The sequence below is a fragment of the Thermobia domestica genome, chromosome 11 (genome assembly GCF_964235325.1).
Source record: "Thermobia domestica chromosome 11, izTheDome1.hap1.1, whole genome shotgun sequence".
NCBI classification, from domain to species: domain Eukaryota; kingdom Metazoa; phylum Arthropoda; class Insecta; order Zygentoma; family Lepismatidae; genus Thermobia; species Thermobia domestica.
In genome coordinates, this window is record NC_137464.1 from 110,613,187 (window position 1) to 110,757,365 (window position 144,179).

The window sequence follows — 144,179 nt, forward strand, 5'->3', positions numbered from 1 at the left end:
AAGAAAATCCGCCAACACAAAGGCGTATGGCTAATCGTCTTGACGTGTCTTTGGGGACTGTGAGCCGGACGTTACACCACCAACTCAAGCTGGAAAAAGTCATGAAAGCTCGCTTCCATCTTCTCACGGATGCCCACCAAAAGGAACGAAAATGTAACTCCCGGAAGCTGTACGAACAGCATCTGGCAAAACAAAGGTGGATGTACGTCGTAACGCTCGATGAGCATGGATTTACCTTTCCTACTGCGGCAAACCGAGAGCCATCAGGTACCGAGAGGAAGGCGCCAAGAACTTCAGAAAGTGGGTCTGTGTCTGTAAGGAATCCTTCCCAAAAGGGTTCATGGTCGTTACTGGCTAATGCAACCGAGGTAAACTGAATATTCGTAGGGTGGCGAAGAACTGCAAAATAAATTCGCAGTATTTTCAGGAGTAGATCATGCGGCCGATCTACGAGCATGAGATTCCAACAATGTACGGAAATGACGCCAATCTGGTGCGCATTCACATGGACAAGGTCTCACCACATACCTCAAGATCGTCCCTCGCATTCTACAGGGAGATGGAGGAGGCAAGTGGTATACAGTTGATGCCTTTCAATGAGGTACCTGTTAAACCTCCAGATGCAAGTCCTATGGACTATTGTGGATTTGGATTGCTGAAGCGGGCTGTGGGAAAACGGCGTCTGACAACTGTGGAAGGACTTTGGAAAGCTGTGCAAAGGGAATGGGACAAGATTCCCCTCCCAGTTCTTCAGAGAAGCCTATTACAGTGGAAATTACGCTGTCGGGCTATTGTTAGGAACCCAGGGAAACACATCGAGCACTTACGGACCTGGCGCCATGGTTTCTTCTAAATTTTTAGGCAAGTCAAAATTGGCCAAATGTAGACTGAATAACCTCTGTAGGGCATTATCAACGATACTTCAAAATTTTACGGAATTGTTAATTAACAAGTCGTATAAGTAAAAATTTAAATCTGACCGGAGCACAATACTTATACTAATAACCTCTGTTATAATTTCGATATTAGGCCTGCATCATTGCCTCCAACAGACATTATTTGTATGTCTAATGATGTCTCTTCAAAACATCGTTAGATTGTCGAAAGGGTAACACAAAAAATTAATGTCAATGTTGTTTTAATCAGATTTAATCAGATTTTGATAACTGATAAGTTAGTTCCCAAGCTAGAATGAACATTAAAAAAAAAAAAAAAAAAAATTTAAGTATCAAGAATATTGAAGTAACTGTTAAAATATTTGTTCAAACAGAATCTTATATCGAATAGGTTTCATGTAGATACAAAGTTTTATGCATAGTTTCAGTCAGAAAAAAAAACTGATTCATTTCCCTTTTACAGCCCATATTTCCGCAACCATATGTAGGAAATGGTAACATTTGGCATGAAAAACAGATCCCAACTGCCCAACAAACATTAATATCTGCTTGTGTTACTTCTATCTATGAGCAAGAAAATGAAATGAAATCTTTGAGTTTTACGTCCCACGGTTATGTCGGTTAGACTAAAGGAGATGATGATGATGAGAAATGAGTGAAATGGTGGAATGAAGAAAGTGTGAGGAAACGAGAGAACCCCGAGAAAGCCCACGAGCACGGTGTTTGTTCACCACAAAGTCCACACGGTGCGAGCTGGGATCGAACCAGTGACCCCAAGTACCGGAAGTAAACGCTCTACCACTGAGCCACCGCGCCCCCATCTATGAGCAAGAACACAGAACTTCATACAGAGAAATGGATGGCTAGTTTCCTTTTTAAGAAGACTATACTGAGTATATTCAGTCAGATGAGGCACTGTGAACATAGACACATACACACACAAAAAAGTGACTAAAGAAAAGTTGAAATTCTCTTAATTTTTTCCGGCATATCGTTCTTATGCCATTTATATAATTTGCATTTACTTCTAAGAGAAACACTTCGCCTTGGCTAAACAACTATATAAAGTATCCGATATATCAAGAATCTGGATTCTTGAAACAGCATAAAATGATGTAGGAAACCTCATATCTAAAGAATTCAGTCAATTGAAGACTTACCGGTGTAATACCAAGTAATACATCCACAGTTGACTCAAAATCACGGTTAATCTGAAGAATATTTTCAAAAATAAGAAAAGGAAAGAGGAATAACCCATATTATAATTAACGGAAAACTACTATGTACTGTATTAACAATTACATATTTTCAAGCAAATTAATCTGGAAAGTAAGTTCATGTGTTTGTTTCTGTTTACAGTAGCTACATTACTCTTGTATTTCGATAAGAGTTAATGTGAAACAGAAGATTAATGGCTGTACTTTTAACAATGTAAATAGTACAAACTGTCCCACAAAGGGGTTTAGGCTATTTGAAAATTAATAACAGAGAAGATATTAAAAATAACCTGATCAAATTATTACTTGGCGTTCTCATGATTCGTGTGTGTACCCATTAACTTTTTTTAAAAAAATCTTTCCGATTCCTTTGCTTTGTTCTTTTATTTTCAGTTCAGTTGCCAGTAGCGACAAGGAGTTGACAAGGTGGCTAGAGATCTTTCCTTTGAGCAACAAAAGTGGATTTTAAAGTGTTTCTGAGAATGTGAGAACAGGGACGATAGAATTTGATAGTGTGTCACTGTCACATGTAACAATTACGAAATTACGAGACAAGTTCGAGAGGTAAAAAACTGTGTATGATTTGAAGAAACCACGATGTTGTTGGAGGAAATCAGTAGGGGTTTTCATTGGTACAGAAACTGGCTAAATTTTGTCTGTGTATTTTCTAGACTAAAAATAAGCTTTCTTCTCTCCAGTACACGGTTAACACAACAATCGAACTTTTTCTTTTTAAAAAAGGGTTCTGGTAATTCGTTTCCGGTAAATCTTAAGCTGAATGTTTTGCCAAGTAATTACACGTGCAAATGCGTATTTGTATATTGAAGCCATAGTTACTCAGTTCTTGATTATGTGTGTTATCTCCAATCTCAATTCTCAACAATCCTTTCGCTCCAACTTGATTTTCCTGATAAAACTGTAATACCAAAATGGAATAGAACTGGCTATATTCTCTGCTCAACTGGATTAGTGACTTCACTAATTAGACTATAACAAATGAGGCTAGAACCTGTTTTCGGACGGAACACTGACAGACAAAACGAAACAAATTATACAATGCATTAGGTACAAAGAATTCTCCTTCTTCTCTTCTTAAAATGAAAGTTTTCCCTTGCGAAGAAGTATGTCTGACCTTCGTATTGTTTACACAAAGTAAGGACTTGTAAAGAGACTTAAATTGCTGTCAGAGATGAAAGCCCTTTAAGCGTGAAAAACGAAGTGGAGAAATGCAATTTGCGATCTCGGTTGCTATGACAACAAAGAACGAGGAATGTGTTTGTCTGCCTCCTTAAGTTACACACTAACTTCATTTAATTGTAAAGCGAATTTCTTACAATCCAATTTTCTGTATTTTGAAGTAAAAAGAAAACTCAAGGATATTTCATTGGTTGCTTACATGATACTTTTATATACAGGGTGAGTCAAATGATCTTACAATCTGCACAGAGTACGAAGAAAGTTCAGTACATTTATTCGTAATTCTTGGAAGGTTAACTTTAAGGTCCACGTTTCTTTGTTCGTCAAAACTGTGATTGTCGCTTCATTCTAGTATTTTGGAGGAATTTTCGTTAACTGTCTTATGAAATTCATTTTTCAACATAATAGTGTTCGACAGGAACGTCATTTCAAATTTTACTTGTGAAGAGAAGGAAGGCAAGAATATATCGAAATGTAAAGTTTCACGTTTTTCATTAATGAATTACAATATTGTAAAACTTTGTCCCATATAGGTTCTAGGTAGAACGTTAATAAAAAGAGTGTTCGGAATCGACTCCCACTACCGGCTTTTATCATAAAATTCCACTATAAACAGTATTTTACAAAAATACTATAAAGATGATTTCTCTAAGTTTGCAAGGCTAGATATAGGTAGTCTTTGACCACAAGGTCGCAGACAGGATCTCCACAGAGCCCCGTAGCAGGTTAAGCAGAGTGGTGTTAGGGATCCCAATGCTCCGTGACAAGCAGAGGGTTGGTTAGATGACCACAGAGCCCCGTAGCAGGCTGGGCCAGGAGAAAGGAAAAGCCAAAAGTCCCGTTGCAGACTAGAGGCCTGGGGTTAGGTTACTCCTAATGTTCCGTTGCAAACAGTAGGAGGGGTACCAGAGAACTGGTACAGGACCGCTGTTGGCCATCAAATTTATAGAGGTCCTCGGACGGCGGTGGCGCTGCTGCTGCGTTGTCGTCGTCTGCTTCGTGGGAGGAGCCAGAAGCTAGTCGTCTGCAGGTGATAGTGGATCCATCTGGTGTGTAGAATCCTCTTGTAAAACAATGTAGTGGTGTTTGTAAACATAAGCATGAAGTTGTTTGTATACAACACCACGTGGGACATTACAATATTGTTGGTAAACACATTCAGTTCCAAGATAATTTAAACATATTATAACTCGAACTATAAATCGAAAATTCAGCCATTTTCAGTGTCTTTTAAGAAAGTAAAAAAATAATATTTTTTTAACTTTAATATTCCAGTTTTATACCTCAAAATAAAGGTAGATTATCACCTTTCTCTTATATAAATATCATAAGGAGAAGGATAATGTTTGAAGGTATGTGTAATTAGACTCAGAATATTACTCGCGCTTGCATAGCACGCACTTGGAGCAAACGTGTTAAAACGTATATTTATCAAACGAAGAGAAGGAAATAGCCCTGCCCCCCATACCTTCTGTCTTTTGCTTCGAAAATATTTGAAGAATACACTTCGCAGACTTTGACTTCGAAAAGTTGAATTTTGATTTGGTCAGCAGGATCACATGAGTTGTGTCCTTGTGGCTTTGGATTATGGAACATCGTCAAGAACCACAAAACCAGGTGTTATCAATTGTACTACAAAGTGTAGAAGTAATACATTATGGCAAAGCAACTGCATATCTGCGTTGAGAACGATTGAAAGTTGAAGGAGTACTGTATTACTATCCACCTGATTTACTGAATACACAACACAGTCATATAGATTCAGCTATATAAATGGTAACGTTTTTTTTGTTCGACCGGTACATCACGGATGAATAAATATCGAGGTATCAATGTAGCATGATAAGCACCTATGTGTAAAACAGAATCTTTAAAAATAAAAAATTTAAGGGTTTATTTTTGAAGCAAATCCGTTCAAATTATAACAAAGTGCAAGTGTATTTGAAACAAGTACAGATTTAATTCCTGTATTTTGGCTTATAATAATTAATAGGCCAATGCATATTTCTGTGAACGGAGATTTTTTTTTTTTTAAATGTAATAAGATTTCATCGGAAGATCCGTAGTCTAGTGATTACAGCGTTGGATTCCGCGTGATCCCAGATTCAATTCCCGGCCGATGCATTCCAATTTTCAGCGTCCACCCAGCGTCGTGAAGGCAAACTGAGAGTGACATGAATAAAAAAAGTGACGGCCAATAGGTCCAGAAAGCTCCTGATACGCCTGTTAGAGATAGAGCGAAGCTACGCATTCACCACGTGTTCGTCGCTAGGCTGGACATAGTTCAGCCGATCGCTAACAGATAGCGTTGCTGGGGCTCAGCCCTACAAAGGTTTGTCACGCCGGTGGTTAGTTTTAATAAGATTTTATCCTATATCCAGTCTTCAAGTGCTTCAGAAACAGTTATTTATTATTATTATTATTATTATTATTATTATTATTATTATTATTATTATTATTATTATTATTATTATTATTATTATTATTATTAATTCATCTATTGAACATAAACTTTTAGAACACAATCAATTCAGTTAAGATAACTAAAGCTATCGTCATTGCATCTCTACACGGCATTTCTGTTAGGACTTTGGTACGGGAAAGAAAAGAAATCTACCCTCCGAGATTAAAACCGTGGTAAAGTCGTTAGTTTAATGCAACGAAGTACGAAACAGTGGATGTTGTCAAGATAATGTATCAACGGGTGAGGAGACAGATTGAATAGCGGAAAGGACCAATTCAAGTCGACCATTCAAAACCACAACGGTATAAGATTGATTAATTTGTCTTTGTACTGCACATCAATGTGGTTTCGTGTCCAGGAGAATTCTCAAAGTGAGAGGAATAGCTGTGTCTCTTCAAATTGCTTGAAACTGTCACACGAGATAGGCTATTCATAATTTTGCCAATCTACTAGTATTACAGAGTGAAATATGTAGGGCGGATAATAATGTATCATAATTAAGCAAGTGAATAATGGCATGTATTTTAGAATAAAGAGAAAAATAGAGTATTGAGAATAGCGAGTCATAAGCGAGTTTGGCTTTTATCTTCAAGAACCACTGGTCCGTTCACAATAATGGTCTTACATTACTTATGTTTATCACATTTTGATCGCCCCTCGTATGTATCTTCATTACATATCATAGATATAGATACATTTATAACAAATCTTTCACTTCATTAATACTTATCTTTTATTACATTAATTATATTTATTTCATTATCATTCGTTACATTATTATTATATTTTATTATTAAAACGTCGTCGCCTATTTATTTAATCTTTGAAGGGTGCGAAGTCAAAATCGTAAGAAACAAACGTGAGTTACCATTATCCAGGGCGCATTATATAATAATTATATTGGGTGATATTTTAAAATAAACATTGGATCAATAAGGCATAAAATATAGAAGAATTTTATTCAAGATAGTCGTTGAATAATTAACTTAATAGAATGAATCTTATACTCAACATAATCTTTGGCAGTTAAGTTTTCAACACAAGTCAATCTAATATAAATAATCTTTGCTTTTAATCAATTATGAATCGAATTATGATTCTTCACATTAACAAGAAAAAATAAAAATCATTTGAAAATTAACTTTCCAGTCTACCTAAAACTATATTTAAGTACTTCAAGTATTCATAAGAGTCGTTTTCATTATCAACATTAACTCATAAAATTGAAAATAAAAGTTCATAAGAATCTATAACTGATATGGGTTTAACCTAATTTCATTAACGGTAATCAGCTTACATTCGTACTTGCATATGATTCTAATAAAGTACATTGTACTGCACAATCATGATTAGGTTCCAAAATATGTTGTACATGTATTTCATCGTGATTCTGATTTTGATACGAAGTGCCATCTCTTGACCTCCAATTACGTCTATCCATGTAGCTTGTATTCCTGTAATTTCGCCCTATATTCCGATTGTTTTTATGTCTACTTCTGTTGGGTGATCTGACATCAGGATTACCACGATTAATTAGGTTAGGCTGATTCCCTACATAACCTTGCCTATTTTGCTCGTTTTGATTGCTAGAATTTACTCGGCTTAGGTTGTGTTCCGTATCGTTCACACTTCTGATATTTAGATTCCGAACAGGTACAAAATGATCTGAATTATTTTTACTTTTACCTACTCCTGCTTGTTGACTCATAGCATGGTATTGAGTTTCATAGCATTGGACAAGCATTAATAAATGGTTGAAACTCATACATTGGGTAGAAAACAAGATCTGTTGTAACTTAAATGGGAGCAAATTTCGAATCGATGCTATTATTCTAGATTCCGATTGTAATGGATTAACGACTTTTAATTCGTTGTATGTATTTACGACCAACTCAACAACAGATTTGTGCAAACGAGGATTGAAATGTTGATTTCTAATGGTGGCATCTCGATTTGCAAGCAAAAAGTCATTTTCATAATTCGCGATCAGTGCTGCCTTAAATTCCTCATATGTATTGATGTGATCACGTACTGCTTTAAACCATAAAGAACATGGTGGGAGTAATACATGAGGGATTAATTTCATATATTGTGATCTATCTATACACATTATATTGCATTCGTCCTGAAATTTTTCCAGGAAAGAAGTAGCGTTCTCATTACATTTACCACTGAATTTACTCATAGCCCGTATTTCACTCATCTTAACACTTAATTTTACCTTCCTTTTATCATTCCGTGTACTTATTGGGTGACAATTCCTATCCATGACGTGATGTGTCGTTACACCATCCCTTTTCCGCCCATCTGTCCTCTTCGGATGAATTTCTTCCAAATTAATATCCTCATCAGACACAGGTGAAGGCGAAGTCATCTCTGGTGAGTGGGGAAAATTCAAGCGATCACTACCCATATTATCGTGGTATGTGTTGTCCTTAACCTGTAGCGTTCTAATTTCTTCCTGTAGAGTAGCTATCAATTGCGTATTTGCACGTATGTTGTTAGAATTATTGATGACCTGAATCTTTTGCTGTTGAACAGAAGATTCTATTACTTCTAAATCCTTTTTTACACCACTGATTTCTTGGATTTGGTGGTTGTGCTTATCCTGACAATTCTCGGATATTCTTTTTAACTTTTCCTCGAACTGCGAGGTGATGTCATTCATCGCCTGGACAATTGACTGTTTCGTTTCATCTGACTTCTGTTCCATTCGTCTACTTAATTCCTCATATTGCTTGTTAGATTCTTCGGACTTATGCTCTATCGTCTGCTTTAACTCCTCGTATTGCTTGTTAGATTCTTCTGACTTCTGTTCTATCTTCTGTTCTATCGTCTGCTTTAACTCCTCGTATTGCTTGTTAGATTCTTCGGACTTCTGTTCTATCTTCTGCTTTAATTCGACCAAATTTTGTTTCATGGCTTCAAAATCGTCCTTTCGACATTGTTCTTGCCGCTGTAAGGCTAGCAAGATTCGTTCTTCGAATGTCATTCCTGGTGCTACACTATGTTCACCGTTATCACCATCATTTGATTCATTTTCTATTGCCTCACCGTTCATTTTTCTTATAATTATTCTACCACTTCTCAGTCTGGTGAAATTTGTATTCATTAACTTTATTACAAAAGTAAATTCACCCTTACTTTGCTTCGGGATATGAATTTACAGCAAATCCCGGGTGAGGTAAACCAAAATTTTTAGCTAATCCCGGGTTTCGGCACCAAAATTTTTATAACGACTCACCAAGAGTAGTCGTCAACCTGGTTCGATCGTTGATATATGAATCTCGAGTGGTAGTAATAGTTTGCATGTAAAAATATCTTTACTAATTATACATATTATTATTCTCACCTTTTCTATTAAAATTATAAAGTCGATGAACGGTATCAAATGGTTTATTAGTTGATACACTTTTATGTATTTTCATTCACACTGTCATGCACACAGACATGATTATTAGGTATCCATAAACAACTACATAGCAACTAATTACATAACACTATCCCATAATGTATTTCTTTTACATATATTAAAAACATTCTTCTTTTGTTATTATTAAATTAACATTCTATTAAGTATAGTGCACATGTATGAGCACTTTCTGCCCAAGGTACAGGTAATTATTAACCTATCCAAAGTATTTCGTTATAACAGAACATTTTTCAATTTGTAGCCGATAGGTTGTTTTATAATTCACTCTGTTGGTTGATTATTTCGTTTCTTATTGTTTCCAGATTGTCCTTCGCTTCTTGGAGAAAGATAATATCCGAAGTAAAGCCATTAGGGAGCAAAACTGTTCACTGAAGCCATAAAAGAGAGAGAGAGAAAGAATTTACTTTCTTGTAAATTACATAAAACTATCATTTATCCAGCATTAACTTACGAATTTCAGGGGAGGTTCTGATCTCATATAGCTCCACGGTATGCTCTTGATCTAGCTACAATGAAAGTGACTTATGTTTCATTAGAAATGCTCGTTCAAACTATGCGCAGATATTACAAACCTTATCCGATATCACAAAGGAATGAAATTATTGTCCTTAGGTGTACGTGATTCCTGCCTGGCTCGATTTTTATTTGGCATGTTTGGAGATATAAAATAAAGTACTGTTTCGAATTTCCCTTTAAACAATAAGTCTCAAATCTCCTCGATACTGAAAAGCGACGTTAATCTCCAGTGTCTCAACTTGTTCATCAGTGAATTACTTTCAACTGAATATATTGTACACTAGTGATTTTGAACACTTGATTCAGAAGGAAGTTGATTTTTTCTTTATGAATAAAAGATATATCTTTCACAAATCAGAACTAAAATTGATTCTAAATTAGGGTCGCCGTATTTCAAAAATGAAAATCCGGGGCGCTACTAAATTACTACAGTCTTTGAAATGCTTAAAATAGAAGTGTTATATACTAATTTATTTTCTTGCATTACATAGAGTTGTTCAAGTATTACGTAATCACATTTTTAGTAGACTTTCTCCCTAGTTAAGCAAACGTAAGCAGATGATTTAGCCCCCCCCCTAATAAGCAATTTTTTTGGAAATTTCTCAGGATCTATTATGCTTCGTAGCTTTCAGAGTGTTTCAGCTCATTCAAGAAATGATGTTTCCTTTCATACGTTTTGTCTGGTCATGTACTTTTGTTTTTGAACGGTTAATTCATTGGCAATATATTCTGGCAGCGATTGGTATCTTCAGAGAACTTCTTTTGTTGAATTTTTACTTCATTCTCTTATTTTTAACATATATGTCAGAAGTTGAAGAGAATAATTAAATACCTAATCTTGTGGAAAAAGCAAACTATAATATTCCCTTCCTTTTTTCTTCGCTGAAATCCGGGACATTTAAGCGTGCCGAAAAATATTTTCGGGACACCGGGATGCAGACCTCGATTCCGCGACAGTCGCGGATTTTTCGGGAAGAATGGCAACCCTATTCTGAATCTTTTGAACTTCTGTGATTTTTGCTCTGGCGTCATCAAAAATACACAGCACTTAAAACGTTTTATATTTACACGATACCAGTGTATAGAGCATTATGCAGTAAAAATAAAATTAAAAATAAATAGTATTGATTTATTAAATACTTCCTTTGGAAGTAGAACATCGCTTTTGAATTAAGTATTTGTACAGAGTGGAGCAGAATAGTTATATCAATTTTAAAATATAATCGTTACAAAAGCAGGTGAAGAAAAATACATCATTTACCCAGAGCTTGCTCTGAAGCGTTACCTTGTATATGGTGAGGATTTTTGAATTAACCTTCCTTTTCCATACCCCGAGCCTCTTTCTCTGTTTCTTTCTAGAGATCCGTCCGTCAGACTCATCAAGCCAAGGGCGTCCGGATCTACAGATTGAGCCAGAGGAGCCGCTCCTCCTGGGCAACTATCCAAACGGGTTGTCCTACCTTCATCATATTCATCACTCACTACACATCATCTTCGGGTCTCACGGCTCTCTAGAAATCTATCGGTCTCTGCTATGGCAGATCAAGCTGCTTCTGGACCAAAGGTGGATGGACGGCACGGTGGTCTTCCTCCGGTATTTGTCACTCCGTCCGCTTCGAACACGAAGGTGGTCAAGCGGAAGGATACTGGCAACCGGCAGCGAACCATATCCGGCAGTTCTACCGCTTCAACAGCTTCGAATGTCTCCACCAGGTCTAGGTCTCCACGAAACACACAGTTGTATTCTGATTCTATTAAGCAGCCTCGACATCAGTCGAAGAAGCAACACAGAGACAATATTTCAGACAACTCTGATATGGATGCAGCCGATGACAATAGCAATACAACCATTCCAAATTCTCAATCATCTCACACCACTAATCAGCCTCCTCACCGCCCGATTCTACATTCCTTCCTTCTTCAAAATTATGACACGAAATACAGCAATGAAAAGTTCATCATGTTACAACTTAGGAAATATCTTCCAAGCATTCCACTAGCAGAAATAATTAAGACACGTAATGGTTACATCTTAAAGTCCATAGATCCGCAGTTCGCAATCACCATCAGAAACAAGGCCTCGTTTGAGATCTTCGGGAAAAACGCCACTCTTACATCTCTCTCCTCTACACGTCAGAAACAAGCACCGCCGCCAAAACGTCCACCATATCTATCAGTTGTCATCCGGGGGGTTGACCCAACATATTCCGACGCCGAAATTCATGAAGAGCTTCAACATGAGGGACATAACATTCATAAGGTCATCCGCATACGGAAGAATCAAGGTGCAACTTTTATGGTGCGCATTCTCACCTCTTCCCAAGATACAATAGATACATTACTCACTACTGGCGCATACATCTATAAACGTCGCCACAGGGTTGAACCTTCACGCTCTCCAGCTCCTCTTCCAGTGAGATGCGAAAACTGTCAAATCTACAATGATCACAACACTATAAATTGCAAAAATCAGCCAGTCTGTGGACATTGCACAGGACCACATGCTACGCGCCTCTGCACCAACCTTCAACAGCCACCTGAATGCCCCACATGCCACGAACAACATCCGGCCTATAGTTATAAGTGCAAGAATAAACCTCAACCTGATCAACAACATCCTGATTTAGTCGTACCGCTCCGGATGCCAGACTCTCCACCTAAAACCGATCTCCAAACCACTGATCCAGTTACCATCCAGCAGCTTCTTCAATTTCTCACGCTCACCCTACAAAATATTCATCCTTTTCAATGCAATCATATTCTACAACAACTTACCAAAGCTGCTAAATCAGTTTTCAATGTCAATTTCTACGCCACCTATACCAACAATTACGTTCATTTTCACACATCCCGTCAAGAAACAGCTGTTTAACCTACCCGTCATAATGGATTTAGTCTTTCTTTTCATGAATATTCGCTCCTTACCTACCAATAAAACCCTTTTCGAAGCACTGTTACTCGAAGAACACGTATCTGTATTCTTGCTGAATGAGACCTTTCTCACCAAGTCTACCATATGTCATATTCCTCGCTACACACTCACACGTCATGACAATACAGCTCCTGCATTACGGGCCAATGGGGGAGTAGCAATTGGCTTTCGCAATCACACCATCTCGCCATCACATTTGTCCTGTTCCACATCTCCCTGAGCATATCATCATTACATTGTACTTCAAGTCAATCATCATCACTTTCGCTACTATCTATGTTCGACCCGGTCACCCCATCCCACTTGAATTTTTCAGTCATATTTCTAATACCTATAAACATTTCATCATTCTCGCCGATGTAAACTTTCATAGTCGCACTCCGAATGAACGCACACGCTTTACAGACCATATCACCACTCACACTACCGGCATAATACATACTCTCCCATCTGCTACTAGACCCGTGTCCAATACCACTCCCGACATCGCCATCACCTCAAATACACTCGCTGCTAATAGTACATTTACAGTCCTTGATCTTCTTGGTAGTGACCACGCCCCGGTCAAACTTTCATATCATTTTGGCACCGCTCATTCACATACTGCACTTCCACCACTTCGAACGCCTCGCTTTGATAAAGCAAACTGGAATCAATATCGCACATATCTTACCCATGCTGTCGCAGATCTTCACCCTCCTACATCATCCGACGAGCTCTATGCCCACGTTTCTACTATCACTTCTGAGATCACCCGTGCATCTGAATTGTTCATCCCAACTTCAAGTTCAACTCCATACCAACCAAAATTACCTCCGCACTACCTAGCTCAGATCAAACGCTCTCGTCAAGCATATCGTGACTACGTCCGGACACGAAATCCCGAAGCACTCCGTCTTCACAATCAGCTCCAACGTTCTGTAAAAAACTATCTTGAAGCGTACAAAAAGCGCCAGTGGATTAAAACTTGTAATACTCTTGCCGACACGGCACATCCTTCACGTTTCTGGAAACGATTCAATGCGCTTTGTGGTAAATATACTAAAACCTCTTATCCACTCATCATCAACAACAGTCACGCTGCTACTGATCAGGACAAGGCCAAAGCTTTTGCCGACTACCTCCAAGACATCTTTACCCCTCAACCCTCCGATCATATTTTTTCTCACCCAGTAGATAAAGTCAACACAGCAGCTCCTCTCTTCCAACCTAGTGCCAATCATATATTGCCGCCGAATGAACTCACTTCTCCTATCACTGTTGTCGACATAACTTCTGTTGTTCATACTAAACGAAACTCTGCTCCAGGTTTTGATTCAATCACCTATCGTCATATCAAGGAAAGCCCACCATCACTCCTCCTTCTATTAGCCTCGATATTCACTTTCATCCTTCGCACAGGTTTTTTTCCTGAATGGAAGATGTCTAAAACGCTCATGTTCCCGAAACCGAATAAACCACCCAGCGCTGTATCTTCCTATCGCCCTATCCAACTAACTTCAACTTTTAGCAAAATACTTGAACGCATTCTCGTCAATAGGCTTCATCCTTATCTCCGTGCACGCAATCTCATTCCATCTTACCAAGCCGGTTTCCGACCGTCATACTCTATAAACGACCAGCTCCACCGGCTAAGCACCCTTATTACAAATCATTATAACTCTGTGCGCCCATCCTGTCTTGTGCTTTTTGACTTAGAGAAAGCATTTGACAAAGTATGGCATCTCGCTCTCATCTTCAAACTCATCAAACTTAAATTACCAACACCATACATCCGTTTTATCTATCACTTTTTGGCCTGCCGCATTACCTATGTTCATATTAACAATCATTTGTCTCATCCAATATTTCTCCATTCTGGCGTCCCTCAAGGATCAGCTTTATCCCCCTTACTCTACTTGTTGTTTGTTTCAGACTTCCCGATTCTGCCCGCAGACGTCCATACATTTCAGCATGCCGATGATACCGCTTTCCTCGCTCTCGGTCGTACCATCAGACACATCAACCTAATATTACAAGAATCAATTGATCGTTTCTCTCAGTGGTGTCGAAAATGGAAGCTCACTATCACTGCTTCAAAAACACAGGCCATCGTATTTCTACCACCACGCAAACGCTCCAGAATTCACAGAAATCCATCACTTCTCTCTCTCTCCATTCAAAATTCGCCAATTCGTCTAAGCAAAACAGTAACTTATCTCGGCATTATATTTGATCAACACCTTACTTGGACTCCTCATCTGAACCACGTTAAGGCTAAAGTCTATAACCGTCTCAATCTTCTAAAACGTCTGTCTGGCACGACATGGGGACTTACATCACACATCGTTCTCAACACTTACAAGGTTTTTCTTCGTCCCGTACTTACGTATGGGTTCACTGCCTGGATCTCAGCTCCACCTTCTTACTACTACAAACTGGCAACCTTCGAACGACATGCATTTCGTATCGCTCATCGTATTTCCCTCCCTAGCCCGACTCGATACTTGTATTCTCTCATAACCTTCCCCACATTGCTTTATCACATTGAATCTCTCCGCCGAAAATTCATCACTATTCGCTTCCAGCAAGAGCAACCATTACTTTTTGAAACCATGCATTACCTCGCCCTTTCATCTGTTCGGCCACGATATTACCATCTCCCTCTAAATTTACTATTCACACTCTATTGCTATACCTTACCGCCTAATCATCCAGACTTCGCACTTGTGCAAGATCACCGCCTTCATGTCCATCTACCGCATATCTACCCGTCATATCACGCACAGTAATTCCTCTGTCATCTAACAGGGCCTCCTCTGTCTCCATTGGCCTAGCGTCGCCCCTAGGCAGAAGATAACCCGCATTTGTTTTTATTAACAGGACCTATGTGTTGTGGCGTGCATCGCACCTCATTTCATACCTCATATTCATTTATACACATTTGCATTATTTGCCCAATAATGTTGTGTATCGTTGTAATCATCATTATTGTATTTATAACTATATAATTTTGTTAATTACCTCACCTATAAAATGATTATAGTCGCAAAGACTATAATGACCTAGTATATAAAGTAATAAATAAAGTAACATCTCTTTGCCCACCGATTATAACCTTTAATTCCTTAATTTCCATTCCATCCCTTTCCTTAAAGAGGGTGTAGCCCTCTACAGGGTAGCTAGCCCAAGGGCTAGCAAAAAAAAAAAAAAAAAAAGGTGAAGAAAAACTATAATGATTAATTCCACGTATAAATTGCCATGTTAGTGAATTTCAGATTGAGGACCTGGCAACATACAATGATGAACGATTTAGCAAAATACTGACTGGTTATTTTATTTTTATTATTTCTAGCACTTAGACGACACTTACATTTTTCTTTTTGTAATTTCGTTGAAATTTCCCTAACAGACGCAGTTCCGAGTGTGCAGACAAATCAAATCTCATTTTAATTGTAATTCAACAGATTTTCAAACGCCGATTTTAACGTATCACGTATCTAACGAGCATAACGGAGAGAAATTTCAATTTTTTCTACTGTGATTTCAAAAATTCTCATCAAATCCATCTTTGCATTTTTTTTAAAAATGTCAAAAATATCCTGATAGATGTGAAACATCATTTCCAAGTTTTAGCACAGTAGCCTTTCTTTTCTAGAAAAAAAACTTATTTATAGGGAATTGAGCTTAATTTTTCTTTTCTTTCTCACTTATTAAATAAAGCCCTTTTTGGCGCTGAATGCATAAAACGTAAAGAATAGGCCTAATAACAATCGTGGCAGCCCAAATTTCACCCACTTTCAAGCCAAAGTTTCAGTAACAAGATGCCTATACTTCGTTTTCCTTTAAGTTTAGAGACATGAAATTAGGAACTTCGACTTCTCATTTAAAATAATTAAGCACGCGATTTAGCGGTTTTCTTTTTTTATATTTTTCCTAGATAAATGACCATGGGTTCAACTCCCAACTTTCTTTTTTCCCATCTAGACCATTAAAAAAAAAGCTGAAACAAGTGTTCACTTATTTTAAATGAAAAGTCTAAGTATCAAATTTCATTATTTATTTAAAGGATACCAAGGTATGGATATCGTTTTATAACAATTGCAATTCCTAGCCTTTTTTTTTGTACTTCATTCCTTCTATTCAAGGTCAAAAATCAAAAATTACCGAATCATGCGTTTCATTATTTTAAATTAAGTCTAAATATCGAATTTTATGTCTCTAATATTGAGGGATTCCAAGAAATGGACATCTTATTGTAATAATTATATTCCCTGTTTACCCATTCCGCTTCAAATTTTCAAAAATCCTTCCTTAGCAGTACCCTATGACACAAATCCTATGTATCTTGCACATTTCAAGATTTTAGCTTTAGCGTTGGTCAGTTTTTATATAGATTACATTATTTATATGAATACATTATTCTATTTACTCAGAGGAAGCTAGGCTTCCACAGCTTTCATGAACGCTACGCCCCTTCTATTTTGTGATTATTACGCAAACATGAATAACTTTTATTTATAAATTCACCTTTTTTAAAAGTTAAACCTTTTCCGGCTGAATTTATTTTTTTTACTGTAATTTGATATGATGGTAAATTATAGTACATTGAGGGTACATTAGACTATATACAAATAAATTTTCCTTCTATTGGTGCTCAACAATGCTGAGGGGAAAGCGGACTCAGGAGTCCCGTCAGGCGGTTCGGCTTCGACATTATAACACATACAGGAGAAATAATGTATGTGTAAAGAAGGTGGGACTTAAAAGTACCGACAATCGTAAAAGGGTTAAATCGCATTGAATATCATATAGTTTCCTTTACGCCACTCTGTAGCAATGTAAACTTAACTTTGTACTAGTAAATTAGTAATTTGATCGATATTTGGTAATATTCAAAATCTGACCAACGTATTAAATCAATCACCACACTATGTGGAACGGTGGCTTTGGGAAAGGAGGAGGAAAAAAGTAAGAATTTCTATAAACATAAATAGTTGCTTATTTCTTACTAATATATTATTAAGTATTCTCCTTTCCGGCAGGTTCTTGGACTAAAGATTTTTTTTTTTTGAATTTTAGATTTAGACCTGGAAATGTTTCTTCCACGTTTTTCGACCCTCAGCTTCCTCTTTTAACTCCCAATATTTTCATCTGTTTCTGAAATCATCGATCAGTTGTGTTCATCTTCTTCATATCCCTCGCTTTCCTTTCATCTTTACTTCTATGACGGTATGAAGAAGACAATTTCTTCGCAAGATGTGTCCAAGCCACTTGGCCTTTCTACGAAGGATGCTGGCTAGAAGTGTCCTCTTCTCTCCTATACGTTTTAAAAATCTTCGTTTGTTGCTCTCTCTGTCTATTTATATTTTCATCTTCCTCCAACACCACATTTCGAAGCTTTCTAAATATTTCTTTTCTAACTTTCGTAAACTACAAGTCTCTGAGCCATACAGTCCAATGTTCCAGATATAGCACTTGACCAACTTCTTCCTAAGTCCAATATTAAGCCTGCTAGTTAAGAGTGATGTTTTCTTGTTGAATGCTTCCTTAGCCATGGCAATTATTGACCTTATCTTTTTGGTCTCTTGTCAAAATACTTCCCAGATACTTGAAATTCTCGACCTCTTCAAGTTCTCTTTGTTTTACTCTGACCCGTAAGAGCACGTTTCCTCGGGATATTCTCATGACTTTCGACTTTGCGATGTTAATTTTCATTCCATATAGTTTTCCGGTGTCAACTATTTTGTCAATCATCTCCTGTAGCCCTTCTTCGGTTCTAGCTATAATAACTGTATCATCTGCATATTTAATCTTGTTAATGATCTGCCCTCCAATCTTGAAATCCCCAATTTCCATTAATGCTTCCTTCATTAAGCATTCACTGTAAATGTTGAATAATTGGGGCGACATACTACATCCTTGTCTGACTTCTCTTTCGCCTCCACTGGTTTAACCTTCATTCAAGCGCAACTCACTCGTTGTAATATGTACAAGTTTCGAATGAGTCGTCGGTCTCTCCAGTTGACTCCGATTTCTAAGTATTTTCAAAAGTTTCGTCCAATTTGCCAGTCGATGAAGCACAAACATAGCTCTTTCATCACATCAAGAACTCATTCCGATACAATTCTCATCAACCCAATAGCATCTTTGGTACCTTTTCCTTTCCGGAATCCAAACTGATCTTCTAAAATCTCTTCTATTTCACTTTCCAGCCTTCTGTTCAGTATGCGTGCAATAATCTTTCCAGTGTGGGAAATAAGGCTAATGATTCTGTAATCGCTGCACTTCTTTGCAAGGTTACTAGCTTCTTTGCTTGCTTTTTCTTAGGCAATGAAATCATTGTAACACCTTTGGCCATTCTCCATTCATGTATATCTTGTTAATAAGTGAATTGATTAATATATGCACACACACACACACACTTACACTCAAGTTATATATAAATAATGATAGTCACTATGTTTAGGTCTTAATAACTCTTGAACCACCCAACCTATCTCAATCATTTTCAATATAGATGAGGTTCGGGACTGGGATGCTTTTATGATTTCACTTTGACGATGCAACTTAGACGAGAGGGAAATTATCAAAAATGACCGATATTATTGTCGAATTCATAGTTTTCGGGGTCGCTGAGGCAAACAGTGCCACTTCCGATGTCGTTTAAATCCAAATTCAGCCCCGCAACTTGGGGAAGGGTATATATAAAGGGGATTTAAAGTGACCGATATTAGTGTCGAATCCATAGTTTTCGGTGTCGCTGAGATGATCCGATGTCATTTAAATCCTAATTCAGTCCACAATAGTAATATTTAATTCTTATATAGAAAACTTATTTTCTGATTTTTCTTTTTCTTTTCTTTGTATCAGTTTTAGAGCGCTTCAGTAAAGTAAAACGTGACTAACTAACAGAACATATTACTAATTTTTCCTATTTTAACCCAACGAAGCAGGTAATTGACGCTAATACAGTATAAAACTCAAATGTCTCTAGCTCCCCTAAATGACGCCCCTGATGTTGTCGACTGCTAATATTAATAATGTCCTACTGACTTAGCATGAGTAAGATTTATTTGCTTTACTAATGGGAACACAGGAATATGAAAATACAAAAACAGTGAAAAATCTTTCTACTCGTACATTGAGAGAGATAATAGCGAACTATCACAACATAACTAAATCGATCATCACTGCACCATCATTAGATTAAACAGCAAAGCGTGCGTATAGTTTTTATCTAAAATATTTGTTTGAAACTGAACTCCCAGTGATATCTATAATCCGTAGCCTCTAAATCATTAAAGAATGATATAAAAAGTATATTTTACGATATATACACATAACCATATACATTGCGACTCGAATATTATTCTATATATGTATAAATAAATCCCACCTTTTTGCTTTTATTATATTATAACAGTATTGACATGACGGCTATACATATAGTGTTGTTCTATGGGAGGAGGGACAAAACTACATAAAACCGTCAGTTGGGTTTGATCTACATTGTCTACGTCACATAATAAATGTTTCATTTTTCACGCAGGGGACTTGGATAAATTACTGTTATCCATGTAGATGTGTGCTATCTAATCCATAATGTGTTATATGGACGTATTAAACACTGATAACAAATGATTCATTGCTTTGTGACCATTACAAACCAGTGTTATGTTGTATTGCATGTTGCATCAAATATCAAGTCTCTCCCTTTCCCTCCTTTACCCTTCAAATGTTTTTTTCTAATCTCTTTTCCATATTTTAAATATATACATTTTTATACTCTTGTTACTTTGATGATAATTTGATACCAAGCATAACACTGTAAAACAGTTGGAAACTAGTTGTATTAGTTTCAATACATTATCTTGAAAGGTCCTTAATCATTTTAAGATGTGAGAATTTTTAACATTTATATTCACATATAGTAAAAGTTTTTGGGCAATACTATTTGTCTACTTGTTCTATACATAAATTACTAGTCATATGATCGAAGTCGCGAGGGGGAGCGGTTAGGGGGAGTAAAACTAAAGTAAATTATAGTTGAGGAGTTCTTGGTTAGCACATATCTATTTATAATACAGAATCATCTGTCTGTGAATGACGCTAAGTGCTAATAGTTAACAATCTCCGCTCTGCCTACCTATCTGGTGGGACAGGAGTGGAACTGGTGGGACATTGGCTGAGAAGGAATTGTATTATAAGGGAAGTGCTAAAGGGTATAGTGGAAGGAAAGAGAGGGAGGGAACGAAGGAGACCGTAGTTGAAGGAAGGCATTAAAACAGAAAATTGGTGTATTAAGACGAAGAGACTAGCTGAGGACCACCGTACATAGAAGCTTCTAAGTTGCAGCAAGTGACCTGCCATTAATAGCAGAATAGCTACGATGATGATTATGATGATATGTTTAGCAATATTGGCCAAAACGGGAGAGAAAAAAATAAATTAATAATTATTGTAATCAAACTTCTTAGTATTTTAGAATAATTTGAGTGTAAACTGAAAACGACTCAACTGTCTATGTTTTTTTTTGTGTGTAAACTCAATTTATATAAATACTGTGACAGAAATAAAAAAATAACGGCATCAAATTGCAAGTTATTTGAAATAACTGTACAAAGTCACTCTTACTTGTGATGTATAATGTTATAATGTTGTATAATGCATAATTTTATGAGCACACATTAAAACGGATGCTTGAGTCTCGGAGCCAAGGCCATAGCATGTAGTTGGCACCTATTGTGTACGGAATTACCAATGTTTAATACTACACTTCTCTTTAGTTTTGGAAGAAGAACACCACTAATATGTTTTGAAATGAAATTAAATATCTAGTTTAACGTTTCACGATTATGCACCGAGGCTAAGGGAGACGCTGATGATAAGAAATAAATGAAATGGTGGAATAAAGAAAGCAGGAGGAAACAGGAAAACCCCATAAAAATCCACGCACACTGGTTTGGCCACCAAAAAAGCTCGCATGGTGCAAGCTGGGATCGAACCAGGGACCCCATGCACCACAGGGGAACGCTCTACCACTGAACCGCTACATATGCAAGACTCTTGCGCAAGAGTCTTGGTCTTGCAGGTATGGTCTTGGTCTTGGTCTTGGTCTTGTATCGGGATTCCTGGTCTTGGTCTTGCATACAAGACTCTTGCAAAAACTGCATGATCAAGAATGAATGTACTTTGCTGTTTATATTTTAAGATAATGGTCGTATTAAATGTAGATTAGTAAGTGTTGTAATTAGTTATTTAAAATACAATGAAACTAAGGATATTATAGTATCACAAACATCCAAAGTTTGGAAGCCTCTATCACATATACAACACAACAGAAATAACAGGATAACACATATCGAAAGTATCTTAGCGCTGGATATCATGGTCATGGTATGACTTATTTCGAATGAATAGTAACGAAGTTACAAGGACTTGAAAATTTGAATTTTTTTTTTCGAAAGCGTTCATTTCTAAAAAAAAAAATGCTTTGCTAAGTATAATATCTAGATACTTGTATAATTTGCAATTGGCAAACAAATGATTTTGCCACTTACAGCACTTCAATATCTCAAAACCATACGTTCTTCAGATATGAAAAAGGTTGCTGAAATTTGCAACATTGCTTAATTCATGTAATTGCAGGAACTTGTTGTAAGGATAGCTACCAAAATCTATTGCTGTAATGCTATAAAAGAGAAGGGGAACAACAATAATTTTAAATATTTTCCACAAATACGCCATTTCCAGTGTTGAGAACTTTATCAATGGTTATAATAATGGGATAATTTTACAATGACTGTAAATTTACTATAGGATGTAAATTTACTGGGATAGAACGTTCACGAGATAATACTGAAATGACGTTTTTGCTTAAGCGTATTTCTGGGAAACCAAACCAAGACCATGTACTAAATTTTACTGGGGTAAGGTTAAATTAAAAGTTATTACTACTAAATGTAATCATCTTAAACACCATAGAGGTTATTTGCATCAAGAACAGAAGAAAGCACAGTGACACATAGAGCATGCAAATAGTGCTGAGACGCCAAGGTTGAATAACCGGAAAAAGAAGAAAGCAAAACAAAGCTCCAAAGTGCTGACGGAAAGAGTTAAGGTTGAAGAAAAAGCAGAAGGTATTCATTCAAGCAAGAAGGCAAGACTGGTTTATCTATATATTTAAAAAGAAAACTAATACTGGAAAACTGGTCCAGAGGCATTGTGCTTAAGTACAGGGAAGAAAAGATCACTAAGTAAAGGGACGAGGGATTCTCTATGGATACCAGTAAACAAGAACACCTTAAACTATCCAAAAAAAAAAAAAAAAAAAAAAAGTGAGAGTCTACCATTTTGTTAAAATCCCTGGCGGATGTCTAGAGGTAATTGTGTTGTTATGCCGTAAACACTAATCATTATTAGCTACCCATGTTGCAGATAGAGATGTATCTTGAAAACTGTTTAGTTAAAATGTCATTTGCTCCTTGTAGGCTAGTCACTGCTCTTTTCTATGAGTTGTATTGTATTTGTCAGGGCATTTCTTCTAGCTTATGACGTGAGAACTGTCATTATTATGGAAATGATAGTGATCAAAAAATACCCAAGTTTTGAATTTGTGAATTTGGATCTTAGAATAGTGTATAGTCTGTTTAACCCCCGTTATTCTTGGAAATTAAGAAATGTTCAAATACTTCACTTGATTTTCTGTTGTTTAGTTATACGCACACTGATGTGCAGAATTTCGTTCAGTAATTGCTGTTATAATAAGAATATAACTCTGCTTGTAATTTACTCTATGCACAAATCCTGTGGAGAATGGGTTGTTTGTTAAAAAATTAAATTAGCTTCTTCAATCTGATATTTTAGTTGTTTTAAACATGTCCAACCAGCATTAAAAAAAAAACACGTTTAAAACAATTTGTTTAAAACGTTTAAAACAAACTGAATAAAACAACAGCCTTCGTTTTCAACATGTTTTAAAAACTTGTTTTAAACATATCAACCCTGACTATGACCATCGCTTACTCTAAAAACTAACTTAAGTCTAGAGAAAATTAACTATAGACATTGTTATAGTGATTGGGGATGTCTCTACCACTTCTTTAGTTAAAACTAAAGAGAGAAAAGAAATGGAAATTGCGGCTAGTGAGATCAAAGAAAATACTTCACAATGTGAAGTACCCAGCACCATCACCATTTAACTACTTTTAGGACTAGTGTAGGTTACAATTGAGAGACCAGTATCCACAGCATTTAGTTGTACTCAAAACGGAGGTTTTGAGAGCGGTTAGTAGAGAGGTAGGGAACCAGTTCTCTACCTAAATGAGGATGTAGCCAGTAGAATATGTAGAGAAGGCTATACGTGTGGAATAAATAGGGTATAAGTTTATAATGAACATGGAAATTATACTTAATCAAATTTAGAGAGTGTGCAACAAATAAGTAACTAGACAAACATGGGGTTGTGTGAGGGTGAAGGATTACAAAGATTGCCTGTTACTTGTCTAGTTGCAGCGTCGCTCCATCTGTTCCAGGAACCAGTACGATGACGTCACGAATCGTCTTTTAAAGTACAACGCAGAGATCAAGGTTCTGTAACCGATGCCAATCTTTTTTTTTTTTTTTTTTTAACATTACGTAAAACATGAGCTTCTTTCTTTCTTTCTTTCTTAGCAACTTCAAATTCAGCAAGTAATGTTATGTCAAGTTATTTGATGTCAGTTTAAAGTCCATTTTCAGCTCCGAAGCAACAGAGACATGGTTCCTGAGTCTAACTTAACTATGTACTATGTACCCGAGTTTAACCCGTATTACTTCTAGTGATGGAACCTATATCTCCCACACGAAATCTCAATAACCCTCTAATCATCTAGCCTCAATTGAGCTCCCGTATTATATTAGAAACATTAATGATGGAAGATGGAAGTAAGTCTGGCTATGGAAGTCTGACAGAATCTATATAATTAAAGATACTATTCTATCATTCGCCTAGTGGGTGGGAAGAAAAACTAAAACAAAAAGTTGGATATCCGGCAGCGAGATTCAAAGTCTGGATTATGAATCTAGGATGCTTCCGCACTCTTGGTTTTCCACAATTTCTTTATCCAAACGAGGAGATAAATTTACGAAATACTGTATTAACATATTCTGCGATGTTCAATTGTAATCTGAGAATCATGCAAAAGAAGTATTCAAAAGAAATATCCCTGGCCTTTTACTGCTTCTGAGGAGATATTCAACCTTGGGATGATACACTTATTGGGTGATTAGGTTGTTTACTTTCTTCTCTCCTCCCCATCTTCTCTTCTCAGATTTCGCCGTTTTCGTATTATCTCTCACAATAAAAATAGTTTTTCGCTGGATATACCCTTTTAAAGCGATCCTACTTATCGATGCGCAGCTGGAGCGTGTATTGTAAAGTTTACCCAAAGGCTCAATCCATAACAAAACTGATAAATTTTCTCTTTGTAGTTCACACAAGACTATAGAAATATTATAAAACTTAATAGAAAGAAGAAAATAAAATTACGTTGTTTCACAACTTGAAACTTACATCTACTAGCTATATACAGAACAGAGTACATAAGCTACAGATTATTCTGCGTCTCATTGGATCCGCACAGGACTTCTACAAACGCGAAAGGTGTACGATTCTTCGTTGTACTTTGCTTTTTTAAAATTGATCAGATAGAACAACAGTAAAAAGAAAAATTTCATTACAATTTTAGGTTGATTTGATTTTCTGAAGTCTATCACTCTCTCTTTTTTATTTCCCCTATCAGTTAAAAAATTAAAATATTTCATAGCAGTTTCCATAACATTACGTTATCTTCGTCAGACGTTAATATGTATGTTCATATTAATGTAGGTAATAGGGACATCATAATATTAAATCATTTACATACATTTCCAATTGTTGCCAGTAGTAGAAAATGGATCGATCTGGGCCAGACCTGAGCCAGTTTTAGCCAACTCACAAGCCACTGAGAAAATGACCACCTTACACCGTGAACCCACGGTCTTTTACGACCTCCATTTAGGGGTGAATTTATTCCCTTTTATGACCACTTTTTAGGGGGTGTACTCGTTCTCTTTTATGAGCACATTTTTAAGGGTGTACTCGTTCCCTTTTATGAGCACTTTTCCAACCCCTATTTTAAGATAACAGAAATTACATACGATTACGAACACATAGAAGAAGAGATAACACATAACACTACGTAACACACAGCAGAACAGATAACAGATAAGAATATGAAACATAGAGGGGGTGTACTCGTTCTCTTTTATGAGCACATTTTTAAGGGTGTACTCGTTCCCTTTTATGAACACTTTTCCAACCCTTATTTTAACATAGCAGAAATTACATAGAGCAGATAATAAACACAACATCCTCCATTTTAGGGGTGTACTCGTTCTCTTTTACGACCTCCATTTGAACATAGTAGAAATTACATAAAACTAAGACAATAATGAGGGTGTATTCGTTCCACCGAAGATTAAACATAGTCCATTTTAAAGGGTGATCTCGTTCTCCAACCCCTATTTTAACATAGCAGAAATTACGAACACATAGAAGAGCAGATAACACATAACATAGCAAGGGTGAACTCGTCCCCTTTTATGAGCATATTTTTCAACCCCTATTTTAACATAGCAGAAATTACACTGAGACTATGAACACACAGCAGAACAGATAATACATAGCACAGCTAATAAAAGAGCATGGCTTATTTTCCAACCCTTATTTTAACATAGCAGAAATTACACTGAGACTATGAACACATAGCAGAGCATAAGACTACGTAACACACAGCAGAACAGATAACACATAAGAGTACCTAACATAACAAGGGTGTATTCATTCCCTTTTATGAGCATATTTTTCAACCCTTATTTTAACATAGCAGAAATTACACTGAGACTATGAACACATAGCAGAGCAGATAATAAACACAACATCCATCCATTTTAGGGGTGTATTCATTCCCTTTTATGATTACTTTTTCAACCCCTCTTTTAAGACAATGAATACCTATGTAACATAGCGATTCGATACGCTCTTTGAACCGATTTGGATGAAACTCGACATATGGGGGTTTTCGACCATGCTGAGTACGAATATCATACATTTAGCAATAGGTCATCAGGTACTACATGTCCCAAAATTAGTGGTCATCGAGGTCAAAGGTAAAAATACTAAAAACCCAATAACTCGAAAACGAAGCAACGTATTGAGGTGGTGCTTCCACATTTAGCAATAGGTCATCAGGTACTACGTGTCCCAAAATTAGTGGTCATCGAGGTCAAAGGTCAAAATACTTAAAACCTAATAACTCGAAAACGGAGCCAAATATCGAAGTGGTGTTTCCACATTTAGCAAGAGGTCATCAACTACTACAAGTTCCAAAAATAGTGACCATCGAGGTCAAAGGTCAAAGTACTTAAAACCTAATACCTCGAAAACCGAGCCAAATATCGAAGTGGTGTTTCCGCATTTAGCAATAGGTCATCAGGTACTACAAGTTCCAAAATAATGATCATCGAGGTCAAAGGTCAACATACTTAAAACCTAATAGTTTGTAAACGGAGCCACATATTGAGGTGCTGTTTCCAAATCTAGTAATAGGTCATCAAATACTACAAGTTCCAAAATAATGACCATCGAGGTCAAAGGTCAAAATACTTAAAACCTAATAACTCGAAACTGGATCCACATACCGAGATGGTGTTACCACATTTAGTAATTGGTCATCAAATATTACAAGTTCCAAAATAATGACCATCGAGGTCAAAGGTCAAAATACTTAAAACCTAATAACTCGAAACTGGATCCACATACCGAGATGGTGTTACCACATTTAGTAATTGGTCATCAAATATTACAAGTTCCAAAATAATGATCATCGAGGTCAAAGGTCAAAGTACTTAAAACCTAATAACTCGAAAATGGATTCACATATTGAGGTGCTGTTTCCAAATCTAGTAATTGGTCATCAACTAGTGCAAGTTCCAAAATAGTGATCATCGAGGTCAAAGGTCAAAATACTTAAAACCTAATAACTTAAAAACGGAGCCAAATATTGAGGTGCTGTTTCCAAATCTAGTAATTGGTCATCAACTACTACAAGTTTCCAAAAATAATGGTCATCGAGGTCAAAGGTCAATCTCGTAAATGAAACCACATATTGAGATAACGTTTCCTCATTTAGTAAATTTGTGTGATCTATTCAACTTTGTACAAAGCAGAAAAAAGTGAATAAGGAATAAATTTGAGTGGCTTATTTACTTTTGTATTAATGAGAAAGAAATCAAAGGAGCACAATTTTAACTATCTCCAGAATTTCTGTACCTTTTTGGGCTATTCAAATGGATTAACAAGAAAGAAAGCAAAGATATGCCGTATTAACTAGCTATGTATTATTTAAGCAAAACGAAGGGCTAAATTTGAGAAAGCGAACATGGACCATTTTACTCAAATTTGGATGGAGTATTTATCTTTGTATGAACCAGAAAAAATGAAGAAGATCCGTTTTAACTAGTTCAATATTTCTGTACATGTTTGTGCTACTCAAATAAACGAAATTTTATTTTTTGTACCAATCACAAGAAAATCAAGGAAGGGTCATTTTATACCTTTTTTGTGCTATTCGAATAATAGAGGGAACAAATTTCAGTGGTCTATTTTATTTTTGTACCAATCAGAAGAAAAGCAAAGATATACCATTTTAACTATTTAAACAAATGAAAAGATAAATTTGAATGACCTATTCAATTTTGTACCAACGAGAATTGCCATTTTGTACTACTCAAATAAACAAAAAAAACCGAAGAAGGTTCATTTTAACTAACTCAGACTTTTATACCATTTTGTACTACTCCAATAAACGAAGGAATGCCAACCAGAAAAAAAAGAAGTGAAGATTAGGTGGATTATTTTCTTTTGTATCAACTAGAAAAGAGAAGAAAAACTACTTTAACTTGCTCATTATGTACTATTTAAACAAACGAAAATTGACCATTATGTAACTTTTGAACTACTGAAATGTTCTATTTTTGTATCAATTAGAAAAACCCGAAGAAGGATCATTTTAAGAAGTTCATAATTTCGATGTTCTACTTTTATACCAACGAGAAAAAAATGAACTAGCTGAATATACGAAAGAATAAATTTAAGTGACCTATTCAATTTTGTACCAATGAGAAATGTCATTTTTAACTGGTTCAGAATTTTACTACTCAAATAAACAATGGAATATTGTACCATTTTGGAGTTTTATATTTGGTGTCAACTTCAACAAACAAAAGGAAAAAGCAAAAAAGGATCATTTTAACTAGTCTAATAAACGAAGGCATAAATATGAGTGAGCAATTTAATTTTGTAGCAACCAGAGGATCATTTTATACCATTTTGTACTACTCAAATAAACGAAAGAATAAAATTGTAGTAACCAGAAAAAGCGAAGAAGGCCCATTTTAACTAACTGAGAATTTCTGTACCTTTTTGTACTATTTAAATAAACGATGGAATAAATTTGAGTGGCCTGTTTTCTGTACTAACCAGAAAAAGCGAAGAAGGTCCAATTTAGCTAACAGTGTACTATTTAAACAAACGAAGGTCTCTTGAGTGAGATTTCCAATTTTGTAGCAAGAAGGACTATTTTCTAACTAACTCAGAATTTTATTTCATTTTGTAATACTCAAATTTGGATGGAGTGTTTAGTTTTGTTCGAACCAGAAAAATTTGATTGGATTATTTCCTTATGTACCAACTGGAAAAAGTGAAGGGTCATTAATCAAATAAATGAAGGAATAAATTTGGGTAGAATATTTAGTTTTGTACCTAGCAAAATAAGAAAAAGAATTGAAGAACGAATAAAATTTGGATGGACTATTTTCTTATGTACCAACAAAAAAATGGAGCACCAGCGACAAAAGAAACTGAAGGAGGAATAAATTTGGGTGACCTAATCAGTTTTGTACTAAGCAGAAAAAAGCGAAGAAGGTAAAATTTAAATAGCTCAGTATTTTTGTACTACTAAAATAAACGAAGGAATAAATTTAGGTGTTCTACAGAAGAAAACGGGGAAGGGCCATTTTATTTAATTTTGTAGTACTCAAAATATACAAAGATATAAATTTGTGTGACCCGTTCAGTTTTGTACTAAGCAGAAAATTTGTTGGCTTTTTTAGAAAGACCATTTTATCTTTTTGTGCTCTACAAATAAACAGAGGAAAAGCAAAGAGAGACCATTTTTAACTAGCTTAGAATTTATGTGCCTTTTGTAACGAAGAAACAAATTTGAAGGAGGTTCATTTTAACTAATCCTGTTGCGAGTAGATCAATATGGCATTATTGCGACTTTCATTTTCGAATACATACGGATTAAGCCACTACGGCAAAAAATACTACTCTCTCCTTATGCTTATTTGGAGCAGACTTAAGAGGACCAAGCATTAGAAACCCGCTAGTAGGGCGTCGATTCAGTAATCCATATTGGAGTATACCTTTTATACAACAAAACAAGCTTCTTAGCCCCACTCCAGAAATTAGAAAACAAATTCTTTCTTCTACGGTCTTCGGCATGCATTTTAGACCAAGGGCAGCAAGATTAATATTAAATAACACTTCTGCTGGATAGAAATTCGATTCTCTCGATCTTCTGCTTTATCCGGCAACTTTACTTGGAAATTATCCACATCTTAGAATTTATCAGGTTACATCTAGTAAAAGAAAACGAAGAGATAATTTTGAGACAGTTCCATATGGGTAAATACTGTAGTAGTAGAAACGATAGTTTTTTTAATTAAGTAGAGATAAAGAGAGAGTGTGAAAAAATGGATAATTAAATTTTAAATCATTATTATTATCATTTTAGAGGTCAAAGAGAAGAATAAATGAATTTGAGTGGCATATGTACGAACAAGATATGCCATTTTATTATGTTATCGTGTGCTGTTTAAACAAATGTATGGAAATGCACTACTCAAATAAACGAAGGAATTTAGTTTTGTACCGGGCAAAAAAGGAGTGAAGAATGAATAAAATTTGAATGGAATATTTTCTTTTGTACCAGCTGCGAAAAGTGAAGGAATTTAGTTTTGTACCATTGTATCAATTTAAGTATTTTGTACTATTTAGTACCACCGAGAAGGTGTAGAATATTTAGTTTTGTACTAAGGGTTCTTTACTTTTGTATTAACGACTAAGAACTTTAACACATACTTGGTTGTGTGAGTTACTGTTTTTTCATTTCCCTGTGGTACAACGTAATGGTCTACAATTAGATATTTTCGGTTACATAATCATATACAGCCATGTTTTGTTGAGCATAATGCACACTATAACGATGTGGTAGAGAATTATTTGATGGATAGATATTATCGCTTCTTTCGCTATGGGGGAACGCAGGACACTTTGGATGAGTTATTAAAGTTTTGGAATCATGTGTGCGAGTTCAGGCCAAGTATCCAGATTGCAGATTTACTTGATTGCTTTACACGATGTGGTAAAACTGGCCTTTTTGCGGTATCTCCTGATACCTATCTGTTGGACCTCGCGGTATTTGGAAACTTGGTGAAAAAGAATAACAAATGGTTTTTCTCACAATAAAGCTATACATACAGAATAATCCATTACGGCAAAAAAATACTACTTTCTCCTTATGCTTAGTTGGAGTAGCCTTCGATAACAAGAATTTCCAATTAATAGGGGTATTGTACTGCACTTATAATAGTCTGTAATAGTGCAGTTTATTTTTCGAATGAGAATAGGTTTTAAAGGTGTATTGTAGTCTACCAGCAATAATGATCTCTAAGAGAGTTATTAGGAAAAGATAACAATTACACCGCCATTCTGCGAACACATTTATACCATCCAATTTCTCAGATTTAAGGCTAAATTAAATGGGCAAGAGATGTACAGTATTTGGGAGATATAACTAAGAAGTACTAGGATGTGCCAATAGAAAAATTTCAGAACTTCTATTTTAATTTTGGGGTGGAAAAACATGCCTATTAACACTATTTGTAATAACGATGATTCCGTGGGTGTAGATTGTCTTAGATAGAATACAGGTAATTCTTCCATTAAAATTTACAACTATCTAATTGATTTTCTTCATTGTTCAGACAAGCGTTTACAGGGTATTACGAGATGTGAAGCAATTATCTTTAACCACTATACTGATGAGTGGATCGAATTTTACACATCAAAGAATATTTACAGATGCTTATTGGAGTTGCCGGATAAAGCAGAAGATCGAGAGAATCGAATTTCTATCCAGCAGAAGTGTTATTTAATATTAATCTTGCTGCCCTTGGTCTAAAATGCATGCCGAAGACCGTAGAAGAAAGAATTTGTTTTCTAATTTCTGGAGTGGGGCTAAGAAGCTTGTTTTGTTGTATAAAAGGTATACTCCAATATGGATTACTGAATCGACGCCCTACTAGCGGGTTTCTAATGCTTGGTCCTCTTAAGTCTGCTCCAAATAAGCATAAGGAGAGAGTAGTATTTTTTGCCGTAGTGGCTTAATCCGTATGTATTCGAAAATGAAAGTCGCAATAATGCCATATTGATCTACTCGCAACAGGATTAGTTAAAATGAACCTCCTTCAAATTTGTTTCTTCGTTACAAAAGGCACATAAATTCTAAGCTAGTTAAAAATGGTCTCTCTTTGCTTTTCCTCTGTTTATTTGTAGAGCACAAAAAGATAAAATGGTCTTTCTAAAAAAGCCAACAAATTTTCTGCTTAGTACAAAACTGAACGGGTCACACAAATTTATATCTTTGTATATTTTGAGTACTACAAAATTAAATAAAATGGCCCTTCCCCGTTTTCTTCTGTAGAACACCTAAATTTATTCCTTCGTTTATTTTAGTAGTACAAAAATACTGAGCTATTTAAATTTTACCTTCTTCGCTTTTTTCTGCTTAGTACAAAACTGATTAGGTCACCCAAATTTATTCCTCCTTCAGTTTCTTTTGTCGCTGGTGCTCCATTTTTTTGTTGGTACATAAGAAAATAGTCCATCCAAATTTTATTCGTTCTTCAATTCTTTTTCTTATTTTGCTAGGTACAAAACTAAATATTCTACCCAAATTTATTCCTTCATTTATTTGATTAATGACCCTTCACTTTTTCCAGTTGGTACATAAGGAAATAATCCAATCAAATTTTTCTGGTTCGAACAAAACTAAACACTCCATCCAAATTTGAGTATTACAAAATGAAATAAAATTCTGAGTTAGTTAGAAAATAGTCCTTCTTGCTACAAAATTGGAAATCTCACTCAAGAGACCTTCGTTTGTTTAAATAGTACACTGTTAGCTAAATTGGACCTTCTTCGCTTTTTCTGGTTAGTACAGAAAACAGGCCACTCAAATTTATTCCATCGTTTATTTAAATAGTACAAAAAGGTACAGAAATTCTCAGTTAGTTAAAATGGGCCTTCTTCGCTTTTTCTGGTTACTACAATTTTATTCTTTCGTTTATTTGAGTAGTACAAAATGGTATAAAATGATCCTCTGGTTGCTACAAAATTAAATTGCTCACTCATATTTATGCCTTCGTTTATTAGACTAGTTAAAATGATCCTTTTTTGCTTTTTCCTTTTGTTTGTTGAAGTTGACACCAAATATAAAACTCCAAAATGGTACAATATTCCATTGTTTATTTGAGTAGTAAAATTCTGAACCAGTTAAAAATGACATTTCTCATTGGTACAAAATTGAATAGGTCACTTAAATTTATTCTTTCGTATATTCAGCTAGTTCATTTTTTTCTCGTTGGTATAAAAGTAGAACATCGAAATTATGAACTTCTTAAAATGATCCTTCTTCGGGTTTTTCTAATTGATACAAAAATAGAACATTTCAGTAGTTCAAAAGTTACATAATGGTCAATTTTCGTTTGTTTAAATAGTACATAATGAGCAAGTTAAAGTAGTTTTTCTTCTCTTTTCTAGTTGATACAAAAGAAAATAATCCACCTAATCTTCACTTCTTTTTTTTTCTGGTTGGCATTCCTTCGTTTATTGGAGTAGTACAAAATGGTATAAAAGTCTGAGTTAGTTAAAATGAACCTTCTTCGGTTTTTTTTGTTTATTTGAGTAGTACAAAATGGCAATTCTCGTTGGTACAAAATTGAATAGGTCATTCAAATTTATCTTTTCATTTGTTTAAATAGTTAAAATGGTATATCTTTGCTTTTCTTCTGATTGGTACAAAAATAAAATAGACCACTGAAATTTGTTCCCTCTATTATTCGAATAGCACAAAAAAGGTATAAAATGACCCTTCCTTGATTTTCTTGTGATTGGTACAAAAAATAAAATTTCGTTTATTTGAGTAGCACAAACATGTACAGAAATATTGAACTAGTTAAAACGGATCTTCTTCATTTTTTCTGGTTCATACAAAGATAAATACTCCATCCAAATTTGAGTAAAATGGTCCATGTTCGCTTTCTCAAATTTAACCTTCGTTTTGCTTAAATAATACATAGCTAGTTAATACGGCATATCTTTGCTTTCTTTCTTGTTAATCCATTTGAATAGCCCAAAAAGGTACAGAAATTCTGGAGATAGTTAAAATTGTGCTCCTTTGATTTCTTTCTCATTAATACAAAAGTAAATAAGCCACTCAAATTTATTCCTTATTCACTTTTTTCTGCTTTGTACAAAGTTGAATAGATCACACAAATTTACTAAATGAGGAAACGTTATCTCAATATGTGGTTTCATTTACGAGATTGACCTTTGACCTCGATGACCATTATTTTTGGAAACTTGTAGTAGTTGATGACCAATTACTAGATTTGGAAACAGCACCTCAATATTTGGCTCCGTTTTTAAGTTATTAGGTTTTAAGTATTTTGACCTTTGACCTCGATGATCACTATTTTGGAACTTGCACTAGTTGATGACCAATTACTAGATTTGGAAACAGCACCTCAATATGTGAATCCATTTTCGAGTTATTAGGTTTTAAGTACTTTGACCTTTGACCTCGATGATCATTATTTTGGAACTTGTAATATTTGATGACCAATTACTAAATGTGGTAACACCATCTCGGTATGTGGATCCAGTTTCGAGTTATTAGGTTTTAAGTATTTTGACCTTTGACCTCGATGGTCATTATTTTGGAACTTGTAGTATTTGATGACCTATTACTAGATTTGGAAACAGCACCTCAATATGTGGCTCCGTTTACAAACTATTAGGTTTTAAGTATGTTGACCTTTGACCTCGATGATCATTATTTTGGAACTTGTAGTACCTGATGACCTATTGCTAAATGCGGAAACACCACTTCGATATTTGGCTCGGTTTTCGAGGTATTAGGTTTTAAGTACTTTGACCTTTGACCTCGATGGTCACTATTTTTGGAACTTGTAGTAGTTGATGACCTCTTGCTAAATGTGGAAACACCACTTCGATATTTGGCTCCGTTTTCGAGTTATTAGGTTTTAAGTATTTTGACCTTTGACCTCGATGACCACTAATTTTGGGACACGTAGTACCTGATGACCTATTGCTAAATGTGGAAGCACCACCTCAATACGTTGCTTCGTTTTCGAGTTATTGGGTTTTTAGTATTTTTACCTTTGATCTCGATGACCACTAATTTTGGGACATGTAGTACCTGATGACCTATTGCTAAATGTATGATATTCGTACTCAGCATGGTCGAAAACCCCCATATGTCGAGTTTCATCCAAATCGGTTCAAAGAGCGTATCGAATCGCTATGTTACATAGGTATTCATTGTCTTAAAAGAGGGGTTGAAAAAGTAATCATAAAAGGGAATGAATACACCCCTAAAATGGATGGATGTTGTGTTTATTATCTGCTCTGCTATGTGTTCATAGTCTCAGTGTAATTTCTGCTATGTTAAAATAAGGGTTGAAAAATATGCTCATAAAAGGGAATGAATACACCCTTGTTATGTTAGGTACTCTTATGTGTTATCTGTTCTGCTGTGTGTTACGTAGTCTTATGCTCTGCTATGTGTTCATAGTCTCAGTGTAATTTCTGCTATGTTAAAATAAGGGTTGGAAAATAAGCCATGCTCTTTTATTAGCTGTGCTATGTATTATCTGTTCTGCTGTGTGTTCATAGTCTCAGTGTAATTTCTGCTATGTTAAAATAGGGGTTGAAAAATATGCTCATAAAAGGGGACGAGTTCACCCTTGCTATGTTATGTGTTATCTGCTCTTCTATGTGTTCGTAATTTCTGCTATGTTAAAATAGGGGTTGGAGAACGAGATCACCCTTTAAAATGGACTATGTTTAATCTTCGGTGGAACGAATACACCCTCATTATTGTCTTAGTTTTATGTAATTTCTACTATGTTCAAATGGAGGTCGTAAAAGAGAACGAGTACACCCCTAAAATGGAGGATGTTGTGTTTATTATCTGCTCTATGTAATTTCTGCTATGTTAAAATAAGGGTTGGAAAAGTGTTCATAAAAGGGAACGAGTACACCCTTAAAAATGTGCTCATAAAAGAGAACGAGTACACCCCCTCTATGTTTCATATTCTTATCTGTTATCTGTTCTGCTGTGTGTTACGTAGTGTTATGTGTTATCTCTTCTTCTATGTGTTCGTAATCGTATGTAATTTCTGTTATCTTAAAATAGGGGTTGGAAAAGTGCTCATAAAAGGGAACGAGTACACCCTTAAAAATGTGCTCATAAAAGAGAACGAGTACACCCCCTAAAAAGTGGTCATAAAAGGGAATAAATTCACCCCTAAATGGAGGTCGTAAAAGACCGTGGGTTCACGGTGTAAGGTGGTCATTTTCTCAGTGGCTTGTGAGTTGGCTAAAACTGGCTCAGGTCTGGCCCAGATCGATCCATTTTCTACTACTGTTGCCCATTATATAATTCTAAATATATATAATTATAAACATGTAACAGAAACAGGACATGATACAGATTGGGAAGGTGTACAAGGTTTAGAAAAAAAGAATAGAACATTAATAAGAAAATGGAAAGAAGCGAGAAGGATTAAGAGAGAAAAAAGAATTGAAAAAATGGACTTCAAATTCACGAATTATGGAAATTGAAGAATATATATATATATATATATATATATATATATATATATATATATATATATATATATATATATATATATATATATATATATAGGGTGTTTCAAAACAACACCGACAACGTTTGGGAGGTGATTCCTGACACCAAGATAAGACAAAAATTATAGACCAAGGCTGCCGAAAACATGAAAAAACGAACTTTAAAGGTCTATAGTTCTAAAAGTATGAGACCTACCGTAGTCGGGTCAAGACTTCACTTAAGAACTAGTATGTGCCCTATCCAAATATACATGTTTCAGAATGCTGCGATATTTCGCAACAATTTTTATAGAGGTAGTTGATGAGTACTTCAAGTTATATGACCGTAGAAAAACACCCTCTATAAAAATTGTTGCGTGAGTACCTTAGGATTCTGAAACATGTATTTTTAGATAGCGTACATATTAGTTCCTAAGTGGTCTTGACCCGACTATGGTAGGCCCCACAGTTTTGGATCTATGTACCTTTAAATTTCATTTTTTCATATTTTCGGTAGCCTATAACTCCGAAAGGAAGCGTTTGTGCACCCAGGCTGGTAAATACTTTTCGTCTTGTACTTTTCTATACTTTAATATAACAATAAGATATTGTTATAATTTACCGTTTCATTTTAAAATTTTATATGATCATATATATACAGGGTGGTCATACACCAATGACGGAAAATTTGGAATGTGAATCTACAGGTAAAAGAAAGCAAAGAATGTCATTTGAACATTGGGTGAATGCGTCTTCGTTTGTACGCTAGAGGCATCTGAAGTGTCACCTTCCGAGGCGGCAATTTGCATATCGCAAGAACGGAGAGAAATATGAATGTCTGGTCAAAAGGTATCAAAGGAAACCACATCCGAAGAATCAAATTATACATAAGTGATGGCGAAACAGTGGCGGCGCCAGAATGAGCACAAAGAAAGTGAATGAAACATGGAGAAAAATGAACAATTTGCATTGAAAAATTGTAGGAGGGGATGTTACATGGAACATGCAGCAACAGATGTTAATGAACAAAGGCAGCAATGGCTACGCTGTAGAGACACTACGGAAGGCGGAATGTAGGAATACAGTATTTTTGTAACGGAGAGAAATAGGAATGTCGGGTCAATAGATATCAAAGGAAACCTCATCCGAAGAATCTAATTATGCTTAAGTGATGGAGAAACAGTGGCGGCGCCAGGGGGCACAAAGAAACAGAATGAAACGCGGAGGAAAGTTCTAGCACAGATGTTGTTCTCGGATGAAACCTTCATACGGGATGGCATCACAAATATCCACAATGACCTTGATGGGCACCCAACAACCCGGGTCTACCCACGTGAAACCGGGTCTACCCAGCCTGGTAGACGTGAATAAAAGTCGTGACTAAAGTGATTAAGTAACAAATAATATACCAAGAAATAAGAGTGTATTAGTATCAAAGAAGCTTTTGCGAGATGAGCAAACTACACATGATATTGCATGTAGTAAGTTTAATTATTCTTTGTATGAGAACTTTTTAAGTGATGGCTAATGGTAAATATGAACAATTAACAGTACTTAAAATATGTAAAGGAAAACATTCAACTAAATCTAGGAAAGTTAAAGAAAAGGTATGGGAACAGGTTTTAAAGACAATTCATACAAGAGTCTGGAATCAGTATTTTGTGAGATATTGACAAAATAATGACTGCAGAAGGAAGACAATCTCTTGAGAAACGAAACTGAACAATGTTTTAGCACACAAGTTTAAATTGCTGCTAGTGTAATACGTACATTATATTCAGCTTGGGATTGATCTTACGACAAAATTCACTGCTTGACTGCTGATAACATGGAAAACGTTGTTATATATTGGTCACCACATTAAATATAACAACTCATTTTTTACATTAAGAAATAACTTACTTATATACAGGGCAACATCAATACTATTAATATATATCTATATTATACAAATGTAAATACTTTGTCTATCATAATAAAAGTTAACTGAACCGTTTGAAACGAATTTTTAAACATAGTTAATATCTACCTCGAACCTGAGTTATGCTCATGTTCATTAAAATACTTATCCTAAGGGAGAAGAGGGGACTCAATGTTTGCCAAAAATAGAGTAGGCCTATCTCACGATAGGGAGACGAAACTTGGTAAATCCTTATTTAAAACAAGTACTCATGTCTCGAAGCATTTTTAGAAATTCCATTTTTAAGGAGAGGAAGAGGGGACAATTTCTAAAACTTTTTCATAATATTTAAAAAAAAAATGGCATCGAGGTTGTATGTCTCATCGTCACAGTCACTTGAACTGATTTTTAAACATGAATTTTTTAACATTTGCTTTCAGTAGGGTGTTCATCATGTTGCATTTATTAAGAGAGAATTGAAAGATAAGCCAAAAAAGAGTATCTCACTAGCTTCTTATGCTAGAGAAGTGCAACTTTATATATTTAAATTTTATTGTAAAAAAATAATACAAGAGCACGTGCTTTATCGTATTCAAAACCTCCGTTTTTTAAGGAAAAAAGGGGACAATTTTAAAAAAAAAACACCTGCGGTTATATCGCTTTACTCTCTCGTCCTATTGCCCTTAATTTTGTCTCACTGAACAAGTAGTGGTTTGACACTAAAGAAAAGAACACTGAATCTACAGTCTTACACCTAAAAAGATCTTTTTAAAAATAAAAAAATATAATCATATTTATGTTTGTAGCAATAATGAAATATAATTCAATAAATAACTTAATATGAATACGAACTCTTACTCTTATCCTTAACACACGCCTCAACATTCATTCATTCAGTAGATATTTCGTTTGTGGTTTAATTGGTGCCAGCCTAGAACTTGAGGCTCTTTTAAGGTGGTCAGAATTTTAACTGGCAAAAATGGAACGCATACGAATCGGGAGAAAGGAGTCTGTCAACCTGATCCCAAATTGCATTGACCGCAAGCAATATTTTCAAGTTACAAAATATACAAAAAAAAAATCAAAAGTTCGAAGCATTTAGGAATTTTAAAAGTTCCACGCATAGCCTAAAATGAACTGAAATTAAACTTTTTAGTTTAATGTCTTACGGTTATACCCTTCAGATTAAAAGAGAAGGATGATTAATGAAAATGAATGATGGTAAAATTAATTTTATTCTCTTCCCCGAGAATCAAATCCAGAACCACACGCACCAAAGGCAAGTACGCTAGCCACTAAACCAGCAGGATGTGCTGTATGGCGTAAATATCCCCAATGAGTGTTAGTACGAAAAATAGCCTTACACAGTTATTTTAACGAAAGAGTGTAGAATTTGGGCTGCTTATTTATATTTTAGATAATACTTACGAGATGCATTGTTCATTTTTGGTTCAAAACGGGACATTTAAGCGTCCCGTTTGATAATAAGAAGAATCGGGACGTATGGTGACTTTTATATTTGACTGCAGCTCAAAAAGCTAGATTATTAATCGTACATAGTTATTCAGTATTGCTTTATACCGATTTAAGATATTTGATGTAGGTTGTCTTGTCCAAAAATAGGGGCAAAATCACTCAATACTCATAAAATATCTGCTATATCTGTAAGAAACAATATGCGCTGTACTGTATTATATTGATTGATTTTATTGCCGGATTGTTATCGGTGGCAAATGGTTTAACTGTGTTTTCTTAACCTGGGAATTGCGAGAGGAATACATAAGTGTTGCGAAGAGAAGTAAAAGAAATGTAATCAGGATCTAGTAGCAGAAAATATATTTTTAAAGATTATTTTGATTTTTTTAGTTTGATAGACATATTTTTATTTCCACACTTACTGTCAAACTGTTAAACTCTATGCTATACAACTCTATGCGATAATCAGCAATAATTAAAAAGCTTATTACAAATCGAAAATTACTTAAGAAGATCTCTGTCAAAGGAGTGTGATTAATGGGGAGTCATGATATAAAATATTGAAGATTGAAAAAGCCTGGTTGAACTCAATAATAAAAATTACCTTGCTATCGCTCTCCAGAAACACTCTGTCTTTCTAATATTCAGCTGTCTAAATACTGAAGTTTCTTTCATTCATTCTTTCTTTCTTTCGGAAACGCAACTCAACTCCGTGATTTGAAAACAAACTTTTATTTCAGACTCCAAGGAAAAGTGATTAGGACACACCCAGATAGCAAAATGCAGGAAGTAGACTAACCCGCAATACGCAATTTGGGTTGCATAACTTCAGACGTTCTCATAATTATCTTGAAATTCCGTCGGAGAGTCTCGTATGACGAACTCATCTTTGACCTTGAGAAGTAAATATATTTCGAAAGATTGAACCAAATATGTGTATCATCGTTCCATGATAATTTGTGCAAAAAACTAGCGATCATGCAACGAATAAACACTATCCACGTTTGGACTGATCACCAATTAAACTGATCACCGATCACCGATTTGAATCCAAATAAACTACCATATTTAAACTTACTTCTCCATAGGGTGTCTATAAAAGTGATCTCAAATTTGGGATATAAATAAATATAAATGTCCCAACTTTAAGATAATTTTGCGCGTGATTCTATGGACAGATATGTTTAAAAATACTTTCATTAGATCCATAATTTTCAAATTAGTGTAAAAAGCTAATTAAAAATTATCCAAGCGTGGGCACCTTTTATAGTGGCATCATCGTTAGTTCTTTATTCGGTTTTATAAAACTTGAGTGTACTGTACTGACGTGGCTAAAAAAAAAAAAAAAAAAAAAAAAAGCCTACGTTTAGGTATGAAAACTGTAAAACCCCAGGTTGGAAGTTTGAGCATATGCATAATCTAACAGTAAAGTACATTTTGTGGGGGAGGGGCATCTATATGGTTAGCATATCGTTAGCATGTTAGCATTAGCACTTCTTGCGCTGAAGTCCCAGTGCAAGATTACGTACAGTGTTACCCACGAAACGAAACTAAAAATAAAGCTATTCATCTCGTCTCGTTGTATAGATACAATCCTGTTCAATGCCTGTTAAGTAGAAAATATTGAAAAATCAGTAGTGTGCTCAGACTTTTGACAGTCACTATATATATATATATATACTACAAAATATTGTTTATTTTATTGTAACAACTTTTTCCTTACTTGCATTGAATTGTAATATTTATAACATGTTATATTCTCGATCTCTAGATTAAAAGAAAATACAAGAAAGAATATTTTGTCTTATATGTTGATTTTTAAGTTGATAAACAATTTATTACAACTTTCTACTATTACATGTTTATAAGCCTTGAGAGTAGCTTTGAGACTGATACTCATTGGCGTAACTGAGATATTTTGCTAGGTACACACTGGAACAACCTCACCTGTAGTTCAGCGGTATTTTAGGAAAACCTGATTTCTGGCCGTCTTTTAGTTACGTCTATGCGGATACTTATAAATTTCAAAACTGTATAATTGAAATCAATTCCCTAAAGGTATATATATTCTTAGCGTACAGACCAATGCTTTACAGTTTTGTCCATGACGATGATATTTGCTTATATAAATTTATTTGAAGTATATATACACAACATAACGTGAATAGAAATGCACTAAGCCTAAACAACCAGCTCAGACTCATTGACTCTAAGTATATTTCAACTACATAATTCTCGGCCAGAAGATATACAATTAACACACATACACAAAGTACTGCTTTAATCCTATTCAAGTGTTTACCTTCATATTTTGAGTATTATGCGTTTGTTTACCAACTGTTACAATGATTGTTTATCAAGATTAATGGAAGACCGTTTCCTCATCACTCAACCGACATTTACAAACACATTTTCTTTTAACGTAGGCGGAAGCAACATTAAGAGCTTGTCTCGTGGTCATAATGACTATAATGACTATTTCTTGGAATGCTCTAAAAAGTGGTTGTTTTTCATGCTCTAGTTTATTTTTTCTAATATATTGAGCTTCGTATATTCTGACGCAAATTAAAATATTTTCATTCAATTACATTTATTTATATATTTGAAAAATGTGGAAAAAGGCAACTATTTTCTTTCTTTAACAATTGAAATGTTTCTAAATCAAGGATTTTGTAGGAAAAGAATTTAATGTGCGATAATTTCTAGATATTTACTATGTTTATACGTAGCTCATATTGAAATCCTTCGGGTGTGTTGTTCCAGACTCTAGAAGCCAGTAAGAACGCAAAACATTCAGTGTTGGTCCAGCATCGTAAGACAATTGTAAAGCAACTTGAATTTATTATTGCTTTACTTATATTTAGGTGGCTGAGCTGAAGACAATAGTAACTGGTAAGTCACATTTTCTAACTTTCGAGTACAACTAGAAAAGAAAGTTCAACATTCTCATGCAATCAAATGCAAAGACACATATCAAAGACACATAAGACAAAATATTCCCTCCTGTCTGCAGTTACATTTAAGAAATTAAACTATGGTTCGTTTCTTCAACAGAAGTGTAGTTCATATATAAAGAATGTCGTATTTTAGCTATAGTGGTTCATGCCATAAATGTGTCATTATCTGCTCATACGAGGCAGGAACTTGTGGAAAACACCCTCGATAACTAAATGGTCAATCAAACCCTTCATTTCAAACAATTGACAGTTTCTTCTCAACTCCACGTGGAGTCTTAGTTATCACAGTTCTAAATGCTGTGTGATGTGCATTACTTTAAGTACTTTAAGTAACTTGTTCTTACATTCCCTGACATCTGTTCTTCTAATACTATTGAGAAGAAACTACAGACATAGTGGTTTTAAGATTTGCAACCACGCAAATCCGGTCCAAAGAGGGATGGAGGGAGGAAGGGATGCTGTTGCGAAAATCATATTTGAAACTTCAAAGAAATTTGCCGAACTGCACTCCTGTTTAGTCAACACACTATACCTAGATACTAACCCAACTCATTCCATCTAATAACTCAGTTTCGTTGGAAGTGGCACTTACCATTGTTTTCTCCCGAGTCGCTCATTTTCAGATAGTTTATACAGTACAAACGGAAAAGAAAGTATTTGATAGTTGACAAATTTTCTTTTGTCAATAACTCTGGAACAAATGAATTAATTTCTATCCTTTTGTTGTTATCCTTAGAATAGTTATAGTTTGATAACTTGCCAAAATCCGTACTCTAATAGGTTAATTTATTCTTGAGTTATTAGGAAAAGAAAATTTCTCAACTGAATCCAATTTCCGTAATTTTCTTTTCTTTTTTCGTAGATTCTTTTCTTTCTTTTGACTAATATACATTTTTCGTTTACATATGAAATAGATTTAATATTCATGTCTCTATATATGAAATAAAAACGGGGGCCCTGGTGGCTCAGTGGTAGAGGGTTCACCTCTGGTGCATGGTACCTTCGTTCGATCCCAGCTTGTGCCAGGTGGGCTTTGTGATGGACAAACATTGTGTGCATGGATTTTCACGGGTTCTCCCTTTTCCTCCCACTTTATTAGTTCTACAATTTCATTCATCATCATCTTTCCCTTACCCTCGGTGCATAATCGTGGTACGTTTCATTTCATTCCATTTCATTTCATAAAATAACAAGTCCTGATTAGTCGCCTACTCATAAACACCTAACCCAAACTACTAAAGTTAGAAACTTAAAATTTTGACAGTGCATAGGATTTCTGCCGTATGATACCAGTAAAGAAGGATGTATGGAAACTCAAGGTGGCAGAGGACAGAGAACTGTGGCGGCAATTATTATAATAAGACGTCCATATTTCGAGTTTCCATAAGTTTAGAGACATTCACAATAACGGGCAAATACATTACAGTATTCTTAACGGTCTATTATGCACGGTCTGGGTATGAAAGCTCCCGCAGCGTGCTGCTGATTACATCTCCTGAAGATGGGTTTAAAGGACCATTGAACACGAATAGACGGCAGAACATTTCCCGTATCTTTCAGTGTATTTTGGTCAATTTATTTGCCAAACGAAAATACTTGCTCAATTTAGTCCAATAAGGGGCCCCGGTTCAAATGCCGAAAGCCCAGAAATATAATTCCTAAATCAAGAGATCGGTTTTGAAACTTTGCTCGAAAACAAACTGAATCAATAATAAGAGAATAATCCTTGAAGTTTTTTTTGATATCTTATTTCTTTCGTTGTTGAGAGACTTTTATAATTGGGAGCCTGTATCTGAAGTATAAGATTAAATGCTCTTGCTCTCAACAATAGGTAAAAACAAAATTATTTAAAATTGTACGAATTATGTTCTGAATATATAGGCTATACACACAAAGTTTGAATGTTCATCTCATGAATTTCATTGAATTATTGTGAATATTGTCGCTCCTTATACAATATATTAGAAAGATAAGAAAAACGTGCTGCCATTTGTTGGGGAGAGTCGAGCCTTTACATTAATTTGAGACTTAAAGTATAAAGCTGTATTTCCGCCCATCCAAACCTTGGGCCTTCTTCACCCTGTTTCGAATTGGGGATACCTTTTATACCTAGCATTATTTATTTAATCACCGCATCACAACACAGCCCTTCTGCGTTTAGGATAATTGATTTTCTTCGATACAAGTGATGAGGAAAAAGTAATATATAACGTGTGTGATTAATAACAGGAAAATTATTAATGAAATCCAACATGATGATCCACAGAAAGAAATGTAATTAAGTAATAATTCCATAGAGGGTCGTCGAGTTACTTCGAGCGTAAAAGAATATTATACTACAAGAATATTCTATGTAATACATCAGATTATTTTAAAACGTAACTTTATATGAGTCACTGTAAAAGTATTTTTTTTTAATCCTAAACAAAACTTTTTGGGGATAAGCAAGCACTTTTATTTCACAAAGACCTACCCTACAGCTCAATTCTTCGAGAGTCTACTTATCGATTTCAATAATCTTCTTTCTGGAAACTTTTCTCCTGTCCCTCCTCATCAGATCTCCTTCCCAATTTCATCTCCATTTTTCCTTTCAGTCTCCACTGCCCCTTCGCCTCCCCTCCCCTAGGGAAAGAAAATCCAATTAAGCAATTAATTAGTTGGCGGGAATTCAGAAGAATCTTCCACGAAAATCGAGTCCCTGGAAGCGAACTGTGTGTTGGTTGATGCTTGAAGGGTGGGGGGAGGAGGGACAGAGATTGAGAAAAATAGAGAGTGTCAGCACCCTTCATATTTCCCTCGGGGGACACATGCTTTTATTTTAAATTGAATTTTTCGAATATGGAGAGTGCAGAAAAATGCACGAACGAAAAAAAAAAAAACTTCAAAAATCAATCCATGGAACATTTTTCACTTACTATTTGTTTCTGTGTTGAGATGGGAAACATTTTTAATATGTTCCATGTTATTAATGAATCCTTGAGTTTTTAATAACTTTCATCCATATATGAATGAAATTGAATACTATAATTTGTGGTGATATTCCCTATCAGATATATAGTTCTACACACACACACGCACGCACACATATTATGAAATTTTGGTTGAAACGTAAAAAGTATGTTGTCATCTAATAAATCATTTGGTCAAAGTTGCACCACGACCATATCGCTTGACTTAATGGGACGAAAATAGATTCATGGCGGATGGCGATTGAAACGAATGAAAGTGTGGCAACTAAAGAAATTGGAGAAAAGGAGATACAACATATATCTAAGTAGTAGAGTATTATTAGTGAAGATCTGAAATATGTAAATGGCAGATAATATCGGATTTAGGTTTGATGGGGCTCTAAGCTATTGAAAGGAGCCCTTTATACGTCAAGCTATAGGGGCCCTTTATACGTAAAGTTTTCTTTTTCAGTGACAAAATGTCGCTGCTTTTTAGGTTTGAATATATTCTATATGCTAATTTATAGACCTAATGGATATTAAATGGAAACAAGAACCCATTACAAGCTGGACTGGGAAACGGGGTATCCATTATAAACGGGGATGGTATAACAGGGGCCTCATTATAAGTGGGACTGAGATATAGAGCCGTATTACTTGCTTCATAAAAGCCTAGTACATGAATACAAAACACCATTGTTGTGTGCGTTTCATCTTATTTGCTTTTTCTTGTTATTTGGAAATTACATTATAATCAGTTTTTAACTTTTTTGGACACCCAAGGTATAGATTGTTTAGCTTATACGTAAATCCGGCACCGATAGCAGATCAAATCAATAATAAGAATGGCAAAAGAAGTCGTTAGAAAGGAGAAAAACATATTCTGTAGGTCATTGAGTAAATATGTACGATAAATATTAATGAAATATTTTCGTGTGTTTTGTTATGCTCTTAGGAGCACCATTACGAGAAAGTAAGGAAATTCAAAGTGTGGGTATGGAAAGAGAATAGTGAAAATTAGCTTTGCTGAGCGGAAAATCAACTAGGAAATAGAATGGAAATTCTGGAAGAGAGGATAAGTTATTGGTTGTGCTGTAAGTTCAAAATGTGAAACAAAATTCATTTGTTTTATGTGTACACACACACATTTGTTTTTCATATCTTTGTCGGCAAGGGGGAAATCATGCACGAATGAATCTGAAAACAAGGCGCGTATACAGAAATTATTGTTACAAGGAACCCAAAATTTCAGGGGGAGAGGGGAGCAACAATATAAAACACTATGTTTGTGTAGCATTGAACTAGTGATATTATACACCAAAAGGGGATAAGTTATTGTCAACTACTTCCACGTATAACCTCAGAAGAAATTGTGAAAAGGGAGGATTGTAAAGAGAAGCCATGTTTAGAAAAATGGTTTCAAGGAAGGAAATATCCAGAAGGAGTGATTTAGACGTAAGAAGGAATACAGAGTAATGAAACTTCAAAAAAGAAAGAAAGTTGTGAATTATATATATATATATATAATACTACGTAACGTGTGTGTGTGTGGGTGGTCTAAATTAGAGTGTAGAGATCAGTTGATATTTAGATTTAGTGAAGAATTATTTGTCAACTAAAAAAAGAAGAGTTAAAGGTCTTAAAGCAGGAGGTTCCTAAAATGAAATAGCTTAAATATGTAAAAAGAAAATTTATCTCATTTGATAAGAGCAGAGAGTTGTTTAAATGTAGTTAATAGGCAAAACAGTGCTTAATGAAAGTTATATGCTATATACATATTTGTTGGTAATTCCTAATAAAACTCCAACTGACCAAAGCAGTATATATATTATATAGATTATATGTCTGTGTTACAGTTTCGGTTATGTAACACAGCCTTCCTCAGATGCATCATACATCAGACACATTGATAATATGTCTGAGGAAGGCTATGTTACATAGCCGAAATTGTAACCCAGATATATAATCTTAAAATATATATATTGCTTTGGTCAGTTGGAGTTTTATTAAGAATCTTCAATTTTCCAAAGCTGCAATCAATAATCTACTTGTTGGTAATTACGCACTTTGTGCTTATGAAAACTAATATGGGATGAATAAACTCACGTGGAGTCGTTTAAAGTTATTGATTATATTAGTTGAAAGCGAGGAAGCTAAGATAGATACCAGATTGGTATACGGAGATGTCTATTAAAACATATATAGGGAAGTTTTGGATCGAATAAAAGTTAAAATACTAAAAACATATTGCTTATTGAATAGGTATAAATAAGAAGCTAACCTATATAAGGAAGATTATAGAGATCAAAGGAGTAACATATTTACATTCAATATTGACATGGTGACTGTGAATTCTTGAATAAGATTGGTTCTATTTAATCTTCAGGCCATTATATGTTCAGCAACATCCTGCGATTTCACGGTCTACTGTTTCCCTTAGATTTTTCCTTTTTTTAGAAAAGTAATAGCGCTTTTATTTTTTTATCTAGGAGACAAAACCAAATATGTAATATGTAAAATCCAATACATAAGCTCAGTCAGAAACGATGACGTGGTGATGGGTTTCTCCGCACCCACCAAAAACATCCATGCGACACGCTCGTTTTTCTTCTCTTTATTATATTTCTTTATTACCCACAGAAAGCCTCTAATGCTACACACAATGGTTCTATTTCCCAGAATCCGAATAGAATATATAACAAGTCATCAATCTTCACATTCCGTTCCCCCTCTCCTAAGTTACGTATTTTTCTTTTCTCCTGCTCTTGCACTTTTTCCTTTCACGTTAATACAGGTCTTTGACATATTTTCTCCTGAATTTACCCGGTGGTGTAACAGCAGTTCACGATATTTTATACGCCGCAATATGAAATAATCAAATGTATCTGCTTTACAACATCAAAAGAATGTATAAATTTCATTTTTAAAGCCTAGAACTTAGATTACCTCTTTTTTGCTAAAAAATGTTGTTTAGTTGCTGATGCAATATCTTCATTATTCTTTTTAGGCTTAAAATCTTCTTAGCTTTAAGCGTACCATTTCAACCGTTATTGAGTTTTATTTCCTTACTAGCAGAAGTGTCCGTTACTCGCACAGGAAGAATAATGTTTAACAAATATAAAACCATCAGCTTTAATATTGCAGAAATTGCTTCATTCCACCATTTAGGGTTGGAATTTTCGAAACCGCAAAAGTTTCGGTCAATTTTTAAATCAATAGTTTATATATCGATTTCCACACCAGCACCATAAGCGATTCATCACCCTTTCTGAATAAATAATCGCAAATTTTAATATAAAAATTTTATCCTTCCCTCCCTCAGGAGCAGAATTTTCGCAAATACTAAAGCGTGTATTGTTCAATATTTAATTAAGAATTTACGTAGGGCTATCGAATTTCACATCGTCAACTTAAAAATGAACCCTCATGTTCTGCATTTCATGAACATAAAATCGGAAATTAGAATATTACCGTCTACAAATTGCCTTCTTTCTCTGCTATTTTCGAAAACTGGGGCATATGTTCAGTTCTTCTCAACTAAAAGTTTGTAAGTCGAATTGTATCTTCTAACTTCAGGAATTCGATATATACTCTACTCCTTTTTTAATATATATATATATATATATATATTGCTTCAGCAAGAAAAGGAAATGTTTTTCTGTTCCAATTTCACGTTTGTAGCCATAATAATAGTATAGTCCAGACGTTGATGAGTAAGTCACTTTTAATCTTTTATATAATAGTATAAATTATTATCACATTTTGAAACACAGATATGAGTCCATTTTACATTAAAATTATTGATAATAGAAAGTGAGAAGCAAGCTTGAGAAACAAATCTATCAGTGCTTGTATTAAAGATGTTATCCAGACATTCGCCTAACGGAATTGACAAAAACATGATAACAATCAAGATGACTTGGTTCGGAATTCGAACCTTCGAGCTCTTAATCGAAAACTAACTATTTATTTATACCGACTTGGTTAGATTTTGCAAAGCATGCTGAAACATTGATAATTCCTTAATACACAGTTAGGTGATATTTAAAAGTTTGATAGATTTAGATTATTTTTCTTACGATAAAACTAAAGCTCATGTTTTATTTTGTTCAAATGCACTAGTTGAAGTATAGCTGTAGAAGTACTATGTCTCCTGCTCGTGCACAGTAGTTTCGAACTGGCAGTATATATAAGGTGACCATACACGCAGCGAGTTAGTTGTCTAATGATCGGCAATTTGGTCGAAAGGAACTTTTCAGTCCCAGCAATCAAGTAGGCATCCTCTATTTTCTCAGTTGTGAATTAGAACACATAACAATTTGTACTCACTGATAAGGAGTCTGCTATTGCGTGAAACATGTGACTTGGTCTGCTTTGAGCGTGTGCAAACACTCAGTGATCGCCCGATATCATTTTCTGCCACCACACACGCCCTTTTTCTTTTTGGCAACCCTATTGCTCAGTGCCCTATTGCTCTGCTTGCTTGGCAACCTGGTAGATCGAATGTACTTATAGTTTTTAGTCGATCAAACCATCACCAGGCGATAAAGAAATTGTTTGTAATCTGATCAAAATGGTCCCATGTCCGGGGCAATATTTGTGCAATCTTATTAGCTATCGACCAAACTGCCGGTTGCTAGGCGATCAACTTGCCGCGTTTATGGCTACAACCTAGGATCACATGTTTACCACAGGAGAAAGGAAAGCAAGAACATTCAGAATAATGGAGGGGAAATATGAAGTAGGGGAATAGAATAAACAATATTGCCAGTATTCGCTTAGTCAAATACTAGTATCTACGAGTAGTACGCCTACAAAACCATCGACCCATGCTGACTTGCCTGTCACCCTTGTTCTTTTTCAACACAGATGATTTGCCTTTTACTTCTCTTCGTGTGGTTCAATGAGATGACGAACAGTAAAACTGTGACGTCGCAGAGCATTCAGTTGCAAATGACTCTACTAGACAGTACAGGAAAACAGCCGATATGATGTACCGGTTCTTGTTTTAAAAGGTTGAAAGTATTTCAGTCATTGGAAAATAGCATACTTAGCACGAATATTCAAACTGTATTCAACAAGCGATCTCGTGATTCAATAACGAAGAAGGGATCAACGTGGCTCAGTGGTAGTGCGTTCACCTCTGGTGCCTGGGGTCCTGGGTTCGATGCTAGCTCGCGCCATTGAACTTTGTGGTGGGTAAGCACCGTGTGCGTGAGTTTTCTTGGGTTTCTCCTGTTTCCTCTCACTTTCTTCATTTCACCATTTCCTTCATTTCTCATCATCATTGTCTCTCTTAGCCTAACAATCATAACCGTGGGACGTAAAACTTAAAGATTTCATTTCAGTTTCAATGACGAAGGAGCTAGAATGAGACAATTTTATTCTGACCACTAGTCACTATTTTGTGGGCAAATACTAATTTCTTCCATAAAACTAGAATTTTTAAAAATTAGAATGTTTTCAAAATATTTAAGTATTTCCGAAATTACCATTGTTAATAATAATTAGAACTTAACATCTCTTCTACAGGAGGGAGATGGGATCTACTGCTTAGTGGATCTGAATCACTTCTCAGATTTGTACTCGAGGAAAGCATTCCCCAGTAATCGAACACGGGATCATGTGCATGCATGATAACAACTTGGCACAAAGAAGCACTTTAAATAGTTTTATAAATAAAGTACAACGATTTGGGAACAAAGATTCATTAGAAAGGAAGATTAAGGAACTTTCGAATTTTTGTCGGAACTTATTTATCATTTGTAGGCAGTAAAAGAAGAATATTCTTGATAACTAGTACACGTAGATGTAATTCTTGTCAATATTATGTTTTTTTTAAAGCTTGTTTTACTTCATTTTATTCCTACACCTATTTGAGAAATATTTATTCGAAAGCAGATATTGTCAAAGTTAGATGGAAATCAACTGATTCATAAAACAATAATGTAGGCCTAAAATCATTATTTACATTAAATAAGCAGTACCAGCTAGGAAATTTAGAAATATCTACAGAAGTATTATAAGGATGACAATGTGAATTATTTATTGCCTCATTTACTTATTAAATTAAACCAGGATTTCCAACCTGGGGGGTCGCGACCCCTAGGTATGTCGCGAGAGATTTCATGGGAGTCGCGAAGATAAGCGAAAGATATAAATACATTATATAAGTAATAATATACAATTAGAATCTACAATTAGAATCTAATATTATTTTGAACTTTGTTCTGATAGGCAAACTTTTATTTTTATACATACTGTTAAGAACAACAAAAACGAGGTCTACTAAACATTTTCAATAGGTGGAGAGTTATTGGTTTGAAAATCAATTTAAATGAAAGAGGTACGATATGAAACTAATGAGAACTGCATATTAAAATACCAAATAAATACAAATGCAAGAAAACCTGCATGTTGAAATATCATTAAAATTTAACCCTTTCCGGATCCTGGCTTTTTGGGCTATTTTCTAGACTTTCAGTCAAGCAGCTACTGTATCGTCACTATTTATCCTAGGATCATGATTCATACCTCATTCTCTTCAGAATAGAGCTGGTTTTCGAATGGTACCACTTGCATGCTCATACCATATACCAGAAGCGGGAAAAAATGTCAAAGTGAAAATTTCGGAGGGAAATTTTTTTTCTCGAACTTTGGCCCCCCCTGCCCCCCCTGTGTGATCGTAGCCATCAAAAAAATCTGGTAAATAGTACTTGGTATACTGAATGTGTGTGCCAAATTTCAAGTTTCTATCTTGAATAGTAAGGGCGGGAGAATTTTTATCAAAAATTCCCACAATGCCCCAAAGTACCATAAAACACTATGATCTCAGGGGAAAAATCCTGAGACATCCCTAATTACCCTAGGACTATAATCCGCGAATCATTCTCTTCAGAATAGAACTGTCTTTCAGGCGGTACCATTCACATGTCTCCATCATGTATCTAAGGCGGGAAATTCCTGAAAAAAGGGATTTTTGGGGGCATATTTTCCCTTTTTTCAACTTTTGCCCCTCTGGACCCCCCTGTTTTTACGTAGAAACCGGAAAAAAACTTCTGGTAAATACTACTCGGTGGACTGAATGTTTGTGCAAAATTTCAATCTTCTACGTGAAAAAATAGGCCCGCCAGAAAAATTTCCCTACCATGCCCCACTTTTACCCTATACAGAAGTATATTTGGATAAAAATTCACTGAGACGGCCCTAATTACCCTAGGATAATAATTCGACCGTCGTTCTCTTCAGAATTGAACTGCCTTTCAGACGGTATGACTCACGTGGTTCTATCATGTATGTAAGGCGGGAAAATGACGAAAAACGGGATTTTTGGGGTAAAAAAATCCCTATTTTTACCACTTTGCCCCTCTGGTTCCCCCCTGTTTTAGCACTGACATCGGAACAAAAAATCTGGTAAATACTACTCGGTGGACTGAATGTTTGTGCAAAATTTCAATCTTCTACGTGAAAAAATAGGCCCGCCAGAAAAAAAATTTCCCTACCATGCCCCACTTTTACCCTATACAGAAGTATATTTGGATAATAATTCCCTGAGACATCCCTAATTACCCTAGAATAATAATTCGACCGTCGTTCTCTTCAGAATGGAACTGTCTTTCAGACGGTATGACTCACGTGGTCCTATCGTGTATGTAAGGCGGGAAAATGACGGAAAATGGGATTTTTGGGGTAAAAAATTCCTATTTTTACCCCTTTGCCCCTCTGGTTCCCCCCCTGTTTTAGCACTGACATCGGAACAAAAAATCTGGTACATACTACTTCGTGGACTGAAAGTTTGTGCAAAATTTCAATCTTCTACGTAGAAAAATAAGCCCGCCAAAAAATATTGAACATACGCTTAGAAAATGAGAAAATAAATTTTTGACTTATGACGTCATCACCTCCTATGTCTGGACGCAGGACGGTCTGAAACCATACGTAATGTCTTCTGCAAAGCCTCTGGACTTGGAAAACAAAAAAACAAAAAAAAAACAAAAAAAAACAAAAAAAAAAAAACCGGACGAAAAAGCTCAAATAGAAGAGAAATAACGCAATGTACCATGAAAAGTGCATATGGTACAAATTGTACCATAGGATTCCGAAGGGGTTAAAGCTAATGAGATACTTGAGCATGGTGTGATGTCACTAGTGCAGCAATGTTCAGTTCAATCTTCGTCACGCACATTATTAAGTCATTTTTCAACTGATAAGCGATTTCTTGTGTTTGTTTTAATGCTTACCATGGAAGAAAAAGAACACTTTCACACAGGTACGATGTAACAAATGAAATTACAGTATTATTTTTAAAGTAGCAGACACCAAACCAGGATATTCTTTTCTCCTTTTCAGCCAGAACTTGTCCAAGTTCGTTACAGAAAACAGTTGCCAGGACTTGTAGCACGATAATTCTACAGGTATTAGTTGGTCAGGAAGTTGTAGACTTAGATCAGCTATTTTGATGGCCTCTTCAATGAAAAGGTTTAATATCCACTATATACAAGAAATGGATTCTACTATTATAGAAATAGATGGATAACGCGAGATCTCCGCAATAAGCATATAAAAATCCCACACAAGCTTATTACAAACCAGAAATTATAAAGGGATCGCTGGCAAGAGAATTTGATAAAATAGGGACCGTGATAGGAATTAGGTTGAGAACCTCTGAATTAAACCATCGCCATTATTAAATTAAAACACGAGTAATTACTTTTATTATTGCTAATCAAGTTAAGTAGTAACAGGTAAAACAAATTTTATTTTGCGCTCTTTATGCATATCGTATTATGTTCTTTATCGCAGAACATCCGAAATCCAAAAGGTTCAACCCCCGTCATAAACAATAAATCTAGAGATTTCATTTAGCGTCCTTGCCGAAGAGAGTTACTGAAGTCTAACCACTCTAACCACTTAGTTCATATTCTAAAGGTTAATATTCTAAAGGTTCATAGTTCATATACTTTTTCAAATATGTTCCGGTATTTTTCAAAGTTTAGTTTATTTTAAATTTGTATATTTTCATGCATAATTTGCGAGCTTTTCTCTTTTTATAAACAAAACCTCTAGCTTTCTATTTATAGTAAGTGATTTATATAAAGAAATCACTTCTTTAGAACACATACATATTATCATGGGAGCCAAAATATAAAAGAGAGCAGGAGTCACTAGTTATTTGCATGATTTCAATTTCAATGATGGAATAAGATGCTACAACAATCAAAATTATGAAAATAAAACAAGAAAGCTGGAGAGAAAGAGAGGGGGGAATTAGAAATCCAGTGCTTCGTATCGTACCCTATTCACACCTAATAGAAGTAACAGTATTATTCTTCTATGCTGATATGGTCAAAATTTCATGTCGCATCATATCAAGAATCTAAAAAAAAAAAAAAAAAAGAAAAGAAATAAAAGAAAACGGTATTATAAGATTTCTTTTAAATTTCTGTATTGACAAAAGTATTTCTCCCTTCAGCCCCTCCTCCCCCCTTGATGTCAGCTGCAGATTTTGCGAGAAATGGGTTGCAGGGTTCGGATGGATATAAATACAACAAGATATAGAAGGTTCTTTGGGAGTTCCCGCTCCCATCTCAATCGGAAACCTACCACAACTCTTGAAGGGTTCCTGGTCAGACTCTGAATCGCTCTTTCTGTATATTGCTCACAACCTTTATTATATGCCCAGTGAAAGAGTAAAGGATCATACACGCACACTCATATGTATATGTAAGTGTGTGTGTGTGGGGGTGTGTGTGTGTGTGTGTGTGTGTGTGTGTGTGTCTGTGTACGTGTGACTATGGGAGGAAATACAGGAGGAAGAATGGAGGAATGGGTTAAACCAAGAAGCTGAAAAGGAACGTGGGGTATAAAATTGATAGGAAAGTATGAAGAGAGAGAAAGGAAAAAAAGGGAGAGGAGTGGAAGTGACAAGGATATTCACATAGAGAGAAAACGAGAGCACATACACATACAAACAGACTGCATCCCTTCCCTCCCCTTCCTTCCACAAACCACTCTCTGATGGCATAAAACCTTTTCTAAGTAGATCGATCACGTTGGAAACGAGCTTGTCAAAGCCTTGAAGCAATAAAACCGGAAGCTGACGAGCTGGATCCCAGCAGATTGCAGTGCCCCCAGCTGAAGGAGCAGAATTCATCACATTCTCGCCGATCACATCCGATATCTTTTGGTTCCTTTTCTCCCTCCCCACTCTTATTCCAATCTTCTTTTGTGACCTCTATCTGCGTCGTTTCTATAAAGCGTTTGCTTGCTCTCTAAGAATCATGCTACTTATTTTCCCTACGCATATCTTTCATTCTGATACCTTTCCGTTTAAAGGAAATGTCATTTACTTGTTTGTATATTTACCTGTGTATCTTTTGAATTCTTTATACCTATTTATGTCGTAATTCACTTTAGTATTAGATGTAAACACGAAAATTTTAAAGCAAAAATTTCACATCTATTGACTTTTCACTAGTACAAAAGTACTGGGTTGATTTTATCGATTGATGATTAAATTTTTGCTAAAGCGCAATTTTAAAATTCAGACTCGTATCCACATAACTCAGAAACACTGAAGCAGATTTCCACCCAGAATGCCATAAAAAGCTTCCATTGATACAAATATATTAACATGTTTTTCGTTTACTTTCAACAAGTGTATTTTAGAAAAAAACAAACAAACAGAAAAAAAGAACTGCATAGACTCGGAGATACACTGTCTTCGAGAAAGAACGGTGAAGTTTCGTGGGGCTGCTGTGCAGAAGTGATGACATTTGGGTGGTTGAATAATACAATGTTTTGTTTGCTAATTCAAATAGTTTATTTAGTGCAGAAATAAATAATGCAGGACTACCAGAATCCACTTGAGAAAAAGTATTAAGGTGAGTTCAGGCACGGATCCAGAGGGGAGATCGGGGTGATCGCCCCCCCCAGAAGAGGAAACTTTCTTATTATATATATATATATATATATATATATATATATATATATATATATATATATATATATATATATATATATATATATATATATATATATATATATATATATATAAAACCCATTCGAAAGTTTGGAGCCTTAAAAGTAGCAGTATGACATTGTATGACAACCCACCGCTCCCCCAGATGTCGGTCCTGGATCCGCCCCTGGGTGCGTTTGTATGTAAGTATGTTCTTATGTGTGCACCACCATTCAGAGCACGACACACATGAAGGTGGTAATCAACTTCACACGAGACTAATTGAGTATATCTGACTGTTGATATTTACTTTCAGGTGGTTTACATTATCTACTTATAGCATAGTACATAATTAAATGTCTTTGATAAAACTCCACAAGGAAAGACCCAATGGTATGAGGTCGGAGCTTCTTCAGTGCCAAGGAACGGGTCATTGACGTCTGATCCATTGATCTCTAAAACGAACATCCAAAGCACGTGAAACAATACGAGTAAAGAAAAGGGAGTCTCATCATGCTGGAAGCCAATTTTAAAAGTAGATGTTCACATGGCCTCGATTTATGGGAAAACAAACAGTGAGTAGTGCACACTTACATACATACGGACATGGAAATGCACTTTAATGTTTTTTCTATCACAGTTTAGTGTATTCTGGTAATACTGTATTTATTGTTGCACTGGATAAACTATTTGAGTTGCCAAACAAGATGGTGTTCCATTTTACCTCTTCACGGATATGGCATCAAATGATGCCACATATTTATCGGGAAAATAATCCGATTTTTTTTTTTTTTTTTTTTTCACGAAGAACAGTGCGAACTGAAAGTAAGTAAAAACAAGTTCTTCAGAATATTATTTTTACTTACCTTCAGTTCTTCGTGAAAAAAAAAAAAAATTGATTATTTTCCCGATAAATATGTGGCACCATTTGATGCCATGTCCATGAAGAGGTTAACTACCCAAGTGACATCACTCCTGCACAGAACAGAGGCTCCAGGAAATCTCATCATTTTCTCTTGAATACACTGTGAAAAATATTTATGACCCACATTAAGTCGAAATTAACTCATTCTAACTGTATCCACTTTTAAGCATTACGAGTGAATGTATTTTAAGGGGCTGCGTGAATTAATTATTCAGCCCTCTGAGTTACTCAAATATAGCAGTGGGTAATCTTAAAAACTAAAATTATTTCAACCTTAGGCTTATTCATTCCTTACTACTGAACGCCACTATTGTTGATTTAGTTACGATAACATCAGGTTATATCAATTAAATTCCTACAATTTGAAGGGTGTTTGAATATGTTGGACGTAAACTTGAAGTTACCAAAGATGACTCAACATATTTGATATTCATTACAACAAAGCTTGAGCTGACTTCAAGATTGTTAACATGAGTTGACTTACAACGTTATCTAAATAGATTAAGAAAAAACACCCGTGAAAATAATTTTATCTTGATTAAGATTTTATTCTTTTTATTTCTTAGCGAATAGTCTTAACAATTGTCTTAAGTTTATCTCAGCCAACTATTACTAAAGCTGTTCATGTAGTTGCAATTATTCTTCTGAAGTTTAATAGCCTCCTCACTTACAGCAGCTCCGAAGCACCAGTTTGTGATAACTAAGGCCATTCTTTGCTACTTAGAACTGAACAATTACAACAGAAAAAGTATGAGTCACCATTTTGAAATTTTACAGCAGATATTGTTCTTTTTTAAATAGTGAATTCTGGACAGCTTTTCTTTAAACCTATAAATATATAACTCGTGCGTTTGCATTGTTTTAGTCCGTAGTAATACATCATACTTATTGCTTATTACCCACGTAAGTTTGAATTCGAAAATATATGTTCTTCCTTTCTGTTCTCAATGGTATACAAATTGTATGTGAAAAAATAGATTTGGAAATCATAGGAAAATTTTCTGTAAAGCTTATTATTATTATTATTATTATTATTATTATTATTATTATTATTATTATTATTATTATTATTATTATTATTATTATTATTATTATTATTTAGGACCGCTCATAAATGAAATAAATCTTTAAAATTTTGAACAATTTGTTTTTAGGACTTACTGTTAGTTTTCATATTGTTAGGGATAAGTTAAGTTGGGTTGGCGGAAAATGCGATACAAGTTCACACGTGCTAATTCAGAAGCAATAGATCAGTAGTCTGTGCAAACGAATGATCAGATTTTGTGAAGTTCATGACGGTGTTTACGGAATTTTAGATTATCCTTGTTCTATATGGATACTTTTAAGAAATTCTTGAGATTATTAAACATAAATAGAAATACACCAATAAAGAAAACTTGAACCACAAAGCCTGAGGACCACAAAGCTATAAGCATTACCTTATAGCTTGTTGGCCTCTTTGGAAATTACAACACACATAGGTACATATTTCCGTGTCACCTCTTATATATATATATATATATATATATATATATATATATATATATATGCATACAATTTGAAAAAATGATTTTGCTTTCGTATTTATGTGCTTTATCCACAGAAATAAGCATTTTTGTGTCAATAACAAATCTATTTAGCATTTGAAAACCAATTCTAGCTATACTATCCATATAGATGCTGAAAAACAAGTAAAAACATTTTAGGGCCCAGTTTTTCCGACTTTTCCCTACTAGTAGTAGTAGTAGTAGGAGGAGTAGGAGTAGGACTAGGAGTATATATTAGTAGAAACGGGTTAGAAGCTCCTTAGAGGTTGGTCAGGTTCTGTTCTCGACATGAAATGGACAAATTTAAGACTTGCTCAAATTTTTCTGTATTTCGACACTATCCTTCGCGCCACTATATCATAGCAAGTGCACCTCTCCGCGAAATAGTCAATCCGCCTCCACATACAATGCCGCTTACAACATCAAAACAAACACTGTGTTTACTTTTACATTTTCCCTTACCTGGACCAATAAGTAACAATACATTACACAAAACAGTATGAAGACTAAAAAGAGTTAAGTACTCTATAGCCGGACCAATTTTAGGAAATTTACCGGGTCAATCGGAGAAATTTATGACGAAGAATGAGTGAAAGTCAAATAAGGGGAATAGTAAAAGTTAAGAAAGTGGTTGTATTTGTTGATTGCTTTTAATGTTGTAAGCGGCACTGTATGTGGAGACGGATGGACTATTTCGCAGAGAGGTACACTTGTTATGATATAGTGGCGCGAAAGGCCGTGTGGAAATGGCTCGTTTATGTCAAGGCTGTAGCGTAGATTGTAAAATGAACACAAAAATTTGGGCAAGTCTTTAATTTGCCCATTTCATGTTGAGAACAGAACCCAACCAATCCCTGCCGTTCTAAGCCGTTCCTACTACTACTACTACTACTACTACTACTTATACTCCTAGTTATACTACGGATCCGTATAGTAAAACTGCACGCCAAATATAACCGAATGCAGTACATTTTGGTACTTTTTTGGTACATTTTGAAATTAGTCCAGCGATACAACAATAATGCCGCTGAAAACACAAACAGTACAAAAAAGGAACAAAAAATAGTACACGCCACTTTGGCAGATAATGTGTGTGTCAAACGTTCAAAAGTACTACTGGGTTCGCGGAGTAGAAGTTACACGCATGTGTACGTGTTTTCCTCCTTAAGTATGTCTTGTAAACTGAGCGAAAAATTCTTAACAAAACTTGTTCTTAAACCAATTTGTTCGCGAACCTAGAGATTTGTAATTCATTGTTCCAGTGTATAATGACACCAAATTTATACTCGGCCGAGATAATCACTCTACCTATGTATAGCAAGTAAATAAAATTCAAAAATTTGCTTTTGTTCGAGAGTTATCATGTAGAGCAGCGTTTCCCAACCTTTTTCAACTAGCGGCACACTACGGGTGTTACTTGGATTCTCGCGACACACCTATAGATATTATTATTTGTAGGGTCTAAATATAAAACACAGTGGTATTTTTTCTGTGATTACTGATCTCCTTCTCACAGAGAAGAAAGCTCTATCACTGTTTTTTCCCCGTGGTAAATCATTATGCTTATTTTTCATTCGAATTTAAAAATAAAAAAACAATTGCACTGAAATATTGGACTCAGGTTTTTAAAAATACGCTTTCTTTTGAAAATCTGTATCCAACCTTTTACTAAGAAGGAAGATCACTAAATAAGGAACGAACGAACAAATCTCTTTTGCTTTAAAACACAAATGTAGGTAATTTGTCGAAAGGACTGAATGTTATTTTAAATTTTTAAGTTACAAAATAGTCTGCAACAATAAAGAAGCAATAATGGTCATAACAATGATAACAAATACTTTTTTCAACATTAGAAATGTACAGAATAGTAACCCGGTATGAAACAAAATTGTAGATTCATAGTAGAGTTTCATAGTAATGTGAAATACAAATATACATTTTTCCATACATTTAGCAATTTGATTGCTATAAAATTAATAATTTTGTTTCGATTCCTCGCTACACACCAGTGGCCCATTCACGGCACAGCAGTGTGTCGCGGCACACCGGTTGGGAAAAGCTTGTGTAGAGTAACGAACGGTCGGACTTAATAATATTACAATCTTATAACACCCAGTAGCGTTATTTTAACATGCTAGATGGTATTGCCAGTATTGTCAATTAACACTCTTTAATCCTATACGCCCTATATAATTAATCCTTTCTACACGATAATTAATGTTGACGGTGATGAAAAGCTGTTTCATCTTTGTTCTGGTACCCATTGATTTATATTTCTTTGAAACGATTTTACTGTTTTCTTCTTGAGGTTTGTCTAAATGTTTTAGTCTGGAGGAAATCCATCGAAACTAAAAATTTCAGTATGTCTAATGTTTCTCGGTGGCTTTTACCTAATTTGAGGGTGCTGAATCTGAATCTGCCGGGTGCACAAATGTACACCTTGAGCGTTTTGAGTAATACAAGATGGCGGCTGTAAAATTGATGGGAATATTTTTGTATATTTTATCAAGATGGGTATCAAATTATATGTTTTTTGGGTTGCAGATTCGAATAATAATCTAAAAAAATGTTACGAAATTGATACAAATGGAAATATTCAATATGGCACCCAATATGGCGGCCGTAAAATTGACAAGAATATTTTTGGAGTATTGTATCGACATGGGTATCGAATTATATGTTTTTGGGTTGCAGATTTCAATAGTTACTTCAAAAATCTTATGAAAATGATAGAAATCAATATATTCAATATGAAATATTCAGATTCGCGACCCTCGAGCTAGGTACATACTTAGAACAATATCTGATACACTGAAATTTTGGATTGAGTGTTGATGCTTTCTCCGTCACCGCAACTCACCTTGTTTGCGCTCCGGAACATTTTTTTCCACATTTTGGGCTTCTCTATACTTATTTACAAAACCATTCCTTTCTGTGTGCAAAAGAAAACAAACAACACAAGCTTACGTTTGAAATTTTCTTATATTTTTTTCCTGGACGTTTTCTTAATCAAGGATTATGTTGCTGGCCACATTTATAATACAAAATGCCGATGTTTCTATGTTACTCCGCAACAAAATAATAAATATCACAGATCAGTCACTTGTCAGTCTTCCTCAGAAGAAGTGTCCATGTTTTCGTCTTCTAGATTCCTAGTATTTTGACATGTGAAGATATTCTGGCATCGTTAAGAGGCTTCACAATTGCAGAAGCCAGTGCAGCTATTATGATTTGCCACACAGCCACAACGTCCTTTACACATGTTTTCAGAAGAACAGCCGCAACTCACCATCTTCAAGATGTCTTTCGGTGGCATCACAGTTCCCGGTGGTACAGTAACTGGTTCCAATGTTTTGTTCAGCTCATCACGATACCACCCAAAATGTGTCGGATCCACGTCTGGTGGGTCTGGTTTATCTGCTTGTTTCCAAATACAAGCCTGGAAATGAGCTTTTTTTACATTTTTAGAGAATGACTCCGTAGTTGGTGGCAAGCTCTTCAATTTCGGCATACGTACGGCAGTTTTCTTTGGCAATTTCTTTAGCCAGACATCTCTTCTGACATCAGACATTGTAGGGCCAGTTATCCTACTACCATAGCAAGAAGCTATAAACTAGGGTTGCTTCCTGAATCACATCTTCAAGTAGTGATATCTTATTTCCAAGCTTTTGAAGCTTCTTCCCACTTTGTAGTACTTTCTTCGCCTTCTGCTTTCAAATGCCATAAAGAGTAGGAACTGTATCGCAGCCAGAAAGAGCGAAGTGCTAGTAAGTTTGAAACAATATCATTGTGTTTGGACACAGATAATCCAATGTCAATAACTCCTCTCTGACTTTGAGTTGCCTCCATAAAAATGTTACAAGTAAGTTTTTGTGTGTGGTAGTGGTGCATCAGGAGGAGAAGAATATCCGTGCCATCACTAATTACATTTATTGTACAATTACTGTCCAGCTGATTGGCTACCATCACTACTTGTGTGATAATTAGGACATCAGCCTCTTCGTGTTTTTCATATCTGGACGTTCCTTGATACAATCAGCAGTTATTTCTGTTGTAACAACCTCAGGTCCAGTGATGAATAGGCTTTTGGTGGAATCTGATGGCAACCCTTCTGCCATTAGATACTTGCAGATCACCTGTAATAGTTGACCTTATTCCTCGTAACATTCAGCACAACTTGTTGGGAGGGCAAGGACGTGTTGAAAGACAATTTATGTTATGTGCTACATGTTGATCCGGTTCTGACGCTTCTTATTCCTCCCTTGGTGCCGTATTCCTTGTATTTGTCAAATATCAGGTACACGTTGCATTTTTTCAATTTTTCAAGCACATATGACCGATACAATTTTATGAAGTCAAGAACAGTTCCGTTAGATGGCCAGTTGATCACCCACAAAACAGCACAACCATCAAGTATGATAGCATCGTGTTTGTACGATCTCATAGACTTCTCTACCTGTAATATTTGTTTCAGTTTTGACTTACTTTTGCAGAACCTGGGAGTCCCATAGTCATCAAACAAAGATGTGGGGACAGCGGAAAGCTCATATGAAATCATTCCTTTAGCATCAACATATCTTGCAGATGTAAGACACATTGCACGCGTGTACAAGAGTTCTGTGTCAATGACACCAATACTAGCTGTTCTTTTGACGTCATCGCAGGAAACATTACGAACCGTTATTGAGATTGGATCGTGAAAACCAGTTGGTAGTTTTTCTTTGTAAGGACACGCCTTCTCACCTATCTCAACAGCATTATCAACATTCACTTTCTGGGAATAAATTTTCCCTGTCACAATATTCACAATAGTTTTTGGGTGATCATCGGTCTTCAGAGGATCTATACAATGAGACAACTTTTCCTTTAACTTAATTCGGTCTGCAGCATCTCCTTTTACTCGAGATGGCATTTCTTCCTTATGCTTAGTTATTTCCATATCTCGTCCAAGATCTCTCATGACATAAAGGTAATTTAGTAAACGACTGCAGGTGTGAAGGCTGAAAGCCCATCGCTTCACTGCTGATGGATTTAGTGTAAGTCCGATTATTTCTCCTGGTCCATGGCCATAACGCATAAATGTATTCTCAATGAACATGTCTGACTATATAGCATTCCAGATACCTGGTTTGTGACGCAGAACATGTTCACCTTTCATAAATCGTTCTAGTATTTCACTTGGAAGTCGCTCGATTGACCGCAGATAAAGAAGACCATATCTAGCGTAATTAACATGACCAGAAGAAAAAAAAAATATGGTAACATCAACCTTACAGCAACTAAATGTAACGGAATATCACCTTCTCTCTCTGCACGTACGTAAAGCATCATAATGAAAACAGGTTTAATGACAATATCCAACCAAAGTTTGCAGGTTCGGCTGCTCTTTGCTCTTTCTTCCAGTAATGCCATTATATCTTCATAGTTCTGAAGATGCGTACTAGAGATAAGTGGTCGAAGTAACTCTTCAACAACCAGACGTAATACTCTCACACTCTGAGGAAACGTTTTACCTGACAACATTCTGCTGGTACCCCCAAAAGCAGAGTCCATTATTTGTTGTAGGCCACTACCAGACATGAGTACCAGACAGATTTATGGAGTATAACTACTATTTTGGTGAAAATAAATGCATAACATTTTCTTTTAAATATCTCTTATTTTGTTTCTGAGATATTTTTCCTAAATCCTATGAAAATGCTGCCATCTGTGAGCACAAAATTAAGATATTTACGATTTATTATTACTCATGTCAGTAAATATTTTTTTTTTCAAAAATAGGTTTCAAAAATGACGACATAAACTTCTTTTTCAGCCGCCATATTGGGCTCCATATTGAATATCTCGATCTGTATCAATTTCATAACATTTTTGACATTATTATTGGAATCTGCAACCCAAAAAACATATAATTTGATACCCATCTTGATAAAATATACAAAATTATTCATATCACTTTTACAGCCGCCATATTGCCCGCCATCTTGAATTACTCAAAATGCTCAAAGTGTACATTTGTACACCCGGCAGATTCAGATTCAGCATCCTCAAATGAGGTAAAAACCGCTGATAAACATTTGACATACTGAAATTTTTGGTTTGGTCCAAAAGTAGGGGTTTTCCTCCAGACTATTTCTTGCTTTATTGGTCATTCCAATCTTGATTGCACAGTGGATTGTCATTACCCTATAACTTCCATTTACTCCAATTCAGCATCAAGCGAGTCGAATTTAAGTAGAAATTTAACTGAAATAAGGAAAATTGAATGTATAACCACTGTAAAGTGAGTGCGGCCAAATCATTCTCAGGCGGCTTCAAAGGAAGAGAAATACCATTGACGCAAGCCATATTTTGAGTTGAGGATGATACTCCGATTGACCTGCTGGAAAAGAAAATAATATTGTATTTTTTTTCCCTTCCTGTACCAAAAAACGATGTACAAACTTAATCAAGACGTTGCTTGATCTTTATAATTCCATATTTAATAGGTTACTTTAGAAGGACTGCTTTAGTGTCTGTTATATTAATGATACTATTAATATTATTGATACATATTTGCAAAATGTATCCATTTTAAAACAGTTTAGTAATGGCAACAACATGTTCCATCGACATCACACTAGTGCCGTGGCGTTTATGAATGCAGTTAGGGTAATTTTTCTGCTTGAGTACAAAGGAAGCCAGTTGGGGACGATTTATACGCGAAAAAAAAAAAAAAAAAGATACGAAATCGCTATAAACGTTCGATTTTATTAGGGTCTAGCAATGGAACTTACAAGATTGTTAATGTTAGTATACCCGTTACTTCACAACATAGCTGTTAAACGAAAGCGAATTTCTAAATTTTTAATTCTTGCAATAGATAGATATGATGATTATTTCGGCCAAGTACGTTAATGGAGACAATCCTTTAATATTTTAGCGGGTAACGGTTACTTATGGTTCGTTACTCCACATAATAACTTTTGAACGAAAGTGGAATTAAAAAAGAAATCTGTTTGTCGAAATATGTGGCTAGTGCGATTATTTCGGCCAAATCCGTTAATAGAGTTTATGCATATCCCATTATCTACTAGTGAACAAAGGTATGCATAATTGTTGAATGCTGGAAGTTACACATCACGCAGTAAGATTGCAGTGAACATTCTCCAACGATTAGCATCTATCAGACGAAATTGAAACTTCGCGTTATCCTCGTTTACTGTGAGTTTATTGAATCATTTTATATTACAACATTTTAGATTTTCAAGAAACTTTCATCAGAGGTAGAGTAGAATAGTTATTTTAAGATTTTTTTTTTTTTTTTTTTTTTTTAACTTGGAAGAGATGACCAAAGGGCAGAGAGAGAGAGAGAAATATTAAAAAGAAAATGAAAACAATTTCTTGTTCCAGGCGGAACAAACACAACAGCATGTTCGTGACGGGACCCGGCAAGAGTCTCAGAGGGAATCCTCCACCCGCTCCCCCGTCCAATGCTCCATAATATCATAGGAGAGCCATTGCACCATTAAATGTTCCAACAGGATGGGAAAAAACTACTATCAGCGGACATAAAAGAAAAGAAAGAAAAAAAGACACGAAATATTCTAGTACAATAGTTATATAGTTGAGGCGCCATGGGTGGAAAATGGCAGACTATGAAAGCTTTATTTCTGCTTATATCCGCTCGGCCCCCCTCAGTTACCGAGAGAGATATGTATAGAGAATATAGGCTTACATATATATTTACAACAGTATGGGACCGTGAGGCCCCAGCATACATCAAGTGCAGAATATTACGGCATTCGACAAGGAGAACAGAAGCGAAATGAAAAAAAAAAAAAAAAAAGTGGCACTGTGCCTGGAAGAGGGGAGCGTATAGGGGAAAAGGCCTCCTGGATGGATAATAAGAGACACTCTAGAAGCAGATATACGATCAAGGGAGAGAAAGAGAATATGCTACGTTGTTCGAATTGGTAATATCCTAGCCAGAAATCCATAGAGAATGACAGGCTGACAGAATTGGGCTGCTTGAATCGAGGGAGAGAGGAACAATACGTTGAAATCATTATTATGCTGAAGATCTACTCTATCAGGCGTGCAGTTGGACCATTTTTTTCTCTGCCTTCTGTTAACTCGACCATAGAGTAAAGGCTATATTACAGTATTCAATCGTTAAGTGTGAAATTGCATGAAGTTCATGGTACAAACACGACAAATCGGTCGAGAAGATGGAGAATGAAATGCGTAGCTTTTTTTAAAAAAGAATGCTAGGTAATTTTCTCATACAATCTCGAATTAAAACAAAACTGACAAAGAGTATTTGTGAATTTATAACTTTCGTAAATCCGCCACTAGTAATGTAACATGTGTAACATTTCACTCTGTTAATATCGCATCCAGTTAATCACGTCAAAAAAAAAAAAAAAAAAAAAAAGCAAATAAGAAAGACGAACATCGGAGATGTTCGGTATCAGTCTCTGCAAAATTTGCGGGGAACAACTCAACGCAAAACATTCAAAAGAACTTATAACTGCAATGACGATAATCGTAAATTAAACCCCATAGTTTGCATTGCGTTGACGCAAACCACTACATAATGATGCCCCATTTCCAACTTAAGTTAAAATATGACGATAAATGCAAAAGCACAGTTTGTTATCTTTATATCTATATATATATAAATTGATGTGTGTTTGTGTGTTCCAGCATAACTCTAGAACACCTGGAACAATTTTAACCAAACTCGATCTACTTACAGTCTGGAAACGAGTACTGTTGTGGTAAGACCCCCTCCCCTAGCATCTCCAGGGAGAAGTTGTAGGGGCAGACATAAAATGATGGAAAATGGCCAATATTAATGTCAAATTCACAGTTTTCGTGATCCGTAAGCTGATTGGTGACAATTCCGATGCCTATTAAGTCTAAGTTCATCCCCCCGGTGAGGGTAAGACCTCTAGCATACCTAAGAGGAGTATTTAGAAGTACAAGATATACGAGTATGTACATACACTCACAATGTTTAGATTCGCTACGTGGCATACGTTCATATTCTAGATGACAGGTCTGTGACATCAGTTTACTAGATGGCTGCAACTCAAAATACTGCCACATCGTTGGATTTGCCGTGCTGATCTGCATGACGCTCCTATGTTGGAGGCCTCCCAGGTCTCCAGATTTCACATAATGTAATTTCTTCCTGTGGGAGTAGGTGAAGAATATAGTTTTTCTATATCAAATGCCAACAATTCCGTAAGAACTGAAGGGAAACATCCTTGTTGCTGTGACGAACATTAACGGCAACGTGCTATTGAATGTGTGGAATGAACTAGATTTCCGCTTGGATATGTGCCGTGTGACCAGCACGCATTGAACATCTTTACCTGAAATTTTGTGAGTGTAAATACCTTTTCACGCATCACTCATCTTTGTATAATTGGGTCATATACTAAGTGAAGTATTGTTAGAATTTTTGGTACGTAGCTATACGCTCGAATACTTTTAAAAATAGAATATAGATCCATCTTTATACCCCTTGTTCACATCCCTGATTTAAAGTGAGTACATGCTTAATAACAAAAATAATAGATGGGTATACTGTATGCTCTCCGATATTCTTTATTACATCGTTTATGCTGGTCCTGTATATGTGTATATCCACATGCGTTGATATTCATATGTATAGTTGGTGAGGTTTGGGCGAGGAATTATTCTTTCCTTTATAATGGACATTATTATTATAAATAACGTATAACAATACGTTATCCTGTCTGCTGTATTGAATGAATGTCAGGATGGTTAGATCAGTTGCGAGAGATATTTTCAATAAGATCGTTTTGGTGTTACATATGCGTTTTTTTTAATTAAAGAGATGTAAGCATGCAATTATATAAAAAACATAACTTCATAAAAACTTTATAACAAATTTTAACAGATCTAAGCGTGTTGTTAACAAAGGATTATTAATTTTAGCTATTTTGTGAAATTGTTTTTTGACAATGCTAATCGTTTGTAGATATACCTGTTGCCTTATCATACATAATAGTAGGTCAGAATGGGGTTGATTTGATAATTGCAATCGAAAAAACTCGTCATTAGCTTTCATTTGAACCCCAGTCGACTAGGAAACACCTCGTTTCACACTGACAAAGTTTAATACAAATTTCACGAAAAACGTAGAATACCATCTTCAGAACCCAGACAACAGCTCTACATGTAGTTTTATTGATTTTTAACATGTGATATATACTTACTTGAAATCAACACCTAGAAGCTAACAAGTTTTAACATTGAATCAGATACTTTAATCTCGTCAAACGATTAACACTGGTCTGTTCTTATTACAATTTATTGTTTTTTTATTACCTTAGGTATAATAGATACTATTTCATTTAAAAGTAATTAAAAGCAGTTCAATAATCCACTGACGGAATTCATTACAATAAACGTTAACTGTATAAAACTTACAGTAAAATATATTAAATTTTAAATGCAGGACTACTGTCCTCCGCGCGATTAATGCTGTTCCAATGGGCTATGCGACCACTGCAGTGTTAAAGAAAACTCAGTTTCACATGTAAATGATGATAACAAACTATAAATTTTATTGAGGTGATATAGAGAAAATATTAATTACAAAGTTAGTACAAAGATGCATATTAAAGCAAGTTAGAACACTTTCGGCTTCAAACAATAGGTATTTCTGCGCCAGAAACAGCACGTACGTATATGTGACGCACATGAAAAACAGTTCGTTACACCATTCCGGAAATTTCACAGGGTTCTCGAACGGCTTTTACTCGTCACGTGTTAGATGTCCAGTTTTGCAGGAAGCGCACTGAAACAAGTCAATGTATCAAAGAGATCTAGATTGGTTGTACGAGATTGATTGAAGCCTAGTTTCGTTGTTTCTTTGGAATACACGGAAATATTTCATTGTCAGCTTCCAGTGGTGATGGAAAGTCATCACTAAGGTCCAAATCAAAAAGCATCCCCCGCACGGTTACACTTGTCTCGTCATACTAACCGGCAGAATATCAATAATTACTGTTTTATGACCTTCAAACGTCTTGCTTATACCAGTCTTGTCTGTGAACGGATCCCACTGATCAAGTAGTGAGAGATTCTCATGCTTCGGGTTCTCATGCTGCTTCACCAAAGATCTCTTGAATAACCTTGATTAGACATGTTTTGTTTATTATACCCGATTTTGAGGCGTCGAAAACTATATTCACATATTTTTCAACATATTTTAGCAAACAACAGCTCAAATTTTTCAGTGAACTCTTGGATAAGTAATAAGCCGATGACAAAATTTGAGTCCATTTCTTTCTGGGACTGCTAGGAACAAGTACAGTGGCGTAACTACGTTTCATGCCCCCCCCCCCCCGCGAAAGAATGCCCAGGGTCCCCCGCTTCAAGAACATATTTTTAGTGGAATGATAGATAACATAATAAATAACCATACTTCCCTGTATCTGTGAATAATGAGGTAAATGCATGCAACTACTAGGCCTAAAAACCACTTTGTTATAAATATAATTTATTCAATACGGTTTAGAGTGGAAGATGGATTTACCTCTTTGCAGTCAGTGACCAGTCTTCATGAGAGTAGCGGGAATTAATCGAATGGTTTCCTTCTTGCTTTTCTGTCAGCAAAATTCTTTACTAACTCCCGTACATCAATTTTTTCAATTTAGGCCGCATTTGAGAGCAGTGCTAGATTATTTTATATATTTTGGCCCATTGTGCTCTCACATAGTTATTATTATTATTATTATTATTATTATTATTATTATTATTATTATTATTATTATTATTATTATTATTATTATTATTATTATATTAATTTCAATTTTGAAAACGGCATCTCCACAAAACTATCATAGGCAGGGAGCGTCGAAAGCAATAAATATACGCTGTAATATATTCTGAAACGCTAGATGCCATGACTTACATTTCACAATTAAAAGCCTTGTTAGGTCAAGCACAGAATTCTGAACCCTTATTTCAAATTTCAGCTGTTTCACAAAGCAAATTACTTCCATCGGAAACGAAGATCCAATATCACAACTATAAGTTGTTTGAAGTATCAGTGTCCTTAGAATTTCATCATCAGTGAGATGAATTATATTGGCAGGAAGCAAAAAGTAAAATTTGGATACTGTATCACGCAAAGATGTAAACAGCAATGTAACTGTGACTTTAGTATGTCAAATAATTTAATATAGATGTTAATTCACTCTCACTGTCAGAAGTTTGATTTACTGTCACTGAGACGACTGTCTTCACACAACTCATCAAAATAACGTTTGACCTTTTTGAATGGTTTGCGTGGAAATGAGGACCCAAAATTTCTCGATCTGGTTCAATATTTCCCGCCGAAATGAAATATATAGCCTATAAAAGCTGACTGGAATGACTTTCCCTCTGTTTTGCTAACAGTGCTTGATCTACACATCAAGCCTCCCAAAGATAGTTGGAAAAAGGAGAAGGTGGAAGAACATTGCTGACTAATACAAAACTGAAAAGCGTGTTCATTCGACCTATCAGAAGGCTAGGGTGAAGGGCCCTTTGGAAGTGTCGGGCCTCCCCGCATTGCGAGGTTTCGCGCCATAGTAGTTACGCCCCTGAACAAATGCACGATTTTATGTCTAGCTATAGCGCGTTATACGCTAGTTAATTTTCAATGCTATGTTTCTCCTAAAATTGAACTATCATCTAGTTCTGAGCGAAAAACTGTTTACCTGGTAAACATCGTCAGCGTTAAACTGTGTTTCCGGTCCCGGGTTTCCGAACGTAAAACAAATTGGGGTTTTTGTTTTAGGTTCGTTCGAAAGTTCATAACGAGAATTTTTCGATTGCAATTATCAAATCAACCCAATTCTGGTCTACTACTCTCTCCGATTATTGACTGTATATTATATTTTTAATTTACCATGTTTTAATGGATAGACAATAGACATGATTTTACTGTATTGGTTATTAAGTAAGTTGAAATGAAATGAAATTTTTGAGTATTACGTCCCACGGTTATGCCGGTTAGGCTAAAGGAGACGGTGATTATGAGAAATGAATGAAATGGTGGAATGAAGAAAGTGGGAGGAAATTAGGAAACCCTCGCGTTGTTTGTCCACCACAAGGTCCACACGGCGCGAGCTGGGATCGAACCAGGGATCGAACCGGCGCGAGCTGGAGGTGAACGCTCTACCACTGAGCCACCACGTCCCCGGTCTGATTTGTGTCGTTTTTAGGTATACCCGATGGATGAACAGTGGATGGATGAACGATGGATGGACAGTAGATGGATGAACAATGAAACTTCCTAAAAGTACATTGAAAACATTTTTTACTCATGAGTTGTGAAAAAGGAAATATAGTTCCCTGTCATCTTGTTTCTGGATGGTCATTTATCACACATGTCCCCACCTCTGATAAGTTTTGTGAACAGAAAGTGTTGAAATTGAAAGTAAATTGAATGTCAACGCCCCACCCATAGTTTATATTTTGCTGGAACAGTTTATTTCTTTATTCACGTACTGAACATGTTTTTACAAAAAAAAAAAAAAAAAAAAAAAAAAAAAAAATGCACTGTTAAGTTTGAAGCACTCTTCTACTGTATTAGCCAAGCACATGCCACTAGTAATTTTCATTTTAGAATAGATTTAACCTCCTAACTCTTGTACAGAACTTTTTAATTTATTTTATTTATTTTTTTTAACGGAAGTATTGATTTTAATGTTTGTTCTAATGTTCGGAGTAAAGAGGAGTAATGCATGCCGTTGTGGGGATTTTGGTGCTCTGACTATTTTCTCATTACGCGTCAGCTTTCTGCATTGACAAGCCGTCGTAGTCTGTCTCCCTTGTTTTTGAATTCAACCTCTCTGGCCACTTAGTAAATGTCATCAGAGGATCTTTCTCTGTTGCAAGCTCTGTTCCCCCTTCCCCCAACTGAACCATTATTGTTCCATTAACGAACAAAAGAGGGAGAGGGGGAGATGTATTTTATTAACGCTCTTTCACTGCCATTTCGGGTGGTTCTTCTCTCGTTTACGAGTTACAATGAATCATCCTCCTACCTAGTTAGTACACTGCATAGAACAGCACATAAAACTTATTAACTTAACCTGTACTGTCATAAAAATCTTGGAATTACCATGGGGTCTTCAATCCATTTGCTATTACAGATTTTTCGTACTTTGTATAAGATGGTAGATCATATACTCTATTTTGAGGTCCTCTTATAAAATCACTTTGCTCCTCAATTATTTAAAATTTATTATGGAAGTATTCTTTTTCTTTTTCGCTTTTAAATTTATATTTCAGTTTTTACTTTTTTTTGTGTGTTTAGAACGTTCAACCAAGCAAAAAACAAAACAACCAACTTTTTCCTGTATAACTAATTAGTGCAGGCGTTCTGAACACTAGTTGAGTTGAGAATGCAGCCTCGTGGAGTGTGTCGCGACATTTTATAATTTAAAAATATTTTCAATGCAATCTAGAAGGTTTATTAAGTTTAGACATTATACGGCAAATTTTATTTTTACAATTAGGCATTTTGCCATTAAGGGGTGGTTATTTTAAAACAGGCTTTTTCAGAGATAAAAAAAACAAAAATTGTGTTTATATTGCAAAACACAGAATTATTTATTTGGCAAGCTAAACGCAAATGAGGACTGTAAAGTAAACCACTCGGATTTTGTGTTTACATATGATTCGCACACCTAAAAGGTTTTGTTGAGAGGGAGAACAATATTACAAGATACTATATATATATGTAATATCGAACAATAAATAATTAATCGCGCCCTAAAGAACAATAAATAATTGTTGAGCATATTCTCAGAAAAATTAGAATTAGATTGTTTAAATAAGAAAAGAACGAGTAGAGATGAAATTAAGTCAATGTTTTAATGCTAATTTCATCATTTCTCTGCTAAACAGGTATAGATGTGTTAAGAAACTGTACAAATATATGTCGAGTGACGAAGATTTTGGAGGTAGGTCTGAACCCTTGGACCCCCGCGTGGGTACTAGTCCTCAACGGAACGATTGGTTGTGTTTATATGCCACAGTCCTCTCCAAAAGGTTAATAATAAGTTTAAATTAATTTTGAGACAAACTATAACAATCAACATCTGTAATGACATCAGTAAACGGTCAATTCTAACCTCAGTGTTAAGTGTCTTGTGATATTGTGGTCGTACAGTAAAGTGTGTGGTTAAAGAAGAAAGATGGGAAGCACTGAAATAGTGAATGTGTATTCAGTAATGTACAGGGTGTGCATCTCCAATAATAGAGATCATGGGCTACTAATAAGGATATAATGAACATTCATTACAAATTTCGTTGAATTCATTTGCTATGCTCATAACAGTGTAAATTGAATGTGAATAAATACGCTTGCGCACATGTAACACAGTTCAAGGCATATTCTTGAACATAATTTTGACTAGTTGTTTGGCTCGAGTATGGGTACGAACACAATGAATAAACCTACTTTAAATATTATTATTATTATTATTATTGTCCTGCGTGCATGAACAAAATGACAGTGGTAGTAACTAAACCATATCTGTGCCGAATACATACAATTAGGTTATTATATGACTATTCAATTCTATTGCACTCTTGCAGGTTTTTATCATTAGAGTCGCAGCCTTAGAGCCATTACAACTTTATCATTAGAATTGTTATAATATATTCAATAGTTACAGTATGATCTATAACCAAAATGACCCGGTCATTAACCTAATTGTAATAAAAACTTTTTGTTAATGGCGCCAGGTTAAATCTTCTACATTACTTAAGGGTCTTATTAAAGCAATAAATTATGTAAAAGTAAGATTGTTTTAAAAAAAAGTCAATAATTGAGAAGACAAAGTTTTAAACTCAAGTATTCATCTGGCAACTATTTCAATCTCCATCCTTACCTGAAAATAAATCTATTAGGAGGCTAAACATGCAGTTAAACATATATTAATGCTCAAATCTGAACAAGATGACCTATTTTGAAATAAGTAAATTGGTGCAACACAGTTTCTGATTGCAATTAAATCATCTCAGTACTTTTAAATCGGGCATATTAATTTAACACCTGATAGCGCAGATAGCGACATCAATTAGCGTCAGAGAAGCAAGCAGTAATGGAGGTAGAGACATCTATTAGCGCGATTCTTTATTATAATTATCGCGACGCACAGACCGAAACATTTGCACTTTATTATTAGGATTGTTTTATAGAAATGAAAGTATAGAATTAATCTGCGGAGTACAAAATGCTTGTCAGATTCATGTTTCTAACAGGCAACGTCCCAACAAATTTTCCACAAGATAACAATACTGTGTATAGGTTATGTGCTCCATCCTGCGATGTTATACAGTACCCCACTACTGTCAGTAACTCAAATATGATTGGATGCAGATCAGCGCCTTAACTTGAAACTTTTAGGGCAATCATTAATATTTTCCCCACTAGAAAAATATGAAGTTGGGTTCCCTAGAAAAATATGAAATATGAAGAAGCCCCAGCTGACATTTTAGTGAAGAAGGGCCCAAGTTATATTTATGTTTCCTCTTAGTGAAATACCTTTTGTTCAGATGATGGGTCAGCAGCAATACTTTAAATTATTTTCAATTGTTTTGTTGAATGGTATGGCGTGTCTGTTCCATGTTTCACTAATTAAATTGAGGGAACAGTATTCGATGCAACTTAAAGCCTAATTTTTTTCTTATGGCCCTAATACTATACCTTCGACTGAAATGAGTACAGATTACATTTTCGTTTTCCTTTTCTTTCTTTGGACATGGTAAACCTATTTCCATGCTGCATTTACACATTCATGTTCGTATTATATGGTATAAGAAAGCTTGAAGTGGGCTCCTTTAGACAGAGGGAAACTTAAATAGTGGACAGTTGCTTCCTGTTTCCCACAAGTCACTGCAACAGATCCTAAGCTGGATCGACCACAGTCGCTAAGAAGACATGTAAGAAGACATTGAATATCAATCCACAAAGTAGTTATCTCAAATCAATCAAACAATATGATTTAATCAAGGTTTAGTGTTCAGTCTTGAGAAGGTAAAAAAAAAAAAAAAAAAAAAAAAAAAATCTGTATAGTACTATTTAAATGGTTCATCACTCATCACGGTTAATTTTTTATTTGTTCTTTGCTTTTCAGGAAGAACGGCTTTTTCACCACACTAATTACACAGGGTTCATCACTTCTACGCAGAAAGCCCAACCTAATCAATGGAAACATTGTGACACTTTCATCTAAGAAGAAAGTACAGGTCCCTTTTTATACCGGCAAGTAATGGTCGCAGTCTTTTAGAAGCAGAAATGAACAATGACATATGAAAGCCACAACAAGCAGGATGTATGTTCTTCTCTTAAATTAAATTACGGGAAGCCATAAGAAAAAGGAAGAGGTATCACACTCTTTCGAAAAGTGTCCTTGTATTGGAATACAATATTCTGGTTCATAACACCCATATAGCATAAATGGAAGAATGATTTCTCGTTTAGAATATTTTTCCAGCTCTCATTCATCTACCTTGGGCCATTTTCAGGCTTCCAGCTCTTTTCTCAACATGAATTTCTTTCTGGAAAAACTTTAAGGGCCTTATGCAGAGTCTTTCTGACGCGTGATTAGTGCCATACTAAGGAGTTTGACTAACATATGTTTCCTGTAGTAGTCAGGCCTTTAATATGACGCTAATCATACATCAAGACGACTTTGCATAAGGCCCTAAATTACCACATAATGGCATACTCATTAGTTGTTACTGAGGACCAACCATGGCTCAAATCCCCAGCTTTTGAGTTATACGAAGCAGCAACCTACAATTGCTCAAATCATGGGAGAAGAGTGTGCTTCTCACTGTCAATAGGAATTATATATTACTACCAGCCGCACGAATGTCCAGAAAAATATTTATAGAATGATACTCGTACACATTGTACAGCATAATCTTCATATTCTCCTGGTAAGATTAAGCAAAATCTTCAGTCGTATATTCTCAATTTTATACTAAATATACTAGTTTCGTTTAACTGAATTTGATAGGACTGATGTTGCTTCGGTTAAACCAAAATCCAGTTAATGCGTAATAAAGGTTTTTATGTTAGCCTATAGTAATGTATATTTGTGTACAAATCTCAACTTTCAGATATTTCTTGACCTTTGTAGTCGAAGATGGGGAAGTGGGCGAATCCGAAATTTGGTTAAACGAGACTGCAGTGTGGACGTAAGATCAGAATTCCTTAATGTGTGACAAAGTTATTTTAGCGTGCTTAATGATTCCAATATAAAAATATTATAGTGACTAGTTACTTGAATTGGTGTCTTCTACTTGTTTTGCTTAAATTCTTTAGAAAAAGTCAACATTTCTTTGATGCCAAAATTTAAATTAGGCATCCACAAAAGAGCATTTATATTGTTTTATACATTTCTGTGTAGAGGACATGTACTGCGGAATAACTTCTTGGAATTTCTGCAGCTTAGTTGTTTCGTTTCCATTACTGCAGTTTGCAACTAGTTGGAAGCAAACCAAGACTTATTTCTTATTGGCAGCCCTACACAGAGATTTTATTGTTTTCGGTGCCGTCTTTTCGGCTAAAGCATTTAAAGACAAAAGCAAAATGCGTTTCATTCCAGTATATTATATTATGGTTTTGTAATTAGTTTATGTAACAAGCCAAATGTAAGTAGATCTTTTTATAGGTAAACAAAAGTTTCACAAGTAAGATGAAGATAAAGTTTTAAGTAGAAGTTGTATAACTATATATACACACTAGTATAATTAAGTAGTCCTGGTTCGATTCCATGCATAGGATGTATTAGATGTGGTCGAACATATCCTATTAAGACTGACAGCGGTACAGCCAGCAAGTTGTTGTAAGGGGTTTCCATGATTTCTTCTTACATGTTAAAACCGAACCAGAAGTCTTTTTTTGCAGAATATGAATGCAAATATAACTCACCATACATATATACATGGAATTATTATTATTATTATTATTATTATTATTATTATTATTATTATTATTATTATTATTATTATTATTATTATTATTATTATTATTATTATTATTATAATATTATTATTATTATTATTATTATTATACTTTCAAACATGAGTAGGGATACTACATTTTCAGACTAAAAATCCGGGACACCTAATAAAAATTTACGTACGGTTGTAGTTATTCACTTATATTTTGTTGTAGCGCGCCTTCGCGGCTAAGCGGTTAACATAAGCGCCTTTAACGTGGGATACCCGGGTTCGATTCCCAGTGGGAGCTTATGTTGTTCAGATTCCACGTTAAAATGTAGATCCACCTCTCATATAGCTTCGTTGCTGAATGGGACGCTAAAATCAAATCTTTTTTTTCTGCAGAATTAACTAAATAATACTCACCAAAAGTGAGTGACAGAAAAAATATTATTTCTATTAGTTGAGTATCGATGACCAATAAAAATTTCATTTTTAAAAATATCGAACAAATGAAATCAGATTATGTTTTGGAGAAAAAAACAGAATATTTGGACTTTTGGGCAGATTGATTACGTAAATCCGAGACTGTCACATCTAAATCAGGACGTCTGGCAGTCCCAAACATAAGTCTTGACAGTGCGTGAAGCTAGAATCACAGCATCGCTCTGCATGCATCCCTCTGGACCTTCTATATTCTACTGGCCAGAAAATGAAGACTTTTGTTGGACACCTTTTGAAAATATCATCTGGGAAGTTCCTGTTCCATCTCTTATAAGCCAATCAGCCCGGACTTACGCAACTGAAAGCAAAGTAAAAAGAACATCATATCATCAATGAAAAGAATGAGCTGTGAAATATAGAACACAACATTTTGTATGTAAATCTATGTAATTCTAAGAAGTATTACTGGTATGTATGTTTATTGTTTTCATCCATGTTCATTAGTCTATTGTTTCTTATTTCTGTTGGTAGGGTTTGTAATAATCACTCAACCCCTTACATTGCTAGGCCTATATTTTCCATTCAAAAAACCGCAAGATTATTACAAAAAAATGTATCCCTTTTTTTTATTTAATCATACTTAGTAAATGCAAACTAATCCAATAAAAAGTTATAAAAGTTTGATAGTTGTAAGCGATGCACAGTGGGCCAGAATCAGAATCTGACTGGAAAAAAGTAGTTTTGGCAACTACGTCTAATCTACATTTGAACAGCTCAGTTGTGTTAAGTAATAAATAAGGTTTCTTGCTATGTATCAGTAAACACGGATAACAGCATATAGTGGCGGCAGCAGCACTTCAAAATTGATAGTTCATTACCTGTTTTATAGCGCACTGAATTCGGGTAGAATGAACGTAAGGTTTGCGATTTAATTGCGCATGTAAAAAAGGCAATGAACGATCTCAAAATAAGCTATGAGTAAAGGTATGTATATGTACTTGCTGTTTGACTAAAGTTTTGATTGATTGGTTTACGTTGCTGTTCTGTAGAAGCATTTCTAGAGAGTCGAAGTATTCGCGTATTGAAGAACTGCTATTGGAAATTGAAATTGAGATTTAAAAATGTACGTTCATGTCTGTATTGAGATCTTTCGTCATGGTGTAGTTTGATATATATATTTCGAAATACAGTTGTGATCTACTGCCCGTTATTGCCCGATTTTTATATTTATCGTCTTTTCAAAGTTAGGTGTAGCGAGCCGGATACGCTCTTCGTGACGTGAAGAACCTGTACGAGGTATTGCGTTCGAAACCATCAAACGAAGCACTTTGTAATTATTATACGAACAGTTATGGAATGTAAATTCTTTCTGTAGATGTTCTTTGCAGTGTGAGAGTGACTTTAAGTGCCTTCAAGGAGTACGTTTGTTGAGAAAGTTTCTGTAACACAGTTTCACATCTTCCCATTCACCATTGTGAACACAAGTTTAGGGATATCATTTACTTCCTTCTCCTGAATTGGTACATTAGTAGGCTTTAAATTACGTATTTGCGTTTCCATTGAACATACCTCTTTTCTCGACAGTTCAGTTCTCTTTTCTGGTACAACAATTTAATGGGTCGACAAAATCTAGGCGACTATGGTTTGGGATTTTGCTACAAAATTGCTTTGTCAACCACCCCATCAGTAGGTTAGACTGCATATATGTCCTAAATGTGTTGCCAACCCCTAAAATAAAATTATCTGTTTTTGTACTATTTTATTAAAATTTTACTAATTTTGTCCTATTTTATGGTACAAATTATGGTGATTTTATACAATTTATGGTGATTTTATGATAATATTATACTGTTTTTGGTTATTTTTATCATATTTTGCCATATTTATAGTGATTTTCAGTGTTGCCACATAACAAAAAATTATTGTAAAATATTTTTGATAATATACTTTGATATCTAAGTTGGTAACCCTTGATGGAAACACACAATTGGTTGAGAATACAAAGTTAACTTCCTAAGCCTCTAAAGAAACTTGTTCCTTCCCTTTTTTGTCCTTCCCTCAAGCGGTGAAGAGCAGGTGAATGAACTTGAAGAAACTACCTTGAAAGGGAGGGAGGAAGGAGACACAGGTGCATGAAGGAATGCTAGGAATTCCTTTGTTCACGGAGTAGTGAATGGACGTAGATCTCGTAGTAGTTTTTCCAGTTTTATGAGGGGGTGGGGTGAGACAATGTTACTGTTTACAATAGGCCTTTGTATTCAGGAATGTCGTTTACCCTTGAGGGTTCACGTACACGTGTACGAACAATGGATGCCGCAGATGTGTGTATATGTAATAAATTAGTGTCATTGACATGATGGCTTCCTTTATCCTTTGTGACAGGAATCTCGTTGGAATGCGTACGTGACTGGATCCATGTACACAGAAGGAATTGTTTAGGGAGCGCAGCTGTATGTTAATTTTTTATTTAGGACAGGAATGTCGTTGGAAGGACTACGTGACTGGATGCACGTACGCAAGGGTTGAATGTTTTGATAGATGAAATTTTTGATAATGGGTGGAAAGGTAAAATATTTAAATCATTGTAGGTTGTGTGGGATTGCCTCTTAATAGATAGTTGAAAGAACAAAGTGTCCTTGTTGTGTAGTAGTATTGGTTATTGATATTTTTATTGATAGGTAGATAAAATATTTATATTATGTCTAGAGACCATATTGATTGAATAGAGGATGAAAATCTAATCAAGTATGTTAATTTGTATTAATTTATGTTTAAATTTGCATGAATTATAAGCCGTTTTTGGTTCTTAGGAGATAGGAGAATATAGCCTGGTAAGAGGTAGTTCTTTCTGTTCTAACTTGTTTGAGCTTCGAGGCAGGAGGTGGAGCTTGTTAACTTGTATAGAAAGACTCCAGCAAATGGAAAACCAGACTTGGAGAATGGATTTACAACTTTTTATTCCAACCCAAAACTTGTAGAAACCAATAATAAAAGGAAAGAGGAGGGACTAGGCAAGAACGAAGAACGAATGATAATTTGATTTCCATTGCTTGAAGGATGTCCTTTACGGCTTAAAAATCACTTTTCAATTGGCCTGTTCCCTGTCAACCAGCTTGTTTTATGATCCTGCCACTCGAGGATAAGGAAGATCGTCCCTTCTTTACCTGAGTTTATTTTTATTGCAGGGTGCAATAAACCTGTTACCTGCCTTTAGGTTTATGAGGGGTACAATAAAATCTTTACCTGACCAGAGTCTTCTTTCCTTCTTTGCAACCAAACAAGATTTCTTTAAAATATTTTTGCATAAATTAGATTAATGAATTAATTATTCATGAATATTAATTAGTTGGTAATGAAAGGGTTAGAAAGAATGATTTTTTCGTATTTAGCGTTTATTTAGCGGTATATTATGATATGTATCGTATAGATTAGTATATATTGTACACACATACCCAGATATTGTGGGAGGAAACGGAGACAACTCTAAGAAAAGTATCTTATGCACTTATACGGTCTTTTCACTGAATAATATGGGGTTTTATTGATCTTTTAATGATGTTTGGGTGTACGAAACACAGTTGAATCACAAATGACGTATGTATATAAGTACTTTTTGGTAATGGTCGTATGTATACGTGTTTTGCCTGATATGTGGACAGGAATATATGTGCATGCATATTATGTTTTGTACCCATGTAAGTGTTTCATAGTCACCTTTAACGTAATGTAGGGTTGCATAACTTCTTCTTTGGTGACATGCTTGGTGAATGCAAACACATGAAGTGTTTGTATTGTATTAATATTGGACTGCATTGTAGACATGTATATAGTGACTCTTTATGCATGTAACTTTTCTTCAACGTAATGTAGGGTTCTTTGGGGCATGCTAGGTGAATGCAAACATCTGAAGTGTTTGTATTGTATTAATATTGATTTGTATTGTAGACTTATATATAGTGACTCTTTACGTATGTAAGTGTTTTAATCTTACCTCTAACGTAATGTTGGGTTCCATAAGCTCTACTATTGGTATAATGATGAACGCATTGCTTCCTTCTTATCGATTGTACTGTAGACATATATTTTGCCTTATTATACATGTAACCTTGCCTTGACTGGATTGTTAGGACCTCTTGTTATGATTTTAATGCTGCCTTGCATAACCTTATCCTTTGTTTGTTTCGTATGGTTATATATTGTGGTGCTTGACGTATGTAACTGATTTAACCATGTCTTAAATGTATAGTTCAGATATATATTTTGACTTTTTACGTATGTAAGTGGCTGTTAGTTATGTCCTAATTGTATTTTAACCACATATATCATTTTTAATTTGCAAATAATTTATTTGTACATTCTTGTAGAAGACATTATGATGTCATCAGGGTTTGCAGTACATACTGACTTATTGTATGCTGTTACATAAATAACCTTATATGAACCATGTGTATTCTTTTCCTTTATCTTATATAGAATACCATATTTATTTATAAGATACCAATATTTTTTATAAAGGTTTGAACGTCACATAAAGTATTATTAAACCATGTTAAACTGATCGGTAAGTACTTGATATGACACAGTATATGCATTCTTCCTTTGTCTTATATAGAATACACATACTTCTTAATATGATACCTATTATTGGGTGTATAAAATATAACATGGATTTGAAAATTGTGTTATTTGTTTATTAGCATTAATTCTTGTTCTACACTGGTAGGCTATGTTATTGATTAGAGATATTTATATATATTTGTAGTTAGGTGATTGATATATTTATAAGTGTTCAATATAATAATTTTGTATTTCCAATTGTGATATTTTGAATTGTAAATTTCAGTATTTACAATATTGATATTTTAATTGTATATTTCCAATATTGATGTTTTCATTTATATATTTGAATATTTACATATTTACATATTTACAATATACTATTTACATATTTATAATATTTACAATATTTACATTATTTACAATATGCTATATACATATTTATAATATTTACAATATTTACATATTTACATTTTTTACAATAACAATATACTATTTACGTATACACATATATACACGTAGGGAAGTGCCAATTGACGAGTGCTGTGAAAATATTTATGAAATTTGTCTCTGTCCGAGATTATTATGATTATGTCACTATGTTAGGACATATTTAACATAACATATATACAAATATTTATTGAACACTTATACTAATAATGCTAATTATTCGACACACATATTACTTTGATACCCGTACGGTAATGTTCTAAACTCGGTCATACTGTGAGGATCAAGTCGACGTCTTTTATTTTCAACTTTTTGATGTGTTTTAGTTTCAGGCATGGATACAATGACAAACCCCGGCTTTCGAACAATCCTCCCTGGATTGTTTAACTGTTTACTGTCAACTTTATCGTGAATTAGATTATAAAAATGATCAAAATTAATTTCCTGGCGCGTACGATGATTTAAAGTTATACCCCTAATTTTAAATACATAATCTATATTGTCCGTACCAACCTCTTTTAAACGGTACGCATAATTCTTTGGCCCTATTCCTATAAATGCATTAATTTTCCACCCTTCAGGAACTTCGTTAGTTAGTTCACCCAGGTAGGAACCCAAAGAAAGCGGAGGTTTTTCATTACGTGGCTGTACAAACACAATACTATCGGTGTCGCAGTACAACACACGGTCAGGACCTACTGTTGTTAATAATTCATAAAGTTTTAGACGCGCCCATGAGGTGATGAACGCGGCAAGGACAACATTTGAGAACTTCCATGGTTTGTTTTTGTTCTCAATGTTTTTATACGTTACAATGAGATGCCGCTCTCCAATAGGTAATACAGTTTGCACCTCGTATTGTGGTGCCCATAGATAAGTCAAAAATTTTTCTGGAGTATCGACAATTACCGATTGCGATAAAGCCGTTCGCTGTCCCCATTTTCCATATAGCGAATTGAGGAATATTTTAGAAATATACCTCAATCCCGGGTTTTTCCTTATATTATCATAATTTAATTTAATGCCTTCATGGGTATAATAGTCTGTAATATATTTTTGCTGGTCTTCTTCGCTTTTGCAAGAAGCAGGAAATCCTGAAGATTCTTGCTTCATTTGAAGAAAGGAATTCACATAGTCTTCAAACAGATCATTTGAATTATCCTCCTCGCCGCCAACCAGGTTAAATTCCCAGATTTCAATTACTTGTAGAATTTTGTATCCCAGCTGTAAAGCTACATGGAGTTCAGGGGTACAGTATGTGGCTGTTAAGGCACGCTCGGAATCGCTATGCACGCAATTGTCAATACTTTTTTCCATACACGTACGGCACAACTCAAACAAAAGACGCCCATTACACGCATATGGTAACACCGGAAAATACATGTCATTTGGGGGTAAAACAGTGCATTTTACTTACCCATGAATACTTTCCACTTTTGGAAAGTCTGGTCCCTTGTATATTTTTGGCTTACCTACAGGCATTGGTTTACGTGCCATCACCCAAGGGTATAACGATGTTACATCATAATATGCCACGGTTTCCTCGCTGGTACACTCGTACAAAGCATTAAAGCATTCTGTACGACCACCATGGAAACTATCTTTTGGTATTAGATGATCAATAAGATCCTTACAGTGAGTTTGAATAAACTCCTGCATGGACTTATCAGTCTTCACCCAATGATCCCATTCGCATTCCCACATTTGAACAACATTAAGATTTAATTTTTTCAGGAATGCTATTTTCGTGTTGGTTCTTTCATATCGGTCTTGTAAGGATATACCTTGCTTAGAGGTGGAATCCAAAGACACGTGTCGAAGTGTAGGATAGCAGGTTAAACACCCGTGGAAAAAACAACTATGAAATTCGAAAACTGTATTTGTTCGAGGTTCAAAACCATCAACCTTATACCTCCCAAATCGTTTTTCCAATCCATTCCCGGAATGTTGGATTTTATTACCCCTGGTACGTTCTAAATACCGTAACCAGTACTTTGCCTTAAGGCTTTGTCGGTCACGATGGTCGAACCCATAGGGTGGAATAATTGGAATAATTTCTTTAGGCAAATATAAGGTACGATAGGTCAGTATGGCCAAACTAGCAATAGCAGGCGCAACGATAAAACATTGAATGCCATTCGTTTTTTCCTGAATTAAGTTTGAAAATTTAATTACAGCCTCTGCTAAAATTTTGACATCATTTCGACAATACTCCACCATCTCATTTTGGAGATCATACTCCTCGCCACTTGCAGCACGTTCTTGGTGCCAGGCGATTAATTGTTGTCTTTGTTCCGTGTTTCGCGAGTCAGGATCAAAATATTCAAGAGCGGGAACCGAACCTACATAATTTTGATTTTCCAAAGTGTTAAATAAATATGGGAAATCTCCCTTTTTCAAATTTCCAGATAGGCCTAAAGTTGTAGGGTGTTTGGTAATTTTACTCCCATATACAAATATGTGTCACGGAAGTAAATCTTTTGTCCTAAACGCATTTCAACAATTTTTTGCCCTGACATTATTCAGGTGTATGATGATGGCTTGTTATCAAAGTTTTAGCACAGAACTGCATATCATAATTACTCCCATTATGGGAAAGTACAATGATTTTTTTAAACATTGGTCGAGATATTATTACATGATTAACAAATCCATCAATGTCTTGGAAATCAAACGAACGGATACCATTTTTATCTCCGCATACAAAGCAAGGATCATCCTGCTTTCCATCCTTACACTTGTAACAGGCATGAATACAATTTACGAAATTCACTTAATGTTCTTGTTCTCCCTGTTCATTTTTAGGAAGTAACATTGTTTCTACATCAAAGATGATGTATAAAAAGGCCTCTACATGTTGCAAAGTAGCAGCCTGAACAAAACAAATGTGGTCATCGTTCACATACGTATAACACGTTTTACAATAATGTTCACCGCATTCGTGTTCAGACTTACGACCTCGCATGTCAACCATATCACCACATTGGACACAAATTCTTTTTGTTTCGCATAAAGTCTTTCCGCGAACAATCACCGTTTTATGATTGGCAAAACATTCTTCTGAAGAAAACAGTCTGCGACAATCACTACATTCGCGTTTAATATCATTATTAGCATTAGAAACCTCGTGATACTTCTCGCACATCCTACATTTGAAGTTACACTTATGATCTTCTGTATGATAATATCCTTCCAAACAATACTGACAATACCCATTTTTGTTCAATAGAGTTCTAATGTTTGTAATTAATTCATAGTGTCCTTCAGTATACAAAATGAAAATTTTCTTTGATGCATGTATTCCAGGATAAATTACAGTGTAGTCTCGAGTCGATCGGTTCTTTTCGTAAATAACAATTTGGTAATGAGGTATTAGCTTATTTTGGAACTTTTTCGCATCATCAATAGTACATCCATCACGGATTTCAATGTCAACTTTAGCATTGACACACAAATCCTTTGCCTGATTTAACAATCGTTTAGGATGATTTTTTAACTTGTAAACTTGGATATGACGATGATCAGCCCTAGACATCACAAGGACAATGCTCTTGGGAAGACAATACACATCCTTTTCCATTGTGATAGTACACTGTTCCAGGTGTGTTACAAGACTGCTATATTTTGCTGAACCCATAGATCGACCCCTACCTTTACGTGAATCAACAATATGAATTTTGAAAGTTACTTTGTCCCCAAATAAATAATTTTCATTACTATTTAAAACATTTTCAATACTCTGAAACAAAACCTCGTGACTTAATTCTGACTTTTGACGCCATGATATGTATATTGGCTTTTTGATCGTGGAAGCAGAACTTTCTATTGTCATGCCAACGTACATGTGTTCGTCGACCTCGTTTAACGTGTGCTCTTTTACAAATTCAAATAATGAATGAATGCATTTTTCTGGATCATAAATCCCATTAGTGCGCATACGTTCAATGGTAACTTCCTTTCCTGTTAATCCAAAATAAGTATAATATTTGGTTGTACTATTAACAATACGAAAATATTCATCCGTTCCAGCACCATACATTACAGGTTCTGGTGCAGAATTATTGCTACGCTCAGGAAGAATACATTGACATTGAAATCCGTGATGGATGTACTATTGATGATGCGAAAAAGTTCCAAAATAAGCTAATACCTCATTACCAAATTGTTATTTACGAAAAGAACCGATCGACTCGAGACTACACTGTAATTTATCCTGGAATACATGCATCAAAGAAAATTTTCATTTTGTATACTGAAGGACACTATGAATTAATTACAAACATTAGAACTCTATTGAACAAAAATGGGTATTGTCAGTATTGTTTGGAAGGATATTATCATACAGAAGATCATAAGTGTAACTTCAAATGTAGGATGTGCGAGAAGTATCACGAGGTTTCTAATGCTAATAATGATATTAAACGCGAATGTAGTGAATGTCGCAGACTGTTTTCTTCAGAAGAATGTTTTGCCAATCATAAAACGGTGATTGTTCGCGGAAAGACTTTATGCGAAACAAAAAGAATTTGTGTCCAATGTGGTGATATGGTTGACATGCGAGGTCGTAAGTCTGAACACGAATGCGGTGAACATTATTGTAAAACGTGTTATACGTATGTGAACGATGACCACATTTGTTTTGTTCAGGCTGCTACTTTGCAACATGTAGAGGCCTTTTTATACATCATCTTTGATGTAGAAACAATGTTACTTCCTAAAAATGAACAGGGAGAACAAGAACATTAAGTGAATTTCGTAAATTGTATTCATGCCTGTTACAAGTGTAAGGATGGAAAGCAGGATGATCCTTGCTTTGTATGCGGAGATAAAAATGGTATCCGTTCGTTTGATTTCCAAGACATTGATGGATTTGTTAATCATGTAATAATATCTCGACCAATGTTTAAAAAAATCATTGTACTTTCCCATAATGGGAGTAATTATGATATGCAGTTCTGTGCTAAAACTTTGATAACAAGCCATCATCATACACCTGAATAATGTCAGGGCAAAAAATTGTTGAAATGCGTTTAGGACAAAAGATTTACTTCCGTGACATATATTTGTATATGGGAGTAAAATTATCAAAACTCCCTACAACTTTAGGCCTATCTGGAAAATTGAAAAAGGGAGATTTCCCATATTTATTTAACACTTTGGAAAATCAAAATTATGTAGGTCCGGTTCCCGCTCTTGAATATTTTGATCCTGACTCGCGAAACACGGAACAAAGACAACAATTAATCGCCTGGCACCAAGAACGTGCTGCAAGTGGCGAGGAGTATGATCTCCAAAATGAGATGGTGGAGTATTGTCGAAATGATGTCAAAATTTTAGCAGAGGCTGTAATTAAATTTTCAAACTTAATTCAGGAAAAAACGAATGGCATTCAATGTTTTATCGTTGCGCCTGCTATTGCTAGTTTGGCCATACTGACCTATCGTACCTTATATTTGCCTAAAGAAATTATTCCAATTATTCCACCCTATGGGTTCGACCATCGTGACCGACAAAGCCTTAAGGCAAAGTACTGGTTACGGTATTTAGAACGTACCAGGGGTAATAAAATCCAACATTCCGGGAATGGATTGGAAAAACGATTTGGGAGGTATAAGGTTGATGGTTTTGAACCTCGAACAAATACAGTTTTCGAATTTCATAGTTGTTTTTTCCACGGGTGTTTAACCTGCTATCCTACACTTCGACACGTGTCTTTGGATTCCACCTCTAAGCAAGGTATATCCTTACAAGACCGATATGAAAGAACCAACACGAAAATAGCATTCCTGAAAAAATTAAATCTTAATGTTGTTCAAATGTGGGAATGCGAATGGGATCATTGGGTGAAGACTGATAAGTCCATGCAGGAGTTTATTCAAACTCACTGTAAGGATCTTATTGATCATCTAATACCAAAAGATAGTTTCCATGGTGGTCGTACAGAATGCTTTAATGCTTTGTACGAGTGTACCAGCGAGGAAACCGTGGCATATTATGATGTAACATCGTTATACCCTTGGGTGATGGCACGTAAACCAATGCCTGTAGGTAAGCCAAAAATATACAAGGGACCAGACTTTCCAAAAGTGGAAAGTATTCATGGGTAAGTAAAATGCACTGTTTTACCCCCAAATGGCTTGTATTTTCCGGTGTTACCATATGCGTGTAATGGGCGTCTTTTGTTTGGGTTGTGCCGTACGTGTATGGAAAAAAGTATTGACAATTGCGTGCATAGCGATTCCGAGCGTGCCTTAACGGCCACATACTGTACCCCTGAACTCCATGTAGCTTTACAGCTGGGATACAAAATTCTACAAGTAATTGAAATCTGGGAATTTAACCTGGTTGGCGGCGAGGAGGATAATTCAAATGATCTGTTTGAAGACTATGTGAATTCCTTTCTTCAAATGAAGCAAGAATCTTCAGGATTTCCTGCTTCTTGCAAAAGCGAAGAAGACCAGCAAAAATATATTACATACTATTATACCCATGAAGGCATTAAATTAAATTATGATAATATAAGGAAAAACCCGGGATTGAGGTATATTTCTAAAATATTCCTCAATTCGCTATATGGAAAATGGGGACAGCGAACGGCTTTATCGCAATCGGTAATTGTCGATACTCCAGAAAAATTTTTGACTTATCTATGGGCACCACAATACGAGGTGCAAACTGTATTACCTATTGGAGAGCGGCATCTCATTGTAACGTATAAAAACATTGAGAACAAAAACAAACCATGGAAGTTCTCAAATGTTGTCCTTGCCGCGTTCATCACCTCATGGGCGCGTCTAAAACTTTATGAATTATTAACAACAGTAGGTCCTGACCGTGTGTTGTACTGCGACACCGATAGTATTATGTTTGTACAGCCACGTAATGAAAAACCTCCGCTTTCTTTGGGTTCCTACCTGGGTGAACTAACTAACGAAGTTCCTGAAGGGTGGGAAATTAATGCATTTATAGGAATAGGGCCAAAGAATTATGCGTACCGTTTAAAAGAGGTTGGTACGGACAATGTAGATTATGTATTTAAAATTAGGGGTATAACTTTAAATCATCGTACGCGCCAGGAAATTAATTTTGATCATTTTTATAATCTAATTCACGATAAAGTTGACAGTAAACAGTTAAACAATCCAGGGAGGATTGTTCGAAAGCCGGGGTTTGTCATTGTATCCATGCCTGAAACTAAAACACATCAAAAAGTTGAAAATAAAAGACGTTGACTTGATCCTCACAGTATGACCGAGTTTAGAACATTACCGTACGGGTATCAAAGTAATATGTGTGTCGAATAATTAGCATTATTAGTATAAGTGTTCAATAAATATTTGTATATATGTTATGTTAAATATGTCCTAACATAGTGACATAATCATAATAATCTCGGACAGAGACAAATTTCATAAATATTTTCACAGCACTCGTCAATTGGCACTTCCCTACGTGTATATATGTGTATACGTAAATAGTATATTGTTATTGTAAATAATGTAAATATGTAAATATTGTAAATATTATAAATATGTATATAGCATATTGTAAATAATGTAAATATTGTAAATATTATAAATATGTAAATAGTATATTGTAAATATGTAAATATGTAAATATTCAAATATATAAATGAAAACATCAATATTGGAAATATACAATTAAAATATCAGTATTGCAAATACTGAAATATACAATTCAAAATATCACAATTGCAAATACAAAATTATTATATTGAATACTTATAAATATATCAATCACCTAACTACAAATATATATAAATATCTCTAATCAATAACATAGCCTACCAGTGTAGAACAAGAATTAATGCTAATAAACAAATAACACAATTTTCAAATCCATGTTATATTTTATACACCCAATAATAGGTATCATATTAAGAAGTATGTGTATTCTATATAAGACAAAGGAAGAATACATATGGTTCATATAAGGTTATTTATGTAACAGCATACAATAAGTCAGTATGTACTGCAAACCCTGATGACATCATAATGTCTTCTACAAGAATGTACAAATAAATTATTTGCAAATTAAAAATGATATATGTGGTTAAAATACAATTAGGACATAACTAACAGCCACTTACATACGTAAAAAGTCAAAATATATATCTGAACTATACATTTAAGACATGGTTAAATCAGTTACATACGTCAAGCACCACAATATATAACCATACGAAACAAACAAAGGATAAGGTTATGCAAGGCAACATTAAAATCATAACAAGAGGTCCTAACAATCCAGTCAAGGCAAGGTTACATGTATAATAAGGCAAAATATATGTCTACAGTACAATCGATAAGAAGGAAGCAATGCGTTCATCATTATACCAATAGTAGAGCTTATGGAACCCAACATTACGTTAGAGGTAAGATTAAAACACTTACATACGTAAAGAGTCACTATATATAAGTCTACAATACAAATCAATATTAATACAATACAAACACTTCAGATGTTTGCATTCACCTAGCATGCCCCAAAGAACCCTACAATACGTTGAAGAAAAGTTACATGCATAAAGAGTCACTATATACATGTCTGCAATGCAGTCCAATATTAATACAATACAAACACTTCATGTGTTTGCATTCACCAAGCATGTCACCAAAGAAGAAGTTATGCAACCCTACATTACGTTAAAGGTGACTATGAAACACTTACATGGGTACAAAACATAATATGCATGCACATATATTCCTGTCCACATATCAGGCAAAACACGTATACATACGACCATTACCAAAAAAGTACTTATATACATACGTCATTTGTGATTCAACTGTGTTTCGTACACCCAAACATCATTAAAAGATCAATAAAACCCCATATTATTCAGTGAAAAGACCGTATAAGTGCATAAGATACTTTTCTTAGAGTTGTCTCCGTTTCCTCCCACAATATCTGGGTATGTGTGTACAATATATACTAATCTATACGATACATATCATAATATACCGCTAAATAAACGCTAAATACGAAAAAATCATTCTTTCTAACCCTTTCATTACCAACTAATTAATATTCATGAATAATTAATTCATTAATCTAATTTATGCAAAAATATTTTAAAGAAATCTTGTTTGGTTGCAAAGAAGGAAAGAAGACTCTGGTCAGGTAAAGATTTTATTGTACCCCTCATAAACCTAAAGGCAGGTAACAGGTTTATTGCACCCTGCAATAAAAATAAACTCAGGTAAAGAAGGGACGATCTTCCTTATCCTCGAGTGGCAGGGTCATAAAACAAGCTGGTTGACAGGGAACAGGCCAATTGAAAAGTGATTTTTAAGCCGTAAAGGACATCCTTCAAGCAATGGAAATCAAATTATCATTCGTTCTTCGTTCTTGCCTAGTCCCTCCTCTTTCCTTTTATTATTGGTTTCTACAAGTTTTGGGTTGGAATAAAAAGTTGTAAATCCATTCTCCAAGTCTGGTTTTCCATTTGCTGGAGTCTTTCTATACAAGTTAACAAGCTCCACCTCCTGCCTCGAAGCTCAAACAAGTTAGAACAGAAAGAACTACCTCTTACCAGGCTATATTCTCCTATCTCCTAAGAACCAAAAACGGCTTATAATTCATGCAAATTTAAACATAAATTAATACAAATTAACATACTTGATTAGATTTTCATCCTTATTCAATCAATATGGTCTCTAGACATAATATAATTATTTTATCTACCTATCAATAAAAATATCAATAACCAATACTACTACACAACAAGGACACTTTGTTCTTTCAACTATCTATTAAGAGGCAATCCCACACAACCTACAATGATTTAAATATTTTACCTTTCCACCCATTATCAAAAATTTCATCTATCAAAACATTCAACCCTTGCGTACGTGCATCCAGTCACGTAGTCCTTCCAACGACATTCCTGTCCTAAATAAAAAATTAACATACAGCTGCGCTCCCTAAACAATTCCTTCTGTGTACATGGATCCAGTCACGTACGCATTCCAACGAGATTCCTGTCACAAAGGATAAAGGAAGCCATCATGTCAATGACCCTAATTTATTACATATACACACATCTGCGGCATCCATTGTTCGTACACGTGTACGTGAACCCTCAAGGGTAAACGATATTCCTGAATACAAAGGTCTATTGTAAACAGTAACATTGTCTCACCCCACCCCCTCATAAAACTGGAAAAACTACTACGAGATCTACGTCCATCCATTGTTCGTACACGTGTACGTGAACCCTCAAGGGTAAACGACATTCCTGAATACAAAGGCCTATTGTAAACAGTAACATTGTCTCACCCCACCCCCTCATAAAACTGGAAAAACTACTACGAGATCTACGTCCATTCACTACTCCGTGAACGAAGGAATTCCTAGCATTCCTTCATGCACCTGTGTCTCCTTCCTCCCTCCCTTTCAAGGTAGTTTCTTCAAGTTCATTCACCTGCTCTTCACCGCTTGAGGGAAGGACAAAAAAGGGAAGGAACAAGTTTCTTTAGAGGCTTAGGAAGTTAACTTTGTATTCTCAACCAATTGTGTGTTTCCATCAAGGGTTACCAACTTAGATATCAAAGTATATTATCAAAAATATTTTACAATAATTTTTTGTTGTATGGCAACACTGAAAATCACTATAAATATGGCAAAATATGATAAAAATAACCAAAAACAGTATAATATTATCATAAAATCACCATAAATTGTATAAAATCACCATAATTTGTACCATAAAATAGGACAAAATTAATAAAATTTTAATAAAATAGTACAAAAACAGATAATTTTATTTTAGGGGTTGGCAACACATTTAGGACATATATGCAGTCTAAGCTACTCCCATCTGATGTTGAATACAACTTTAAGGGAACGAAGGAGATAGCAAAAATATCTGAGCCACTAGTTCAATTTATCTTCCGTTTCAACTTTCTGCTTATATGCATTATGACAACTGCTTCCATCGCAACCCCACTCACACACTAATTTCATTATGTCTCCATCTTTGATGCACTGCTTAATATAATCTTCATGTAAAATCACGATGCGCTCAATTGTCTGATTTACTATTGCTTGTAAATTATCTTCGGCTGACGTGTCAGTTACTATAATATTTTTTTCTCTGGGATAACGCTTTAATTTTGCTTCCGACAGCACTTTATAAGACAGATATATGTCACAATGTTTTTCCTTTGCACCTATTCTCAAATGTGCATACTGTCTTTTTGTTAAGTTGTTATCTATAATAAGTGCCACGACTTCAACCCGAGAATAAGTGTTTGAGAGAATTTTGGCGAATGATAAGCCTTTTTGATTTTCGTTGCTCCCTTAGGTGTCTTTTAACTGATTTCTCCTAATACAACCGCGGTATCTCTTTTTCCAGCACCTCTCAATGAACATTGGGTAGCCAACACCAGCTCTTACTCAGAATGCTTTGTAACGAGTGGTTGTACAAGTTTTTTCTTCGACTTTGTTTCCGGATCTTCGAAGAGTTTACTAGGTGTGCCTGATTTGCTTGTCAAAGGCCTATGCTCTTGGCTTCAAGAGATCGTTTGAAACCAGTAAATACTTTATCAGAGAACTAAATATGTCCTTCCAACTAATCATTATATTTGGATAAAAATTTATCAGTCATTCTATTACACAGCTTCCAACGCTTCTCGAAATCACTTTGAAGGCACTTAAAGTCACTCTCACACTGCGAAGAACATCTACAGAAAGAATTTACATTCCATAACTGTTCGTATCATAATTATAAAGTGCTTCGTTTGATGGTTTAGAACGCAATACCTCGTACAGGTTCTTCACGTCACGAAGAGCGTATCCGGCTCGCTACACCTAACTTTGAAAAGACGATAAATATAAAAATCGGGCAATAACGGGCAGTAGATCACAACTGTATTTCGAAATACATATATCAAACTACACCATGACGAAAGATCTCAATACAGACATGAACGTACATTTTTAAATCTCAATTTCAATTTCCAATAGCAGTTCTTCAATACGCGAATACTTCGACTCTCTAGAAATGCTTCTACAGAACAGCAACGTAAACCAATCAATCAAAACTTTAGTCAAACAGCAAGTACATATACATACCTTTACTCATAGCTTATTTTGAGATCGTTCGTTGCCTTTTCACATGCGCAATTAAACCGCAAATCTTACGTTCATACTACCCCAATTCAGCGCGCTATAAAACAGATAATGAACTATCAATTTTGAAGTGCTGCTGCCGCCACTATATGCTGTTATCCGTGTTTGCTGATACGCAGCAAGAAACCTTATTTATTACTTAACACAACTGTGCTGTTCGAATGTAGATTAGACGTAGTTGCCAAAACTACTTTTTTCCAGTCAGATTCTGATTCTGGCCCACTGTGCGATGGTACAAATGGGAAAAAAGTTGAAAGTCATAGTTAAAGTACAAAAATATAATATTGTGGTAATACCAAAACTACACATTACACCAGTTCTATTTTTAAGTATACCTAATATTTGCTAAGATGATTATTTGAAAAAGTTTTAGTGTGACAATTGTCTCTTCAGAGTAGGGATGGCCAAAATTTTCCGAAATCGGAAATTTCACTTTCCGGAATTTTTCCGAATTCCAGATTTTTCCGAAATTGGAATTTTTCCAAATTTCGAAAATTTTCCGATTTTACTTTACGGAATCCGGAAAGTAAAAATTCCGGAATTTGCCATCACTACTTTAGACAAAAGGCATAATCTGTTAACAACAGTAAATCTGTATATTTCTATACATTTAAAACACAAATAATAATAATAATAATAATAATAATAATAATAATAATAATAATAATAATAATAATAATAATAATAATAATAATAATAATAATTGCAAAAATACCAAAAGCACCCTTTTTATTTTTTAACCATATCATGTATGTGATAAAATGATTCTATAAAAAGAAGCTTCAAGAGTGTCATAATTGTAACTAATGAGCAATGATACAATTTGTAACAAAACTTAAAATTATATTTCCGTACACGTAAAATTAAAAAAAAAATACAAAAATACCCAAAACACCCTTTTTTACTTTTTATCTATATCATTTATGTACTAAGATAATTCAATTTAAAAAGTTTCAAAAGTTTCATAGTTGTAACTTACGAGCAATGACACAATTTGTAACAACACTTAAAACTGTATATTTCTGTACATAAAAATAATAAATACTCGTTCTAAACTACAAAAAAGACTCTATTTATTTTTTAACCATACAATGTACGTGTTAAGATGAATGTATCCTCGTCGCCATAAGTGCCTTTACATCGCAGTGACGGGTATGTGACCGCGCAGTACTCCAAGGAAGGGATGGTTGTTTAAGAATTTGTGATTAATTTTGAAGAGTTTTTATTTTGACTAGGGAATTAACATAGGTGAAGGGAGTAAAGACACAGATTTGAAGCATCAGTTCACTGTTATTGAAGCATCAGTGCACGAAAAGATTCGTATTCTCAGTTTTTCTATTTATTGTTTTATATGTTAAGTTAAACACCACAATATGTATCACTGATATCGCAGATCGTATTATTTTTTTAAAATCGTGTTTGTAACCTATTGTCAAAACATTCATCTCCAGACATGATGTAGAGTGAAGAGAAAGAGATACGACATCTGTAATATATGTATATGTGATTCACTAAGTAACTGTAGAAATTAATTAAAGGTCACATAAGAGAGCGAAAAGGAGGTCTAGAAGTCTGAACTTTTTAGAAACGTCCTAGATAGGTGAAAATATAGTTAAAAATTGCAAAGGGTATCATGTAATTTACCTCTCTTTTCTTATATTCTAGTATACTTTTTCTTTCACATCCAAACATCTCTATTCAGATTTACGAGATAAAGGTGAAGAGAGAAACATTCCCATTTCAAGAATTATATAAGGAAAAAAAATTTTTCGACTTAGACTAGATTCGAAAACGCAACCCTTGAATCCATGGCTCAGCGCTCTACCGATTGAGCTAACAACTTCTGCTGGAAAAGCCTGATTTCTACAACTACTGGTTGCTGAATGGTGTGTATTAACCAAGTTTGCCGAGATAATTGCTTCATATAGCTATTGCAATAATAATAATAATAATAATAATAATAATAATAATAATAATAATAATAATAATAATAATAATAATAAAGCAGAAGAAGAAGATCAGAATTTAAAAAGTGGCATATGTTAAAAGTTTGACGTGCAGAGTAAGTCCTAATATGAGATTTTATTAATTATATATAATAAATGTAAGCGTGGTTTATTCGTGCGTGCTACTCAAACTGCGCAACTCACCACCTAGTCCCATAAGGGTTGTACAGTATGGTACAGTAGCCTTGCGTCCTCCAACCGTGAAGAATGTTTCGGTTTGAACCTATACGTGTCCTAAGAGGAAGGAGGAGATTGAAAGAAAGAAAAGTGGTTTAGAAATTATGCAAACGTAGAATATCTCACGAGGTGAGGTGATATAGAGTTCAGCGTGTCTTTCAGCTACTACTCTATACAAGACATGCATCTACGACTTAACGTGGAACCCGAACCACACGACTCCTGACGGGAATCGAAACCCGTATCACCTCTACTTCTATTATGGGAGACACAGGAACATGTAAAAATAATCGAAAATGAACGATATTAATGTTAAATCCATAGCTTTTGAGTACATGAATTATGTATGACACCCTTTATATCGTTCACATCAAAGCTTAGCATTATCGGCATGGAGGTTTAATGGGAGGGGTGAAAATTAAAAATTCCTAATTGAAAGATATGATTGTCTATTCAATAGCTTTCGGGGTCGCTGAAATGAATAATTACACTCCCGATACTATTAAAGCCCAAAACTTTACTCTTTCGTTAGCAGGAAGTTTATTCATTTACTTAACTCAGGACACCTTAAAGTTAAGGATATGAAACTCGATGCATATATTTCTAATTCAAAATTATTAGATACGTATTGTAGCTTAGACTTCTAAGGAGGGGAAGGGACAATTTACGCAATGATTTCCCTCACATTCGAATAAAATACTGCCCCATTATATTGCGAAAACTCATTTCGAGTGGTGTCATTGCTAACAGTTTTCCGTATTTGTTTATATCCCTACTCATTTATAACAGTATCTCACTTTTCCTGTGACGGGAGCAACACCTAAGCGAGCATTCAGTAAAGTAAATGCCATTAAAAACTATATTCATAGCACAGTGGTGCAAATAAAGTTGAGCTCTTTGGTAATCTTTAGCATGGGAAGCGAATAAAGCCACCACATTGGAAAAGTAGCTAATGAATTCCTCTCCGAAAAAGATCACCCGCACATTTATTTTACAGGTTGTGGTTTATAGCTATACTTAAGTTTGTTGAAATTGCTCCAGTGGGGCAAGACACTGAAGTCATTCGTAGTAAGGGGGGAAGGGACATGTAAAAGTAGTCAAATATGAACAATATTAGTATCGAAATCATAGTTTTCGTGGTCGCAGATGAATAGTGACGCTGTCGATGTTGCTTAGGAACAAGCTAAGCCTTGGTTGGCATGGAGGTCAGAGTGGGAGGGTGACAGGCAAAAAATAAATAAATAAATAAATAAAATAAAATAAAATCGAAAATATCCTATATTTGTGTCGAATATATATTTTTCGGTATCTCTGACATAAATAGTAATATTCCAGATGTGGTATATGACCCAGGTCGGCCCCATTTGCATGCGGTTTCAGAGGAGAGAACCGGTGAAGATTTCAGAACAGTTCCTTTGACTTAAGTTTCAGTACACTGAGAGTGAAGAGTGGTAACACACAAATACTGGTGTCACATCCGGACCTATCAGAGGTATGATTTCTGGGGAACTGTCGTTGCTCCAGGGAGGCATTACCCCCTGATCAGTCCCTAAAATTCTTACTGCTTTACAGGGACATAGGCAGGAATTTATTTCAGTGATCGAAAGCATTTTTAGAGGTAAATTGTCCAGATGGTAATGTATACGTATACTAAATTCATTTGAAATCCCTCCAGGACTGCCGTGTCGTGACAAAACGCTGTAACTTTGGCGAAGAAGTTTTGCGAAAATGAGCCTTAAAGTTTTCATCCGAAAATGTGATTTGTATCGTGTAGAACCAGTGTAACTAGGCAATAATGGTCAACCAATCAATATTCACCAAATTTAATCACACAACATGCATTTACGTAACATTACATGTAACCACGTGGTTCCAAAGTCAAGATACACTATTTCTACACGATACAGATCACATTTTCGCATGAAAACTTTAAGGGTCATTTTCGCAAAACTTCTTCGCCAAAGTTACAGCGTTTTGTCACGACACGGCAGAGGAGCTCATGTAGCATCGTACGTTCAACTGTACTTTTTCTGAGTCAAAACTTTGTCTCTCTCTATGTCTCTCTCTCTCTCTCTCTCTATATATATATATATATATATATATATAACAGTAATAGGGTCGGTTGTAGACATTTCAGAACTGTAAGCAAACAATATTTAGGCGCCCCGCCTATATGATAATAAAATAATAGAATGCTGTAATGGACAAAAATTCTTCAGATAATTGTTACAATTACAAATTTCTTCAATATATAATAATTCAGTCTTCCTGTGAGTATTAAAGGAAAATGGCGAAATTAAACCTAATTAACTGTGGATGAATCATGACTAAAGTTCCAGTTTTAATAATTTTTTTATCTTTTTTATTAAATAAGACAGGAAACAACTAAAATGTATACCTAAGATGTATTTTGACAAATAGAGTTGAAACAAAAGTCGAAATAGAATAAAACTAATGAGCTTCAAGTCTAACATTATCACAGGTTTGATTTTGACAAAGAGATATGCTCTTACACTTCATTAAAAGTATATTTAAATAGTGTTTTCTAGTGATACAAATATGGTAATTAGCTTAATTTCTCGTTTTCTTTGTTACTGTAAAGTTCATGTTATAAAGACACTTTTCTGGCTTTCAATTTGGCACAATCTCTTATTATTGCATCCATATCAATTTCATTCAGAATGTCATTTTCAATGGCCATCAAAGCTAGTCCATTTAATCGTTCTTGAGATATATTTGATTTCAAATAATTCTTTATTAATTTTAGTTAAACTAGTTCAATACACAACAAATGACAAAAGTGTGTGTCTTAATTTATATGTAATTTGTCCCCGATCAGTGGCAGAACTTTAAAATCAGGTTTCTCCGCAAAAATTCTTTTCAGGGCCCTTTATGCCTATAGAACAATTCAATTCTTTCATGTTTCTTTCCAACATAGACGTTCAAAATCAGGCCGTAACACAATGTAAACACAAGCAATGATGCACCCAAGATTTTTCTTTGGGGTCCGAAGAGTTTTTCGGAATAGCCTACAAAATGCAAATAATTTTGTGTATTTGCCCCCTGAAATTGTGCTAATTGGGAGATCCAGACTCTCAGACTACCTGTTCAGTGTTTCGTCCACACATATTTTAGGGGGCCATTCCCCCCGGGAGGAGATCAAAATAATACGTCTATAATATAATAATAAATAAAAGAGTACCAGCAGTGGCCCTCTGAATACTAAGTGTGCCCCCCGGAAGATTTTTTCTGAATGGAAAACTGCACCTATTAGGGATGCGCACGATACAAGATTTGTGGCTGTCTCGTCTCGAAAATGTGCTGTAAAAGTGATGGCTCGACTCGAAAAATGTATATTTCTCTATTGGAAGAGCCGTGTCTCGACTCGAATTTAGTCTGGAAAATCCTGTCTCGACTCATCTCGTGCACATCCGTAGCACCTATGTCGGTACATCCCTGAACATAAGTAACTAATAATCAAAACTCTACTTTGCATTAGAATTATTACTAATTTAAAATATAGCTCCATCTAAATTTATTAGCAGAAAATGGATTAATAATTATTGTGGAGTTTAGTGGATTTTAGTTTAGCGTCCCGTTCAGCAGCGAGGTTATATGAGACGTGGACCTACTGATTAACGTGGAATCCAAACCACATGAGCTCCCGCCGGGAATCGAACCCTGGTCTACCACGCCAAAGGCGCGTACGCTAATAATTATTGTTATCTGTCATAATAAAACGAGCATCTGTATACGCTGCTGTGATTGAAAGTGAGAGTACTGAAAATAATACTTGTCATCCAAATGACCTTTCGTCGCTTTCGATTTTATCCTTTCAAGTTATATACTTATATGCCACGGGAAAACTAATTGTATTCAAATAAATTTTGAAATACATGAAATTTAATTCAGACCCGTAACCGAAATGACCGTATCGTTCCATTTTAATTCAACAATTAAATTACTGTAATCAGGTAAAATAAATTTACAGAGTCAAAAGAATGTCGACCTGCAAATTCTTTCGTTAACAGTGACTGATATTGACAACTCCCCACCTCAATATTTGTATGATTTTGTCCAGCACTCGAAAGAAACTTTTTCGATTCCCGGCGGGAGCTCATGTGGTTCGGATTCCACGTTAATCAGTAGGTCCACGTCTCATATAGCCTCGCTGCTGAAAAGGACGCTAAACTAAAATCAACTCAACTCGAAAGAAACTTTTTAGAGCCTTCGGTTGCCTCTTATCTTCTTTCACGTTTTGTAGCTTTCTTTTACTATAAAATGCTCACTTCGTTTTATATCGTTGGTCGAGTAATGAATGAAATGGTGGAATGAAGAAAGTGGGAGGAAACGGGAGAACCCCGAGAAAACCCACGCATACGGTGTTTGTCCACCACAAAGTTCACTTGGCGGGGACTGGGATCGAACCCGTGACCCCAAGCACCAGAGGTGAACGCTTTACCACTGATTCGTTAACTTGGTAGACGTATGTGAAGAAATCGCTAACAGAAATTAGCTGATAGCTTTACGCCTAACCATCTCAGCGACCTCGAAACTATGAACTCTACATGAACATCGGTTGTCGTTTTCGATCATTTTATATGTTACTCCCTTCCAAGGTCGCAAGGTGTCTTGCCCCTTATCCCAATGCATGAAAAGCAAATGATATTTTCGCAAACAGCCAGGGGCAGGGAAGGAGTAACAGAACGCACACAACTCGCTGTATAGCTTTAGGGCAAATACCTAAAGGCACAAGAAATAGGCCACTTGACCAAGAGCAATGTTGCCAAACATAAGACAAGATAAGCCCACGCTCAGCCTGTTCGACACAAAATCACTGACCCTTCGAACAAGATAATATTGTCGCGCTCTCAGAGTCAGGTTTTAATTGCATTTGTGTTGAAGTACGTTTTCTTTGGTTTTTAAACATTTGATGAATTTCTTACACACTGTTGTGTATGATATTTTCTATGTGGAATATTATTGTATATTTTGTACTGTACACGTTGTGTAAATAGAACTCATCTGTATTTCTTACATTGACTTTGAAAACTTTAGCAATGCCCTCATGCGCTGTGTACGGCTTTAAAATGAACACACGAAATAGAAAAGTTGGTGAAGAGAATTTTTTTTTGGCTCAGGCCCGTCTTTCAGATCCGGCATCTGAAACTTTTGACCGGAACGGGTTATCATCATTGCCATTTATTTATTTTCTTATCTTTATTGGGTATCCATGTTTGAAAGAAAAAAGGTGAAAAGGAAAGGGAAAAAGGAAAGAACAAAAAAAACACAGCACAAGAACAAAACAAACAAAAAACAAAGAACAACAAGAATAAACTATGAGAAAAAAATAACAACAATTTTCTTGCAAAGTGCTACTCAGCTTAAATCTATCTGCACCTATCCTGAACTATACTACTTAGTATTTCAATTCCTGATCCAACAACTGTAATAGTATGGAATAGGATATAAAATACTTAAATAATACATTCTATTGTTATTAATTCTTATCTACTTATCTATCTATATTATCTAACTAATCTACTCTTCTATTTTGCTGTTATTTGTTTATTTTTATATATTATTTCCCTATAGTTCTTAACCATTTAATTCCTACTGATTGATTTCTTTTCTTAATTATTAAGATTTTTTTAAAGATTATAGTCTTATTATGTTTTTTAGTTACCTAGTTCCTAATTTTTATTTTTTTTAAAAAATGTAATTATGGTTTCCTATTCTTGTTTAATGGTTTATTATATTATTTATTATCATGTATTAATACATTTATTAATTAGGCTACTATTTATCCTTTTTCCCTCTTGTTATTCCACATGAGTGTTTAATGATGTTGTTTAATTAATTTTATATTTACTTTATTAATTATTTAATTTTTTATATTATTTAGTTAAGTTTTATTTAATAATATGTTGCTTCATCTTCTTTCTTCGGTTTTCACCGTATGACAATGGTTCCTCTCCCGTATGCTGTATGATTATTTATCAAACTGCACTCCTCTTCACTTTTCACAGCAAAACAGATCACTATGGTTTTTCACTGTATGATTGGTTCTCTCCTGTGGTCACGGAACACATTTACACTAACATTTCACTTCACTAATAACTTCCACTCTTATATGACATAAATTTAATAGTTATTCATGTAGTGTTCTGTGAGTGTTCTCAGTTTCGTGTCCATGCCATATCACAGTCCTGTATGTGCTGACTTGAGGTCCAGGACCCACTCAGAGCACTTAGTGTGGATCCTGGTCCGTTGTGTCCTTCCGCCCGCACACCCAGGCTGGGACCGTCATTTCGGCCGAGATCGACTGAAGCGGTCACTAAGTTCACTATCTCTGAGACACTCCTCTTCACTTATCGTCCATGACGCAATGAGGTACACCCAAAAACCCGAAAACCGAAAACCCGGAGACCACGAACACAAAAGCACACATGCGACGCACACACACAAGACCATACGCGTCCGGAGTTCCATCCGGTGTAAACCGGGGATGCGATGATCCACTCGCTCCTCTCCCCCGGGGGGCACGGAATACCAGTGCCATCCTGAAGATTTTCTTCGGTCCGGAAGATTTCATTCATTCAAAACACTCAAAGACACATCCACTCTAATTCTATTTACATTTATGGTGAAGAGAATGTTAAGTTCCGTTCATTTCCAAAGCAGGGAGATATACAGCAATTGTAAAGCAATAGGGGTGTAATTTTGTCATCTGTGGTTGGACCCAAAAAGCCGTAGATCCACGCTGCTTATGCCCTTAGCAGAGCTGAGCTGATTTTGAGTTTAACGTCCCGTTCAGCAGCGAGGCTATATGAGACGTAGATATACTGATTAACGTGGAATCCGAATCACATGAGCTCCCACCGGGAATCAAACCTGGGTCTCCCACGCCAAACGCGCGTACGCTAAGCTTGTGCCCTTAGTTTTATGAATTTTACCAAATTAATGAATATCTACATATTTTAACACAGTATATGAGTTCTTTGCTATACTGCTTCTGTAATAATATTTTTGTCATTAATTTGCTTATTATGTATCTTTCTATATAAAATAACAAGTTCTGGCTGGCTGATTGATCAACGCTAGGCCAAACCGCTTAAGCTAGAAACTTGAAGTTTAGAAAGGGCATATGATTTGTAATGTAAGGTCCCACTAAAAGAAGAATATTTGGAAATTTGAAGGGAAAAGGGAGAAAGAGGAGTGGCAATTATCTTAAAATGCCCATACCTTGGAATCTTTGAGTGTTAACGACATGAAATTTGATATATGGACTTCTCATTTAAAATAATTAGATATGCATGTAAGCGCTTTTATGATATTTGCCCTAGAAAGGAAGAAAATAGGGTAAAGTTACAATTGTTATAATTGGATGGTCATAACTCGAAAATCGTTAAGGTTATTGACATGAAAACTGGTTGAGTTGATTTTGAGTTTAACATCCCATTCAGCAGCGAAGCTATATGAAACGTGAACCTACTGATTAACGATGAATTCGAAATGCATGAGCTCCCACCGGGAAAGAAAATTGGTGTTTAGGTTTTGCAAGTAAAACAATTAAAGACATGTTTCTGCGTTTTTTTCATTTTTCCTTTGAAAAAAAAAAGGTTTAAATTGTAATTGGTAAAATAGAATGGCCATATTCCAAAATCCCTTAAGAGTAGAAACATCTTGATTAAAGATGTATTTCAGTTTTCTGATATTACGGTTAGAAGAAAAACAGCAGAAAGACAAAGTTGGGGGTTGAAATTGTTAGAATAAGATATGCCATATCTCGAAACCACTTAAGATCAGAGATCTTAGGGATATGAGAAGTGAGAGGCCGGAGAAAGAGCAAATGCAAGCGTCTGGGGGCGGACTCCCCGCCTAGCCGAAAGCAAGTTATGCAATTAAAAAATTTGCATCAGTTAAACTTTACACGGCGGTTTCTGGGTGTTGGTTTTTGAAGCTCCAAGTTAATCACATAACTTCAATTTACATGTGTTTATTTTCTAAAATTCAGCAGTTGTTTATAAGTGGGTATTTTGGACTCAAATTTTACATTTAAATTCATATGTTTTTTTCGTTATTTATATCTGGTATCAACTTTATTTTCTTTATCAGAAAGATAGAAGATAATTTATTAGAATATTTTCATAGTTGAGGCTTTTGTTATACAGTAATGTCAATCTTAAGCACTCTCCTTTACTATGTCACATTAGGGTGGGCCAAAATATAAAACGAACAGTAGGCGATTGTCCACAAGGTTTATTTTATTCCTTGTGATGTATACAAATAACCAACGAAATTTCAGTACAATTAAGTCATATTTACAGGTCGCTTCATTTTTGCCTTGTTTTAGTTATTGTAGGATTAAAAGTGGATCTGAAAAGGCATGGGGACGCATTCGGTCACGCTGTCCCGCGTGCCTATTTTTGCCATTTGTAATATTTTAGGAAGTAGGAGATGCCATGTATATTTTTTGAAGTGAGGCTAATTGCGTCCCCCCATTCCTCCTCAGTTTTACCCCTGATTTGTTGCCAAAATTTTTAGAAAAATGTCACTATTTGTATCCTCAATTTAAAAAACGCTTTCTTCAGTGGAGTGGAAACATTTTTAAGATGGTTTTCGACCAATCGAAGAATAAACTGTTTCTGTTCCTAGTCTTTTGTCAAGGCTTCATTATACTTTTGGATGAGACTGATACCTCTTTCAGCTATTCACCACAGCCATTTATTTTGATAATTCACAAAATTCTTGAAAAAAAAAAGCATTATCTCGCCAGCGTTGTAGTGTTTGTTTGAGGAAAGATTGAGACTTCTCTTTGCCTTTTTTCATTAGGATATCAAATATTGAGTGTTCTTGCTGTTACTAGATCCTCCAAATTAAGTTCTTCGGGTTTCTTTGTCAACTTAAGTCGTAGTGGAATGTTTGGTTATGCTGGCCGCTGCAGGCTTTGGACCATCTTTTCCTTTGTTTCTTCTGATACTCTCTCATCAAAAAAAAAAAAAAAAAAAAAAGCTAATTCTGATAAAAGTGCAGACAAAAACTAGAGATATCTTGAAAATGCTGCACATGCACTACTAGAAATGCAGTCCTCTGAGTAAGTTTTCAAAACTGACATAAAGTTAGTCATTGAGAGGGGTTTGGTTGACAAGGGGAGCTTCATTCCACTTTTTCACATGAACAAGGCTGACAAACAGCGCTAAACATGTGATAATTTTACTTTCGCGCAGTCATCCTAAATTGAGACTTAAAAAAAATTCAATGCTTAAATGCCTTTCCCCATCCATCTAGCGTGATGTTTTGGGTCTCGAGCTCGAAATGACTGATTGTCGTTGCATCCACCAAGAAATATGAGAAATAAACGCAAAAGTTCCTTATAATCATCTCTAGGCTTCTTGGCTTAAGGAGCACTTGGTAAATATTTTAACATCTGATATGTTTGTGCATCAATGGATTTCGTGCATAGCATCTGTGCATCACTGGACTCTCAAATAGGTTGTCAGTTGTCTTTGTAAATCATCCTGATTTACTGATGACCACTGTTTGTGAAATTGTTTGAACGATGAAGTTGATAGACCTTCTGCCGGACTAAACAAACATTTTAAGATACTAGAGAGGGGCCGTGGTGTGTCAGTAGTAGAGCGTTCACCTCTGGTGCATGGGGTCCCGGGTTCAAATTCTGCTCCCGCCAAGTGAACTTTGTGGTGGACAAACGTCGTGTGCGTTGATTTCCTAGGGGTTATCCCGTTTCCTCCTACTATCTTCATTCCACCATTTCATTCATTTCTCAACATCACCATCTCCTTTAGCCTAGCAGGCATAACCGTGGGACGTAAAACTCAAAAATTTCATTTTATTTTTTAAGACACTAGAGAGGACTACCTCCATAACATGATGACACCATCTAATGATCACAATGAAAGCTACGAACTTATCCGGATATCCGGCTATTAGCACAGCAACTGTGTTAAATTACATTGTAGTCTTGACGCCTATAATATAGTATACATGAATATAATACCCATTAGGAACCTAATATTTTTCTAGTGCAGCATATATTTACCTTAAATTTACGAATGAACGAGTATATAAGGAGAAGGGTATATGCTATATTTTTGAGAACGGTCCAGCGTATACCTCAGAAAACTTCTAGAGTTAGTTCATTGGTAATACTACATAAACAAAAAGATTTAAAATGGAGCGACCTGTAAATATTAAGCAACAGAGCTGAAATTAAGCAAGTAAATAGGTTATGGCTAGAGGAAAAAATAAACCTTGTGGACTATTATTTTGAACAAGTTGAATTTTTGCATTTGATTTTGGACCACCCTAATGTTACGTGTATCGTTAAAAAAAAAATAATAATCCTATTCTTTCTAAAATTATTTATGTAGATCAAACAAGGAACAGAAAGAAGTAAAATTCGTCCTTATCCGTTTGTATTTCAGCTGCTATTCGTTCCTTTCGTTTTGTAGAAAAATCAAAGTACAGAATTGTGCAGGAAAATTGCTTTTGAGAAAGGAATTAAATGAAGATTGTTTAGAAAATTGAAAGTGAATCACTTGCGGTATCGGCATTTATGATACTGCAACAATTGCGGTACTTCGAGTATTGACTTTTGTGGTATTGGGACATTTGCGGTACTATTTGAAATAACTTCTTATTCTCTTTGCTAAGAGAAAATATTTTCGAGTGTTCAGTTACAGGATAAGCACGCAGTATCAACTGCTACACAACGACAAAATTTTATAACATTGGTGTAGCTAGCACTTTGTTTTAGGGGAAAATAACATGACTGTTTTAGGGGACTCGGGTTTTTGCATACTAAAAGCAGACTAAAAATCTTCTTTCAGAATATGAAACCATTATTAACTCACATACATACATACAAACTTTTCTCAGAACACTAAGAACATGTAAACTCAAATATAAGGATCAATTATACAGAAAAGTGAAAAGAAAAACATTTACTAGGATACATGGTAGACACATCCGAAAGATGTAAACAAATGCTTGTTTGTGATTGGCCAAAACTGGAAAATGTAAACAAATTCTTATCTCTCATTGGTCAAATGCCTGTCCATAATATTTAAAGGAAACTTCTAGAAATGTTTATATTTTTGTTTTCTTTCATAGCTTTCATTAACACTTTTCCAAGAACTACAGATAATTATGATGGATAGATTGAGACAACTTACAATCACAATAATAAAAACAATAAACAACGTAGCCTCTATTCTGGAAGAAACAATAATTACTCCAACTTTTGAATGTGTACCATTTTCCTCAGGAATTTCTTGACATCTTTTGAGGATACATAATCAGTTAATGCTTTTTCTATTCTTCCGTCCAATTCTATGTACGCTTGTTGTCTACGTTTCCCTTCAATGTTTAAAGGTCTTCTTTGATACAGCTAGCTGCTGTACACAGCCTCATTTTTAGATACTTCTAAACAACACACTTAGGAGTTGATTTACTTATTAATGATTTGATTCTGTAATTCCACCTTCAACAGCATTATTCGTTCTGTGCTCTTGATTCGAGTAGTTTCACATGAATATGTCAATACCAGTATTATTTAACCGGCATTATTTCTTAATCATTGTTCTGCAAGATAATCTAAAAACCTAAAGTCTTTCGTGATGTGATGCATCTTCGATAATGGAAAGCCACCCAATAGCAATATCATCTACAGGAGAAATGGTAGGGCAAAAGAAATTCTGAGGCGGAGCCTCACCTCTGGAACTGATTTATAGTTGAGTCCTAATTCCTGAACCTTCCTCCACAAGCACTGATTAAAATGGAACTTACACCAAGTAATGTGCGTTTCCTGGAACAGTGTTCTTCGAGATGTTATTGCTTTTTGCTCGAAACGTAATTTGCTTAATTTCGGATTCCAATCATAATATTAACCTTCACCAAACTGAAAAACTCTGATATCTCTTACTATCTCTTGCTGGTAAAAGGACGAAGATCCAAGGGACAATATTTGTTTCCTTCAAGATATGTTCCCGTTCTTGAAATTTCAATATTGTCTGTACTGAAAACCCTGATGAGAAACGCATGGTTTCTTAGATGTTTCGATTATTGTGATAGTTTCCATTAAGCAGCCCGCGTGATCTCCTCTTATATATTCATGACCTACTAAAATCAGCCAAACAGAATGAATCACATATATTAGGCTGTTGCATCTGCATACCTAACCTCTTTATTAATGTATTCATTCTAATTTAGATTAACGGGGCTGAAACGGATGATTTCGGCGCACGTTCCACGGTGTGTATCGCAAATGTCCTGCTGTTTAAGGGAAAGTTTTGAAGAGTACCGCAAATATCCCAGAAAAACTGGTGTTCTGGTTTTATCGCAAATGTCCTGATACCTAGAAAACTAATGAGTTCAAGCAATGACCATCCGGATTCTCTAAGATTTAAGTACAGATAAGAGGGTATATAATGGAAAAGCATTCTACGTAAAAATATTGAAGCCATTGAAGAACCTTATACACAGCAGGGAACAGTAACATCTGCATTAATTGAAGATATATATATACTTGAGAAACTCGGCACTACATGATGAATTATTTACAACAGTACCAGTGTTGTCAACGGCTTGAGCGGATCGGATCACGGCTCAGTAACCACCGAGCCGAGCCGAAAAGTGAGCCAAGGAAAGAACATCATTAGAAAATTAACAGGCATAATAAAAAAATGAATTTGTTAGCAAGTGTGAACCGGAGGTTTTAATATTTTATCCCATTTAGAACATACATAAGTATAAATTAACTAAACAAGCAACTGAAAAGTTCTTTCTCCGAAAGAACATTTTACAAGCAAATGAAGAAAGTGATGAAGTGAGAAAATTAAAAGTTCTGGAAAGAAATTCTGATTGACAAACGCAACTGGATTAGGCCAACTGGGGATACAACTTAAGGAAAAAAAGAAAAATAAAATCTTTGAGTTTTACGTCCGACGGTTATGCTAAAGGGGGTGGTTATGATGAGTAATGAATGAAGGGGGAGAACCCCGAGGAAACCCACCCACACGGTGTTTGTCCACCACAAAGTTCACTTGAAAGGGGCTGGGATCGAACCCGGAACCCCAAGCACCATAGGTGAACGCTCTACCATTGAGCCACCGGGGCCCTTAAGGAAAAGGAAAGAAAAGCACACCACAGACAATAACTCTAGAGTTGTGGGGAAAGTTGTCCAAATAGACTTTTCTTTTTATTTACATTTAAAAAGAAATAAAATATATTTCCATGACGGAATAAAATTCCACTAATATAATAGACATGTAAATTAGAAATAGCAAAAGACAGCTGAAAGTAAGGAGAAAACAGTAATTTCACATCAGGATCCAAAGAGAATACACAACAGCAAGCGAGTAAGCAGACAACAGCGTTACTTCTCCTGTGGTTCTGTCCCGAGCGAGTGTCAAAGGTGACGTCATTGCACGAGTAGGACAGAAACGCGTTCAGTGATGATGAACTTACCAAGGCAGTAACTACTGTATTTACTCCTAGTAGTCCGACACTCTATAAAGTGCCTTTTATCTATACAGGATTATGCGCGATTAACATTATAACTGTTACATTTTTCATTCTCTGTTGCAAGAAAATAATTGACATAAGGATAGGACCTGTACTTAAACGAAAAATTACATAAACGGTCTGGTAGTTTTAGATAGAACGATCCGTCAACTGGAGGTGGGGTAAGTTCTCAAACATTTAAATATACGACGTCTTATGTAGGTGCACTACGCAACCAGTTACTAGAGAACAAGCCCCGAAGTAAGACTGGTATCAAAACGAGACAATACGAGACTACTTACAGTATTAGTCCCCTTTCAATCGACAAATAGCTATCTCAGTCTCGTCTCGATATTTCCGAAGTAAATTGTGTGAAATTATTGCACACTAAATTCGACAGTAGATAAATAAAATATACCTCCAAAAGTTCTCCCTATTACTTCAGAATATATCTTGGATTCACCATTTTCTACTAGATAAAGTATGAATTAGCAATTCATATACAATATTCAAAAATGCATATGTCTATTTCCATTAAATATAACCATTAGATATATTTGAGATTAGTTTTCCCAGTAGAATACGTATTTGAATCGGAATGAAATAGTACGAATCCATTTCCAGCAGGAGCAACTGAATAAACTTGCCGCTAACGAAGAATAAAGCCTTGGGCTTTCTTGGTATCGGGAGTGTCATTATTCACTTCAGCGACCCCGAAAACTATTGAATAGACACTCATATCTTTCAATTACGAATTTTTAGGACGTCGAAAGCTTTGGATTTAACATTAATATCGTTCATTTTCGATTATTTTTATATGTTCCTGTGTCTCCCATAATAGAACTAGAGGTGATACGGGTTTCGATTCCCGTCAGGAGTCGTGTGGTTCGGGTTCCACGTTAAGTCGTAGATGCACGTCTTGTATAGAGTAGTAGCTGAAAGACACGCTGAACTCTATATCACCTCACCTCGTGAGATATCCTACGTTTGCATAATTTCTAAACCACTTTTCTTTCTTTCAATCTCCTCCTTCCTCTTAGGACACGTATAGGTTCAAACCGAAACATTCTTCACGGTTGGAGGACGCAAGGCTACTGTACCATACTGTACAACCCTTATGGGACTAGGTAGTGAATTACGCAGTTTCAATAGCACGCACGAATAAACCACGCTTACATTTATTATATATAATTAATAAAATCTCATATTAGGACTTACTCTGCACGTCAAACTTTTAACATATGCCACTTTTTAAATTCTGATCTTCTTCTTCTGCTTTATTATTATTATTATTATTATTATTATTATTATTATTATTATTATTATTATTATTATTATTATTATTATTATTATTATTATTGCAATAGCTATATGAAGCAAACTTGGTTAATACACACCATTCAGCAACCAGTAGTTGTAGAAATCAGGCTTTTCCAGCAGAAGTTGTTAGCTCAATCGGTAGAGCGCTGAGCCATGGATTCAAGGGTTGCGAGTTCGAATCTAGTCTAAGTCAAAAGATTTTTTTCCTTATATAATTCTTGAAATGGGAATGTTTCTCTCTTCACCTTTATCTCGTAAATCTGAATAGAGATGTTTGGATGTGAAAGAAAAAGTATACTAGAATATAAGAAAAGAGAGGTAAATTACATGATACCCTTTGCAATTTTTAACTATATTTTCACCTATCTAGGACGTTTCTAAAAAGTTCAGACTTCTATACCTCCTTTTCGCTCTCTTATGTGACCTTTAACTAATTTCTACAGTTACTTAGTGAATCACATATACATATATTACAGATGTCGTATCTCTTTCTCTTCTCTCTACATCATGTCTGGAGATGAATGTTTTGACAATAGGTTACAAACACGATTTTAAAAAAATAATACGATCTGCGATATCAGTGATACATATTGCAGTGTTTAACTTAACATATAAAACCATAAATAGAAAAACTGAGAATACGAATCTTTTCGTGCACTGATGCTTCAATAACAGTGAACTGATGCTTCAAATCTGTTGTAATGTACCATTACAGTTGAAAGTAATGGCAATTTTTTTTTACGCACCCTGTACCTAGTAATTTTTTTTTTAAATTCAATTTCGGTTTAGTTACACAATTTATTTACTCTCTTTACTTCGAATTAAATATAATGAATCGAAAGGTTTCATTAATAACCATATTTCCCACTGTATAATATATTTATTTATATTTTGATTAAGTGTAAATCCCATTTTCTGATATATAAGTTGAAAAGTTTCAAGGTTTACCATTCTGACGTCATACCGAAACATAGTTCTGTCATTGGATATAAATTTTCTTAATTTCAGACCAATGTAGAATTTAGTCAGGTACCTAACCTTTTCCCTCACCCCCTCTCAGTAGTCCATAGTCACTTTCAGATCCGGTTATATCTGGATTTACCAAATTTCCATTCGCTTTGTAATTTCCGCGGCTAAAGTTTCCGTTCTGATTAGAGGAATTCTCCTACCTCTGGCTTTTTCGGCGCAATATTATCAGAACAATCGAAGACACCTTACAAGGAGCAGCTTGTGAATTTTGTGCTACATATTTTTCGGGAAGAATTCCAATTTCCAAGGACAACTAAGGTAACATATAATGTAATTCAATAGTTAAAGATTTACAACGGAATAGGAGCCCGGAAAATCCACAAATTTTGGTAAAGAAGCTGCAATTCAGTGAAATAACAAATTCCGGTTCTGTTTATTAGGAAGCCATGTTTGCTGCCTATCGAGAATAGACAACAGTGAAAGAGTGACTTTACTTTTTTTATTTCAAACTCAAGTAGGGATTAGGGAAATTACGACCTGTTTGGTGCATGTTGTTCGTGTATTAAGTAAATGTGATTTTCTATTATTTATTCAGTAATCGCATGTACGTAGGTTTGATGGTAGTAAAGTGAATAATCATAATGGCAGCTTAAGTTAGCTTAAAAGGGCTCCTATCCCCTTTTCCAAATTGAACCGGTTCTAGCGGGGGAATGGGTTAGTTATTGTTCGTTTTAGGGCCTTTTCCCCTTTCAGGGGAAGGGTCCCTCCATAAACCTCGTTAAGGTGCCCCCAGGGCATCAATTTTTGGCAATCATTATGTAAACAATTGGTCAGGTCAATTAGACCTAGTGTTACCTTTTCTCATTTTTGACCCCCTTTAAATTAAATAGAGCCGACTGTATGTATATCGACGAGGGAGTAATGTATTTTAAATCTAATGTGTTAGGTTATTTTCGTCAACATGCATGTAACTCAATGGTGCATGTTTAGTTTAGTTAGTTGTCTTTATGTATAGTACTAACAGTGGTGTATGTAGTTAGTAGGTTTGTGTGAGTGTGTGAATTTTCGATTTGGACAGTGTATAAATATGCTTTAATTTAGTACCATTTTTCTAACATAAATAAACCAGAGTAAATATTAAATTTCTGATTAATGAGTACAAGTATATATTTCAGTACACGGTAAATTATGCCTCCACTACAGCGCCATAGCGTCAGTTTTCGGTAGTCAATTGTTTGTTGACAGTACGACATCGCATGACTTAGTGATTTAGATTGTTTGATTTTGGACATTTATTCTCAAATTACTTCCCGTGGACATGGTTTTCGGTTCGGATGAGTATACCTTCATATAAAATAGCATGAGATCTTACTGTACTGAAAATTTCAGCTTGCTAGGTCCAATAGTAAATGAATAATCCGCTGAAATAAAGAACACCTATTTTCTTAATAGAAGTAAAGCCCATATGCTGTTACTGTTTGTTTAAAAATGTAGTATTAAATTCTCTTTTCCCGTGGCTGTAGAAAATTCCATTGTTGATTCAGTTTTATCAACAAATCAGAAATAGATTAATCATTGACAATTTAACTTTCCGTAAATACATGTATGATTTTTTTTAAACCTGCAAAGTAAATACAATTTGGGTGCTTCGAAATAAAGAGTACGTGGTTCGATGAATGTGATCGTGTGGTGGTTTGAGCGTGATAGATTGTGATAGTTATATATATATATTTATTACTGCGTAATGTAAATATGTGTATGGCCTGCGTGTAAAATGTACGAAATAGGGTGTTTATAAAATATTATTTTGTGCGAAAATTAGTAGATAATGAATGAATGTAATGATATGTTAATAATATGATATATAATATGAACGAGATGACGACCCCTATATTTAAATGGATAGGCCTAGTGAATTTTATATAGTGAAAATATGAATATGTTTACGAAGAAAGAAAGAAAGAAAAAAAAATCTCTCGCGTTTTGACTTCTACACCAGTGCATTCATCCAACCGAGTTTGCTACTTGGATAGTAAATTATAGTTGGGAATTGTGTGTTACTTTGCATTTATGTACCTCATAATAACAGCCCCAGATCTTAAGCCTTTCAATAGATAGAGTAGTATCATGTGGGAATTACTTCTAAAGGATGACAGAAAATGATAATTAAGAAAACCAACTGCTATATCCTGTGATCATCGAAAAGTACAGGTTTTGGTCATTTGTACCTTTAACATTCATAGCCTCTCCGAGATTTTTTTTTTGTTGCTTACCTTATTTATTTATTGTGCAGTGTTCATATAACTCAGTTCGGACTATCCGATTAAATTAACTGCTACTAAATTTAGCGTACCCGGACGTCGACCCCTAGTCCCCTTAAGTATTTTTCATGTCTTTTCTTAGTTTAATTAGATGAGGGAAATTAACGACGTCCCAGACGGTGGCATGTCTGCGCTGGGTAGCCATCGGTGATGTTTCGGTAATTGAAATCACCGATCCAAAATTCAGTTTATTTATTTAATTTTTTTTAATTTTGGCAAATCACTAATTAGGGATACCTTAGCTATTACTCTAATTTCATTACTATTCTGGAATCTTCTAGTTTCCAAGAGGTCGGATGATTTTTTTTTTCTTTTGAGATCCTAAATTAACGCCGTCTCTAACCTTCCGGACGATTTCCGGGAACCTGCTGGTTTGGGCCGGATACGGGGATCGGATTTCAATCTTACAACCAAACTCTTGTGGGATTGGGATCTGATGGACACAGAACTTGCATCCTTGGCAGCAGGGCGTTCCTTGAGTCTACGTATTTGAGTAGACCACCCTTTTGGCATGTTAAGAATATTTTGGCTATGGATTTGTTGAGATAGAAATTCGACTTTTGTCTTTGTAGCGTTAGTTATTTCTCACTTAAGTCTTTGGCGCCACTATTCTTCGTCTTCCTTCTTCTCTATCTCTCTCTGTCTTCATTACTTCGAGATTTTTTTTTTATTTTTTCAACCTTCCCCCCCCCCTGGTTTCTGAAACTCATGAAAATGTACAATATTCCATATCACTTATTTCGATCGTATGTACTAACTGAGACATCGAGGGATGCAATTCGTGGAGGTATTGCAGCACAACTCAGGACCATTTTCGCGATATTTAATCCACTACGGGAGAAATTGACGGGAAGGTACACTATGCTTTTAGATTCCTAGAAACTTTTGTTATTCATTGATCATACAACTTATATCAATTGATTATTGATTTCTGGTTTTTATTTCTATTGACTGGTCATATAGTGTGTATGTATTAGTAGTCTGGGCCCACTAGTTTCCAATAACATTGATTTTTTTTTTATATACATCTATATATGTGCTTACATAGTTTTAAAAGTTACGTGCCTGCTCATTTTGTTGCATTTCCACCTCTTATGTCACTAAATAACACCAACTATTTTTTATATATCTACGCGGATCTTTAGTAAATTGAAAATGACTATTGATTATCGGGTTTATACATATAAATTACAATGTTGCAACCTTATGAGAAAAAAAAAGTGAATTTTTGATAGTCAGGGTTTTTGTTTTTGTCTTTGAGCCAATAAAATATAAATATTTATAAAATATGAATACTTGTCGAATATGAACGGTTATGTAAAATTTAAACGTCGACAAAATACTACGATGGATATTAAAGTAAAATTTATTGTATTGAGTAATATGAATATATATATATACGAGTATGTATGTAATGGGCTCGATATTTACCCTGGTCTTGTTAGGTTGCCATAGATTTTTGACACCCGGTATTAACCAACTATTTGTGATATATAGTATTACCGCGTAAATTGTCATAAATTACTTTTTGTTGAGTTGTTATTAATTTCTGTAACTATTAAAGTGGAATATAATGTTAACTACTGCATGTGAATAAAACAAGTAGCGGGTCGTAAGATAAATAAGAATAACCCTAATCCTTACCCAAATTTACTTTGCGAGTGAAATTAGCAACCTACGAAACAGTGCGCCTCTCCAACGACTTTTTCCATCAGTAAACATGAAACAAATCCTCCCCCTGCGATCGGAAACCAAACTATTCAATATTTAGAATCTTTTGACTACAAGATCTATACTAGAAAAAAAAAATTAGTGATCTTAAATTCAACGAACTGAAATCTGTTTAATAAGTTAATGTGAATACCGGAATATGGAAATATGTTCCCAATATCTGTGACTGGATTTGATAATTTTTCTTTAATATTAACAAACTTTGAAATTTTAGATCAAGTGCGTCGAGTGACAAAGTGAAAAATATAAACATATATGTGATATGAAGCAGTTAGTCGTCTATAGTTAAAACAAAACCAATTGAATACTCTCATGGACACAAACCACAGTGCCTAAAGAGAGTTAAAAGAAAAAAAAAGGAGCTATTATCGACGTAAAAACAAAGACTCATAAAACTGTCGATATGTCTCCTATTGAGACAAAGACTCAATAAAATATTACTAAAGTGTTTTTTTTTTTTTTGAATGATTAACCAATTATTTTTTCTCTCTTGCCTGCAACGATATGTATTCATTGCACTGAACTTTAAATATATCTTGACCCTTGAAGTTTTTTTTTTCTTCTTTTTTTCTTGTTTCGTCTTTGGTTTAATTCTTTTTCATGTAATTCAACTTTTAATATATATATATATAAAAGGGAAATGTGTTATTTGATCTTGTTGCAAGTAGCGATTTTCTGTGCATGTTTATGAAACATTCTTTTCATGTATTAAATTTTTTTTTTGTTATGTCAAACTAAATCTTCTTCTATTGAAATGTAATAAATGTCTATAGCATTGTAGTTAGGTTAGTTTAATTCAACTAAATACAACCCGAAGTATACATTGTCCTGTATGAATGTGTGTGTGAGTGAAATGTAGGTTTAGTATTAAGTGCACCAATTATCTTGTCATACATGTGTAATTTATTATAATTATTGGTAGTTATCAATTGAACTCATTGAATGTTAATACTAGCTTAAGTTGGCTCTATGAAGGAAGTAAAAAGGACTGAAGTAGCCTGAACGAATGATCATCATGAGAGAACTGTGAAAGTCAAAATCTTCGACACATATGTGATACTCTGATTTTTTTTTTTCCTGTGGTCGTTTCTAACATGCCATCAACTTCGTCTTTTATTTTTCAAATATTGGATATTAGTCTAGAACTTCTGGAAATATTGAATAAACTGTAAACTTAAACTTTCTCGTCTATCTCAGATCTAGATCGGGGATGTATGGGTTAACATGTGTCTACCTTTGATCACCCTAATACCAGACATTTACCCAATAGCTATTGGAAATGATCACAATTAGATAATTATTCACTTTCCTTTACCATATTCCTCAAAATATCTAGTAACAGCTTCCCCTTTATCACCTTCTTACTTTACATCTTTCCTCTTCTATCTTCTTTTTCTTTTCTTCATCTTCTTCTCCTTCTTCTAATTTCTTTTTTAATAAAACTGAAAGGGGGGTCGTGACTGGGAATTCTATATGTAATAAACACGGTCATGTATTTATTTGATTTTATTTTCTTTAGAAGTCCGATAAAAGGTTTTCTCTTTTCGATCGAACCTAGTATGTTCGAAATTAAGAAATTAAGAAATGGAAATTATATTCCAATATAATTAGGCATAAGCTGATAGCTTCATGAACATCCCCACCAGGGGTGAAGGGTTCCCACTCACGACTTATTCTGTACATCACATTTGTTGCAGCTTCCTTTTTCCTCAATCAGTTTTAGATTGACGAGCGGTGACAGGAATGGTTGTTATGGAAACGGTAGTTTCTATGGCAACGACGACTCTCCCAGTTTCCAGTTTTAGAGTGGCGACACGTGACAAGATTGTTGCCATGGTAACCATGTTTACTGTGGTAACGGATCTGAAAATGCTTATTGAATAATACCAGTTATCATGCCAATCAGCTTGAATTGGTGAACCGCGATAAGAATGGTTGTCATGGCAACGTTTGTTTCCATGGCAACGGATCTCCGTTTAAATGGCGACCGATAGATTTGAAATTTTTTAAGAATGTTAAAGAGTGAGGTTGAAGGCATGTTGAATTGATTACAACATTGAAATTAATACGAGAAATTTTATAGTCAAGTGAAACAAGTAGAGTCGTTGGCTACTTTGTCATTTTTGTTTCCTTTTCTAAGGGGGAAAAAGAGAAGGAGTGTCAAAATTTTTCTAAAATAGAACTAAACGCTAGAAGGGTTTCAAGGAAGGAAAGAGAATGGGAGTCCTTTAATTTATGAATAATACTTGTCTGGATAGCGAATAAGTATTTTATAGTATATGTGTATTTTTGATATATATATCTTGTCTTTTGTAAAGTGTAAAGTGTCTCAAAACTATGGCAACAAAAAAGGTTGTTGTGTCACAGGACGAGTGTGATGTCACGTGCACTCAATGCACATTAAACGAAAAAGAGAAAAGATCTCGCGCCCCGCGGAGACTTATAAGATGTACCGGTTGTGGACTAAAATGGATCCACTTTGCTTGCTCCAATTTAGATGATACTGCTGAAAATGCAGAAAAGGTGCAAACCGGAGAAATAATAAAATACTGCGAGGATTGTGAAAAGGACCGAGGCCAAATATCTCCAGCGGAGATATCTGACCTCGACGATGAGGAAAAGAGTGGAAATCAAAGTGATTCTCGGGATCAGACGGCAAACCCGAAGGAAGGAATGTCATCTGGAGGGTCTGACACGTCTGCATTAATTCGCCAGATGATGGAGATGATGAACGAAAGATTCACTAACATGGAACAAAATAATACAGAAATGAGACGTGAAATAAATGAGAAGTTTGATACCTCGAAACGAGAGACCGACGCTCGATTCGAGGTATTAAACAATAAAATTGACCAGATCTGTTTAGACTTTGCTTCTTCGATGAGCAAATTGAAAGAGCAAACATCTACTGAACTGGAGCAGGTTAGATACCGGGCCCAACAGTCCACCGAGCAGCTCAGAGACGAAACAAATGAGAAATTCAACGAAATAGATATAAGGTTTGAGAGTACAAACAAAAGATTTGGTGACATCGAACAAAAAGTTGAACAGCAGCAGGCTGAAATAAGTAGATTGAATGTTGTAATATCTGACCTATCAATAGAAACCAAACTAGAGTCGGTTGATCAAAGAATTAGTCGAATTCAAACCGAAGTAGACAGTATTAAGGGGAATATTACTAAATTGCAAATCGCCAAGTCTGACATCTCCTATCCTTTTCCTGATAGCGATTCTCCAGGGAAAATTCTCCCAGAAACAAGTAATGTCCTCCCGGGTAAGAGTCAAGTGTTGCCTGATGCACGGGACACAGCAATGTATTGCCCCCCGCATCAGCCAACCTCGAAATCATGGTTGAGTAATTTTGATGTACCGATGCAGTCGAGTGTTGTGACTACAACAGTCACTAGCGTAAATGCTCACTCTACCTTTGGAATGGTACAATCGTACAGCGTGCTGCCAGGAGGGGAAAGGAGATGTGCCGGACCGTCGGTTACTACCGTGGTGGGTCCTAAGTTTGAACCTTACATGGTCAACACAAATTACAAAACCTCTCTTGGTCATATGGGAGCGTTCAGTTCAGTGACCACTCCGTCGGTGGCAAATCCGGTGACAACCCCAACTGCTCAGGATAACGCGTTGATTCCACTGGATTCTTTTCCTGCCCCGTATAGTATGAGCTCTAAAGTTTCCCTCCGGGATATTGAACGTTTTCCCACTTTCGATGGGAATATTACTAACGGGTTACCTCGAGTTTTCCTGCGGAGACTGCAGCAATATTTAGACATGTATAAACTTACTGATGGGGAACGCCTGCAGATAGTTGAAAAATGTTTGATCGCCGCTTCGGGCGCATGGTTTGCCTCGGTTAAATACCAAATCCGGACGTTTAGTGATTTTTTGATTCTTTTCAAAGAAGAATATTGTAATGAGCACATCGAACGGCTCCAAAAGAGAAACTTACAATCACTCCGGTATGATCGCTCCAAGTATGGGTCCCTCTTGGACTATGCTTGGAAAATTATCGAACTATATTATCAGATAGCTGAACATCCCTCTCAGGCTGAACTTGTAGATATTATAGTTAACGCTCTTCCACCCGATGAGTCCCGGGCCATAGCGTCCCACTTGTGCCAAACGGTACGAGAAGTCACCTCACGTTTAGCTGCCTTGTGCGGTAAGGAAGTTGGTGGTCCACCAAAACGATACTTCGCCCGACAGGCAAAAATTCTAAAACCGACGAAGACGAAGGTAACGGCAAGTTGCCAGACGGATTTCCTGAGTTATACCCAAGCTGGATCTCGTTATCCTAGTGGGTATGGCTCAGAAAACAACAATAATGGCCGGCGACTATTTAGGAATCGGCCCATGTTCAACAATCGCCGGAGTTATCGTCCCTATGACCGTACCAACATGGAATCAAACCCGGATAGGGGCGATAACGCCAGGAGGAATTTTAACAGGACGTACGGAAGAAGGGAGAACGGTAATAGTCAGGGCAATAATAATAACAATAATAGTAACAATAATGTAAATCGACCCCAGAATTCGGTCCCTTCGCAAGTGCGTGGTAACGGTGAGCCTAGAACAATATTAAATGGGAGTGATCGTCGGGAAACTGCGGCCTAATGTCATCAGATATACTAGTCGACGGCTGAAGCCTTACGAATTGTTTCTATCGATTTCTCAGTTATAACTTCTGTCCGTTCTATTGCTATATGAACACTACTGAAAAAAAAAAAAGTATCGGAACTCACAATTTTCGAAATTTAAAGATTTTCAATTGTACAGAAGATAAACGTAATGAATTACTCGCGCAATACCCCAAGTAGATATAATACACTGTCCTAGAGTGACTGGTAACGTTTGAATGGGATGAATGAGTGTATTAACTTAACAAGCATCATTAGTTAGTATTCCCAATTAGCAAAATTTTGTTATTCTAACAAAATTTTGTTAATGGGCCGGGGAAAACTGTAATGTACCATTACAGTTGAAAGTAATGGCAATTTTTTTTTACGCACCCTGTACCTAGTAATTTTTTCTTAAATTCAATTTCGGTTTAGTTACACAATTTATTTACTCTCTTTACTTCGAATTAAATATAATGAATCGAAAGGTTTCATTAATAACCATATTTCCCACTGTATAATATATTTATTTATATTTTGATTAAGTGTAAATCCCATTTTCTGATATATAAGTTGAAAAGTTTCAAGGTTTACCATTCTGACGTCATACCGAAACATAGTTCTGTCATTGGATATAAATTTTCTTAATTTCAGACCAATGTAGAATTTAGTCAGGTACCTAACCTTTTCCCTCACCCCCTCTCAGTAGTCCATAGTCACTTTCAGATCCGGTTATATCTGGATTTACCAAATTTCCATTCGCTTTGTAATTTCCGCGGCTAAAGTTTCCGTTCTGATTGGAGGAATTCTCCTACCTCTGGCTTTTTCGGCGCAATATTATCAGAACAATCGAAGACACCTTACAAGGAGCAGCTTGTGAATTTTGTGCTACATATTTTTCGGGAAGAATTCCAATTTCCAAGGACAACTAAGGTAACATATAATGTAATTCAATAGTTAAAGATTTACAACGGAATAGGAGCCCGGAAAATCCACAAATTTTGGTAAAGAAGCTGCAATTCAGTGAAATAACAAATTCCGGTTCTGTTTATTAGGAAGCCATGTTTGCTGCCTATCGAGAATAGACAACAGTGAAAGAGTGACTTTACTTTTTTTATTTCAAACTCAAGTAGGGATTAGGGAAATTACGACCTGTTTGGTGCATGTTGTTCGTGTATTAAGTAAATGTGATTTTCTATTATTTATTCAGTAATCGCATGTACGTAGGTTTGATGGTAGTAAAGTGAATAATCATAATGGCAGCTTAAGTTAGCTTAAAAGGGCTCCTATCCCCTTTTCCAAATTGAACCGGTTCTAGCGGGGGAATGGGTTAGTTATTGTTCGTTTTAGGGCCTTTTCCCCTTTCAGGGGAAGGGTCCCTCCATAAACCTCGTTAAGGTGCCCCCAGGGCATCAATTTTTGGCAATCATTATGTAAACAATTGGTCAGGTCAATTAGACCTAGTGTTACCTTTTCTCATTTTTGACCCCCTTTAAATTAAATAGAGCCGACTGTATGTATATCGACGAGGGAGTAATGTATTTTAAATCTAATGTGTTAGGTTATTTTCGTCAACATGCATGTAACTCAATGGTGCATGTTTAGTTTAGTTAGTTGTCTTTATGTATAGTACTAACAGTGGTGTATGTAGTTAGTAGGTTTGTGTGAGTGTGTGAATTTTCGATTTGGACAGTGTATAAATATGCTTTAATTTAGTACCATTTTTCTAACATAAATAAACCAGAGTAAATATTAAATTTCTGATTAATGAGTACAAGTATATATTTCAGTACACGGTAAATTATGCCTCCACTACAGCGCCATAGCGTCAGTTTTCGGTAGTCAATTGTTTGTTGACAGTACGACATCGCATGACTTAGTGATTTAGATTGTTTGATTTTGGACATTTATTCTCAAATTACTTCCCGTGGACATGGTTTTCGGTTCGGATGAGTATACCTTCATATAAAATAGCATGAGATCTTACTGTACTGAAAATTTCAGCTTGCTAGGTCCAATAGTAAATGAATAATCCGCTGAAATAAAGAACACCTATTTTCTTAATAGAAGTAAAGCCCATATGCTGTTACTGTTTGTTTAAAAATGTAGTATTAAATTCTCTTTTCCCGTGGCTGTAGAAAATTCCATTGTTGATTCAGTTTTATCAACAAATCAGAAATAGATTAATCATTGACAATTTAACTTTCCGTAAATACATGTATGATTTTTTTTTAAACCTGCAAAGTAAATACAATTTGGGTGCTTCGAAATAAAGAGTACGTGGTTCGATGAATGTGATCGTGTGGTGGTTTGAGCGTGATAGATTGTGATAGTTATATATATATATTTATTACTGCGTAATGTAAATATGTGTATGGCCTGCGTGTAAAATGTACGAAATAGGGTGTTTATAAAATATTATTTTGTGCGAAAATTAGTAGATAATGAATGAATGTAATGATATGTTAATAATATGATATATAATATGAACGAGATGACGACCCCTATATTTAAATGGATAGGCCTAGTGAATTTTATATAGTGAAAATATGAATATGTTTACGAAGAAAGAAAGAAAGAAAAAAAAATCTCTCGCGTTTTGACTTCTACACCAGTGCATTCATCCAACCGAGTTTGCTACTTGGATAGTAAATTATAGTTGGGAATTGTGTGTTACTTTGCATTTATGTACCTCATAATAACAGCCCCAGATCTTAAGCCTTTCAATAGATAGAGTAGTATCATGTGGGAATTACTTCTAAAGGATGACAGAAAATGATAATTAAGAAAACCAACTGCTATATCCTGTGATCATCGAAAAGTACAGGTTTTGGTCATTTGTACCTTTAACATTCATAGCCTCTCCGAGATTTTTTTTTGTTGCTTACCTTATTTATTTATTGTGCAGTGTTCATATAACTCAGTTCGGACTATCCGATTAAATTAACTGCTACTAAATTTAGCGTACCCGGACGTCGACCCCTAGTCCCCTTAAGTATTTTTCATGTCTTTTCTTAGTTTAATTAGATGAGGGAAATTAACGACGTCCCAGACGGTGGCATGTCTGCGCTGGGTAGCCATCGGTGATGTTTCGGTAATTGAAATCACCGATCCAAAATTCAGTTTATTTATTTAATTTTTTTTAATTTTGGCAAATCACTAATTAGGGATACCTTAGCTATTACTCTAATTTCATTACTATTCTGGAATCTTCTAGTTTCCAAGAGGTCGGATGATTTTTTTTTTCTTTTGAGATCCTAAATTAACGCCGTCTCTAACCTTCCGGACGATTTCCGGGAACCTGCTGGTTTGGGCCGGATACGGGGATCGGATTTCAATCTTACAACCAAACTCTTGTGGGATTGGGATCTGATGGACACAGAACTTGCATCCTTGGCAGCAGGGCGTTCCTTGAGTCTACGTATTTGAGTAGACCACCCTTTTGGCATGTTAAGAATATTTTGGCTATGGATTTGTTGAGATAGAAATTCGACTTTTGTCTTTGTAGCGTTAGTTATTTCTCACTTAAGTCTTTGGCGCCACTATTCTTCGTCTTCCTTCTTCTCTATCTCTCTCTGTCTTCATTACTTCGAGATTTTTTTTTTATTTTTTCAACCTTCCCCCCCCCCCTGGTTTCTGAAACTCATGAAAATGTACAATATTCCATATCACTTATTTCGATCGTATGTACTAACTGAGACATCGAGGGATGCAATTCGTGGAGGTATTGCAGCACAACTCAGGACCATTTTCGCGATATTTAATCCACTACGGGAGAAATTGACGGGAAGGTACACTATGCTTTTAGATTCCTAGAAACTTTTGTTATTCATTGATCATACAACTTATATCAATTGATTATTGATTTCTGGTTTTTATTTCTATTGACTGGTCATATAGTGTGTATGTATTAGTAGTCTGGGCCCACTAGTTTCCAATAACATTGATTTTTTTTTATATACATCTATATATGTGCTTACATAGTTTTAAAAGTTACGTGCCTGCTCATTTTGTTGCATTTCCACCTCTTATGTCACTAAATAACACCAACTATTTTTTATATATCTACGCGGATCTTTAGTAAATTGAAAATGACTATTGATTATCGGGTTTATACATATAAATTACAATGTTGCAACCTTATGAGAAAAAAAAGTGAATTTTTGATAGTCAGGGTTTTTGTTTTTGTCTTTGAGCCAATAAAATATAAATATTTATAAAATATGAATACTTGTCGAATATGAACGGTTATGTAAAATTTAAACGTCGACAAAATACTACGATGGATATTAAAGTAAAATTTATTGTATTGAGTAATATGAATATATATATATACGAGTATGTATGTAATGGGCTCGATATTTACCCTGGTCTTGTTAGGTTGCCATAGATTTTTGACACCCGGTATTAACCAACTATTTGTGATATATAGTATTACCGCGTAAATTGTCATAAATTACTTTTTGTTGAGTTGTTATTAATTTCTGTAACTATTAAAGTGGAATATAATGTTAACTACTGCATGTGAATAAAACAAGTAGCGGGTCGTAAGATAAATAAGAATAACCCTAATCCTTACCCAAATTTACTTTGCGAGTGAAATTAGCAACCTACGAAACAGTGCGCCTCTCCAACGACTTTTTCCATCAGTAAACATGAAACAAATCCTCCCCCTGCGATCGGAAACCAAACTATTCAATATTTAGAATCTTTTGACTACAAGATCTATACTAGAAAAAAAAATTAGTGATCTTAAATTCAACGAACTGAAATCTGTTTAATAAGTTAATGTGAATACCGGAATATGGAAATATGTTCCCAATATCTGTGACTGGATTTGATAATTTTTCTTTAATATTAACAAACTTTGAAATTTTAGATCAAGTGCGTCGAGTGACAAAGTGAAAAATATAAACATATATGTGATATGAAGCAGTTAGTCGTCTATAGTTAAAACAAAACCAATTGAATACTCTCATGGACACAAACCACAGTGCCTAAAGAGAGTTAAAAGAAAAAAAAGGAGCTATTATCGACGTAAAAACAAAGACTCATAAAACTGTCGATATGTCTCCTATTGAGACAAAGACTCAATAAAATATTACTAAAGTGTTTTTTTTTTTTGAATGATTAACCAATTATTTTTTCTCTCTTGCCTGCAACGATATGTATTCATTGCACTGAACTTTAAATATATCTTGACCCTTGAAGTTTTTTTTTTCTTCTTTTTTTCTTGTTTCGTCTTTGGTTTAATTCTTTTTCATGTAATTCAACTTTTAATATATATATATATAAAAGGGAAATGTGTTATTTGATCTTGTTGCAAGTAGCGATTTTCTGTGCATGTTTATGAAACATTCTTTTCATGTATTAAATTTTTTTTTGTTATGTCAAACTAAATCTTCTTCTATTGAAATGTAATAAATGTCTATAGCATTGTAGTTAGGTTAGTTTAATTCAACCAAATACAACCCGAAGTATACATTGTCCTGTATGAATGTGTGTGTGAGTGAAATGTAGGTTTAGTATTAAGTGCACCAATTATCTTGTCATACATGTGTAATTTATTATAATTATTGGTAGTTATCAATTGAACTCATTGAATGTTAATACTAACTTAAGTTGGCTCTATGAAGGAAGTAAAAAGGACTGAAGTAGCCTGAACGAATGATCATCATGAGAGAACTGTGAAAGTCAAAATCTTCGACACATATGTGATACTCTGATTTTTTTTTTTTTCCTGTGGTCGTTTCTAACATGCCATCAACTTCGTCTTTTATTTTTCAAATATTGGATATTAGTCTAGAACTTCTGGAAATATTGAATAAACTGTAAACTTAAACTTTCTCGTCTATCTCAGATCTAGATCGGGGATGTATGGGTTAACATGTGTCTACCTTTGATCACCCTAATACCAGACATTTACCCAATAGCTATTGGAAATGATCACAATTAGATAATTATTCACTTTCCTTTACCATATTCCTCAAAATATCTAGTAACAGCTTCCCCTTTATCACCTTCTTACTTTACATCTTTCCTCTTCTATCTTCTTTTTCTTTTCTTCATCTTCTTCTCCTTCTTCTAATTTCTTTTTTAATAAAACTGAAAGGGGGGTCGTGACTGGGAATTCTATATGTAATAAACACGGTCATGTATTTATTTGATTTTATTTTCTTTAGAAGTCCGATAAAAGGTTTTCTCTTTTCGATCGAACCTAGTATGTTCGAAATTAAGAAATTAAGAAATGGAAATTATATTCCAATATAATTAGGCATAAGCTGATAGCTTCATGAACATCCCCACCAGGGGTGAAGGGTTCCCACTCACGACTTATTCTGTACATCACATTTGTTGCAGCTTCCTTTTTCCTCAATCAGTTTTAGATTGACGAGCGGTGACAGGAATGGTTGTTATGGAAACGGTAGTTTCTATGGCAACGACGACTCTCCCTTTTCCAGTTTTACTGTGTCTTTACTCCCTTCACCTATGTTAATTCCCTAGTCAAAATAAAAACTCTTCAAAATTAATCACAAATTCTTAAACAACCATCCCTTCCTTGGAGTACTGCGCGGTCACATACCCGTCACTGCGATGTAAAGGCACTTATGACGACGAGGATACAAAAAAGTTTCAAAAGTTTCATAGTTGTAACTTTTGAGCAACGGCACAATTTGTAAAAAACCCTAAAATTTGCTTTTATGCCTCTTAATGTTTGACAGTGTAATGTTTTGGAAGGTTACTTAGGATCTACTGAAAGAGCAAAAATTAAGCTTTCATTTGACACCTGGATGAGCCCAGTAACTTCAAAAATAATTTTAGTTCCATGATGCTGAGTGCCGGAAAGTGAAATTGAATCAAAATTCACATTTTTCAAAAATTTTTCCCCGGCCTATTTCTCATCCAAAAAATCGAAAAAAAATAATTTACCATAATTTCATTGGTATTAATATATGAATAAATTTTGAAGAGAATCTGGGACATTAAAGCACGGTCATGTTTTAAAATTAGGTGATTTGACATGGAATTACCCTTATGAAAGAGCACAATAATAAATTCACAACTGTGTGCATACATCCAGCTAGACCAATGAAAGGAACAAAGCAGATGATTAGTTCCAGTTGCTTTAACCCATTAATAAATGAAGTTTCCTAGAGGTAATTCTTGTGTGTAGTTTATTATTTTAGGCTAGGTTTACATCAGTGTCAACATCTCTAACGGATTCTACCTGAAATTTTGGATCTTGTAGGTAAGGGAAGCCATCCGAAAAATCGGATTACATGAACAGGAAACATTTGGAGTAACATATTTTACAAATATTTTTCTAACAAAAATTCATCAATCTTCATTCAAAATTTACATCTGGTTACATTGGTTAATAAGTTTACTTTTTGACTACAAATTGACATTTGTTTACCAGTCACATATTTGAAACAGTATTGTTCTTTCAATAACAAAGGTTTTATTTGAAGCATTTGGAAGTAAACCAACAGTCACCAACATTTCGAGAACATTAACATTTTAATAAGACTGTCATAAAATCGCACAATAATCTCTCCGCAAAGATTGTGGATGTGTAGTTATTATGAATTTGAAGATAATAAACTTGACATCCGATCTTTCGGATTACACACACTAATGAGTTAACTATTTTAACATGATAACATGATTTAATTCCTTTCAATATATATTTTTTCCTTTCATATTCTAAAATAAGCATTCTTCATTTAATGTATTAAACAAGTTTAATAAACACTTAACGAACAAACTCCATTTGAGGGGCCGGATCCCCATCTACTCTCTCTCTCTATGTGGCTCATCCCTATGCACCAATATATATATATATATATATATATATATATATATATATATATATATATATATATATATATATATATAACTGATACTTCTGATTTACAGAAATTGAAAAGTTTTTTTTCTATTTATGAAAAAGAAGTTTGCTACATCTCGTTAACAAATAAATACAGATCATTCTTGCAGTTGCCCTAGAGATCATTATCACATTTAATTACTTCAGCACCAAGATGATATTACTTTCGGCAGAACTTTGATCATACTTAACTAAAACACCTGGAACTCCTGGAATTGCTTGCCAAAATTCAACTCATTTTAACTGCTTGCGGATACCGATGATCTATCCTTAGTAAATCACACGTAAAATAATCTCCTTCGTCTTATAACGGAAATTTAGGCACAGCAAAATTTAGGCTTAAATTCTTAGGAAGTCCTTCTTCCCCTTATCGAAGAGAATTTAATTTCTGAATGTGAGTTTAAAATTTCACTCTTGCAGATCTGAAAACTGCAACTGGAAACAAAAAAAAGTTAAAACTTCCCAACGTTGTTGTTGTCACTGAGCTTCCAAGCAAAGAATCTAGAACACTCTTTCTTTCTTTCTCTTGTTTTATTTATTTATTTTTTTTTTTTTACCAGAAGATAAAAAAGTAAGTGGGATTGGGTTTGATTCCTCTCACGATGAAAGTCCCTTGTGGGCTGCAACGTCTGCGAGTGCTATTCTTTCTTTCTTTTCTCTTTCTTTGCTTACCGAGCTTCGGTTCTTAACAATGTTGGGTTCTTGGGCTATTTTTACTTTTAGCTCATTGATTTATATGGATAATTGTTTTTTTTTTTTTTTTTGAGTTTTCTTTGAAATCAATGAAATTTTAATTTTATATGATTTTACTGTTTTCTTCTTCATGTTGAATTAAATATTCCTTGCTTTCTCAAAATGAATTTGCGTTATATATTAGGTGATCGCGTATTGGTTGAATTAAATTTTAAAATTATATATAAAAAATAAATTTTGAAGAAGTTAGGGACATTATAAAATATATTTTATGATAAAATCAGTTAAACCAAATCATTAAATTACCATCCATTTCTAAGAGACAGAAAAAAAATAATTCCCCATTAAGTAAATGGGATATAAGACAAAAGATAAATGCAGATGTTTAACACCATTTAAACGGACGTTTAATTGAAAGCCAAGAAACAAATAACTGAAATTACAACCTCTGGCATTTTGGTAAGATTGTTTTGCTCAATAACATTGCGCTTACTTTTCTTCCAAAAAGAACATAAGTTGGTTCCACGTCATTTGACTGACACTGTCCTATCCGTATATTTCAAAAGTTTCCCTGCATTCTCTACTCCATTAATTCTTACACCTTCGTCAAATTTGTTATCTATCTCTTTTAGATTCGTGGTCCCCACGTAGCATAGTCGCTAACCCTCTCGCCTTTGGTGCGAATGCTCCTAGTTTCGATTCCCAGTGGGGACACTCGGTCGAAAAAGTGTAAAAGCTTTTTTTTTAGGCCATCCATCCAGAGTGAAGTTGTTCTGGGGTTTCCTCATTCATACCAGGCAAATGTCGGGATGGTACCTAACATATAGGTCCCATGCCGCTTCATTCCTTCCTCTATCCTTTCTTCCTTCCCTTTCCTCGGATAGTGTGATCGCTGAGGGACGTCATCCCTCATACATGACAGGCTAACATGGCCACGGATGCCGAAAGCACAGAAATTTAATTCCTAAATCCTAAATCTTTTAGTTTCAAGGATATAACATTACAGATCTCCTTTGGCCATGTTGCCGTTGGTGTAGCCGAGCGTTCTACAGCGATAAGCTAACGATCGTGAGGTAAAGTCCATTGGCGGTAAGACCCTAGTATGGGTGGAATTTTAAGAGTCCTCGATATTTTGGTGTTCGTGTCCCTGTCGAGCATAATAGTCCTGAACAGTGCTTGAAAGAGTAAATTGAGAACCACTATTTTTTTTTAATGTGGATAAGGTACAATCCTTTGGCCCGAGAGGCCCGGGTTCGATTCCCGGCGGGGGCTCATGTAGTTCAGATCCCACATCAAGCTGTAGGTCCAGGTCTCATATAGCCTTGCTGCTGAAAGGGAGACTAAACTCAAATCATATCACATCCCGATAAAACATCACAAAGGCTTAATTTTAATGTCTTACACTGGAATGAAGCAACTGGGAAGTGGAAAATAGAATACAATGCATAACGTTGGGTAGGATTAAGCGAGCTGTATACGTAATAGAAAATAATTTATAATTTGTACAGAATGAATACGGATTTCGAGAAATAAACCAAAATGTCTGTGCGTAATAAAAAAAAATAGACGCAAGCAAGAGTAGGCCTAATAGTTGCTGCACTAGCTGCGTGGTCGACTGGTAGTAGCAGTAGACGCCGGAGTGTGAGTCGCGGGTTCAAGTCCCACTGTCAGCTTCTTTTTATTTTTTGTTGGTTGAAACAGCTTTGTATACGAGCTGATAGCCTTTAGCCAACGAATCCAATATCATGTTTGGGAAACGAGTTTGGTACTGTCGTTAAACAGCTAACTGATCATATGCAAGGGAATTCGACAGATTGTTGCTAGCGTTGGGTATAATATATGCTTTTTCTTCCATAACAACGTTGGTCTTCGACATGCCCATTATTAATTCTTACATCGATATCAAATTATTAAACGTATTTTTCTTTGCAGAATCCCTTTTACATGTATTTAGGACGAAATACCTTTTTATATCCTAGTTTGCACGCCGGTTTATATCACCGTGTTTTCACCTTTCCTACAATAATTACCGATTTGCAGTACGATTGATCCACAGTGTCATTTCATTACTGATTTTTCCAGAGAGAGAGAGAGAAAAAAAAACGATAGTTGACTGTAAGATTTGAACCCACGCCTCAACCTTCCGGAGTTGACTGCCTTTACTATTCGGCCATACAACCAATACAGCAACCGTTACTCTTACTTTGTCAACTTTTATCACGCGTACACGAACATTTTGTTTTTATCGCAATCCATATTCATTATTCACAAATTACTTTCCATTCCGTATACAGCTTGCTGAACCCTCTCCAACGTTATACATTGAGTATTAGACTTCCACCTCCTAGTTGCTTCATTCCCGTGTTAGATAGTACTTTCGAGGTCAAAGTGTTCCTTAAATCGAATTTTGAACATAAAAGAAGTTTAATCGGGAGTAAAATCGAGGGTTAAAAAAGTTTAATATACGCTAAACATAAGGAACATATTTCAATGTTCCTTACGTTCGCAAACAGATCTAGTCCCATAAAAATTATCCGGAACAATTTTCCTCCCCAGAGCAAACATATTTCTCCTTTTATCTCCCATTTTATGGCTTCCTTTTCCCTTATCTTGGGTAGTGTGATCGTCCCCTCGGCCCTGTTGGTACCGAAACATCCTGCTTCGTCGGCCGTGTATAACGTGAGTGTTGAGGACATGACCAGCAACATTGCTAACGCTGAAATAGACACAGTTCCGCACGATCTATCACAAGCGCAGTTTGATAGTGTTTTGTTATGTCTCATTTCCTTTTCCTTCCTTTCTTTCTTTCTTTTCGACCTTTAAAAAAGTGTATTTGTGCATGTTTATGTTTGTGGTTGTTAGTAGCTGTGTGTTAAAAAAGAAGATAAAAGCACTTTTCACACTCTCTTCCGAAGTTACATTAGTATCTGTTATTTTCTATGGTAGTTCTATGCATTGCCTTTTGGATGTCTTTCTGCCACTGAGCCGGTACTTCCTGTACAGCTGTCATTTCAGATACGCCCCGCTTTGTCCCTTGTCGCATCAAAGTTAACAACACAAGCCATTCAGTCTTCTGATCTCCCTTTCTCTTTGCAAAACTAATATCTTCCCCTCCACCCACCCACCTCCCTATCAGCTTGGCTCTTTGGCAAGTCTATTTGTAGGTGCAACATCATACATACATCAGAGACACGCAAGTGAATACATATATTATGTAGATAGTCTCTAAAATGGATCTTCCAACTTTGTATCCAAAAAGCATATAGCCTTTTATCCAAATGCCTTAGGATTTTGATTTTTTTTTTTTTTGTATTTTTTGCTAGTTAAACTTCGTTTATAACAAAAAAGAAAGAAAGATACAAGGAATCTTTGATTTAACGTCACATTGGTATGCTCTTTAGGCTAAAGGAAATGAATAATTGATGGTAGTGAACTATTAGGAAAGAATTGGTGGAATGAAAATGTGGGAAGAAAAGGAAAAATCCCGAGAAACTCTACCGACATGATGTTGTCCATCACAAACTTACATGACCTGAGATCGAACCTCGGACTTTTGCACAAGTGAGCACTCTACCACATTTTTAAAAGTTCTCCTCAACAGATACTCTTTCCCTGCATTCATAAAGTTATATTACTTTATAACCGACGTAATCCACGCCGACAGGGATACGAACACAGAAAATTCGAGTACATTTGAAAACGCCTATGCTCTTCAGTGAGATTCGAACTCACGATGGGTTGCGCCCTGCGATCCGAAGCCAAATGCCAGAAATCACTCAGCTATCGTCATCAATATACCATTGACCAACCGTGTCCGCTGTTTAAAATAGATTGTTAGTAGATATAAGATATCCAAATAAGTTTTTGCCGTTTGTGATGGCCTTGTTCGAGGGTCACAGACATGCTATGACGTTAGTCACGTGCGCGCGACGCGATAAGGAGGTAGGAAGAGCACTGACCGATATCAGTAGACGCTCGTTGGGCACACTACAGAGACCCAGCTCGTCAAGTGGCACAGTGAAATGGAGGTGTTGAAGCAACTCATTAGGGGGTGTTTGCTGTATGACTTCAAGGTAGGCCTATCAACGGCCGCATCACGTCGTCGCAAATGACAGGCGTTCGGGGAGAATGCCGTGATTGAATGCACCGCACGACCGTGGTTTTAAAAATTCTGGACCGGCGATTTGGGCTTGAGTGATGAGCCCCACAGTGGACGACCACATGTGTTGGATGAAAACGCCCTGAAGACAGCGATCGGGAAGGACAGTAGTCTTACATGTCAGGAACTTGCCGAAAGGTTTAATGTATCGATGGAAACAGTCAGACTGCACCTGCATCGCATAAGGAAGACATACAAGTTGAGTAAGTGGGTACCACACACATTGTCAGCGACCAACAAACGACAGCGAGTTGAAGCCAGTTTATCCTTGCTCTCCAAGCACCAGAATACACCGATATTTGGTTGATTGATCACTAGTGACGAAAAGTGGGTCCTTTACAACACACCCAAGCGTACTCGACACTGGTTGTCGCCACGTGACGTAGTTCCACACACCTCAAGACCACCTCTGCATCCCAAGAAGATTATGCTGTGCGTATGGTGGAATTATAGCCATGTGATTCATTATGAGCTCCTACCACCAGGCCAAACCATCAATGCGGATGTCTACTCCCAGCAGTTGCAACGAGTGCACCGCGCATTGCAGGAAAAGGACCCGGCATTGGTTAATCGCAAAGGTGTGCTGGTCCTTCACGATAATGCAAAACAATACGTGGCAAAAAGGACCCCGGAAATCATTCTGCAACTTGGTTGGGAAACTTTGTGTCATTCACCATATTTCCCTGACCTTTTCCCTACAGATTACCACCTGTTTCATTCCCTAGACAATTACCTTTGTGGGAGACAATTTGAAAATGAGAGAGACCTGCGGACCACACTCACGGACTTCTTTGATTCCAAGACCGCTGACTTTTACCACCATGGCATTGTGTAGTTGCAGGAACGTTGGCAGAAGGTGCTGGATGCAGATGGCCATTACTTCGAGACGTAACCGTGAGTATTTTGTGCTACAACGTAGACTCTGTGGGGACTCTGAAATCGGCAAGAACATTTTGGATACCTTTAGTACGTATACAGTGGAATTTGGAAAGTTTATATTCGCTTATTATATACGTGTACATAAAAATGTATGTATATAATGTATGGTCCTGCACAAATCTAGAACGCCTGGAACAATTTCAGTCAAACTTGGAACACATATGACTTACACTCTGGAAATACTGTGGAGTAAAGCACCCATATGGATTATGTTTAACAATACCCCTTAACAGATTAGGCAGTACTTCGGAACTTAAAACAATATCGGTTGCCTATACAACATGGGTAAAACTTTCGTTAAAACACATATTCTACGGGATGGAGGGGTTCAAATAATTTTCAAAAGCGTATTCTTCCCGTGCGGAGAATGAGCATTTCAGGCAGGACGACGCCGTTGCTAGTTGTTATTTATTCTTCTCAGTCTTTTACTTTCAAGTATTTTGTATAAGCATTATTCTTTCCGTACAAATAACGGACATTCACCGAGCTTATTTATTTAAGGAAGACCCATTTAGTTATGAGTTATTAACAATTTGAAACGGAAAGGAAGTTCCGGATAATTGTAATTTTGAATCTGGGGAACACGCTCCTTGGGCGACAGCGAGCAAGGCGGTGCGAGGTATTGATACAAATCAACTTCAATGGTAATTACAAATATTAGGAATGTTGTAACAAAAATACGTCAAATTAAATCCCATACAAACATAAAATAACTATTGAATAAGAACTGTGATTCCATTAAGAATAATATTGCGCTTAAATGATATGTGAAAATATTCCTGGAAATAGATTATACTGTGAAAATTATCATTATTATTATTGTTGAAGATTTGAGAATTCTATGCTTTATCTGAAACTGCGAAATGGGTAATGGTAAGACCAACTAGCGGCAAGGGGGGAGAGAATGAATTATACAGGATTCAGGAGGGGCGTGAAGTATGCGGGGTTTATGAAGGAAGGCGGGTTAAATATGATTGGGAACCACTATTCTAAAGGTATCACCTTAGCATAACAATTTGAACAGCATGCTAAGTAACTAAATAAAACTATCTGGATTGCTGGCAGTGGAATTTCCAGACTCGGGTGTTTCTACTACAAAACAACAATACTAAGAGTTTATTTACTAGATTCGAAGAATACGAAACTGGGACGTGTTCCGTCGACTGAGATTCACCTGTATTTTCATGGCGTAGCTTTGCGAGTACGTTCATAACACACTCATTCAATTACACATTTTGTGAGCTTAACGATGGAAAAGTGGGCCACAAGATTGAGGAAACCAGAGAAAATAACTGGGAAAAACTAGGAAAATAAATCAAAATTTATGATGTGTATTGTAGATTTTCAAAAGAGTTATGTCTCATTTAGAAGTATCTATGTGATAAAAAGAACGTTATTCAATGTGAATTAAGCCCTTAAGCTGAGATACTGAAAATAATTTACAGATATTATTTTGTAAGCTAGCAAAGCACGAAGTTCAGAGATATTTTCAACCATGATTGCATTTGTGTAAACAGGTAGTTTATGATATGTTATTTTACAGAACGATATAACAAAACCACCATAGTCAGGATTGTAACTTTTTGATGGTTTGTTACGGTTATTGAAAACAAGCTTAAACACAGGCATACGTTGCCCTATTCTATTTCGGTTTCAGTTCCTCACGAAATCTCGGAAATCATTCACAATCTTTTTTTTCCCTTGTAGAATGATCTTGACTCTGTTTTGAATTAATGCCACTTTTTGTATTCGTTCTTTTGTCGCATGTGACTATGTAGCAATGACCTTTTGACAGGAGAGTCAAAATTACAAATACTGCCACCTTCGTCAGTTAACGTAAAATTGGTGCCATGTTTGTGCTCAGAATCAGAAGATTCGCTCTCCGATGCCTTGAGTTTGGAGACGGAACCGCTCAAGTCATTAAAGAAGGTATTTATGAATGTGTCGTAGGGCCTCTATTGACGTCTGAACATTTCTGAGTGCTTAAATGAGATTCATTCTTAAAGGAACACTGGTTAGAATAAGTTACCTTTAAACCTTCGAACTCGAGACAAAGCAGCATATGATATTCCGAGAGATATTTCTGTCATCACTGGCGGCTCCAGCGGAATTACGATGATACAACCATACCTTTAGTTCTTTCATGGATATCAAATTGACATGAAAGCAGTCTGTTTAATTATTTGTATTTTATTTTTTATTATTAAAAAATACTGTGTTTTATTATAAAATAATGGTTTAATACATTATATACTAAACTTTCCAATGGTTAACGAAAAAATGGGAATTTTAAAATTGAAATTCAATGTAGTAAAAATAGGTTACACACTATTGCATTTGTTTTGCATTTGCAGTAAATTGTACAATAATCATGTCATTTGGTAAAAGTATCGTACTATATATATATATATATATATATATATATAACGGCGTGGAATTGTGTAATCGGTTTTTATTCTATACAAATATACTGGGTCACTGTTTTGCTTATCGCATCTCTAGTTTACGAATCCTAAAACTGCCAGCGTTTGTCTCTGACATCAATAACAACTTTCAGCAACGTGTTTCCTTGCAATATGAATGATCATATCGTAATGAACAGTGATCAGTATCTGTCGTCGAGAGAAAGCTTTACCATCTTTACTCTACATTCTAGTTTTCAGTGGGATCGACATAAAGTTATTATAGAGACAAGGCTTAATTAATGATGAAGGTACAAGTAAAAGATGAAAATAGAAATTGTTAATCAAGATAATACCCAGTTATGATACATCCGATCACTTTTACTCTCAACATCCACACTTCCCAATTAATAAGAGTAATTATGCTCTCTATGAGTAGAATTGATATGAATTATTACTTTCTCTTTAAATTTACATGATTTCTCCCTTGCATACGGCAATATAGTCGTAAATGTTACTAACCTATGTATCATCAACTCAATAAGAGAAATAAGTGAAACATTGTAACATTTCACTCATATAAGTTGCATCACCTACGTACGAGTTATATTTTAGGTGTAGAAGTGTGAAACCGGAATCTTGTTGTGCAAATGACACTGCTGTTATGTGAGAATGAGCAAACACATTTTATTCAAAATAATCTCCACTGGCAGTGATACATTTTTCCCACCTCTCCGGCAGCTTATGAAGCATGCCACGCCAAAAAAAAAAAAAAAAAAAAAAAAAAACTGCTTCCTTTGAAGCGAACCAGTCGTCGAGCCAAGGTCGTGCAGTTTCATACGACTCAAAGTGTTGCCCGGCAAGTGCATGTCCCAATGAGGCGAACAGATGGTAATTGGACGGGGCCAAATCTGGTGACTAAGCCGCATGCGCTAGTATTTCCCAACTGAACTCCTTGATGGTATCCGTGACCCGTTTTGCTGTATGTGAGGAAGCGTTGTCGTGGAGCAGAATGACTTGATGTTGCCTTTTTGCATATTCCGGTCGTTGGTCACGTATGGCTTGGTGTAAAGCGATCATTTGCTGTTGGTAGCGATCCCTGTTAACGGTTTCACCAGGTTGTAATTGTTGATAATAGATGACACCCTTCTGATCCCACCACACGCAGAGCAATGTCTTTTTGCCAAACCGATTTGGTCTGACAGTGGATGTCGATGGTTCGCCTGGATTCACTCATGATTTACGACGCTTGGGATTTTGCAAATATATCCACTTTTCATTCTCTGTAAATATCCGATGGAGAAATGACTTGCGTTGATATCTGGCGAGCAGCATCTGACAAATGGTTCTTCGATTTTCTTGTTGTCTTTCGGTCAGCACATGTGGGACCCATTTGCCCACTTTCCGGATCTTCCCCATAGCTTGAAGACGAAGAGATACTGCTTTCTGCGTCACATTTAATTGTTCCGCAAGTTCTTGTTGAGTCTGAGTATCGTCTTCATCCAATAACGCTTGCAAGTCCTTGTCTTCAAACTTTCTCGGTGGTTTCCCACGCGCCTCGTTTCGCACATCAAAATCACCACTTTTGAACTTCTTAAACCACTCGAAGCGCTGAGTTTTCCCAAGAGCATGCGCACCGTATGCTTCGACAAGCATTCTATGCGCTTCTGCTGCAGTTTTCTTCAAATGAAAGCAAAACACCAATGCTGTCCGCAAATCATAGTTCGTAGGTACAAAACTCGATATGTTTGAGGTTGTAGCAAACTCTATCGATGCATTCAACTTGGTTACTGCGTGTTGCCACACTTCATCAACCATGAGAGGCAGACGCTGGTGCTGCACAAGCGGTCTTACGGTGTTTCAACTGACGCGAACACCATCTATTGGGAAATTCCGGTTTCATACTTCTACACCTGTATTAACCACTCCCTTAACCTATATTGAGTAGCATTCTTTCAGACCTGAAACTTCTTAGTCACCATCTGAATACTAAATTTCAGCTCGATCGGCTGAGCACTTCTCCTGGAGCGAAGCTACAATCGTCATTCCCTGGGAAGAGTCTCCTTGCAGTCGGATCAACTGTGGTGTGCTGTTGTTACCAATGAAATATTTTCTTCTGAAATACTAACAAAATTATAAGGCATTTTCGTAAATTTTTTGTCCTACCTCCCCTCCCCAAATTAACTTCCTGTTGTCGATTTTTCATAAGAAATGACTCATGTCACATATTAAGTTATTAATGAAAACGTTTAATTTCATCCCAAGAATAAACTAACCTTCGTAGATTTTTCAAGATAAATGAATTATGTCATATTGCCAGATTATTAATAAAATATGTAGTTGGGAATTGAGTTGAGTTGAGTTTTAGTTTAGCGTCCCGTTCAGCAGCGAGGCTATATGAGACGTGGACCTACTGATTAACGTGGAATCCGAACCACATGAGCTCCCGCCATGTACTTAGGAAATATAAACAAAATCAGATAAGTCGTTTTTGAGAAAATTCACCGAAAATAACTCACCCCAATAACTCTAGTATATAGACTACTGTCGGTCAATATAATCGTGAACCATACTAACCTATAGGGGAGACAGGGGCTGGTTGGCAAACTTTTCATTCTTTATATATATATATATATATATATATATATATATATATATAAGCAGATGGTGCACTGTATTGCAATGTAATGGATGTGTATGGACAGACAAATGTTTCCTCTAATAAATTCAATTTTTGTTTTTGTTTTGTTGCTTACAGTTTTTGAGAAATACATTTTTCTTTCTTTTAAAACGGAGTATGCCAACCGACCCCTAGTAAGGGGCTGGTTGGCTGATACTCTGGGGCTGGTTGGCATACTTTTTAAATATAGCAAAACACAAACAAAAATTGGATTTATTAGTAATAAACGTTATTTTTCTAAATTCTATCATATATATTGCAATGAAGTAGGCTATTTGAAATTTGAAATGACTTTTATTCACAACATTTAAAAGAATCAGCATTATGAAATATGAAAACTTCTTTCTTTCATTCTAGGTTGGTTGTCATGACATTGAAAGCTACAAGATTATCAAACCACATCAGTTTTAATATGATTTGGTGTAGGCTAATTCTTCATATTATTTCAAAATGTAATTAAAATAACTGAACTATCAAGAAAGGTAGTTTATTTCCCGCTGTTCACAAAGTACCTAAGAGAGACTAAGATATGTTTTAGCTGAATTATCGAGAAATGCAGTTTATTTCCTACTTTCCACAAAGAAAGAAAAAGCAATAACTAGGCCTATATTTTTGTAACAAAAGAGCACATACAAAATATTCTTGATACTGAGAATTAGGCCTATTCAGAAAATTCAGAGTCCGACATCCAGTCTTATCTCGATTTCTAAATTTTGACAATAATCCAATACGTGCATGCTATTCTATAACATTGAAGTAAAAGATTGATAGAACTGTAAACAACATAACAATAAAACAAACAATGTAACAATAAAAGTAAAATAAAATAAAATTTCACAGGAGGTTGTTTGGCGCATTTGCCAACCACCACCAAATGCTATACACCAACTAACCCCAACAAGCCCATGTTGTGCAACAAAGTCGTAAATACTCAGCAATTGTTTAGCATTTACGTTTTATTGTTTGAATATCCATAAAAACAAAGTTCAGATCTAATAAATGCTATATTACTTACCTCTGTACTCCAAGTACTGACGATTCTGTGATGTGACGGAGAACTGAAAAAAAAAATACTTCAAACTGGCAAAAAAAAAAAAAAACTCTATCTAGACGCCATTACTTGCAAGTTACAAATTCCATATGAAGGTGGCAGCTGCATCCATAGGTCGCTATTTTATGACAGCAGCAACAGCTCATTATGTTAATTAATGAAGGAGTTACATGCAGTTCGTCAACCAGCCCCTGCTACCAACCAGCCCCGGTCTCCCCTATGTCGTTCAACTCACATGTTAGTTAAAAAATGAAACATTTTGATTCATCACATATGTAGGTGACGTCACACACACACACACACACACACACACACACACACACATATATATATATATATATATATATATATATATATATATATATATATATATATATATATATATATATACCCATATTACCCATTCCCTTAACTTATACTAAGTAGCGTCTTTTCAGACCTGGCACTTTTTATTTTCAATCTATTTACTAAATTTCAACTCGATCGGCAGTTTTTTTTTTATTTATTTGTTTGTTTGTTTCAGGAAGTACAATTTTACGAGTGCATTCATCCATCATTCCCTAGAAAGGTTCTCCTTGGAGTTGAATCAACTAGAGTGCTGGCTCGTGTCTTTCCTGGTGGTCTAATGCCGTGGTTACCATCCAGCATGTCGCTACACATCCACAGTTCCATAGAGTGTGTAGCGAAATTTTTGAACTTAAAAATCATGAACTATTATCATGAATTAATTAAAATCAATTTTGAGACAGAATGTAGCGGTCAATGCCTCCAGTGCAATAAAAATACTCCGTACTACTTAGAGTCACTACTTTATAGAAATTTTATAGTCTTTCCGTATTTTACGAGTATATTATTTTAAACACAAACTATTTCCTGAGCAAAACAATATATTCACATAAAAAAAACTACATACGTGTTACAGTTTCGCCAACTAACACTTTGGCTTCATCAGACACTCTTGAAGCCAAAGTGTTAGTTGGCGAAACTGTAACACGTATGTAATTGTTTTGCTCAGCAAAGTGTTTGTGTTTAAGTATATACAAAGCAAAGCTTCTACTTATGGAAAATATTATTTTAATTTTTTAAAAAATCAAATTATTGTCGTGATTTCGTGAGCGAATAGTAAAGTGTGTCGTCAATCGAAAAGGTTGGGAACCACTAGTCAAACTTGTGGTGCATGTTGTCGTGCAAGTACTATACAGTATATCAGGGTCAATTCCTTATTTGCCTCATTTGTCTGGTCCTCACACACATTGCTAGTGTCTGTCCTCGCAATATAAAAACTCAGGTATCATCATCTTTCCCTTTAACTGCACTTTCAGCTGACTAGAGATAGTCACGAGCGAGTTCAAGCGAGTTGTCTTTCAAATTCACTGGACTCGAAACACACATCTTTGAGCTCGACTTGAGAACTCGGCTCAAAAATTTTTCTCCAACTTGACTCGAAACTCGACTCGAATTCGGGTCGAGTTTCGAGTCGAGTCGAGCAAAAACGAGCCATATTCGAGCTAAATCGTGTGTAGTTCCAAATACTCTATTCAAGTATCCCACATAGACAATATAAGTATCAATGATACTACAACAACAACAACAACAACTACTACTACTACTACTACTAGCTCTACTTCTTCTCCTTTTATTATTATTATTATTATTATTATTATTATTATT